This window comes from Cibotium barometz, chromosome 56, assembly GCF_041138505.1.
Source record: "Cibotium barometz isolate CiBa-2024 chromosome 56, ASM4113850v1, whole genome shotgun sequence".
Lineage (NCBI taxonomy): Eukaryota > Viridiplantae > Streptophyta > Polypodiopsida > Cyatheales > Cibotiaceae > Cibotium > Cibotium barometz.
Window position 1 is genome coordinate 3,634,674 of NC_141101.1, and position 144,179 is coordinate 3,778,852.

Consider the following 144,179-nt stretch of genomic DNA (forward strand, 5'->3'; position numbering starts at 1 on the left):
GTACGAGTTTTTTTTAACTTGATTTTCTTTTCTGCTAGGCTCACGTGTGCTCATATCTTGGTTCACATGTCCATGCGCAAGTTTTCTTTCGAAGCTGATTTTGTTTATGTTGTTAGGCTCACATGTCTAGGTTCATGTCTACAAAAAGTTCACGTCTCTAGGCTCATGTTTGTAGGCTCACGTATCTAGGTTCACATATGTAGGCTCATATCCAGATTCATATCTCTTGGCTCATGTGTCCAAGTTCATACCTCTATACTCACACCTCCAAGCTCATGTCTTACAAACCCACATATTTTTTGTATGAACTTGGCTCACGTACTTCTCTTGTTGAAATGAGCCTACCTAGGGCATAGGAATTTAGAAATTGGTCCTATAGCAAGGTTGGTGTAATAAGTGTACTTAATTCCCTGATAATTATACAAAATAAGAATTTTCCTTAGAATTCATAGCTGGTATAGATTGCATGACAAGAAAATCTTCCAAAGACATGAGTAGGTGTATCCATACGAGTTTTTATGATAGTAATAATTGGTATGTACTATACTAGGTATACCTACCTCTAAACTCATGCCTACCCGTTTATGTGTCCAAACTCATGGCTCATATGTCCATGCTCACATCTGCACATGTCTAAAATCATGTCTTTTTGCGTGGGACTATGGGCTCACATCCCATACTTGAGAGCTAGTTTGGCCTAGTTTTAGTGTTTTTTGAGATTTTTTAGACTTGATGAGGTGTGATTAATGGTCCTAATCCCATTTAATGGTTATGATGCAATGTTAAGAGAATGGCCATTTTCTCTTCTCTCTTTTTATTGTTTGTATATTTTTAATTTTGTGCTTCAAATTAATTCTAAGCATCACAATTGCATTAATGCTATTGCATAAATGCTATTCTGGCATGATGGTAACTCTTAACACACACTTTCATCTCCTTCTAGCCCCACTACTTTGTGGCCAAAGTAATGCATAATCATGTTGATTTTCTCCACCTTCTATGTGGAAGGCCTAATAATTTCAAGGGTAAGTAGCTGCTAACTTTGGGAGTAGAGGAAGAAACTACCAAAGGTGTTCTCCTTACAACAGTAATCATGACTTGCATAGTCTTGAAGCTGACATTGTAAAACATAGGTAATCATGTTTGGATTCTTTAAATTTAAGATTAAATGTTCCTTAATAATAATTATTTGCCCACACTTTCGGCTGCATTCATGAGAATATGCCTCAGTAAAGTAAGTAAAAGGGATCCCACCTATTGAAATAAGAGATGATCTTGTGATTTTGTGCTTTCTTTTTGGATATTTGTTGAGCGCATTTCATTTTTAGGGGCTGATTAAAGTAGGCCTTGATTTATAATCTCAAGCTTTAGTTGTTTTCCATTTTGATGATGGTCTTCTTATATATATTCACACATGATTGAAATTCCTTTAACAATTAACTATTGAAAAATTATGAAATTTTGGTTCTTTTAAAACATCTCAAATAGTATTGCATTTAATGCTCCATTGAATTAATTATATAGGGTCAATTATGAAATCACAAAGGCATACTCCCTTGGATTTTAAAGTTTGCACTAAATGAAATCCATGCCTCAAGTGATTTTTTTACTTGTTTGTTATCATGCTCTCTCTCTCTCTCTCAGGAATGAACTCATGAGAGGAAACTTGAGATTTGCATCTAGAGTTGATTAGAGTGTGTAGAAATGGATTAGAATCGACATCTACTAGAAAGCAAGAAAGAGATTAGCACTAATAATAATAATGAAGGATAATGATAAGGCAAGAGGTTTAGCTCAAAATCTCATATGTTTGATCCATTAGATAGAGTACCTAGCCATTAAATATCGCCCATATGTTTGATCCATTAGTTAGAGTGCCTAGCCATTAAAAATTATCTATAAGCTTGATTAAGCCTCTCCTAATCTTTTCTAGATTTGAGCACCATCTACCTTGAAGTGAGCTCCCATTTGGCATCTTTTTCCACTTCTTCTAGGTGCCTAATTTTGGCCTCCAATGTAGTTGGCCATTTCACATATTCCTCAACCTTTGGGCTTCCTTTGACCCTTTAAACCACAGTCTATGACTTATGTAACTAATACAAATGTTTTAGAGTCACATACCACTCCCCCTTGCTCCAAACATTTACCCCACATCACTTTTTATTTTAATAGTCCCCCTCAAATGATGAACTAATGAGAATGCGGGGAAGAGGGAGAGCTTGAGTTCCTTGCAAGCAAAAACACAAATATGAGAGAGATGGATTGCTATTTTTTTTTCTATCTTCTTCTTCTCTTAATCTAGTATATCATAAACATAAGAGTACATACTATAATAGAAATTACTCTCCTCCTAAAACATACAAGGTCAGTCCATAGTGTGAACTTAACTATATGACCTAGAGCTATAACTATGTCATACTCTAGTAATCCAAATGTGGCTATGACCACCACTGGCAACATATCAACCATAATCTCTCCAACCATGCCATGGCATAAGTGCAGAACCTATCACCCAGGTGGATCATCAATATGATATCTCAACACTCCCCCTCGAGCTATCACCCAAGCAAGTCATCAATGTCCGTAGCACTATTGAGCTTGATATCTTAACACCCACACATTGTACTCCAAGTAAGCTCCTAAACCTATAGAGCTTCTATGTACCTAATGTCATCATGAAGATGTTAGTCACCTGATCCTCTGTGTTTACATATACCAAATCCACATTACTTGCTATACTGGAACCTTCTCCCTCATAAAGTGATAATACACCTCAATGTGCTTTGTCCTAGCATGACAAATTGGGTTACTGGCCAGCTATATGCTACTCATGTTGTCACAATAAATGATAACGGCCCTATCCCCATGAACTCACTTATATTATCAAGCAGATTTTGAAACAAAGCTATGTTTGTAGTTCCCCATACATGTCCCTAGACTTATGAACACATGTTCTCAAGTCTAACTGGGACCTAGACATGCACGTTCTTAACTTACCTAGCCACACACGTTTAGAAGTGGGAACACACATTCTCAACTTGTGAACGCACGTTCACAAGAAGTTAAATAGAGACTTAAAATCTTTTCAAAAATAACTAAATCCACAATTACCAAGGCCACTACCATGTGATTTGTATCACTAAAGGTTGTGCTCTAAGCTGATCACTCTTTCAAGTACACAAGATAGGAAGGATTCTTGGACTTAATCCCCCACTAGAAGATAATGCCTCACATGTTGTAGAATCAAGAGTACCTTCTTATTAACAGGAATCGTTGCATGCTTCACAGTCCATGGGTCCTCATGGGAGAACCTTCCCAAGATGAATCATTGCACGCTTCACAGTTCATGGGTCCTCATAGGAGCCAAGCAACCCTAGTGGACTGAGTATTTGAGGTGATAGAGCAAAGATTCTAGCTTGAGTGAGGCCTATTATTAAAAGCCTAACACTCAAAAGAGTTTTATGGATATGATTAGAGACATTATCATAGGAGGTGTGACCCTGATGCTAGTGGGAGTCAAGGAATCATCAAACCTCCCAATAGGTAAGAGACTACCGGCGGCTAGAGAAAGGATGAACATGAAGGCATCCATTCTCAAAATAAAAACCTAACCAGTCTAGTTCGGAAACGAGAAGTGCCAACATTATAGAGGAAGGAGTATTATCCTTCCTAGAACCACAACAGGCATGGCCGTAAAGATAGTGGTTACATTAGCAGCTTTTGGCTCAGTGAGATCTCAAAACATGAACCTTGGAGTGTTTAGAACAACTTTGAGGCCCACTATATCTTCAGGCTTTGCAACATTAGACCCCGATATAATTAGTGTAGGGGGATTCAGATAATATTGCTATTTGCAATAACCTAGGCCACTATGGCTGAAGAATAAACCCAAGCTACTTGGTACACTACAATGGGAACCTTAGAGTAAGGAGCAAGAAGCTCTAGAATTCACCCAACATTGGGAGGAACATACACACCATAGTATAACCCAACCTTACACACACCAACTTACCTCAAGAGCAAGTATAATATCCAGCATATGCCATGTTGCCACCCACCTACTAGTACCCTTCCTATCCCTCACAGCAACAACCATTACCTCAACCTCCACCCTTACTATCCCTCTTCGCAACCTCTATCTATAGCTCTACTTACTATTGTTGCACTAACCATTAAAGATATCTTGAGGATAGTAGCCCAAATAGGGAGGGGGCTCATAGAGCAACTCCACCACTGAGGCCAACAAACCGTGGACATCTCCCATGTAGACTTCTACCATTAATGGTAAAAGGGGCTAAATATTTTTGAAGTTCCAGACAAGCTAATGGCCATAGAGAGAGACGAGCCCTCAAGTATGGAAGAATCTATAAAACTCTCATGCTCCACAAGGAGAAGAGCAAGGAATAAAGCCTTAGTAGAGGCCAAAAAAGAAGCTACGTGCAATTTACAAGAGAGCGTAGCATGGAAGATATTAGGCAGGTGCCTAAGCACTTCAAAATGTATAACGTAGGCAACCGCTTTGTACATTTTGAGAAGGCAAAGATGGCCCCCTAATGGAAATCTTGGAATGTCTTACCATGGACTAACCGAAGTTAGGCAGGCAAAGAGGACCCTTGATGGAAAGCATGGAAATGCACTAGCTAAAGTTAAGGAGATCAACCTAGTAGGACCTGATGAAGACCCAAAATTAGTATACATTGGGAAAGACCTATCTCAAGAAGAAGAGAAAGACCTCATTGACCTACTCACAGAGTTCTAAGATTGCTTCACTTGGAAATACACTGACATGAATAGTGTACTTCCAAAGGTGGTCAAACACACTATTCCAATTATTGAAGGAGTAAAGCCTCGAGGCACAGGGCCTTTAGGATGAATCCAAAGTACTCCAGAATGGTCAAGGACAAAATTAACAAATTCATTGAAGCTGGATTCATTTATGAGATAGAACACGTGGAATGGCTATCCCCAATAGTTATGGTGCCTAAGAAAAATGAAAAGATCTAGGTTTATGTTAACCTCAAAAAGTTTATTGTGTAGCCATGGTAAAAGACCATTACCCATTGCTTTTCAACTAAGCATGTTGGAACAAGTAGCAGGAAAGGAGGCCTACATCTTCCTTTTGATGGGTTCTCAAGTTATAACCAAGTGGAGATAGACCCAAATGATCAACATCAGACTGAATTTGCTGTAGGATGGAGTATGGCTAGAGGATATTTCTCGGCAAATAGCATCGTAGCAAAGAATGTCTTATTAGTAGGCTCGTGGTGGCCTACCTTGTTTGGAGATGTAGTAAAAGGTTGCACGATGAATGTCAACGATTTACTAGAGTAACCCCATCAGAATATATTACACCTTTAGTTTCCCTACAACCATTTGAGAAATGGGGAGATGTAGCGAAATTCGTAAAATGCTACGAGATAAATGTTAGCGATTTGCTAGACTAACCTCGATAGAAAACCCTTTACACCTTGTGGTTTCCCTATAGCCATTATCGGGGCCTTCATCTTAATCTTCTTTAACACAACATCGACATCAATGAAGACATCTCCACCCCCAGCTCTAACACATCTACATCCATGAAGATATCTCCCTCTACATCGATGAAGACATCTCCACCTCCACTTTTTTACCATCCTCTCCGAGGTGCCATGGGCTTCCCAACCCACCATAGTCATGCTATTCTTCTAAAACACCATCTCCTTCACAGAGCCCTCTGCCTCTTGTGTTTCCCTCACCATGTCCTCTAGCTCAACCTTTAGTTTGAGTATAGAGTCCTCACATTCTTTGTTTTCTTGGAAGAGGAAGATTACATTAAGCTTTTTTTTTCCGAAGAGCTTTACCCATACCTAGCCTCCACAGACCTATCAACATCATAGCCATCCAATGGATACACACTTATGGCTCTACGGAGGAGTGGATGAAACATACAACTATCTCACTATGGATGGTAGCATTGGTTATAAGCCCATTGGCATCCTAGTTCCATATTATAGGATTTGGAAGCAACTATAGCTCATGAAGGAATAGCCAATGCTATCTTTTTGACACCATCCATGTGGCCTACCCCAAGGCATTTCAGATGATGAACATAAGGAGGTTCAGAATGTATTATATGGACTCACCAAGGCCTCAACTTCACAAGATGACCACAACCCACTGGCGATAGCCTTGTTGTCTGTGGGAGCCTTAGAAGAAGATGAAATCCTAGCACCCCCCATTGGAGAGCAGCAATAATAGATGAACCGCCTTGACTACCCATTCAACTGGTGAGATCCACTTGACGACATTGACATTGATAGAGCTATCAAGATCTTGGAATAGAGGCAACACCTAGACCCTACCCTACATATCAATAGGATCACCTTGACATTTGCCTAATCAAAGTTTATCTAGAAGAGAATTCCAACCAGTGGTGGCCAATGCAAGAGGGGCCAAGGGGGCTACAAGAGACCACAAGCCAGAGCTGCCCTAATCACGTATGAAATCATGGGGAAACAACTTATATGGTAGTGACCATACCTTTTCTAGGCTAAATATTAGAAAGAGTATTGCTATGCTCCCATGAATTGCTAAATCTTAGAAACTACTATGCTCCCAAGTACCTCAGAGTTAGCCCAATTTATTTCTAATCGAAGGAAGATGGGCCTCGAACCTCTTTGGAAAAGAGGTAGAGCAGAACCCCAAGCTACAGTTCATTAACTTTCCTTGGATATATCCCCACCTTGACCACCCCACCCCTCCTTCTCCAATGATGAAGATTGGATGCTTTACACAATGTGCAAGTTCATCCAAGATTATTGATTACGTGCCTGACCCCAACATTATTATCAATATTTGCTTTTTTTTAGCTCATCATTGTCCTCCTCGTGGAGTTTCCATATTGGCATGCTTTTGATGAAAGTCTCTAGGGCATGGCATTTAACGTCAACAAAGGCCCTACTCTTCACTACTACAAGTACAGTGGATGCAAGGTTGGAGGATGCTCACATTCGAAGATATATTTGAAACCACCTTCTGGACATCCTACAAGGCATTCCACCACACCACCCAATACACGAAGTTTCGACTTCTAAGAGAACTTCAGCAACTTCTAATATTAGCCTCCAATTAAGCTTCACTACTGATTCCGAGGACATAACCATGATTAGGGAGGGGATATGTTAACTATATTGGCTAAAATTACTCTAAAAGTATGACAACATTATCAAGCCATATTTTTTGTACCACGTGGTATGCTTCATGTAAATGACTATGGGAAATCTCTGAGCTTATGACTTGTGTAATGCCAAAAGATAGTTAAAACTGAGCTTACAACTTGTGTAATGCCAGTAGTGTGTACATAGACTAGTCCGGACATTACTTGGGTGGTCGGGCATTATACTTGTATCTAAGACATTTTGACTAATGAGAAAAGACATAAACCTATTCTCACAATTGAGTTTGAGTTTTTGCTCTTGTGATTGAAGTTTTCTTACACGCTTTCTCTTCTTTATTGCATACATGCTTAAGGATTGTGTGGGTGAGTGATAGTGTGCTAATGTTAGTACGAGCCTGGTTGTTGTTAGTATCGGATCCGACATATGAAGTGTACATAAACTCGGGCTGAGTTAGGATAGAAGGCTAAGCCGGAGAGCTTAGTGGTAAATCCTACTGTATCTGGTGAGTTTTGACTTAACCGGAGTGTTAAGAAGTAAACTCAAAGTCTGGGGCTGAACTGGAGTGTTCGGAGGCAGACATATCTTTTGTTAAATCGGAGAATTTAGCAAAAGATGAGCTTGGGGTGAACCATGGTACCCAGGAAAAAAGCTCTTCACACTAAAATAGTGCACAATAATTTTAGGGTGATAAAAATCCATCTCGCAGGAATGTTTTACAACTTTCCATAGATGATAGATGAAGACCATGTACTTTACGGAGTTAAAGTACATAGGTGGTGACTTCGGCGCCACATTTTTTGTAGGAAGTCACCAGTGGTGTGGTTAGGTCAGTCGAGACTCCACAAGACCTATGCACTAGTTTTTAAGTTGACCTCTATGATAAGGACGTCCAAAAATTCGTGTTGTAATACCAGAGATTGTACTGCAATGTGCAATGGAGGGGTCAATTTGTGTAGTATCTTCTTAGCAGCAAGTGACTTAAGCATCTTGTTATAGATGGTTGTATATGGTACTCCCACTCGGGGGAGGTACGCCATTGGGTACGGAGTTACTCACAGACTAGTATGGAGCTACTAGTGTGATGATAGTGGGTACGTAGTTACTCACTACTAATACATAGCTGCTAATAAAATTAAGATCCTCGAGTGAAAGATACTCTAGATCAACATTTTAAATTACCAAACCACAATCCATGAGTATTGAGGTACTCATAAATATGTTGACGTTGCTCAAATCGAGGGACCGATTTGTTCGATGGTATGGAATAAGCAAGGAGAGTGGAGTAACTTAAAAGTTACACATCACTAGTCCTAGTGAGTTGTCAAGGTCATCCGTAGTTTGATGATCCCCTCTACCTATCAGACAACATTCAATTTTGCAAGCCCTGGCATTAAATCCGTAGTGATTATGAGTTTGGTGTGAGATATGGTTATGAAGTTCTTACAAGAGTACTCGTTTATTTGCTTGTCATCGGTTATAGCTTGGTAGAGATTGCCACCTGTGATGACTAGGTAGCTTTGCCGCTATAATAAGGAGGCAGCAAATAATGTTCTCATAGTTATACTTCATACCAACACCAAACAGGGATAGGATGAAATTCCTAAGTTCATCATCACGAAGTACTGTGATGTTTGCATTTATATTGAATGTATGATGTTATCCATGAAAACTAGCACAGGCTATGAAGAAAGAGGAGGAAGGCACATGTGACATTGCCAAGGACAAGGACGATGATGATACGTTAGTCAACACAAAGACCACTCATCGAGGGAGGATCGAATAGGATCAGAGTCCACCCAGGGGACCTTCCCCATCCCCTCTTTAATTATTGCATCACCGGCTCTAGATGCTTCCACCAAAGGCAAGGCCAAAGAATAACCCTCACCATCATCTCTCCCTCTTGTCGCCTCCAACATGCCACCACCACTACCTAGATTTACACCCCTTTCCTCTCCAATGCCACCATCCCCCCTTTTATCTCCTAAACCAACTCCTAAACCAACCCCACCACTTACATCTTTAGGGAATGTATTATATGGACTCACCAAGGCCTCAATTTTAGGGAATGTATTACATCTTTAGGGATGAGGAGGTAGCTACCTGCTGGGAATGCCGTAGTGCAATTTCCAAAAGGTTTCCCCAGTTTGTTTTCGAGGACGAAAACTCTTCTTAAGGGGGGGGTAATGTCACGTAGGCTGTAACGCCTGTGGCCTCAATTTTAGGGAATGTATTACATCTTTAGGGATGAGGAGGTAGCTACCTGCTGGGAATGCCGTAGTGCAATTTCCAAAAGGTTTCCCCAGTTTGTTTTCGAGGACGAAAACTCTTCTTAAGGGGGGGGTAATGTCACGTAGGCTGTAACGCCTGTGACCGACGGCGGACCGGATGGCCATGTCCGGGGTTCAGTGGGAGAGGACGCCCATGCGGAGTCATGGGCGGCCAGGCTAGTGTGGACGACAGGCCACACACTATATAGCCTGGGGGATGAGGGGCAATCCTCATTCTTCCTCTATGGCTGGGTGGTGAGCCAGAGGCCGTCCCCTCCTGTGGTAACGCCCGTAGCGGCGTTACGGATATCTAACATAGTGATAACAAGGGAGGCAAGGTTGAGGACTGTAGAGGTGCAAGTCAGAAAAACCCTTGCATTCTTTACTCTACTAAAAGTGGCTAAAGGTGCAAGTCGAAGAGCCTTGCATTCTTCTTCTTCTTCTCTCTATGTTGCAAGGCTCAAGTGTTCTCAAATCGGTGAGAACACTTCTTTTGCAAGTCATGGAATTGTGAGAGCTCAAGAGACTACTGTTGTTCTTGAAACTATACCCAGCTTCTCCTCCTCTTTTACTTCTTGGCTAGCTTGTTGGCAAACCTCACTATTTCAACTTAAATGTATCATACATTGGAACTAATTGAAGCTCAATCTCTCTCTTTCTCTCTAGTATCCTCAGGAGACGGAGAATCAATTCAGAAGGTTCCAAATGCTCACAAAGGATTTAGATTAAGCAAACTAATCCCACCTAAATAAACCCAAAATTAAGATTAACCCGCTATTATGATATGTTAATCCTCCCTAGGAGGCTCTGATACCAATTGATAGAAAGTTAGAGTTCATGCTAGGGAGGATCAAATCTTGGTTTAGAGCTCATGGTGTAGGCATAATGAGAGAGAAATGGGATTAGCAGCACCACTTAATCACTTCCTCAACACATAAAGAGGAGTGAAAAATCGGGATGGAGCAAGGATATTTTACTTCATAGATGCAAGCCTCTTAAATATGCAAAGGTACATAGTAATTACAAGATCATAAGAATGATTAACATACCTAATGATGCTCCTAGATTCACTCCCTAGAATGTCTCCCTGATTCCAGCTCTAAAAGTCAACATGTGGGCTACATTAAATGCTTAGAGAATCCCTACTTTTTTTAATTATAAGCACCTGATGCTAGGTAGATTCCTAGCTTTTTTAGTGGCCTAGTCAATATACATTACATTCATAAATGCATGTGTCCCATACACCTTATGTCCATAACCATTACCATCACCTAATGTCCATACCATAAACAAATTAGAGATGGCCATTGGGAGCCAACTTCCAACATCAAGCAGATAGCACACACCTTAGAGATGAGTGAAGATGGACTTGGCCTACAACAAAGTCTTGACATATGGAAGGCAATAGCCATTGAGGTTGAAGATAAGGTTGACAAGGTATGCATTTTGGTGTTGACTTGATGCCCCTCTCTTACCTCATTTTAAACTCAAAATAATGAAATGTGCATGCCAACCACATGCTTCTTAAAATGATTTCAACTACTCCATTTATGATACATAGCTACCATGGAGTCTAGACCCATTGCACTTAATATCTAAAGTTTTAAAATACACATTATTAATTTTCCTCCACAAATCCAAAATTACACACGTTCTCAAGGAGTAAGGGCAGCTATCACGTGATTAAAAGACGACATTTGGGAATAATTATGGAACACCAACATCCTTGAATCGAATTGAGAATTCTCAAGGAGAAAGGGAGGTTAACATTGATTAAATGGAGAATAATTTTGGAATACCAACATGTAGATTTATAGAGAAGACAAATTACATTTAAACTCTATCTAAAAGCACATCCCCATAGACCTCTATATCGCCTAGCTGTAGAGGTCTCGGTGGTGTGCTTCTTTTGAGTGCATCTAGTCCCCATAGTCCGTATAGCCAGCAATTGGGTCACCTAGAAAAAAATCAAAATTTTAAAAATGATTTGTTCTCTAGCATTTGGAACTTTGAAATTTGCTTGTCATTTCGCATGCAAGATCGGCATAGCATAGGATTTACTCCAAACTCCTTCGCTTCCTCTTGCAAGGGTATGCTTACCTTGGGACTAGTGTTGTGGGGTATGGAGACTCGGATTGCCACATACACTACAACCTCTCTCTAAGAAACACGTACAAAGTTAACAAAATTAAATGTGATACAAAAAAGAAAAATAAAATATAAACCAAGTACATAGAATTTCCTCCACCATTAAATCCTTTGCTGATTGACCACAATATACAACCAATAAATGGTAAATAGAATTCAAGTCCTAAAAAAAACATTAATAAATGGCACGACACAATTTGCAAACTTTATGAGACACCTTTAAAAAATTGAATTGAATAGGGCCAGACGTTCGTGAACTAACCTTTGATTCTAAGGTTTTTGGAAAACCTTATTTGGTATTATGGCATTCATTCATATAGGAAGAGGGGAACTGAAAGTCCGGGCATGGTGAAGGTCCCCTCTTTGTATTTGTTTTTGCATTAGCCTCATGCGCATTGCAACAACTACCCAAAACACTCACCTCCCTCCATCTCTCTTTCTCTCTCTCTCTCTCTCTCTCTCTTCTCTCTTCCGTGTTTTAGCGAGCGTCTCAAGAGAGAAGTTGTCAGGCCATCTCCACCAGCCTTCTCTCCGGGTACCACTGCTGCACCCACCTCTCTCTCTTTTGTTTCTTTTGTCTTTCTTAGATCAAATTTCGCTTCCTTTTCGACCTCTGCATTGCTTTGGAAAGGAGAAAAAGAACAGACTAAGATGACCCACATGTTTTTCCTGCCCAATTAGATAACCCAAATCATTAAGAACGCCTGCAGTTTTGATACATACATACTGCCTATGATGACCCATACATTGCTTCCCACATCATCATCATCATCATCATCATCGTTGTGGTTGTCGTCGTGGTCAGCGGCATCACGGTTGTTGTCATCATTTTCAACAACATTATCGATAGATGAACAGGATCGTGTTGGCAAAAATTGACATCTTCTACAACAAGAGGCAGTTTCCTGTTTTGGGCTGAAAGACCCATCTCACTTTTTGCGTGAATTCTGTTGTTCTGGGGCTGGAAAGACCCCCTTCAATCCATTTCCCTTGTTGGGTAAGCAGGAAAATCTCTGTTTTGGGCTATTATTCACCCACATTATCACATAATTTTCCTTAGAATAGCCGCCTTCATTCGTTGATCTGAGGCATACCATGCCTGGGTAACAGAAACATATGGCTCGAAAGGATGTCTTTGAATCTAAGAAAGGGCTCTTCTCATGTGGCCACCACCAACAGCAGAACACAATGATGAGCAGCAGCAACAACAGGCAAGGGGCTAGAAAGCCCCCATTGCCTTGCAAGGCGCCTTCCTCAGCACCCTCCAAAATTCCAAGCTTGAAGAAAATCAGTGAACTGAAAAGGGGCTCCACAAGATCGCTTAACCTCCCAATACTCAACCTTGAGAAGGTAAGGAGAAATTTCCTCGAGCAAGCAGAGCTTGCCTCACTTGGTGGAGGGACTGGCCTTGGTACAGAACCTCCTAAGGTCCACTCAGCTAGGTTTGCAACAGAGAAGCACAGAAGTGAGAGGAGAAGCTTGTTGTCGGGCTCACTCACTGATCGAGGAGTGCGTGATTTGCTTGCAGAACGGAGGATTGCCACTTCAGGATCACTCACCGACAGAAGCTGCAGACAGAGTTTTGATAGAAAGAGTGTGACGTCTGGCCCACTCACCGACAGAAGCTGCAGAGAGAGCTTGGGGAGTTCTTATGGGCTCTCCTTGAGTAACTACCTCAGAAACAGCAGAGACAGTCCTTTGAGGAACAGCAAGGAAAGCCCCTTCTCTACACCCACAATGCCCAAAGTAAAGTCTGATGACAGAACAACTGCAAGCCGCCTTCATGCTGAGAACAGAAAGCCCAGAGGAGAGAAGACAGCCAAATACCACTCTTCTATATCATTATCAACCTACTTACCACCATCAGCCAACCCATCCTTGAGTACCAGCCTTTGCAGCCGAAACTGCCGAAATGAACCACTTGGCGCAACAAAACATTCAAGTCTGGTGGGCAGAAGCTTCCTCAACTCAACGGACAGTTCTGACTTGAAAGGTGTAAGCGATTCGCGGTCATTACACACTGCAAATGGCTTGGATAACACAAGAACCAGCACCTCAAAAATGGACTTGGGTTCTTGGGATGCCAAGCGACTTCCACTACAGCTAGTGAACACATTGGAAGAAGCCTTGGCAGGGGTAAACCGGACGGGGTTTTCATCCTCGGAGGCGAAGAAAGCCCCGGTGTACATAGGGTCCACAAAGGACTTGAGTGCGGGAAGGAGCAGTGTGAAGTTTTGTGCGGCCAAGCCACAGATGGATAGATTGAAAGTCCGAGATGTGCGGCTGAGTCAGGAAGACCTCAGCACTGATGAGCTCGCTACAAGCCGAAGGCAATGCCCTTTTCCTGCCTCTTTGCTTTTCCACATGGCCAATGGCTCAATGCGTTATGTGTTGTGAAAAGGAAACCCATATCTCAAAGTGCAAAGATAAAAATGGTGAAACTGCCTCAAAATAAAAATTGAACCATAGTGGCATGAAATACCATTGCCCACAATCCCACCCCCCTCCCCCTTTCCTGCCCCCCCCCCAAAAAAAAGGGAAAAGAAAAGAAAAACCACCACCCCTCAATACTTCAGAGAGCTAACTTTCTGTGTTTTATGTATGGCGACGTGCACAGCCTTGATATTTGACCCTGTCAGTTGACTACATTTAAAACTCCAAAGTTTTTATAAAGTTTTATTTTCAAGTATTTGAAAACACTTTTCTGCTTGATCTAATACATTTTCATGAGTAGAGTTTTCAGTTAATCTCAGCACATTACCTAAGCCCGCCCCCCCTTCTTGTGCAGGGTGTGCCTTAAAACTATGGAGAACAGCCAAGGGGAAACTGCCAGCTGCAACAAAGAGACAGTCAGCAAACTCCAAACCAAGAGCCTCAAAGTTAGGCCATTAAAGCTCTCACTAGGAAACACTCAAATTACTGTCCCCTTAGGCAAGTGGTTAATCACAACTACTTCTTTTGTGTAAAAGCTTCAAATTGAGCTAGTGGGCTCTAGCCAGAGTTGTAAGCCTTGGCCTGCCAAAGTGCAGGTTTAAGGTTTGAACGCACTTAAAATATATCTCAAAAATAGCTTGAAAATTGATTTTATTAAACTTCATTTGGATGTCTTTGCTGCCATGGAAATTGAAAGCAGGATTTGGAGGCAACCCAACTGAAAATGTGCAAACATCTCGACCATTTCAGGCTGTAAGCTGTTTTTGGATCTTTTACACAGACAATTTTTTAGTTAGTGTTCATGCAATGCGAGATCTAAACTTGCATGGACCATATGAAAAACCTGAGACATGTCATACTGCAGTTGGAAGATGAAGTGATTTCCCGTCTTGCTTATACTGATCGAGGGGTTTTTAGAAAAGGCTCCTTGGCAAGTTCTGCTCCAAGGCATGAAGTAAGAAATCCTCTTTGTACAGATGCTTGTAACACCATGCCAATGCTAGCTTTGTTTTGGTTTGACAGTCATTCAAAGGCCATTTAGTTAATGTTTGTACTCTGTTGATCAACCACACGACATCCCAAGGTACCATTTGAGAACATGGCCTTTACTGCAGCCCCATGACCACTCACGTAAGCCCACACAGTTTTCAAGATTTTCCTGGTCGGATAGCACCTGATATAGAGATACGGATGTGCTACACTGAACTTCCACCTCAAGGACCCATTCAAGAGGCACACAGCCTGAGATAACATGGCTACATTTTAGAGGCTTCTATGCTCCACAAACACTCCGCTAGGTTCTCTTGTTGCACTATACAAGGTTTATATTTGTCACGCACAGCCACTGTAATAGGCTGTCATGCCGACTTATTGGAACATTTAGTACACCAAGGTTAGCTTGATGGGCGTTGTGCACGTTGTGAGTCTTTGTCCAAGGACAAGTAGCTAGACACCATCTAGGTTTTAGGTCAAGTCAGTGTTAAGTCAAGTTGTGTTCGTCCTACACACAACATGCAACCGACTTGCAAGATGTAATGATGTATAAGAAAGTACGGATTAGACTGAGGTTGGGTGCTTGAGCCTTGGACAACCAGTCAGGAGTCAGTAGGTTGGTTGTGTGTGAACCCTACGTAAAGGTACTAGCAACAACCAAGAGGTAGTGAGAAACGGACAGGCCACAAAAGGGGTCTGTGGACAGCCCTATTGATAGCCCAATGGGGGCCCATAAGTGCCTGAGACATGCACCAATGGGTGGGACATGGATTGGGCACAAAACGAACATGTTTATGGCATTTTTGATAATATTTTTCGGTTTAAAAAGGATTGTCTGACTAGCACTCATGGCACCTATACAAGGATGGGGTTTCCATTATCCCCATGTGATCAGTGTGCAAAGCAACATGTTCAGCCCCAGTCTTGTGGGAGTCTCCAAGCAGCCCAGGGGCATTCAAGGAGAGGCTAATGCAAGCAAGAAGGGTGTCTGCAGTCAGGTCAAGTTAACGCATCATCTTCAGTCCATCTGGAGGTCAGCGCAAGGTTCAGTCAATCCAAATCAGAGCCAATAAGTGGGCGACCAGTTCAGCCACATTCTCTCTTGAGAAATACGCACATTCGGGTGAGTGATCAGAATTTACCTATGTTTTATACTGGAGCCAAATTGCAGCAATAAAGCAAATACACAATATGAGCGGGTGCCTTAAGTGGCTACTTGGGAGCCAGTACCATGTACTGTGCAAAGCTCTCTATATCTTCTCTCTCTCCTCTAATCTCTTTCAAATCAATAATTTATGCACGCCTTAATCACTATCATGTCATGTGCACACCCTTCGGGTTGCACGGTGACAAGCTGGCATCATCATCATCATCAGCAGCACATCATCACAACCATCAGCATTGGAGGATGAAGGAGACCAGTTGGCAGCCATACAGCAGCAGTCGGCAGCCAACCCTGGGACCCTAGCAGCAGGCAGCAGCAGTATGTCGAAGACCAGCATCAGTTGGGCACATTATGCATGAAGCGCAGCAGTTAACAGGAGGAAAATAAATATATGCATGTCCAAAGCTGGTCGACAGCAGTTCTGCTGGCCGACCAGCACTCCAGCAGTATATATAAGCACAAGTCATAAAGTCATTCCATCATCAAGTTCATTCATCAGATCTTGAAGTCGTCATTTAGCATGAAGTCAACATCAGCATTAGCATCATAGATTTGTTCATAGATCTCATCTCAGTTGTAATCATTTGCATCATTAATATAGTTACATTTGCATTCATCTAAAGTCATCTCTACAGTAATTAAGTTAATTAAGGCTGTGATTACGACGATCAACCTCAATGCATGTAACATTGGTATCAGAGCATCCAGGGTAATGAGCCTCAGTGCAGTGCAGAGTATATGGTATCTTCAGAACATGAGGATATTGTTCTTCCCTACCCCGGACTAGCTAGAATGCTTGGTCATTCTCCCACCCAATCTTCATCATGCATCGGGTCAGCTCCCATCTTCACCCGTGCTAGTTCTCTTCAACATCGCCATCAGTTATTAGCGCATGTCCCGGTAGATAAGTGGGTCTTGTGTATGGCAGCAGGAAGGGGCTTCAACATTCACCTCAGGAGGTATGGAGTTTCATGCTTTCCAGAGATGGTGTGTGAAAGGTTTCAACAGGATAGTCAGTGGTGTGTTGAGTTTTCCAAGCAGTTTTAGGCCACATTGCTAGACAAGTTCCCAGAGTTCAGGACTCTTGGTTTAGGTATTCCTTAGTTGCTCCTGCAGAAGCGTCAGTCCCTGCAGAAGAAGAAGTATGGGGTTAGTGGCGTCAGTGGAGTTGGAATGAGTTGCCGGAATCAAAGTATTGCAAGGTCTCCATCCTAGCAACAAGTTTAGCATAAGGGAATGTCACTCATCATCATCATCATCATCATCAGCAATAGCACATCATCATAACCATCAGCAGTGGAGGATGAAGGAGACCAGTTGGCATCCAACCCTAGGACCCTAGTAGTAGGCGGCGGCAGTATGTCAAAGACCAGCATCAGTTGGGCACATTATGCATGAAGCACATCAGTTAACAAGAGGAAAATAAATATATGCATGTACAAAGCTGGCCGACAACAGTTTTGCTTCCCGACCAGCACTCCAGCTGTATATATAAGCACAAGTCATAAAGTCATTCCATCATCAAGTTCATTCATCAGATCTTGAAGTCATCATTTAGCATGAAGTCAACATCAGCATCAGCATCATATATCTGTTCACAGATCTGTAAATTCATCTCTATAGTAATTTAGTTAATTATGGCTGTGATTACGACTATCCACAAGAGCTATCTAGTATAGAATGTGCAAAATGCAGCCTTGATGAAAAAAAACGCGAACCTGAGTGAAAATGTAGGTGTGATGGGGTTCTTTGTGACCATAGTTACATAGAAACGCGTTTCTGGGCTGAGAAACTTTGAAACCCCGAAACGGCCGAAACGCCAGAAACGTGTTTCAGAAACGGGAAATTTTTTTCATTTCTAAAAAAAACAAATTGTCTTTTTTTAAAATTTTTGTCTAAATGTATTTAAAAAAATGTTGGTCTCTCTCTCTCTCTCTCTCTCTCTCTGTCTCTATTGAGGCGAAGAAGGAGTTCTTGAAGAGGCGACCCACTTTAAAGAATACAAGCATTTTTCTTGGTGACGATCTTACTCTTTCATAGCTTGCACATATGAAGGAAGTCATGCCAGAGATTAGGGCGGCAAGAGAAAAGGGAAAGATAGCATTTTATAGAGAAGGGAGGGTGGTCATCGTGGAGCGACGCTCTACATGACGGTGCGAGACCTATGGGACCAAATTAAAGCTGGCAGCCTGGAACTGCAATGGATCCCTCAGACTTGATGTAGGTGCCTTTGAGGACAGCTTTAGAGATAGAGATATAGTCTTCAACTCGGAGACTCACCAGGCCCCTGGTCAGATGATGCCACAGGTGACAGGATACAGATGGGAGACAGCTTGCAGAGTAGGGACGAGATCGGTTTACAGTAGTAGAGGATGAGGGGGGGTGGCAGTTCTTTTCAGGGAGGAGCTGCAACCGCTTCTACACATCGTTCGGAGAGATGATCAGGCCAGATATATGTGGGTGAGACTGAGGGCCGACACAGGCAGATTCCTGTATATTGCCATATGCTATTTTGCTCCTAGTACATCGACATATGCAGCACCTAGAGGGCAGTCTCCTTTCTCTGTGCTAGATGATGATGTATGGGAATTCTCTAGGGATGGAGACATCATCCTGTTAGGGGACTTTAATGCCCGGACGGGCAACCGCCAGACAACCTTTTATGATACCTCAGAGGAGATGCTGAGAGAGTTGGACACTCTGGATATGGGATTAGACAGACGCTCACAGGATGTGGAGTGCACAGAGTATGGGAGATATTTGGTAGATATGGGGACTGCACATGGGTTGGCCATACTTAATGGCTTGCAGAGGTTTCCGTCAGCAGCTGGATTTACTTGCTTTCCACATAGACATGGTGCTAGCACAGTGGATTATGTTATGGCTATGCCGAGCTTTGTTTCATGCATTGAGGACTTCACAGTTGGTTCTCGGCCCATTGGGGTAGTAGTGAATCATGCATTGTTGACATTGACCATCTCTTTTCACTTTACCACAGCTCCAAGGACACGAGGGGCAGATCACACTCGATATACTTTTACTTCAGAGACTGATGCTGTCTACTACAGAGATGGGATTTATAGACGTCTGTACACAGAGGAGCCAGGGAGACCTTTGGAGGAGCTGACCCATATACTGACAGAGACTTTACAGGATGCAGCGAGAGAGGCATATCCACATACTCAGCCTGGCCAGAGACAGCGTTCTCGGTGTATGCCCCAAAATAGCTGGTATGATGAGGAGTGCAGAGAGACAAGAGCCCGAGTGCAGCGGGAGGTTGCTTTGGGAGTCACTACTCACTGACAGTCACGTATTGCCTTCCGTCGCCTTGTGCGAAGGAAGAAGCGGGCCTTCCTTGCTCAGCTAGAGCAGGAATTATACCAGCTGTTCTTGAGCCAGGATTCGGGGGAGGCTTGGCGTTTGTTTCATGAGTCCTCCCCTGCTTTGGCCATCACTTCTACAGAGGTCTGGGGTAGCTATGCAGCATCTCTATATACAGTTCCTGGACAGACACCTTTTCCTGACCCGCCAGCACCATGCCCACAGACATGTACTTTCTTTACCGCAGAGATGGTAAGGAAGGCCATTGATAGGATGAAGACTGGGAGAGCATATGATCATGATGGATTGGTTGCTGAGCACTTTATTCATGCGAGAGACATGCTGGCAGCGCTTCTAGCAGTGATGTTCAATCATGCTGTGTGTGAAGGCTTACCCGAGACTTGGAGTAGGTCCACCATCGTGCCTATCTTCAAGTCAGGGGACCCTATGGAGCCAGGGAATTATCGCACTATTATGATTGGTCACACACTAGCATGATTGTATGCATCCATTCTTGAGCAGCAGTTGAGTAGATGGGCAGAGAGAGAGGGCATTCGAGTAGAGGGACAGGCAGGGTTCAGGAGAGGTTTCTCTACTCTTGACCACATCTTGACTGTGCGGGCCATTATTGAGGAGGGCAGGTCGCATGGGCGACGGATTTATTGTAGCTTTGTGGACTTCCGCAAAGCATTTGATACAGTGCCCACAGCCAGATTGATGAGGCGATTACAGGAGATGGGGGTACCCACAGAGCTCATATGGGGGATTATGGCTTTATATAGATCAATTGCAGGACAGGTACGCACCCTAGAGGGGGTCTCTACTTTGGTTCACTCCACTATAGGAGTGAAGCAAGGTTGCCCGTTATCTCCTTCATTGTTTGGTATGTATGTGGATGAGGCTTCTGACTACATTGTGAGATTGGGGGACAGAGGAGCCCAGCTAGCAGGTACATGGATCCCACTATTGTTATATGCTAATGATATTGTGTTGATCTCTGACTCCCCTGAGGGTATGCAGCGTCATTTGGATGCTTTACATGAGTTTGCACATGATAGTGGACATGATATTATCCATGCAGAGATGGCTGCCCCCCCATTGGTAGTAGAGGCACTCACTTGATCAGTCTCCTTTATACATAGCACTTGGGCTCTCCCTAGAGACAGATATGCTCGCTTAGCCCTGGAGTCTTCACGACAGTTGGCATCACAGGGAGACGGATCATGTTGGTATGCACAGATGACAGCTTGGTTCCAGCTGCATGGCTTTAGTATGGACATGCTACCTCCATTTCAGTACTCCCTGGATGCACCCTCCCTCTCTCTCACACGGGCAGAGATTACCAGACTTATCAGGCAGGACTTGATTCAGCTGGAGACTAGGAGGACATGGATATAGCCGACACACGAGCTTGGTACGAAGATGGCTTTCTATAGAGATCATCTTCTCCAGCTCATGCAGGATGGGTTTGTGATTAGACCCAGCTACATGGATACTCATCTTTCTCATGGGGTACGGTGTGCTATTGGTCAGATGCGCACATCCTCACACCAGCTAGAGATTGAGACTGGCAGATTCAGAGGAGTACCAGCTGAGGCCAGGATTTGTCAGCTGTGCAAGATGGAGCCAGAGACAGAGTTACATTACATATGTCACTGTCCAGTATATTATGAGATACGAGGCCGTTTTCATTGCCTGTTTAGAGAGGGTTTCGGACCACTTTCTAGAGTCATGAGATACCAGGATCAGAGATGCCTCAGATTATACTTGCTGGAGCTTCGTAGACATAGAGAGGGTCTCTTGAGAGGGAGGGGATCAGAGAGGGAGAGACACCTACAGAGGCAGATTACAGACTTCTTTCGACCAGAGATTGAGCAGTCAGGCCAGCAGGCATTGCAGATAGCCCCAGAGTATAGCCGCACCAGAGGTACACTGATTGATCGGGCTATAGAGCTGGGGCGGTCCAGACGCCCCAAGATGAGAGGCCCATCTCGACATCGGCGGAGACTACAACAGAGGATCAGGACCATACTAGCACGGCATGGGAGACGTCCAGTCAGAGTACTCACCATGGAGGACATTGAGGATATCCGCCATCGACCGATGAGAGACATCTTTGGATAGTGATGTGTATGATGCTTACCTTTCTTGCTGGATTCCTCCCAGATGTTATCCATTAGGAGCTCCTAGTACCGTACTTTTCCTCATAGTTGTTTCAGGTTCAGTTAGTTGTTTAGTTGTTTTTAGCTTTTCTTACACAGACATTGTATCAGATCCACCAATTGTTGTAACCTTTTTGGTCTCATAGGTCATTTTGGCCTTCTGAAGACGTTAATATATCATTTCATTTCATTTCATTTCTCTATACTATGGCCTTGTTAAATGCATAATTCACTAGTTGTGAACAGGCCAATAGCATGAAGGGCAAACTGACTAGCATATGGATGGCTTATAAAAAGGCTAGGCTAGAATTAGTCCTTGTATTTCACCCCATTCTTAGAGCAGGTCAAGAGTCAGTTCTTAGGGGTCTTTAGGTTATTTTTTGGAAGGCCAAAGGCCATAGGTTTTGTACAGTCCTATGTACAACTTTTTGTACTATATAATATATTGGAAGGACAGCAAGAGGGCATGGAAGATGTTTCAGGAGAGAGTGTGGTACTCCGATTACTACACCTGAGGCATGGCATACTTATGCTAGAGAGCTATATGATGCACCAGGACAGCCCCACACCCCCCTCCACTGGGAGCTAGACCGGCTAGCAGCACCTTTTTTACTATGCGGATGGTGCTAGATGCGATAGACAGGTTACAGAATGGAAAGGCACAGGATCATGATGGGCTAGTTGGAGAGCACTTCTCATATGCATGAGACACTTTGGCTCCGCTCATCGTACATGTGTTTAATCGTGCCATTTGTGAGGGTTTCCCGACCAGCTGGACAAAGCATATCATTGTACCACTCTTTAAGAGTTGGGACCCCATGATACCAGGCAACTATAGGACGATCATGATTGGTCATTACTTGGCCAAACTATATGGCTCTATATTGGAGTCGGAGCTTAGTTGATGGGCAGAGAGGCATGGTCATCGATCACATGGAGAGGCTGGCTTCAGGAGAGGATTTACTACCTTGGATCACATACTGACACTTCGGGCACTTATTGAAGAGGGCAGGGCACAGAAGAGAAGGATATACTGCTGCTTTGTGGACTTCTGCAAAGCCTTCGATACCGTACCACGTGCCAGGCTTATGCACAGATTGCATGACATTGAGGTACCCGAGGATATGCAGTGGGGGATATATGCTTTGTATGAGTCTGTGATAGGCAGAGTCCGAGCTCCAGGCGGACTATGTGATAGGGTGACCAGCACGATAGAGGTGAAGCAGGGATGCCTGCTATCGCCCACCCTCTTTGGACTGTACATTGATGCGGTCTCTGATTATGTAGACAGATTGGGAGGCCCAGGGCATGCCTGGCAGGGGTGTTGATACCCATCTTGTTATATGCTGATGATATTGTTCTAATCTCAGATTCTCCGGAGGGATTACAGAGACACTTGGATGCATTACAGGCTTTCTGTGCGGATAGAGATCTGACAGTGAACCTTGGGAAAACCAAGGTTATGGTGTTTAACATAACACAGGCATGGGTGACGAGATCAGAGCCTCAGTTCACTTTCCGAGGGGAGCCGGTAGAGTACGTCAGGTCATATGTCTACTTGGGAGTTACTTTCACAGGACCGCGTTTCTCCCCGAAGGAGGCAGCAGTTAGCTAGATTAACTCAAGGGCATGTAGCTTTGGGGGCACTTGAGAGGCAGTGTGCACACATACAGTTTCAGGAGCCACACACCAAATTGTGGCTATTTGATACGCTTGTCACACCTCGACCCTCCTGTATGGAGCTCCAATTTGGGGGCCCAGTGTACATCACAGATCTCAGAGAGGGACAAATGAGGGATGGAGGCAAATGGAGAGACCACTGATTATGATGATTGCCCGCATGATTCGGAGCAAATCATCAGTACCACATGACATTGTTCGGGCTGAGCTGGGTGCCCCACTAGTAGTAACCGAGGCCCTATTCCAGGGAGTTACCTTTTTACAGTGGCTATGGGAGCTCCCTCAGCAGAGGTACTTCCGATTGGCATTGACCTTATCCATACAGTTGGCAGAGGATGGAGATACTCATTGCTGGTACGCTCAGATGAGATCATGGTTTGACCTACATGGTTTGCGGATAGAGGCACTACCACCCTTTCAGTATAGTCTGGGGATCTCACCCGCTCAGAGCAAGACCGCGTGATCAGGATGGATATCATCAGAGTGGACACAGAGAGGACATGGACTAGCCCCCTTGAGCCCTTAGGCACAAAAATGGCTCATTACAAGAGCCATTTTCTACACCTCTCACCAGATGATTTTATCACCCGCCCGGCGTACATGGATGTACACCTATCACATGGGATACGTGAAAGAATGACTGTAAATCAGAAAAAACAGCAAATAGATCTTGCAAAGAAACACATGTGCAAAAGAACTGAAGTAGAAAACTTGTTATCTGCTGAAGTAGAGCACAAGGGCCGCCCGTAGGTGCATACAAGCAACAGCAATAGCTGAATAATGATGTGCTAATGATGCTTTGAGAAGAAGTCCGTTACTGACCGCGAGAAACTAAAGGCAGAGAGGACCTGTAATGATTGTGGCGAGAAAGGCCACTATTGGAGGCAGTGTCCCAAGCGGAAGACCGAGAAGGGTGAAGATTCCTCAGCAGCAATCATGAAGACTCCGGCTTTTGTGCACTTGGAGGTGGTGGACACCGATGTTTTATTTTCTTCAGGCAGGGAGGAGATTGGAGGACTCTCCGCAACGGATACTCGGGAGTGGATTCTAGATAGTGGTGCTTCCAGGCACATGACTCCTTCCCGTTCCGGTTTACAGCATCTCTGTAGGCTTTCTGGTCACATTCTTACTGGGGATACATCCACTATCCCAGTTCACAATGAGGGCAGGATGGAGATAGTTCCCGATGGCAGAGGGGGGAAGCATTCTTCCCAGGTGTTGTATGTTCCGTCACTTGGTTTTCATCTGTTGTCAGTGCATCAGGTTTGCAACTGGCGTACGGGTGGAGTTTGATGAGCATTTTGTTGCTCTCCGGGACAAAGCAATAGGCCAGGTGGTTTGGGAAGGGGGAGTGGAGAATGGAGTTTACAAGCTTTCAGCACTCTCTCTCCCAGGTCCTCAGGTTTGTGATGAGTGGCAGTCTGGTAATGGCCACTTAAGTGTGGATACGCTGCAGGTGCAGGCTTTCCGGGACGAGATGGTGGATAGCTTGCCAGTAGATGGCAGCAGTTGGCAGGAACCATCCAGTACTGATGTTGGTAGTTCTTGTGTTCGTCAGTCAGAGGAAACTGAACAGGTAACTTATGCTCTGATGTCTCGTAGTATTCGGGACAAAGAACCTCCTGTAGATGAGGATGTTCTTTCCATGGGGACCTTTCGGAAAGCTAGGCAGGTGGCAGTTGATTACTTGCAGGAGGAGGTGCATACTCCAGGCTTTGTGGTTCTGGATTCAGAGGGAGTGGTTGACAGGTTTCAGAAGGCCTTGCGTGGTCTTCAACAGGTTTCCAGGACTTGTTTTTGCACCGTAACAGGTGTTGATCCTTGTGAGCAGTGTGATGCCTCTTTGACTCAGAAGCAGAATGGTTCATTGATCTGGTTGATGGACACCAGATTGGACGGGAGCCTCCCGATGGGGCAGTTGAGCTCATGGTTGCAGATGACTCTTTGGGAGGCAGGATTGCGTTTCCTGTGGTTTCTACGGCATGCGAAGGATCATGGACTCTTGTACACAGGAGGGGGATTGATTGATGGAGTCCGACTCCACGGTTGGAGTGACTCAGTTTGGGGAGGAGATCGGGACACGAGGAGATCTACTTCAGGCCCAGGAGCAGTTTTTCGGAGCAGTAAGAGGCAGTCATCTTTTGCCTTGTCGCGGACAGAGGCAGAGTACCGGGCTGTTTGTGATGCTGCTTGTGAGGTGGTGAGGATGCAGAGGTTGCATTGCAGGTTTGGGCTTCCACTGGAGGAACCCATGGTCATCCAGAGGCACTTTGTTCGTGAACAGATCGTTGCTGATGACATCTTGCTAGAGTTCTGTTCGACGGAGGACAGTACGGTGGACCTCTTCACGAAGTCGCTATCTCAGGATTTGCTCAGGCGGCACCCCAGCTCCCCGTGGTTGGTTTCACAGCCAGGAGCTGAGAGGGGGTGTTAGAAGTCATCTCCTGTCTATTTTTATACACCAGGGCCTTTGTTGTGGGTGTGCCCGCCCTTATGAGGTGTTTTCTCATTTTTCCCCACTCTCCGTATTTTTCCCCCATTTTTTCCTATTTTTCTGTGGCATGGGAGGCAGTCTAGTAGTAGCAGGAGGACCCTAAACCTGGCGGACTGCATCTGTGGAGATTCTGGAAGTGGCCAACTGCACTGCATGAGTCGTGGGACTTTTCTGATGCTGGCCGACCCACTTTGCTGCTGGCCGACTGTGATTATTCAGTCGTGGAGGTTTCTTGTGTCCAGTCGGCTGCCCTACAGCAGGCCGACTGCTGATGGGGGGGCATATAAATAGGCCCCCAGCCCCCATACCATTTTGTATCATACTCCGGGATCTTCTTGTGTATATAGAGCAGAGTTACACGCCTATATCTCTCTCTCTCTTGTGCTGTATTTTTCTGCATGCGTTTTGCTCTTGTGTTCCCAAATCTGGTTATCATCTCCGTTGCGCATTCTGACACATGGATGGTACATGAAAGTCTTAGCCCCATCCTCTTGCTCTTGTGCGTAGGTGAGAGAGAGTGTAATTCAACTGGTGTGCAAGCCCTTCTCCTCCCCCGCCTCAGCTCCCCCCTCCCCCCCCCCCCCCCCCCCCCCCGCTCCGCCCCCGCTATCCTCTCTCCTTCCGCCTCGCCGTTTCCTCGTAGGGCTGTGTCCCTCCCGTTGGTGACCCCGGTCTCTGGCCTTTCCCCTCTGGAGGACTCCATGGAAGCCGCTCTGACTACCCCTGCCGATTCCGGTCTCCGTCTGGAGTTCACAGATGCAGATCATCAGTTGTTTGTTTCCACAGTATCCGCTCTTGAGGCCTCCTCCTTGGTCTGCAAGATAGTGGGTAGCCGTCCGATGCGGAGAGAGCTTCGCGACCTTCTGCAAGGCAGCCTCGTTGGCGTGCCTGCCAAGATCGTCAGCGTCGATTTTTTGGGACGTGGCTACTACCAGGTGGATTTCGAGTCCCCCCAGGCAGCTCAGACGGTGCTGGCTCGGAGCCCCATTGCCCTCCGCTCATCCCGGGCGTTCCTGGCGCGATGGACTCACGGTTTCGACCCCGCTTCTGACCCTCTAGCAGGCGCGACAGGTTTCCCCATCACTATCTGCTTTCCTGGACTCCGTAGGGAATACTTGCCCCTCTTGTCATCCATTGGCAAGGCGTTCGGGTAGGTGGTGGAGACGCCTCAGACAGCGGCTTCAGTGATAGCTCGGGCAGCAGGGCTCCCGGCCATTCGTGTTGTGGTTCCGTCACCGGAGTCCCTCCCGAAGACGATCCTCCTCCCTTGTCTTTCTGGAGGACATCTGATACAGCGCGTGGAGTATTCGGGCCTCCCCGGCCAGTGCTACATTTGTCGGGAGATGGGCCACCTCGCACGCGCCTGTCCCCGCAAGGGGGTTCATCCTTCACGCTCTGCCGCCTCTGGACCCCCTTCAGGAGGCCCGAGGGGTGGCCATCCACCTCAGAGACCGGACATCCCTGGCTCGTCTCAGCAGGCGCCATCATCTGATGAGCAGACCTCGGCGGAGGATGCCGCGCAGACCCAGGAGGCTGGCGGATGGCAGGAGGTTCGCCGGCGGAAACGCCCGGCCCGCAGGGACCGTCACAGACGCCAGCAGGCAGCATAGGCTGGCGGACAGGCGACTCCGGCTGGTGTCCAGGCACCTACCCGCACTTATGCTCCAGTCAGGGATAGGCGGCCAGCAGGTCCCACCCCGATGGACGAGGATTCAGTCTCAGTGCCCGTTGAGGCCGCCGGTGGAGCCCCCCATGTGGAGACCCCGCTCCCGCCTCCCCCCGCGGGGGGCCCCGCCCCCTCCATGGAGAAGATTCCTGAGGATCCCGGGCCGCACTCCGCGACCCCCGGCCCCTCTTCCCCTCACTCGGAGAGCACTCCTTCCACCCCCCCTCTCCCCCCCCCAGCCCCCCCCCTCCCGCCTCCCCCGGCGGCCCCCCCTGACACCTCTCCTCTGGCATATGCCTCTCCATCCTCTCCTCGCTCTCCCCCCTCCTCTCCGCGAGCCACCATCCCTCCCTCGGCCTCTCCAGGATACTCCTCCAGACCACCCACTGCCCCGGGGCAGCGCAGCTGGGTAGGCCAGAGTTCAGTTCAGCGGCTGTTCCACCGCCACTCCGGGCCGGTGGAGATGGCGATCCTAGCTTCGCCCGCCACAGAGTTCTTTCCAGCCTCCCCTGGGGGGCTCCCGCGAGTGATGGGGCTCCCAGTGGATTACGGTTTCTTCAGGTGTCTCCAGCTGGATGCTGGCCCGTTCGAGACACCGGTCGCGCCCTTGCGAGTTTGCGTGGTGTGCCATCCCTCTCGTTCTCCTTCAGTGGTGAGCAGCACGGTGGCCTTCTCCTTTCCTCTCAGTGTTGCCCCAGACACAGCATGGGATTGCAACTCTGTAGAGGAGGTTTTGCGTGATCAGATATTGGAGTTTTCTCACCACTTCAGTGACTTGGGGCTCACGGACCTATTTTGCAGACCCGATTACACTCAGCCCGCATGAGCTTGTTTGGTATAGGAGATTGGCGGGCGGATCCGGTCCACACCTCAGTTGAGGCGGTGCTGCTGATTCTCCTCCACGCCGCCCCGAGGATGCAGCCTACCTTTAGATACATATATGCAGAGGATTGGTCTCACGCCTATGCCCTGGATAGGGCGAAGGTGGAGTGGGGCTGGACACAGAGACAGGTCACCCTCTTTTTGGAGAGACTCCGCACCCGGGGAGACAGTGACTATTCTCCCTCCAAGCCGGCGCCCAAGACTCTCAGAGTGGAGGGCAGCTCATCCGGGCCGGCTGAGAGGGGTGAGCCAGTGGCGGCTGCTTCACTTGCCATAGCTCATCCATGAGGATCCTCTCATGGAACATCCAGGGTCTTCGTGGACCTCGCTGCTACATTGGTCGGGGCAGACTTCGCCAGGAGATCCGAGGGCTCTCGTTGGAGGGCCCATAGATATCCTTTTCATCCAGGAGCACCACCTTTCTGCCGGGCGCACCCGCACCTGCGGGAAGATCTTGCCAGGCAGGAGTCACACTTTTTGGTCACCGGCATATGGCTCCCAGGGGAACCAGGGTGGAGTATGCATCTCAGTCAGCGAGCAGCTTCTATCCGAGGTTGTGGATTCTGGCACTCTGGTTCAGGGTCGAGCGCAGTGGATCATCCTTCGGGTTGGGGAAGACCGCATTGGCTTCCTCAACTTCTACGCCCCTAATGGGGCGACCGGGAGAGCTGAGTTCTGGAGCACCATTAGGCAGTCCCTCCCCATGGCAGACCATTGGTGCCTAGGGGGGGATTGCAACATGCTGGAGGATGCAGAGGACAGGATGGGGGGCAGCCAGGAGACCATTCATGGGCCGGAGCTCGCTGCCTGGGAGGAGCTAGTGCTGCAGGTGAGAGGCCAGGATCCGTGGACTCTCTCGGAGTTTGGCAGGTTGCAGGGGAGTTTATCTTTCTCGCGCTCGGATAGACGGGCCACAGGAGTTAACCTTTCCCGCATCGACAGGTTTTACATTGATGAGTGGGCTTGCGATAGAGGTGGCACTGTGGGTATACTTGCAGGCTCCTCTTTTTCAGACCACTTTCCAGTGCTTCTCCAGATCGAGGACCCTACGAGAGGAGAGCGAGGCCAGAGCGTCCGGATTCCAGATTGTCTCATAAAGGAGCCCGAGATTGCGACCAGAGTTGAGCAGGTCTGGCAGGAGCTTCAGTTCAGGAGAGGATCGGCAGCCAGCGATCTTGACAGGGGTTTGCAGGAGATCAGTAGGATGCTCAGACAGGTTGCCCTGGACCGTCTGGAGGCTTTCAGAGAGCAGGAGAGGAGCATGCGGAGGAGTCTAGCTTCCCTTCAGAGACTTCAGGAGAGGGATCCTACGAGCCCTTGGATTTCAGAGCAGATGGAGTCAGCTCGCACAGAGATCAGATCCATCGAGGAGAGGAGGGTGGAGTTCCGATTCCATGCTCGGGCATCTTTTTGGACACAGGCTGGAGACAGAGTGACTCGGGATTTCTTTGAGGCGACAGGGCCTCGCTTCAGACGAGAGGGTCTCAGGCGTCTTCGGCAGGCTGATGGCCAGGTAGTGGTGGATCCCCCCAGGGTTCGGGCGATCGCCACAGATTTTTACAGGGATCTGCTCTCTGCTGAGCCAGCAGATGACAGGGTGAGAGAGGCTCGGGAGGCAGTCTGGAGCTTCACGAGACCGGTTGTGCCGGCCCATTTGCAGCACTCCCTTCTCTCCCCCTTCTCGGATGCGGAACTGGAGGCGGCTCTTCAGGCACTTCCTTGGGGCAAATGCCCAGGAGAGGACGGTCTCTCAGTGGCTTTCTTCCAGAGGTACTGGGGTCTCTTGCATAGGGGTTTCAGATTGGCATTCCAGGAGATCATGGAGTCGGGAGACATGCCGGACAGCATGGCAGAGGGGTTGATTCACTTGATCCCCAAAGAGGGAGGAGACAGACTGGAGATTAGACAGTGGAGACTGATCACCTTGTTAGGCACGGCCTACCAGGTCCTAGCTAAGGCGATCAGCAGGCGGCTTCAGCCTCACCTTCCGGACATCATCCACTCCACGCAGACAGGCTTCATCCAGGATAGGAGCATCCTGGATAACATCTTCTCTTTCTGGGAGGCTACGGCTTTGGCTAGATTTCGGCAGGAGGATCTGGCAGTGCTCCTTCTCGACTTTGAGAAGGCATATGATCGGGTGGACTGGGCCTTCTTGGAAGGCACTATGGAGAGGATGGGCTTCCCCCCTCAGTGGATCCGTGGGGTCTCTGCACTCTACACATCGGCTCATAGCCAAGTGCTGATACAGGGCGTGCGCGGAGAGAGGTTCCAGCTCTCGCGCTCGGTGCGGCAGGGGTGCCCCTTGGCGCCCTTTCTTTTTCTTTTTGTGGCGGAGGCCATGAGCACTTTCTTGACGGCACAGGATACAGGTTTGCGGGGCCTCCAGCTCCCCATCCGCACCTCGGAGGAGCTCCTAGACTCGGAGTTTGCGGATGACACTGCTGTCTGTCTTTAGGGAGGGGAGGAGAACCTCCGCCGCTTCGCCTCAGCCATGGACAGGTTTTGCAGAGCTTCGGGCGCTTTGATCAACTGGCACAAGTCGTGTGGGTTGTGGGTCATTTCTGTGCCCCCCCCCCCCCCCGACTTGGAGGCCAGTTGATGGGTTTCAGTGGCTGGCCCCTGGCAATACAGTGTGCTATTTGGGATGCTATGTGGGCATTGACATATCTCCGGAGCAGCAGATAGCCCCCCTTCTTCTGAGCATTCGGAAGAAGCTTCTGTATTGGAGTACCGCTCGTTTATCTCTGGCTGGCCGAGTGGTTGTGGCCAACCAGGTTCTGCTTGCTACCATGTGGTACATCACTTCTTGTTGGGCCTTCTCTCGGGCGTGCATTGGCCAGGTGCAGAGGCTCATCAGGAACTTTCTTTGGTCTGGTGGCGACGGGCGGCCCGCCAGGGCCAAGGTGGCATGGGCTGTGATCACTCAGCCGAGGGAGAGAGGCGGCCTGGGCATAGTTGATCCTATTTGTCAGAACCGAGCTTTGCTTGGCAAGTTGGTGGTTCGTGGCCTCCTACCAGGCGTTGAGTCGTGGAAGGAGTTTCTTGTTTCCAGGATTCTCAGCCGCACTCCTCCTCTTAGCGGCCCCTGGACCCCCAGCATCAGGTGGATCTTTACAGAGCAGCGATCCAGAGGAGTGGGCCTTGGTTTCGAGGAGCGTTTTGTAGCTAGCCTTCTGAGGGCCTGGGAGCATCTGAGGCCGTCACTCTTCCAGACTCCCCCGGGCACCGATGAGGAGCGCTTGAGGCAGCCATTGATCTGGAACCCCTTGATCCGACTTCCCAGTGGTCATATGGTTGGATCGCGATCTCATGTGTCGTGGGGCCCGTTGAGCTCCGGTCCAGCCCAGTCCTTAGACGACTGGATATGTTTTCAGCAGCTGCCTCTAGAGGTTCATGAGAGGAGACTCAGCGGGATGAGGGGCAGAGAGTTGATGAGGCAGGACATTGAGGCGGCCATCCCCCGGGAGTGGCGGACTCCAGTACAGGACCCTCCACCTCCACAGTGGATGGGCGTCTTTACTCGGCATGAGATCTTTCTAGCGGTCTGCGGCTCAGCAGAGAGAGTTGCCCCACTCACCTTCGAGGTGGGAGAGGGAGGCCAGCTTCAGAGGACCCGACTAGATTTGGATGAGTTCCAGGGTTGTATCTTTCAGAGGGTGCGGGTGGTCGGCTTTCATCAGAGACAGTGGCATGTAGACCCCTCACCGGCCTCGATAGGGGAGGACTATTCTTGGAGATTATGGGCTTGGGACAGCAGGCCTCTTATTCGCCTTCAGTGGGATCCAGGTGAGTGGCTTTGGCGAGATCCCTATTCGGCCCCTACCAGCCCAGGCACCCCCTTTTTTCAGTACACACCGAGGCTGGGGCGCGGATCCAGAGGCACAGGATAGCGGGCACCCCGGCGGCGGCCGAGCATTGGCGGCGTCAGGGGCTCTCCCCTGCCTTCCTTAGGGACTTCTGGCAGCGCCTTTGGGACAGCTTCCGGCCCCGGAAGGTGACGCTTTTTCTCTGGCTTACAGCGCATAGAGGACTGGCTGTGGGGGCTTGGCTAGCTTTTGGCAGACACCCAGCGTCCTGCCCTCGGTGCGGCCATGCACAGGAGTCGCAGCGGCACTGCTTATGGGATTGCCCACAGGCACAGCAGGTCTGGCAGCGCGCTCTCAGGATGGTTTTTGCATGCTTGCCAGGTGAGATGATGGTGACGTGGGGTGCGGTGGCTTGGGCCACGGACAGCGGCCCGGCCCTTGGATACGAGGACGTCCCTGGTAGTGTGACCATCCAGGTCTCTGACAGGGCGATGGCGGTGGTTCCGACGCTAGACTTCTCTTCGGCAGTCTCCCAGGAGGGGGACGGGCACAGATGGGAGATGATCAGCAGCATGACGGCTTGGCACACATGGAGAGCCCGATGCAGGGAGGCCATAGACCGCCAGGCGACTCCACCGGCGGAGGTCATACAGGCTCTCTGGGTGGACATCATTCACACCTTGAGAGGACACTGGGGGAAACTTCAGGGCGACTCGGATCGCATGAGAGATCGCCGCAAGGCGTTCCTCCGCACTTGGCAGCCTGGCCCTTTCCTCACCGCGAGGGGCGAGGATGTCGCTTGGCACTACAGGCCTCCAGTTTGGCTCTTCTCACCTCCCGCATGTACTACTAGGTAGCCCCCCCCAGAGAGCGGCCAGCCACGGGGGTGGAGCTCCGGTGTTCACTGTATTTATTATCCCTCCTTGTGAGGTGAGCTTTGTAGCCTTATGGCGTCTTCTCATCATCTAATAGAAGGATCGTTTTTCCAACAAAAAAAAAAAGAAAGTCTTAGCCCAAGGGCTCGAGGGTGGTCTATAGATTTAGACCTACGGTTGGGAGGTGAGCTAGCCTACACCCTTCTATTTGGTACTAATCCTGTTGCTTCGTTTAGGGAGATCTTGGGGGATCTTACAGAGGAAGAATCCCACAACCCTCAATTTTCTGCCCTAGGTATCTCACCACAAATTTCACATGTTACTCCTACCATAGATTCTCTCATGACAGTGATGCAAGCTTTCATGCAACACACCGTTTAGTCCCGTGAAGATCTAGAGGAGGCACAACACAAAAGGAGCATCTAGATGGAGACTTTGCAGGCTCACCTTGTCGCCGATCACCAACAAGAAGCTGAGGCCGCTGGGTAGAAGAAGACCGTCTCCTAGTTGGGGAGACCCACCTACAAGCCATGGAGACAGGCTACAACGACAACAAGACATGGAGACAATGGAGGACTGAAGACGCCAATAGTTTGTAGTCATTCTTCAACACTCCCGACAGCCATCGACTCTACTTGAGAAGATCCAATTTAGTAAGTACGATAGCAAGATGGATGCAAATATTATATATTCTTGGTTGCATTAGTCTGAGTTGATTGCATACTGAAAAAATCATGGTTTGCATCTTACGGGATATACTAGCATTGGGTGGGATGGCTAGGCAAATAGCATCATGAATGAGTTCTCATATGTTGCTACTTACCGCTGGCCCGATTTGGGGGAGGGGCTCAAGACTCACTTCTTGCCTCCTCAGTACCTAGACTGTTTAGGAGTCGCAAACAAGATGGCATTCACGTGTGTCCGCGTGCGCTTGCACTGACACTTGGCAGGTCTCTTGGCAGGTAGCATTGAACTTGCACCTTGTTTTTCTATACCTAATAGAAGGAATTGATGGAGCAAATATGAGCTATGTTTGTAGGTAGCCAGGCTATGGGGGCTGGAATTGGAACATCATCATGGCATTTGATTAACAAAGATAAACAAGAGAGAAAGAGAGTTAGACAATGCTAGAGAGAGAGAGTAAAGTACACAACTCAATGTGACATTAGCTTATTTCTTTCAATGAAGTACATGCACCCTTTCTCTTTTGTAATCATTGCTTATTTCATCATACACACAAATATCTAGATATTATTTATACCCCTCTAAGAGGTAGTTCACACACACAATCACATAAGTGGGTGTTTACTCCTTTGCTAGAGGATGTTCACACATGCATACACATATTTAGGCTTAATAGCCTGTCACACACAAAACCAGGCTTAATAGCCTTACAAACAAACATACTACGACACTTATATGAGTGGGTTCACACTGGTAAGACCTTGGTTCCCAACAATCCTCCCCTCAAGGGATTACCACATACTGTGTCAAGGATAAATCTAGGCTCATGGCTCTAATTTCTTATGCCAGTTATGGGATCCCAAGGGTAGAGTACAGTGTACACACAATATCTGGTCATAGAGTCTAGACTCACAATAGAAAACAAAACACATAACAACACATAACTTGGACTTAAAAAAAATCCCTTGAACAAACACATAGACATTTGACATACACATGACAACACACATTTTTGCTCTGTGGCACCACTTTAATCATCACACCACCCCTTAATACCAACTTGGCCTATCACAACGCTTCCTTTCAGATTTCTGGAAGAGGCTTTGGGATAGCTTCCGGCCGAGGAAGATCACTCTCTTTCTTTGGCTGATGGCACATAGGAGTTTGGCGGTTGGTACTTGGCTGGTAGTTGGAAGTCGGTCAGCAGCTTGCCTGAGGTGCGGCCACCCCAAGGAGTCTCAGCGATGTTGCCTTTGGGATTGCCCGAAGGCTCAGCAGATTTGGCAGCGGATTCTCCACATCTTCACTATGGACAGGGCATCGACCCGGATCATCACTTGGGGTACTGTCACTTGGGCTATTGAGGCTAGAGTGGTCAAGACTTATGAGGAGGATGGGGGAGGACTAGCCCTTCAGGTCTCCCACCATCGTATTGCAGCAGTACCAGTCACAGCCCCACCGACAGATGACTGGCGACCAGTCTCATGCCAGAGATGGGAGATTTGCAGTAGCATAGTAGGTTGGCACATCTGGTGTGCTAGATGCAGCGAGGCTATCGAGGGTACCCACACTCCGCCGGTTTGAGACCATCAGGAGCATATGGCTTGATATCATTCACACCCTCCGCGGTTAGTGGGGGAAGCTGCAGGGAGGTTCTGATCGCATATGCAGAAGCGGCGGGAAGACCACCTATGTGGTTGTTCCCCCCCCGCCCCCCTCCCCTTGTATGAGATAGCCTTCTCCTCACAGAGCGGCCAGCCGGAGGAGAAGCATCTCTTCCCCTTTGATCACTTGTTTCCCGCCCTTATATGAGGCGAGTTTGTATCTAGCCTATTGTGGTTGTGCTTAGCCCCTTGTGGCTGATTTTTCTTTGACTAATTGAAGGATCTTTTTCCTGGAAAAAAAAAGAAATACCAACTTGGCATACTGCTCAGCGGTTGAATTATTACATATAACAGATTTTTCATCTTATGCTATGGGAAAAATTAGGGTTTCTTGAATCTGATGCTATAGGAGGCTGTAGCAACTCTCAAATGCTTGATACATGTCCTCAATTTTGAAAAATGTTGGGGGAAATCAAGGATTCAGGACGCTGGATATTTCACAGGGGCATCCTGAAAGGTTTTGGTCTCTATGCTACTTGTGGGATAATTTATACCATGACTCTGGTGCAGGTTGCTCATTCTCCCTTTAGACTCTATCACTTAGCAATGTACTCAATTCGGAAGATGTATGGTGGTTTGACAGGTTGGGAGATTTAGAGGTGAGATGCACAGTGGCTATTACAGGTATTCAGTCATTCCATATGCAGTAACTATCAATTACGGGCTCTGATGCCACTCACACTCTTGACTCCTCAAGGTCAGCAAAAGCAGCAAGGATTGCTGTTATGAGTATTTGGGGGAACAACCCTTTCCTCCCTTTTTGCTACATGGATTGTTTTGCATTTAACTTCTTGGAGTGATGTGGCCAGGAAAAAATGTATTTTGAGTTGTCCTTACTTTTTGGATGACATCTGATTTCTTGTATGCTTATACTTGATGTCTCTTTATTAAAAATAATCCTGGACACGTGAATTATAGAAAAATGTCTGTACAGTTATACACTAAGGTCTGAAATACAAAAACAAAAAAAATTCCCTGTAGTTTGCAAGCCTCTCAGGAAATTCTTTTATATTAAAAGAGTGGTTTTCGTCGTAAAAGAATTGTATGCATAAACATATGCATAAAAGATATTTTTTTTATATTAAAAGTGTGATTTTTATCATAAATGATTTTTATGCATAAATGGATGCATAAAAGAAATTCTTTTATATTAAAAGAGTGATTTTCATCATAAATAATTTGTATGCATAAACATATGCATACTTTTTAACTTTCAGCTGTTTTTTTTCTGTGCAGAAAACTAACGTGTCCAATCTGTCAAGCCATTTGTTGGGCATTTCCATGACTCCTGAAAGTGAGCTCTCTACAAAATTATACACACACAATAGCTTCTCTATTTTTGCACGTGTCCTATTACTCGCTAAACTTGCATCGAACATCTAATCTCAGTCTCATTGGAATTTGAATATAGCGGCCTTGAAGCAGTATGGGAATCGTCTCACAGAGTATGAGCATAATGAAATCAAGGCATACACCGATATCTACTGTGTTGGAACAGATTGTCAGAAGCTTCAGCCTTCCAGCACTCCTGGTGCATGCAATTATGGTATGTAGCAAGTTGAAAATACTGTTATGTTTCTCTCAAAGCTACATGCTCCTTTCTTGTGTTTTGTAGGCCTTTTTACCGTATATTTCCTTACTCTTAGATCTGGGTTACCTGCTTGGGTTGCTTCAGTTGACCCATTTCTGTCTCTTTTAGTGCAAGTATTGTTTCTGAATAGCACTACTTGAATGTTTTTGTTGCTATGGCTTGTAACCTGGGTGCTTGTGGAAGCGTGTTTATGAATTGATTAATTCGATTAGTGCCTAATCAGAGACTTAAACCCATGTACAACATGCTTCTTCTTCATGCTCAATACACAATAGAGAGATGACGTAATCTACCATGTATTACTAACATGAAATCTATACAATGCTGAATAGAGATTTTCACTAGTAGCACTACTCCTGAGTTCTCAATGACTCAATGATGATCAATGAATGAATATGGCTATGGCCTAGACTCCTATTTATAGTGTCTAATGTTGGTGAGTTGGCTACCGACTCTACCAACCCTAATAATAATCTCCAACTAAGTGTGTTCATACAATAACCCAATAGGGGGCTACAATGAGTAAAAATTGAAAATCATGATCCTTGGTAACTTGTCCCAGACAAGGGCTCATAAAGGGCCAATTACCACTCTTAAGACTTGCACGTGTTGTACAAATATGGCCACGTGGCATCCAAGTGCGGGATGCACGTGACAAGGTGCTATGCCAAAGCTATGCCGTACTGGCCATAAAGAAGGCAGATATATTACACACGTAGAATGGTGTTGTAGGATCCATGCAATAAGGTTGAGTGCTGCACATAATAGGCCTGGCTGGCTTACACAAAACTGAAGGTTGGTTGCCTCTCATTGCAGCCAATTTTGTGCATGTGTGTTAGGGTTCCCTGCTTAGGTCTTGGATATCGCAATAGTTTGCATACATATTAGGTCAAGTCTAGGTAGGCAGCCATGGTACTTCTAGAACAGCCTTACCCAATCTTAGTTCACCTTGCATCAAAGATCAAGGACATCTATCAACCAAGGTTGAAAGTCACAGCAGGAGGGAGTTTTTGAAGGTGGCAATGAACTTCCACGACTCAAGTAAGGAGTCTAGACCAGTGGAGGATCCCGAGGAGCCGATATTGGTGACAATTTCCATAGTGGAGTCATCACGAGTTGAAGATGTCACCATTTTGGACAGGTGTTGACTTCTCAAAATTGTGGCAAGTCTATATATAATCAATAAATCTTCTCCTGTTGTTTTGAAAAGTAAACACATGCATCAGCTCCATACTGCATTGCTGTTTCCGGTACAGCCCACACACCTGCTGTACCTGGCCGTCCAGCCCTGTTCTGCCCTGTACAGCAAGTGTGCCCAATGTACCTGTTCTGTACATGCTGGTTGGGCTGAATATGAATCTGTCTATTCCCATGGGGCTGTACCTGCTGACAGCCTTTTGTGTACAGGCTGTACCATCATATGTACCTGCTGCTTGGGCTGTCCACAGCTTCATGCTGTTCCTCTCTGTACCAGCTGTACCGTCCTATTATGTACCTGCCACTGAAGTCATATCGCCACCGAACGTACTTGGAAGTTGGAGTACCTGTTTTGTACTTGAGGAAAATACATGTGAACATTTGGGTACTTGGTACATAGCATATGCTGAAATATCTCAGTTTTCAGTTGAACTCTCTTTGTACATATTCATATTTTAAAGGCTTGTGAGCACAGGGAAGATCAACACATATGGGCTATGGGATCTGCACATATGTAAGAGCCTTGGGCAAGTACTAGAAGCCGGTTATACTTGTGTTTTCAAGAATTGTATCTTGATAAGTCTGGCATAGTCTCTAGTTTGGGAGGAGAAGACGAAGGTCTTCAAAGCGTGTATTGTTTAAATACTCCTTGGTAATATACAAATTTCAAGGGTTGGGGGGGGGGGTTGGCTCATTCCGGCCCTAGTGTGGTACATAGCATATGCTGAAGTATCTATTTTTTCAGTTGAACTCTCTTTGTACATATTCATATTTTAAAGGCTTGTGAGCATAGGGAAGATCAATACACATGGGCGATGGGATATGCACATAAGTAGAGCCTCGGGAAAATACTAGAACCCGTGCTATACTCGTGTTTTCAAGAATTGTATTTGGATAAGTCTGGCCTAGTCTCCAGTTTGGGTGAAGAGGAAGGTCTCTGAAGCTTGTATTGTTTAAATACTCCTTGGTGATATACAAATTTCAAGGTGGGGGGTTTTGGCTCATTCTGGCCCTAGTGTGGTGTCCCTGTGCGAATGTCTCTTGCAAGTTTTGTGGAATCTGGCTGTGACCATTTCAATAGGTGTTTAATTGTATTAATAGTGAAGTGTGCAAGCCTCCTGTTTCGGTCACAGAAGAACAGCCGAAGACAGAGTACTGTTTCTTTTATGGAAGAGATTCCGACACCGGAGGAGTTTCTGGAGGATGCTCTTAGAGACAATGAAGACCCAATAGATGTGCAGTTGCAGAGCTGGAATCAGTTTCCGAGATGCAACTATTGGAGTAAAAGCCCGATGATCAGCCGAACTCCCAGATGTCGAGTCTCTCAGAGTCCAATGTGGAGGAGAATGAGGCTTCGAGTGATGCAGCGGTTCCCATGGTAGTTACTGTAGTTGCTGATGTATTGGAGACTGAGTCAGAGCATTTCGATCAGAGACAAAGCCTACCATAGGACGTGACCCAAAGGGAAGCAAAAGAGCATGGAGCATCATATTTAGCAGGAGGGAATGTCATGTGCATGCCCAAGCACAATTGTAAGTGAACACCTTTTTTTCTTGCAGCCACCTTTTAGGAAAGATTAGGGGCAAGATATGGTCCAATTTGGGCAGTTTTGATAATCCAATAGACGCCCCAAGGTGCCTAGGACATGCACCAATGGATGGGACACAAGCTGGGCACAATATGAACATGTTTAATGACCTTTTTTGGATGATATATTTGGGTTGAAAAGGGGCTGACCTACTATCAGATTCCTATATGTAGGTAGGTCAAGGGTCTTCTGAAGGCATCCATTAGCCAAGGTCTGCAAGAACAGAAGAAGGGCATGTGCAAAAGCTACTCTGGATTAATGCTAGGCACATGGAGATTAATGCTAATCCAATGAAGCTTCTGCATGCATGTAACAATGGTATTAGAGCATCTAGGTTCTTCCTAGGCGATAGTTTTTACATTAGGATTTGTTGGAAGTGCATGGAACAAATTAGGCTTTGCATTTTTTTTCATTTGCAATAATTTTGCACCCTTGTGCATTAGGGTTCCCTGCATAGGTCTTGCATTTAGTAATAGTTTGCATATAGGTTTAGGTCATGTCTAGGTCTGCAACCATGGAACTCCGAGAGCCTGATTTGATCTTAGGCCAACTTGCATCAAAGATCAAGGACATCTATCAACATGTGGAATGGATGCATCTAGAGGAGGAGAAAGGGGGCACTCAAAAGTATTGGGAGAGTAGGTTGGATTTCTATGTGGGACGATTTGAAGGTTAAGAAGCAGAATTGGCAGACACTGACAAAGGCACAAAGAGGAGAAAAAGAGGGAGTTTCCAAAGGTGCCAGTGAACTTCCACGAGTACAAGTGGCTTAGGAGAACGTGTCCCCAAGGAAGGATTGTAGACCGGCAGAGGATCCCAAGGAGGAGCCCATGTTGGTGACAAGTACACTAGAGGAGTCATCACGGATCAAAGAACAGCTCAAGATTGAGAATAATGTCTCCTGTACGGAAGACCTTCCAATGATGACCCAACAGAGGTGTAGCTGCACTAGATGCAGTTGCTCTAGAGCCAAGTTTTCGAGATGTGTAGGAGCCTGGTGACCAACCGAACTTTGAGATATCCAGTCACTCTGAGTCCAGTGCGGAGGAGGAGGATGAGACTATGTGTGATGCAGCAGTTCCCATGATAGTCATTGCAGTAGCGGATCTATTGGTGACTAAGTGAGAGCATTTGGAGCAAAGCTAGAGCCTAACTAAAATCAAGACAGCAACGAACTGCCCGTAGCTCGCTGAAGCTTCCGCCTCCACCCTGCATTGCGCGCCTGTACGCCCCCCCTTTTCTCTGTCGCCTGTTCGCCCCCCACCTCTCCGCCGTTTCGCCTCTTCACCCCCCGCCTGCCTTCGCTCCCCTCTTCTCGCTGTTGCGCCCCCTCCTGCCTCGCTGCTGCGCCTCCCCCCTCCTCGCCATTTCGTCCCCCCCCCCCCCCCCCCCCCCCCCCGCCTAGCCGCCTCTTTGTATTTTCGCCCCCAACCCCCTCTTCGCCTGTTCGCCCCCCCCTCCCCTTTGTCGCCTGTTCGCCCCCCACCTTTCCGCCTGTTCGCGCCAGCGCCCCGCCTCCCCTCCCTTTCGCTTTGTTGCCGCCCCCCCCCCCAGGGCTTCTCCTTCGTTTTCCCCCTCTCCCTCCTCTTTCGTGCTGTTGTCCACCCCCAGGGGGTTTTGTTTTTCTTCATTTTCATCCGGTCTTCCGCCCGCTTCTTGCAGGTTTTCCGCATTCGCCTCGCCTTCGCCTGAGCTTCAGACTCTGATGGAGACTCCTCCCGCCTCGCCTCAGAGGGACTCACCCGCAACCCCCTCGCCCGCCCCCGAGGACATCCCCATCAGGCTTTTTCTTTCGCCGGAAGAGGAAGCGAGCCTCACTGCAGAGGTGGAACGCCTCCAGGCTCATTCCACCATCTGCCGTATAGTCGGCACTCGCCCCAGCAGAGGGGAGATCAGGGATCTTCTTCAGGCTCGCCTTCTTGCAGATGTGGGCAAGATCCTAGATGTACAGCTCCTGGGCCGGGGCCATTATCAGATCGAGTTCGAGGCCGCCCAGAGCGTTGCCAAGGTCCTTGCCATGAGTCCTCTGGACATCAGGGGTGCTCGGGCTTTCTTCAGACCTTGGCAGCATGGATTTGACCCAGCAGCGGCGGAGCAGGGAGAGCGTCTCTTCCATATTACAGTTTGTTTCCCTGGTCTCCGCCGGGAGTATCTTCCGCTCCTCTCCAGGCTCGGAGCATTGGTGGGCTCGGTACTAGAGACGGGCCCCTCAGCAGCTTCAGTGGTGGCCAGAGCAGCTGGGCTACCTTCGGTCAGAGTGTTGGTGTCTGACATCGCCTCCCTTCCTAAGGTCATTCAGCTACCTAGGATAGGGGGGGGGTGGATAGATCAGAGAGTGGAGTTCTCGGGGCTCCCGAACCAGTGCTTCATTTGCAGGCAGGTCGGTCATCTGGCCAAGGCCTGCCCTCGCAGGAGACCTCGACCCTCACCACAACAGCAGGCTACTGATGGCCCGCCCACAGATTCGGCTCGGCAGGCTGCCTCAGGGACACCTGCTCAGGCCACAGAGACCTCGGAGTGGCAGCCTGGACAGGGGCGCCGCCGAGGGAGACAGCCACAGCAGCACGCACAGAGACCGCTGCAGCAGCAGCCACAGTCTCAGCCTCACTGGGTTCCCGTGAGGAACAGCTTTGCTCCCCTTCAGGAGGCGACCCCTGCAGCGACCGAGGACCAGGAGATGCCAGCTCCCCCTTCTTCACCCCCCCCACCCCCGTCCCCTCCCACCGCCTCGCTTCCACCTTCGCCTCCTCCCGCCCCCGCTCCGGTTTCGGCAGCGGCTCCCTCTCCACCTCCCTCGCCTCCCCCTCCTCCCCCTCCGCCCGCCTCACCTTCCCGGGAGACCCTGGCAGTTCCCTGGCGCTCACCTGCAGTCCGGAGAGCGCTGAGCACTGACCTCGCTCGAGCATCACAGAGGAGACCTATGCCGATTAGGGCCTCACGGATTTCATCTATCCGCAGTCGGCTGAGTCGCCTTGGCATTAGACAGCGCTCGGAGGCCTTTGATTATACCTTTACACGGCTATTTGGAGCAGAGGGCCCCCATGCGCCAGCACCCATTCGAGTTCATGTAGTGATACCTCCGGCCCGCGGGGAGGAGGCACTAGACTCAGCGGTGGCCTTCTCGTTCCCTCTATGTGGACCTTGTGATCGGGAGTGGACTCTAGAGCTCGCTCTCAGCACTTTGAAGACTCAAGCAGTTGAGTTTTCTCACCACATGAGCGATCTGGAGGTGACTGATGTGATAGGCCGACTTTGGGAGTTGGCTCATTTTTTCTTGGATCCCGGGAGTGTGGATACCTCAGGGATTCGGCATTTGGTCGTGCGCATAGTGGCAGACTTGGCACGCGACCCTGGATATGTGAGTATACACGAGGTTTCTCTGTCAGAGCAGGAGGCAGTCGCCATGGGCCACAGCCACTGGCGCCTGATCCGGGATTCTTGCAGTACACCGGGTGGGCAGATTCGCAGCCGTTCGGATGGGGACTACTCTCCATCCAAGCCGCTTGCGAAGGCCCGCCGTACGGCTGAGACAGCATCCACCTCAGCGGGGCATCCATGAGGATCATCTCATGGAATGTACAGGGCCTTGGCGGAGCACACTTTATACGCTATCGAGGTTGCTTGAGGCAGGAGCTTCAGAGATGCCTGGTTGGTGGCAGCATTGACATTTTGATGATGCAGGAGCACCACTTGGGTGAGAGCAGGATCCGGAGATATGGTTCGGTGATGCCTGGTAGATGGGACACTTTTTGGTCTGCAGGGTTTGGTCCTTTGGGTGGACAGGGAGGAGTATGCATGGTTATTGCAGATGTATGGCGGCAGGCCATTGTGGATCGAGGGATCATTGTGCCTGGTAGAGCACAGTATGTCATTCTGAGGATGCATGATGAGCTATTGGGTGTGCTCAACATCTATGCGCCCAATCATGCTAGTGCCAGAGCAGAGTTCTGGACTCAGGTTACAGATGCATTGCCAGAGGCCGCACATTGGTGTGTTGGGGGAGACTTCAACATGCTTGAGGACCCGGCAGATAGGGTGGGAGGCAGTCATGTTACAGTGCACGGCACGGAGCTTGCAGCTTGGGACCGGTTTTGCATGTCACTGAGGATCACTGATGCATGGCAGCATGGGGCTTTCTCCCGGTCTCAGGACAGTCTTAGTTTCTCTCGGTCGGATCGCCGGCAGGGAGGGACTAATCTATCACGGATTGATCGCTTTTATGTGGGCGATTGGTTAGGGGAGTGAGGGGGCTCCGTCGGCATTCTCGCTGGCACCTCATTTTCAGATCATGCGCCAGTTATATTGACATTGGAGGAGGGGACACGGGAGCCCAGCTTGCAGTTGAGGATCCCAGAGAGAGTACTTGCAGATCCCAGTCTCGCTGAGGACATTGAGAGGATCTGGCATGATAGTCAGTGCTCTGACCAGGATGCAGCGGGCCAGTGTGCCCAGGGACTCATTGATCTTAGCTCTTTTCTACACGCTGCAGCTTTGACACGACTGGGAGAGATTCGCGAGCGGGAGCAACGGCTGAGACGCAGCCTTGCTTCGCTACAGCGCCTTCAGGAGCAGCAGCCTGCATGTGAGTGGGTGGCGTCCCAGCTGAGCCAGGCATGCCAGGAGGTTAGAGAGGTAGAGGAGCAGAGACATGAGTTTTACTATCGTCGTCAGGCCTCTCAGTGGACGCAGCTTGGTGATAGAGTGACTGGGGAGTTTTTTGAGATCACTGGACCCCGTCATGCGCGAGCAGGAGTCCGCCAGCTTGGTAGACCGGATGGATCGATAGCTACTGAGCTCGAGGAGATCAGAGCCATTGCCACTGCTTTTTATAGTGACCTGCTTTCAGCGGAGCCAGCCACTGAGGATCGAGATGTTTGCAGACAGACTGTGTGGGCCCATGTGCAGAGGAGGGTCACAGACCATATGCGTACAGTTCTAGGTGCGCCTCTGTCAGAGATTGAGCTTGCCGAGGCCTTGAGGGTCCTGCCGCGACATAGTTGCCCAGGGGAGGACGGACTGACGCCGGCCTTTTTTATGCGCTATTGGGACCTTTTGGGGCCAGGCCTCCGTAGAGGCTTTCAGCATGTTTTGGACACTGGCGTGATGCCGCAGAGCTTTTCAGAGGGCTTGATCTATCTTATCCCCAAGGGGGAGGGAGTATCAGATGACATTCGGCATTGGAGGCCTATTACGATCCTCAATACTGTCTACAAGGTCTTAGCAAAGGCCTTGAGTTTGAGGATCCAGCCCTTCCTGGGGGAGTTGATTCATGCTACTCAGACAGGATTTGTCAAGGAGCGCAGTATCCTTGACAACATCTTTACTTTCTGGGAGGCGACGGCCCGAGCTAGGTTTCTTGGCAAGGACTTGGTCGTGATGCTTCTCGATTTTGAGAAGGCATACGATAGAGTTGATTGGGGATTCTTAGAGGGCACTATGCTTCGCCTGGGCTTTGAGCCAGGATGGATCAGAGGGGTGTCAGCTCTGTATTCCACAGCTCGCAGCCAGGTGCTGATTGCAGGAGGTCGGGGGCCGAGTTTTGAGCTGACCAGATCAGTACGTCAGGGGTGTCCTCTCGCCCCTTTCCTTTTTCTCTTCTTTGCGGAGGCTATGAGTATGTATTTGACGGCAGAGGAGGTTGGTTTGAGAGGACTTCAGCTCCCAGTCCGGGGGGAGGATTTGCTTGATGCTGAGTTTGCAGACGACACGGGCTTATTTTTGCATGGCCAAGAGGCCAATCTTATTCGGGCAGAGCAGTCGCTCCAGGTTTTTAGTGCAGCTTCAGGAGCATTGATCAATTGGCGCAAGACAGTGGCCTTTTGGATCAGTAGTGCTCCCACTCCGGCATGGAGCCCGGACCCCGGTTTTAGACGGATTCCTCCAGGCACAGCAGTGCGGTATTTGGGATGCCAGATTGGCCTCGATTTGTCACCTGAGCAGCAGATTGCCCCGCTTCTTCTGAGCATTCGGAAGAAGCTACTGTATTGGAGTACAGCTCGACTATCCTTGGCTGGGAGGGTGGTGGTGGCAAATCAGGTGCTGTTAGCGACCATGTGGTACATTACGTCTTGCTGGATTTTCTCGAGCTCTTGCATCAGCCAGGTACAGAGGCTGATCAGGAACTTTCTGTGGTCTGGGCGAGACGGTCAGCCAGCTTGGGCAAAGGTTGCATGGGCAGTTATTACACTTCCGCTGGCGCAGGGCGGTTTGGGCATTATAGATCCTGTCGATCAGAGTAGAGCCTTATTGGGGAAGCTTATTGTTCGGGGGTTGCTTCCAGGCGCTGAGCCTTGGAAAGAGCTCCTCTTGCAGCGACTGCAGGCTCAGGCGCCCCCTGCAGGGGGTTCTTGGGCACCAGAGATTCGCTGGATCTTCATAGAGATGAGGAGGACAGGCCTCAGTAGAGGATGGGAGGACAGATTTGCTTTGAGTATCCTGAGAGCTTGGGAGCTGCTGAGACCGGGGCTCTCTCAGCGGCCTCCTTCTTGTGTTGAGGAGCGGGCCAGGCAGCCGCTCATCTGGAGCCCAGCGGTTCGTACGGAGCAGGGTCATATGCTGGGTTCTCGGCCTCGTCTAGCCTGGGGACCTTTAGCGGCAGGCCCAGCTCATAGTTTTGGAGACTGGCAGGCTTTCTGCAGTCTACCAGAGGAGACCCAGGTGGAGAGGCTGAGTCACTTCAGAGGGGGGTTGATTATGAGGGATGATATTCAGGAGGCACTTACAGAGGAGTGGTTCACACCCCTCGAGCCAGTGGCCCCACGGTGGATGGGAGCCTTTACACAGTTGGAGATCTTGATTGCTGTCAGAGCCAGCACTGAGGATGGCAGATGCCTCTATTATGAGATTCCGGATGAGGGCAGACTCCAGAGAGTGGAGGTGGAGTCGCCTTTGGTTGCAGAGTGCACCTTTCAGAGGATTCGGGTAGTGGCTGCCGCTTCTCGGAAGTGGCATATTGACCCCGACCCTGCTGATGTGCTCTCGGATTGGCGCATATGGGTATATGCAGCGCGCCCCTTGGCCCGGCTACAGTGGGACCCCGGGGAGTACGAGTGGCATGATCCTTATGCATCCCTTGAGGCCACAGAGATCACTTTTTTCCAGTATACTGTTCGGCTGGGACGGCATATTTTGACGGCGAGGAGGACGGTTTCTCCAGCGGCAGCGGGGCATTGGCGATTGCAGGGACTTTCACAGGAGTTCCTGGAGGATTTCTGGGCTCGGCTCTGGGCTAGTCGACAGGCCCGCAGGATCTCGGCTTTTCAGTGGCTGGTCGCCCACAGGGGCTCAGCAGTTGGCACTTGGCTTGTTTACAGCGGTCTTCCGGCGGCCTGCGTCCGATGCGGCCACCCTATGGAGACACAGAGACATTGCCTTTGGGACTGCCCTCAGGCACAGCAGATTTGGCTGCGGATGCTGCGTATTCTGGCCCCCCTCTCTCCAGAGGGTATGTTTACGTGGGGTGCCGCTGCTTGGTCGACTTTGTCAGGGCCTGCTATGGGCTATGAGATGGAGCAGGGCAGTCAGGCCATCAGATTTATTAGGGGCCAGCCTCGCCTGGTTCCGGCACCGGATTTCTCGTCCGCCAGCTGGACACAGGAGAGGGATTTACGATGGGAGCTCCTCAACAGCCTCACCATCTGGTTCACCTGGAGGGCCCGGTGCTTTACGGCCTTTGAGGGGAGATTAGAGCCACCAGCAGAGACTGTTCGGGGGATTTGGCAGGAGTTGATCCACACCCTGCAAGGACAGTACGACCGCATCCGGGGAGACTCGGATGAGGCGATCTTACGGCGCCAGGCCTTTCACACCACTTGGCGCTGCGGCCCGTTCTACACCCTACACACGGGATCCCCCCGTTGGCACTACAGGCCACCTGTTTGGCTCTTCCCCCCCCCTATTGTATGATTTAGCCGCTCAGTTCTTTATACTGATGCAGCACCTAGGGAGAGTCTCCCGGGCTGCCATGATGTATTCACTGCTCTTCTCTCTCTTAGGAGCAGGAGAGATCTTTTGTAGCCCTACGGCCGTTTTTACATAACTAATGAAAGGATCTTTTCTCGGAAAAAAAAAAACAAAAAAAAAGCTAGAGCCTAACTACCATTGGGCACAAGTTAAAGAGAAGCAAAGGAGCATGGAGCAAAGGTGCATCATGTGCCCTAGTGCTCCAAGTTTAGCTGGAGGGGATGACACGTGCTGCCCAAGTAGAGTTGCACATGGACATGCTTTTCCCTTGTGGCTGCCTTTTAGGCAAGATATGGTCTGTTTTGGGTGATTTTGACAGACCAATAGCCTATAGGTAATCCGGAGGTGCCTAACATGTGCACCATTGGATGGAACACAAGTTGGGCACAAGATGTTTATGGTTAATGCTCTCTTATATGAAGTTTTTGGGTCGGAAAAGGGCTGGCCGGCTAGCATACTACCTTCTACTGGATTTTTGTATAAAGGGAGCTTTTGGGTCATTTGAAGGCATCCATTAGTGAGAGTCTGTAGGACCCGAAGCAAGGCATCAACGGTACATTGCGGATAATCAAGAAGGCAAGATATAGAGTAGCAAGACAAGCCACCCTCATGTGGGTTAAAGCAAGCACAAGTGGAGGACAACCAGGAACCTTCTGTAGATAGGCATGCATGAATTGCATCTTAGTCAAGAACCAAGATCATCATAGTAAATATTCATATTTTGGAATATGAAGTAGATAAGGGTTTACATCTTGTCTATTGTGTTTCTGCAAGTAGCTTGTTTAGCGTTAATCTCTCACCATGCGTAGCATTAATCACAAATCAGGCATGCTTCCACATAGTTAGCACGTTACATATTGCCAATATGTTGTGCGATGAGTTTTATGAGTCTGAGAAGTGCTTCGCACTCCCAAGAAGACATGGTCTAGGCAGGTCCTTTGATTGGTTATTGGGTGGCCCGTGGGTTGCATTTCCAGATTGTCATGAAGGTTTGAGATGGAGTGGTTGAGGGTCTTTGAGCTGATGCTTCCCTGATGGGAGGCATAGTTCTTTGCACAGGGTTGTCTGGGCACCATCGGAGCACTTGTGTACTCCTACCTGTTGGCTGCCCTACCTCACAATCGACTGTAGGTTTTTTTGGATGTTTGGATCTTGGTGGCTAGGAGTGGTCTTGTGCTACTCCTGCCGGTGTGAATCATGACGTGTCTGCTGGTAGGTGCACTTTTATGGCTGCAAGTTGGGATCGAGTACTTGAACATTTCTTTCATGAAATTTACGATACTATTAACATATTCAGTAGAGAAGAGGGTGAACTATTGGGTTGGAGGTACAGGCGGGGATTGGAAGACTACTAGTCCCAGTGTGCAGCTCAATACTCTTCAGGTTCATGGTGAATGATTTGTCACTCGATGAGGTGTCTTAAGATTCCTGTCTTCTAAGGTAGAATGTATTGTATTGAGTTTTGTTTGAATGATGGAACCTAAGGCTTGGATGGTATGAGGCTTTAGGGTCATTCGATGCGCTACAGTTAGATTGAATGTTGTTGCCAATTTTTTATTTTCAACCAGAGGTGCATGAAAGTTTTTATCCCTAAGAAACCCTTCATTTTAGGTCAGATAGGTGAGTACATATCACTTGGAAATTTTGGATTTTTTTGCTCAGGTCCGAGGCTGTGAATGACGTAAAGTTAGGGCTCGTTTGTGGTGGCACGTGATTGAAAACAATTCAAGCCTGCGAAAGAAATTTTCAATAATCACTGTCATGAATGATATAGCCATAATCGCAAATCATTGTTTCTAGTCAAATGTGATCATGTGTGAGCGAAAAGAAGTGAATCATGAATGATTTGATAATATTCATGATCATATACTCATGTTCATGAGTGAGCAACATAATTCGTCAATGAGGATCCACTACACTTTTGGCTGGGACAAAAGTTGGGCACAATATGAACATGTTTAATGAAGTTTTTGATGATATTTTTTGGTGTGAAAATTGATGCCCGACCAGCATACGACCTACTATCAAAGTCCTATATAAAGGCAGGTCATGGGTCATTTCGAATTAGTCAGAGAGAGACAAAGGTTGCAGAGCCAAGACCAAGACATCTGGATCAGCAGGAAGGCAGTCATCATCTGAGCGTTCCTCAGCTGAAGGACAATGTAACATGCATTGCATAGTCAAGCACAATATCCATAGGCAGATCTTAGTTTAGATCTGAGAGCTCATTGTTGTATTCATGTTTTGGGAATATACCAATAGTTTAGGGTCTCTCTGGTCTCTTCTCTATTGTGTGTTTGCGGAGTAAGACTAACATTAATCTCTCTTTGCTTAGCGCTAATCAGATCAGCTTTCGCCTTGCATGTCACAGTTAATGAGTTGCTTTGAACACCATAAAGTAGCAAGGGATCTAATTTGATCTTTAAATCTACTTTTCATTTGAGTATAACATTGAATGTTGTAATGGTGTAATGGTGTGTTTAGGGTTTTGGAAATCAAATTTTTCTCTTGTACATACTACACAATCGAATAATCTACCTACATATGTGTGTGCATGCATGCATATACACATGCAAATACACATGCACAAATGCATGCACCCATGGCAGCATATGCAATGGTACATTTCAATTCAGATTCAACGCAGTCAATCTGGTATTTAGCTAACATACATTTTGTATATTGTTCTAGGCTTTGATGATGAACGAGGAGATTATTCCATCATTGAACGTGATCATATTGCTTATCGATTTGAGATACTGGGGTTATTGGGGAAGGGAAGCTTTGGGCAGGTGGTTAAATGCCAAGATCACAAGCATAAGGTTTTAAGAGCAATAAAACTTGTTCGGAACAAGAAAAGGTTTCATCAACAAGCTCTTATTGAAGTCAAAATCTTACAACATCTAAGAGACAAGGTAAGGGTTTACTATGGTAGTTTATTTTATGTCCATGGTCAATATTTTTATTACAAATTGTAAACGAAGTAGTTGGACCAAGCATGAGCTGAGTCTGCTTTTCCTATGCTTTAAATAAGGTATTCTTTGACTAAGTTCCATTATGTAACTTTGAGAGTTAAGTGGGTTATTTTTGTTGTGCATTAGCTAGGAAGTTGTAGTCAAATACATGGCACCAGGGACCCTTTCTTTCTGATTGGGATGACGAGATCATTGGGCACTACAGGCTGCCTGTTTGGCTCCCCCCGCCCCCTTCCCCCTCTGAGAGCATCCAGCCATGGAGGGACTACCCTCCCCTAAATTTTCTAAAGCTCATTTGAGGGTTCTGAGCATGTATTGGTGTCTGATCGTAACTAATATAAGGATCTTTTTCCTCGGGGAAAAAAAGCTTGTAGTCAAACAGTCTTTCAAACTTTTGCAGATAAGTAGACTTAATGAGAAAAGACTGCATCAACTCTCCTGATTTTCTCTAGTTGTTGGAGATTTAGAACACTCCTAAGCTTCAACCTCCTATTTTTTGATGCAATAGTATTTAGGGATGCTCTAGCCACGTTTTAATACAAATTGAATATCTAGGGTTTTTACAGACTGGTAGTTTTGCCAAGAATTGTGAGTTACCTCCAGCGCCCATGGTGATGGACAGGGTGTAACATGCGGAAGCTTTGGGGGAGATCGGTACTTCAAAGCTCAGAAAACAGCACACTTGTCGCGACGAAAATAACGCACAAAACTGAATGTAGATGTGCAGAAAAATAGAGAGAGAGAGAGAGGGAGAAGAGGACACAGTATTGGGTCCCGAATACCCTCTGTAGGGCCCCCACCACGAATGGTGTATTTGCTTTATTAGAATGATGCAAATCTGAAAAGAAATACAGAAAACTTGACCTTTCTTGGCTGAGATAACTCTGCCCTTGACATGCAGTCCTTCACCCCTTCTGCATTAACAAATCCTTGGCTGTCCTGGCCCTTTGATTAGCCTTAGCTCTTGGTGAATTATGAGAGATCAATGGAAAGAACTGTGGGCTGGGTATTTATACCCCTCTTGGACAGCAGTCGGCTGGCTAAAAGGCAGTCGGCTGTCTCACATGCTCCACGACTGAATAAAATACAGCAATAATACCTTTTAATGCTGCGCATGCTTTCACACTGGGGCTGGACACTAGGCGCATGGGCAAAAGAGGGCTGGGCACCTTGCGCCTGCTGTATAGGAGGCTGGGCAGCCTGTATGGGCTGCCCCCACACTTGCCCTACAGTCCCCTAGGACTGGATAACCAGTTGGTTACCCTTGCCCACACAAATACTTGGGGTAGCCCTATGGGCTGGCCCCTTTCCTATAAACAAACCCTAACTTGTCTACACAATGATCTAGCATCCAGTACCATACGAGATACATAGAATCACTGACATCATTCCAGAGGGAGACTCACAGCGCGGACTGGCATGGTTTCATGTGCAGGACAATGCACACCTGACCTTGGACGACTGGGATGGAACCCTGGCTGACTCGTCCCGGACTGGGCTCACATGGGACGAGTTTACCATTCCAGGTCTTGCACCTTTTGTACAGATATGTCTACGTGGCATCCAAGTGCGGGATGCACGTGACATCCCCTTCTGCTTAACTTGACGGAAGCTGTATAGCCTCCAAATAATCCGTCAATAACGCTGGATAGTCCTCGAAAAACTCTTTGTCAAGCCATACCGCTTCGTGGGTCCCTCGGTCTTGAAACTTCGTGAGGAACTGTCTTTGCCTTCGGCCGGAGGCATGCTTGAAACGGTGCAGAAGGATCTGTTCTGGAACCATAAATTCTGCTTTATCAACAATATCTGGTTCCGCCTTGTCTTTAACTTCTGAAGGGATCGGACCTGCATATGGCTTTAACCAACTGACGTGGAACACATCGTGCATAGTCCAACTCGGAGGTAGCTTCAACTGCATGGAAATCTCATTAATCTTTTTCTGGATGGGAAAGGGTCTGAAGCTCTTGAAAGACAACTTTGGGCATCGCTTGCCCACCTGCTTCAACCTTTACTTCATAATCCGAAGATAAACCCAATCCCCTTCCGAAAACTTCATATCCCTTCGGTCTTTATTGGTCTGTCGAGTGTAGGCCTCTTGCGCTTTAGTCAACCTGTCTTTTACTGACTCTAAAATCTCCTGGTAAGACTCCGTCACTCTGTTCGCTTCAGGTACTGAAGATGAGGTCCTGGTCAAAAACAACTGGAAAGGTCTTCCAAACGCTGCCTCATATGGAGTCGTGCCAATAGCTGAAGCAAAAGAATCATTCAAAATAGCTTGAACCAAAGGCAAATAAGATTCCCACTTACCTTGCTGATCGTGGACATAACACTTCAGCACATCAAAGGCCAACTGGTTGTATATCTTTGTCTGGCCGTCCGTCTGTGGAGGGAATGCACTGGAAAAATTCAATTTAGTACCAAAGTTATCAAACAATGCCCTCCAAAAATGACTGGTAAACTTGGTATCTCGGTCTGACACTATGGTCCTAGGAGTCCCGCCAATCGGATACCAATGCCAAATGAACAACTGGGCAACATCCTCGGCAGTCACATTGGCCTTGCAAGGAATAAGCATAACAAATTTGCTAAATCTATCAACAATAGTTAAGCACTGCGTATTACGCTTACTCGGACGAGGCAGATTCGTGACAAAGTCCATCGAAATATCTTGGAAAGGACCCTCAGGAATTAGCAAGGGTTGTAATAACCCTATCTTCTTTCCATGAGGAGCTTTCACCTTTTGACAAATATCGCAGCGTTGTACATATGTAAACACATCTCGCTTCATCTTTGGCCAATAATATTGCCGTTCCAAATTCTCTAGAGTCAAATTCATGTCCCTATGACCACTAGTAATGGCGTCATGGGCATCATGGACAAGAGCTGTCCTGAACGACTTCATGACACACAGTCGGCCTTTGTAGAAAAGCCAACCATCGCGTATCAGAAAGTGGCATGGTCCTGTGGCATCCAAAGCCTGTTCCCACTGTGTACCAAATTCCTCAGAATCCGCGTACGTGTGCTTTATGTCATCCAGTCGTGTACCAACAAGGTCGAGTCTAGTGGTGTGAATCGAAGTCACTTATCCCTTTCTGCTCAAAGCATCGGCCACTGGATTGGCCTTTCCTGGAAAGTACTCAATCATACCACCGAATTGCTGGAATATCTGGCTCTAGTGGTGTTGTCGGTCACTCCATTGTGCACTTGGCATTGTTTGAATCCAGCGTAATGCCTGATGGTCAGTGCGAACCTCAAAGTCACGGCCATAAAGAAAATGTTTCCAATGTTTCAAGGCCTGAATAACTGCAAGGAGTTCAGGAACGTAGACTGAGTAATTTTTCTTGGCGGGCAGTAACTTACGAGACATGTAAGCTACTGGATGACCATTCTGTTGTAACAAACCGTCAATTGCGATGTTACTCGCATCGGTGATCACTTGAAATGGCTCGTCCCACGAGGCAAGTGCTAAACAAGGCGCTTCTGATAAAGCCACCTTGAGGTTCTTGAATGCCTCCAACGCTTGTGGAGTCATTCGAGTCCGTTGCCTTCTTGTCTTCACACCCTTTAGTAGATCGGTGAGATCCGCCGAGAGGTCAGAAAACTTGTCTATGTGGGTGGAGTATGCTTGGCATATACCCACAAAGGATCTGATGTCATATGTTGTCTGAGGTACTTCCCAATTGACAATCTTGGCCACTTTAGCTGGACCTTCTGCACTAATTATGTATCCCAAGTAATGCACCTGGAACAAATAAAATTCCGACTTCTTTTCATTGACGTAGAGCTCGTTGCTTTCCAGCAACTTAAGGACTTTCTCCACATCAATGTCATGCTGCTCAATCGTAGCTAAAAATACCAGTATGTCGTCCATAAATATGAACACACACTTTCCAATTAAATCCCGGAAAACACGCATCAGCATGCGGTTGAATGTAGCCGGGGCGTTCGTCAAGCCAAATGGCATGACCACAAATTCATAGTGGGCTCGTTCCGTACGGAAGGCTATCTCGGGGATGTCCCCCTCCACAATCCTCACCTGGTGGTACCCACTCTTCAAATCAAGTTTCGAGAACACCTCTGCTCCATTCAGCCTCTCGAGAATATAATCTATTCGAAGCATCGGGAATCTACTCTTGATAGTTAGCTTATTGAGGGCACGATAATGGACACACAAACGAGAAGACCCATCTTTCTTCTTGACAAACAAGATCGGTGCTGCAAATGGCGACACGCTGGGACGGATGAAGCGAGATTGCAACAATTCTTGGAGTTGGCGGTCCAACTCTGATTCCATTGCCTTGGAAAGGTGATACCGAAACTTGCTCGGGGGCTCCGAGAGCCTAGGAGGAGGTCAATCTTGTGGTCCTCCGGTCTGGACGGGGGGAGCTGGGGAGGGAGATTGTCCCGAAGAAAAATCTTTTGAAACTTTTCATGGAGAGCCAAATACTTCTCGGAAGCACTGGCCACCGTCTGGGCTGTTTGGATATATATCATCGCACAATGTGCGCCTTTCCTGACTGCTCGCTTAGCTTGCAAGTGGCTTATGAGCGGAAAGTTCGAAATTCTTGGTTCACACTTAATGGTCACTGGGGCGTTTGACACATTCTGATTAATCTGGAACGTGTGCTTGTCCCTCTTGACATCAGGAAGAAACTTGTGAAACCACTGAATGCCCAAAATTATGTCTGCTCCTACAAGAGGGGCAACCATAAAATCACGCACAAATTCTATGCCCTGAATAACTAAATTAGCACCTAGAGCTTCATACTTGACGCTTGTTGTCATGCTTGTGCTAAAACCTTCAACCTGTTTGTCCACCGAAGTCAGGACGAAACGGGCACCCGTGAACACATCCTCCGTGCTGCCCCGCTGTCAAACAAGACAACGACTCTCTGGCCACCTATGTAGCCAAAGGACTTGAGCAATTCGTTGTGCTCATACTCCTGGTCATGGGCGCCCTTCTGCTTATCTTCGAGCTCCCGACTAATAATTGCTCCAACTGAAGCATTGGGATTTGAAGAACTAGGGACAGCCATTGGGGTCTGTGTGGGAGCTGGGCTCACCACGAAAGCTGTGGAGGTTGTGGTGGCGGTCTTTGGAGTCTTCTTAGGACACTCCCGAGAAGTATGTTCTTTTGTGTGACAAAAGAAACATCTACCCTCGTACTGAGAAATCTCGTCAGCACTCAACTTGCCACCTGTCTCGCCTGCCTCTGTTTTCTGGTCTGGAGTAAGCTTAGACACATTGTTCGAGTTCTCGGAGCGAGAGGCTCCCGTGCTCTGTCTTGGGGAAGACCCCGTTTGGTTTAGGCCTTTTCCCCGCGAGGTGGTAGCCTTGGGAGTAGCCGGCCGGGAAGTCTTGGGCTTGCCATCATTATGCTTCATTTCTGCACTCTGCGCAAGCGAGAGTGCGTCTTCAAAGGTGGCTGGCCTAAACATACGCACCTCTCACTTTATTTGCGTGTCAAGGCCATACAAAAACTACCCTTTCTTGTCTGAATTAGATAAGCCTAATTGCAAACATAAAGTCGAAATTCTATTGGCAAACTGAAGGACTGGTTGCGCGCTCTGACGTTGTGTGAAGTTTTTGGGGAACCTCAAACTCAACTTGTACATGTGTACATGATTGTTGTTCGTGTTGTGGTAAAGTCATAGGAGCACCCATTGACTCAGTGTGGGCGTCGTGGATGCGGTAGTCAGGCTTTTGGTTTTGATGGAAGTGAATATGCAGGAAAAAATGATCAGATCTTGGAAGCACAGGCTCGTCCGGAACGTAGCTGCTGGAGGTAGTATCAGCTGTTCGATGGCTCGTATGTGTGCGCGGTCGTCTTGAATATGTGTGGGCGCGTCAAAATACAACGGGCACTCGAGGTTGCAATTGAAGTTTGTGGAGGGCATGGGCAGAAAAAGCTGATAAGGGGCCAAAGTTGCCTTAGACTTGGTGTGAAAAGGAATAAAGTGGCCATCTTTTAGGTAAAATGAAAATTATGATATTAATGTGGCCAAAAAAGCATGCTGCGTGGAGCTTTGAATGGCCGCCAGTGCATACCATCCAGAAGCTGGCGAAGCATGGAGAGGTGGCGGGTGATACGCGAGCTGGAGAAAAAGGTGAAGGGGGGCTTTGTTGTTTGAGGGGGGGCTCTCGGGCGTAGTCGGGGGCACACACAGAGGTGGTCGGCCTGGCTGGTGACACCAAGGAGCAGTCGCAGGTGGCCGCTTGGGGACACGGAGGCGTCCCTTGTGAAGAGCAGGTGGCTGCTACTGGCGGAGACGTGGGGGGTCTCGTTGAACGCATAGGTGTCAAGGCGCAGAGTGTGGCTGCAGGAAGAGGGCGCCAGCTGTGAGAGTCGACGGGCTGGTGTGAGCGACGCCTTCTGTGGGCCGCCTTGTGAAGTGCTGGGTTAGTGGAAGAGGTGACTCGGGCGCAGCGGTGGCTGGCGTCAAAGGTCTACGGGCTGGTGACTGCAGCCGCAAGTGTATGCAGAGAAGCAAAGGTGGTGATTGGGACTAGGTTGACGGGCTGATAGTGTTCGAGTGTGGGCCTGGCGCTAAAGGCAGTGGACTGGCGTCAAGGTGCAAGTCAAGAGTGGAGCGCACGCGTGTGTGGGAGGGTTAGCGAGTGAAGGCAAAACAGGTGGGTCAGAAGCTGGTAGATTCTGCAGGCGACGGCGGCTGGAAAGGATAGGGGCTGCCGGGTAGTTGTGGAACGCTTTGTTGGCGCTGCAGCAAGTGATGTGAGGAGGCCGCCGTGTTGAAAAGGGGGTTTTTTTAGGCACAGCTGACGATACTGCTGGGACAGGATGGATAGCAGATACTGGCGCAGCTACAGGTGTTAAAGCATGGGCTGGCGTGTGGAGGCCGCCTAGGTGCTGGTGTTGAGGAAAAAAGGTAGAGAAGCGGGCTGCCACAGAGCAGAGTTTGTGGAGCGGTGGCTGAAGCAAGTGAAAGAGTTTAGTGGAACCAGGCAAGCAGGTGTTTGTAAAGCTGCTGGCGACAAAGTAAGGGAGTTGCTCTCGGTTTTCTGGTGGCTGGCAGTGGCAGATAGAGAAGACGAGAAGAGGGAGCCATCTTGGTGCTGTGGTTTAAGAGATAGGGAGGTTCAAAGGTGTAGCTGGGTTTTGCTTTGAGAACTGGCAGTGTGCTGGTGGTGTAGGAGAGAGTGATCTTCAGTTGAGGTGCAGTGCAGTGAACGAAGAGGTCGGCTGCAGAGAAGCAAGAGTGAACGGATTTGGAGTGACCAGGAGCTGGAGTGGACTGATTGCGAGTGGATGCCAGATAAAGCTGGCTCTGAGGATATTCGGGTTATCTATCTCTGTAAAGATCAAGGTCTGTTCTGAAATATAAGTCTTGTTTATGCTCTTTGGTCTGGTGTTCTGGTGTGTTTGCATGCGTGTGTGGAAGTGTGGCACTCTATAAAGGCGTAGACAGCTTTACCGCTTCCGTGCCATCAACGTGCTCCCTTGAACTTGTCTTCGCGAGTCGCTCAAGGTGGTGGGGCGGTAGAAACTGCTGCTTAAGGTCGCGGACAAACTCGTCCCACACATAAGCGGCCATACCTAATCTGGTGTGGGCATGAGCCCACTGAGTCCACCAAGGAATGTCCTCACCTTCCAGTACCATTTGGCTAAGATCACTTTGTGAGTATCTGTCTTTCTAACTACGGCAAAGTAAGCTTCAAACTGATGCAACAATGAATAGAGAGTTGTGGGATCGAGTTTACCATTATACTTACTGAAGTTCATTTTCTCGGGAAAATGATTCGAGGGCGCCGCTGGTGTCAATATGGCGTCCAAAGCTGCAATGTAACCCTCATGTTCCATGCGTTGCATGGCTTCGTCATCACGTTGTCAGATCTCCAATGCATGCATCTGCAACTCAAGCAAAGAGCTCGGCTGCGGTCGTGACCCCGCGAAGAGGGTCCCTGTGTCGAGTATCTGGAATCTGGGATACGGAAGGAGAGGGAGGAGGAGATGGAAAACGCGACGCTGGAGAACGGGTACGCTCTTCTAGAGCGAGGATATGCGCCTTCTGCTCTTGCAACTTGGTCGTTTGGTCTCGCATCATCTGCTGGAACATCTCTGTAACACTCAAGCCTGGTGCCCTAGCTGGGCTCCCCGGTGCACTTTGGTCCCAAGGTTCTTGGTCTCTCTCGTGATTGAAGCTCGCCATAGCAGGAAAATGCACTTCCTTTTCGGAGCGCAATTTGACCATCCACTGTGTGTGGGGGAGATGTCCGGAGGCTGAAAACCAACCGTCCTTCGAGGGAGAGGAGTCACTCCGAAAGGGGTAGTCCACCGGCATCTGAAAACCAACCACAGGAGCGAGAAAAAATTCTGGTTTCTTTGCTGAATCTTTGCACTTGAAGTAGGCTCTGATACCTCTGTAACATGCGGAAGCTTCGGGGGAGATTGGTAACTTCAAAGCTCAGAAAACAGCACACTTGTCGCGACGAAAATAACACACAAAACTGAATGTAGATGTGCAGAAATAGAGAGAGAGAGAGAGGGAGAAGAGGACACAGTATTGGGCCCTGAATACCCTCTGTAGGGCCCCCACCACGAATGGTGTATTTGCTTTATTAGAATGATGCAAATCTGAAAAAGAAAATACAGAAAACTTGACCTTTCTTGGCTGAGATAACTCTACCCTTGACCTGCAGTCCTTCACCCCTTATGCATTATCAAATCCTTGGCTGTCCTGGCAATTTGATTAGCCTTAGCTCTTGGTGAATTATGAGAGATCAATGGAAACAAGTGTGGGCTGGGTATTTATACCCCTCTTGGACAGCAGTCGGCTGCTAAAAAGGCAGTCGGCTGTCTCACATGCTCCACGACTGAATAAAATACAGCAATAATACCTTTTAATGCTGCGCATGCTTTCATACTGGGGCTGGATACTAGGCGCATGGGCAAAAGAGGGCTGGGCACCTTGTGCCTGCTGTATAGGAGGCTGGGCAGCCTGTATGGGCTGCCCCCACACTTGCCCCTTTTCCCAGGGTTGATTATCTACGGGATCTGATCTTGGTTGGTTATGAGGTTTTTCATACCTTCTCCAGGTTGGAAACACCACATTCAACTTTGGGGAGTGTTCTTACACTTGGGTTTGGAACCATTATTTGGAGCAACACGTCACAGCCTACATGGTTGTTTTCTTCTAGAGGAGCGGTACACCTGGTAGCTTGTTTGTGTAGCTGAGTTGCTGAGGAGATTACTTGTGGAGCTTTCCTGGTACCTGTTTCTGCAATCTTTTATCTTTGATCGAGGACGGCGTCTCTGGCCTCTTGGAGTTCACTCAGCATCCGGTGCTAAGAGGCGGTGTTAGACATCATCTCCTTGTTGCTGGCTTCCTGTTTGGTGTCCTATTTTAGCCTCTAGGACTGACCATGTTAGCTACAGGTTGAGTGGTGGGACTTTCGTGCAGTTTGTACATATGTATATACCGCTCAAATGCATTACGTACAATGTTCAGGGCCTTTTCCATGTAAATAAATGGAGGCTAGTGTGGGACTACATTAATAGTAGTAAGCCGCATATGGTGTGTTTGCAGGAGCACAATCAACACTCCTTCGCGGGTCGTGAAGGATATTTTGCTGGGTTTCGGATTTTCTATGCTGGTTCTTATGCTTTCTCTGGTGTTGCAACTTGCTCTGCTTGTACATCATGAGTCGCAGCCACATGTTGCATACAATGATATGCAGGGCCATTTCCTTGTCGTTCAATGTATGCTTAGTGGGGAGATTTATGAGTTTGCCTCGGTTTATGCCTCGCAAACTTCTGCTACGCGAGCTGAAATGTGGCACTGTTTGACAGCCTACCCTTGGATGGGACATGCTTTTCTTTGCGGGGATTTTAATAATGCACGTGATCCCGGGGACAATAGTACACATCGGTCTCATATACTCTTAAGGGAACGTCACGCTTGGGGTCATGCTTGATTCCTTGCACGCTTGTGATTTATGGCTGCATCTTATGCCAGGTCGCACTGGCTATACTTTCCATCACAATGCTCTCACTAGCTATTGGGCTAGATTGGACTGATGGTACATGTTGAATGCAGTGCAGTTTGATGCTTTTATCTTCACAATGAGCTTGGATTTCTCGATGCGCTTGTCGGATCATTTCCCAATCTTTGTTACGTTGCATTTTGGTTTCCCACTGCAGGATGTACCACTGCCTTGCAAGAGGCTCTTGTTGGTTAATAATAGTTATCTCAAGCATCATTGCTTCCAGTTCATGGTACATTCTCATTGATCGCCTTGTTTTGCATGTTTTTGCCGATGCCGACTGGGCATAGAATCGTTTTTCCATGGGCATGCAAGATGTTATCCGAGACTATGGCAAATGCCACATGGGAGGCTTACAAACTCGGGTGGCCACTAAGTCTCAATGTGGTAGGCGGGAAGAAGAAGAACTTGCACGCTTAAAGGGGACCCCAGGAGGTCGTGGGGAGGGCTGCTGCAGGCCTGAGGCGAGGGCGACCTAGAGCTAGAAGCCCTAGAGGGCAGTCGCGGTGGCAGCATGGAGGTTTCTCTCTCTCACCACACACACACGTGTGTATAATTTTTCGAAACCTATGTTTTTTTTTTAGCAATGGATGAAACCATTTGAAAAAAAGCTTCGAAACCTCAAAATGTTTCTTGTGACTATGCTCGTTGGATTGCTTCTCTGGTTCTGAATAAGCCTCCTCCTTAGATTGCTCCTCCAAGGTCTTTGGACAATCCTTCCCGATGTGCTCGGTGGAGTCACAATAAAAGCATTGTCAAGGAGCCATCTTGGCGTGATGCTCTTCAAGGACACCGAGGCCTCCCCACTTGCCCTGTCCTTACCATCCTCGGCCTTGGATTGGCCACCCTTGTTTTTGCCTTTCTGCTTCCCCTATTTTTGAGTCCCAAACTTGAAATTCTCTCACGTCTAGAGGGTTATAGCAAGACAAATCGCATTAGAAAGATCACGGGGCCGATGTGCATGACATTTGTGTGCAAAGACGGTTTCAAACCATCCACAAATCGTCAACTTGCTCCGACCGTAGTATGGTCCTTGGGAGCATCAACAAAAGCTTCTAAAAATGAGCAAGATAGTGGGTTATCAATTTGCCATGTTTTTACATTAAACTCCCCCATTGTTTTTTCAATTCATGCTCATAGTCTACAGGAATAAACAGCCCCAACACCGCCTTGCGGCAGTCATCCCATCAAGTCACGGAGTGGTGCCTAAGAGAGCGGCATGCATCAAAGCTGTATGCACCAAATGAAGTTGAAAAATATTTGAACTGCTTGCTATTGCTGATGTGGCAGCCATCTCGTGGGTCCAATTGATGATGACTTCTCCGTCCATCTTCTCGTTGAACTTGGGAAGCTTCAAAAGCTTCATTAATTGAGCTCGTTTCTCACAAGGCATGGAGGAAGAACTTGGCAAACCAGTAGGCCATAGATATAGAGCCGGTGAAGGTGAGTGAGAACTGTCCGACGAATCCATGAAGGAGACCGTCGATTATGCGAATGACGTCTCTCATGCTGACTACGCGTAGGTGTAGAATGATGACTGTCGGACTGGGAGTGAAGCTCATCCATTACATCCTGGCCTGCATCCAAAGGAGTGAAAAATCCTCCAGAGGAAAGTTTTTCCACTTCATCCTTGGAATCGTCCAACACTTGCTCTGAAGCATGGCCCTTGTAGATTCCAGATCCGGAATACTAGGTGCTAACTCCATCCTGTCGAGATGGGCAGATATAGCCTCCATTTTAGCTGCCTATGCGTCCGTGGATGCCTTCATATTGAGGATCACATCAGGTAGTTGTGAATCCATGACAAACATCTAGTGATTAAGGGCCGATTGGTGAGGGATTTCAGCTGTGTGTGGTGAGGTAAGGGTTTGGTGGGGCGCATATACCCCAAACAACCCAAGTGCAATGAAGAGAACCCAAATATACACTTTTCCCAAACCTGAATTTATGCATTCTTGGAATCTAGGGTTTTGGATGCTCTACCCTATCCAAGTAGTCACGCACATGGGTGCCAGAAAAGAAAAATTTGCAGGTTTCCTAGGCTTTGATACTGACTCTAGAACACTTGCGCCTTTGTGCTAGGGTTTTCCAGAGATAGAAAAAAGAGTCCGGCAGAATCATACATACAACACACACGAGTCCTAAACGACTGCGTTGTATTATGTACAAGAAATAAGTAATACAAGTACAAGATGTGGTTGAGAATGAAGACGTCAAATCACAGCCCTGTGACCTACTGTTCATTCTTGGCTAGCAGTTCGCCTACAGAGAAACACTCTATATGAAGTACAACGCTGAGGAAAGCATATGAATATGACAATTTGGCTACCCACCTATATATTGCACCAATGCTCCTAGTTGGCACATAGACCCTCCACGGGCGAAGGTGGCCAAAGAGAGATTTTGGCGGTTATGGATAGGGGAGAGTCGCCCTTTCACGCAACTTCAGTGGGATCCAGGGGAGTGGAAATGGCACGATCCCTTTGATAGAGAGGAGGCTCTTGGTACCCCTTTCTTTGCTTACTCTGCATGGCTAGGCCTCAGGATTCACATGCCCGCAATCGAGGGCACTCCAGCAACAGCAAGGCACTGGTACTCTTAGGGCCTCCCTTCTCAGTTTCTCTCAGATTTCTAGAAGAGGCTGTGGGACAGTTTTTGGCCACAAAAGATCATTCTCTTTCTGTGGAAGTTGGCACATCAGAGCCTGGCGGTTGGCACTTGGCTGTCCATCAGAGGCAGGCCAGCAGCTTGTTCGAGGTGTGGCCATCTCCAAGAGTCCCAAATTTGCTCATTTCTTCCCAAAACTCCTCGCTTGAGGTAGATTCAAAGGAGTCTTGTCTTCTTCTTAATAGGGCTGCACTCTGTTAAGTGTTGGTCATTTAATGGGATTGAAGGCTTGTGGGTTTGAGGAAGTATGGTTTGATGCAATATAATCGACTAGATTGTCACTTCCAACAACCTCCTAAATCATGGATTAGATCTGAGGTTAGCCATGTCCATGGCTATGCACATGGCACAATTGCTACAAGATAGTGAGTACAATGAATGTCCAAACAGTGCACTGACCTGAATTAGGGTTTCCCCACCGGGAACACCCTCCTTCCTTGATGTAGTGGCTGCCTGGTCTTGAAGGCTACAACTCTTGGCTGTAGGCGACCACACAGAGATTGAGATCTGTGTTTTCAATGCCAATACGGCTGGCTGAAAACACAACACCCCCTTTGGCTTGCGTTTATGCTTTTCTATTGGCCTGAATGACTGAGAACTCAATGGTCATAATCTAGGAATGAAGAATGGAGCAAAGGGGCAAAGGCAGAAGCCTTATGTAGGCTCATGGGTGCTGGTCAGCCATCCCTTCACAGGATGACTGGGCAATTTGGTCAAATATTGGAAAATGCCTTTTATGGGGAACCTCTTTTAGCCATTCCATTGCCCCTTTTTCTTGGGCTATTGGTCACCCAAATGGGTGCCCATGAGCTGCTTTGACCATTGCCCATGGCCGCACCTTATCCTCTATTACCTTGTTAGTAGCCTTGGACAAGAGGCTTTCACACAGGTAGACATTAAACCTTCTATCTGACGGGACCACTATTCCAGGCACCAAACCGGAGGTCTAATAAATGCCTGGGACAGATGCACATCATTTCAGCTTGCAGCAAGTGGGTTATATTTGACTTGTGCATAACTTGCACATAGACTTTGACACTGACTTGACCCTAGAACTAGATGGTGGCTGGTGATGACATGTCCCTGGACAAGGGCTCACAAAATGCATAGTGCCCATCCCAAAAGGAGTCTTGAGTGTACTAAGTAGCGAGAATGTCTACTGGCACCCTAGTACAGTAAGTGTGGGCGTGACAGGTTCTTTGGGTCACGGAGGTGGGGGCAGCTCTACTTTATTAGGAGGATGTCGCAGGTCTCGCCCTTCAGCTCACACATTTTGAAATATTGGCCATACCTGCCTCCTCGGCATCTATGCCCCAGTGGACCTCAGAGTCTTGTGTAAGCCAGAGGTAGGAGATCATCAGTAACATTGCCGCGCACGGCACATTTGGTTCCTGATGCAGCGAGGCCATTGATGGGTCTATGACCTTGTCAGCGGAGACTGTCCATTTCATTTGGATGGACATTATCCACACCATTTGCGGGTGATGGTAGTGCCTCATAGGTGACTTGGATCGGAACCTTTTGTACCGTATTGCCTCTATTGAGGGTTGTAGTTTTGCTTTATGCAGAAGCTTTCTTTTGACTAATGGAGGGATCTTTTCTTTGGGGAGGGGGGGGGGGTGGGGGAGAGACCAATGTGATGATCTTTCACATCTCTAGGGTGCGAATGAGCATGCATAATTTAGCATACAAAGGGGAACAAATAGAGGTGAACTGCTCCACATACGTGGGTGATAAATACTTAGTGCAAAAGCTAGAAAGTCTATAAATAAACTTAGACCTATATCTTTTAGTGCTAATTCAGTAATAACCGTGGGTGAACATGAATAATAACTTGCACTTTGTATATATACCATATATAAGGGGCTTGTTCTGACCTCAGTTGTGCCCACTTCCAATGATGTTTTTATCACCATCCTAATTAGGTTGTGTCATGCCAACATGGATGTCTCCTTGTTGGATTCTCAATGACACGTAAGTTTTTTTGTAAATGCATGGTCAAAGATGAAGGGTGGATTTTGGTATTGAGTAAATGTTCTGACTTGATGGTACAACTTCTTTTAGGGTGGATTTTGGTATTGAGTAAATGTTCTGACTTGATGGTACAACTTCTTTTATGGTTTTATGAGCCGATAAAGTGTTTTCCACAGAATACCTCATCAATTACCAGCCAGTCTCAGCTTTTCCCTTTCATTGTTGAGTGATGTGTGCTCAGTCTGCAAAATAATTCTCCTTGTCATGACTATAGAAAGGGCTCTTCTTGCCTGCTGGCTTGAAAGGAACACTTTGGTGTAAAGTTGTTTCATGTTTCACAGCCTCTTTGATTTACGTTATGAGGTATTTTTTCATTGACAACAGTTAGCTCTCATGTACCTTCGTAAGTAATTACACTGTTCGAGTTTGAAGGCCCTTTAGAAGATTTGTAACAACATTCTTGGACAAAGTGGGAGAGATTATCAGGTGATGATGAATTTTTCCTCCTGTGGAGCAGCTGTCCACCCGGTCTTCACAAAAATCTGACTGAGTAGTGGGCCTCTTGGTTAGTTCGCCGAATTTGGGTGGAGGTTGGTCACAGGTCAAATCCTGTTGGCCCCATGCTTTCACCTTTTTCTAGATCTTCCATGGTATATCCAGGGTGAACACATTCTTGTAGTTGGTTGGTCACAGGTTGGCCACAGGGTGGACATATTCTTGTAGTTCCTGGCACAAGTGGTGGGCCAATATCATACTTGGGTGCTGGGTGGTGTGAAGATGCTGGACAACGGCGGACTTCCCTTTTTGATGAATTGGGGTTTGCCGTGCCACCTGCAAGCTTATTGCCTGATGCTGAAGCAGCCTTACCTTCTTAAACTCTAGAGTTCTCTCTGTGGAAATTTAGCGAAAGAAGTATTTATGTACATTAACCCTTGACCTTTACAAAAAGTTATGCTATTGTTAAGATCATCATTGCCACATTGCAATAACCTTATATCTCTTATCCTCCAACATCTGATTGTATGATTCATATACAAATTGACATCTAGCAGTTTGTGGAAGGTTTTTGCAGGCTGAAGAAGAAGCTTCTAGCTATAATGTTGTGACCATACATGAAAGCTTCTATTTCCGTGGTCATCTATGCATTTCATTCTCACTCCATGACATCAGTCTGTATGAGCTAATCAAAAGGAACAATTTTCAAGGGATAAGCCTGATAGTGATTAAAAGCTTTGCCACACAACTCTTGACGACCCTGAGATTTTTGCGGAAACTTCATGTCATTCACTGTGATTTGAAACCTGAGAACATCCTGTTACAACACCCTTCCACATCGAAAATCAAAGTCATAGATTTTGGATCAAGTTGTTTTGATCATGAAAGAAGTATGTCATGACCAAAAGCCATCTAGACATTAAGTATGCTGATTAAAAGAAAAAATGTTTTTTAATTCCTTATTCAATAAACCATATTATTCAATAAACCAAGCAACCATATCTTTATCATGCGCTGACGTTGTCAATGGGTTATATATGTAATGTATACATAGATACATATACATACATACATAGATACATATATATATATGTGTGCGCGCGCGTGTGCGTGCATGTGCAGGTATGTATGTATGTATGTATGCAAGTGCCTAATAGAATAGAAGGGAGAGAGTGTTCTTTTTGACTAACAAACACATACTTGGTGGGTTTTATAATTGCAGTTTATACATACATACAGAGCCGCTTTTACCGCTCTCCAGAAGTGATACTAGGTATTAAGAACTTTGTCTTGTTTCCTATGTTTTTGCAACTGCATCTACCTTTTCTTGTGTAGGGGAAAATAAAACACATAATCTTTTCCAAGTTCTGTTTACGGTGAAGGGTCGATGCGACCAAAAAGCTGTTACATGTGATCCATGAGTAAACTGGATGTCAGGACAATATGAAGAAAGTGAAAAGACTAACTGCTAAAAGGATAGACAGAGCCACGTACTACTTAGACCATGTGTGCTCAATAAAGTAGGCAGCAGAGGAACCTCATGCGTCCGAATTCAGAATGAGTCAACCTCCTCATGAACAGCCTACTTGGCCTCAATATCTATGTGGTGGAGCCACTTTGTGTTGCTGAAGCAAATCCTAAATGTGGAGCTGTCGGGCAGAGGGTCTCGGTCTCCTGGACCTGGTGCGTTCAGCTCTTTGGAGGGCATGTTCTCTTTCACAGAGTACTTTGTAAGTGCGTGGTGTTACCCTGTCACAGCGTCGGGGTCCACGAACGATAGTAGACCAACACTTCAAAGACGAGACAGAGTGTGAAAATACAGTGGAAGAATCATAGATAATACAATAACACCTCACTGAGCCGGAACGGCCGGCCCCCCATAGGAATCCTCTTTATTCAATGAGAAGCTTTTTACAATAACCAAGGTGCGGGTGTGCACAACCCTAGATCTTTCCACAAATATTTGAGAGAAGAACAACTCAGCTCCAGTTAGCTGAGGAACAGTCACCAAGAGAAGCCCCTTAAATAGGCCTCAAATCAGCTCTTGGTCTTCACACGTGTGGACCACTGCTGCTGAACCCTTTATGACCAGCGTATGCAGGAGGTGCTGGGCGGTACGGCTGGTACCCCTCAGTACAAATGGCATAAGCAAGGAAGAGGTGACTGCTGAACTCGGTGTATGGCCTGCACAAGAAAAAGGGGCAAGGTTGTGTGCTGTACGGCCAGCGCTGAATAGAGAGAGTGTTCCCGACTGCTGCCCCTTCTCTCTTCCACGAATTCAGCCCATCCTCTCTTTTGTTGGAGTCGGCCAGCTCTTTTTTAGCACTTGCGTTTTTCCCCTTTTGCCAAAAGTGGTCTTACCTGCCAAAAATAACTACTTTTAAGATTTTTCCCAAACTTACTGGACAAGTTACAAGTAGGCGCCTCCTTTTGTCCACCTATAGATGCCCAAAATAATAATATGTGCAGCCCTTCATTAATGATGTGTGAAAACACCAACTTATAAACATTATAAGTCACTTTATTGATAAAATCCCATGTTGCTCATGCTGTGTGGCCATCTCTCAGGCCAATCCATGCCAGTGAATGCTTCAGCTTTCTTCTGTGGAAAATCCCCGTTCACACCTTAGATCTGCTGAGTGTGTGAAACATTGGTCAAGACTGAGAAGGGACCAAATGGTGACATCCCCTCCGTCTTATAAAGTAGTTGTCCGCACCTATATAAACTTGATACCACTGAGATATCCTTCAAGAATAGCAGATGCAGTGTGAATCCATGATATTTCATAATTCTGGTATTATTGCCATACGTCTAGATCCGCGATCTGACACTAGATACGGGCACAAGAGCCAACCGTATCAACAAAGAATCATCTTTATCCATATCCATATCCCGAGTCAACAACTCTGATAATAAGCAGACACAGGCACAAGAGTCAACTGTGTCTCATATATCCATAATTCCATAAACCGGATAATAACTAGACACAGGGACAAGAGTCAACTGTGTCTCAAATATCCATAAATCCATAAGTAGCTTTAAGTACCTGCAAAAATAAAGAATAAGTAGAATACATAGCCAAAAAACATCTTGCCATGCCATTGGACTTCATAAGGGCACCACGCCTATGATCCATATGCATGCCCAAGCCAAACATGCTTCACATATCCATATGGCTCACTAGGGCAACAGCCCTTCCATGAAGCCATACATGATCGCATGGGTTTTCCCTTCCACGAGACTTCACTCACTAGGGTCACTAACCCTTCCATGAGTCTAGATATTGACTCACTAGAGTCACCAACTCTTGCATGAGTTCACAGTCACTCACTAGGGTCGCTAACCCTTCCATGAGTTCATGAAATACTCGCTAGACAGAGTCACCAACTCTTCCATGATCCCATGATTTCACATAGTGAGAGATCAGGGTCACCAACTCCTTTTACTAGATGGAGTCTATGGAGTCACCAACTCCTCTCACTGGACAAAGTCACCAACTCTTCCATGAGTTCATATACTCACTCACTAGAGTCACCAACTTTTCCATGAGTGCAGTATATCATAAGATAACAATAAATCATAGGCATGGAGATCCTGGTTCTCCATAAACATGTCTGTGACATATAGTTTTACAGACATTTCAGCCAGCCAAAGAAATCCATAGAAAACTCCTTGATCCATGAGATATCCATGAGTCTCGTAAGTCCATTGCATCCCAAATAAAGGGAGCCAAAAAAACATACTCCATCCAAGCAAAAAGGAGCCAGTGATAATCATATAGATGTGCCAAACCATCGTATATGTATAAATCCTTAAACAAAGATATGCCAAAAACTTTGTCCATAGTCCTTGGACATATCCGTAAGAAAAACCATATAAACCAGACTTTTCAACCATTATGTTTACCTGAAACCGTTCAAGGCAAACAAACAACACACAATTTTCCTTCTACAGGCATACAAGGGTTAAGTGTCCAAAACGCTTACAATAAATTGCAAAAAGCAACAACTTTGCAAAAACTCAAAGTATACTTAGCTTTTCTTTGCTAGGTTCATCATGAAGCCAAAATAAATATTTCCTCAACATACGCATAAGATATCTTGAGAAATAGCTCCATATAGCTTGCTCGTAAGCTTGATGTATAATCCACAATAATCCATATGGAAAGAGTGGTGAACATGGGCATATAAAACCAACTCCATATTTCGAGGATCAAATATGCGAATCCATAAATGGTTAGACCAAGTTGGCTATTGCTCATGCTCATGACTACTTCTATAAGCTTAATAGCAAAGCTATTGGTCAATGTAGTCCCCACTTCTGATCTTTTACCTTTCTCATTGTTGGAAGGAAGCCTCTTGCTTCCGAGAAAGCCTTTGTTTTGATACCAATGTCACAATGTCAGGGTCCACGAACCATAATAACGATAGTAGACCAACACTTCAAAGATGAGATAGAGCATGAAAATATAGTGGAAGAACTATAAATAGTACAATAACACCACACTGAGCCGGAACAGCTGCCCCCCCCCTAGGAATCTTCTTTATTCAATGAGAAGCTTTTTACAATAACCAAGCTGCGGGTGTGCACAACCCCAAATCTTTCCACAAATATTTGAGAGAACAACAACTCAGCTCCAGCTAGCTGAGGAACAATCACGAAGAGAAGCCCCTTAAATAGGCCTCAAATCAGCACTTGGGCTTCACACGTGTGGACCATTGCTGCTGAACCCTGTATGACCAGCGTATGCAGGAGGTGCTAGGCTGTACGGCTGGTACCCCTCAGTACAAACGGCACAAGCAAGGAAGAGGTGCTGTACCGTGTGTATGACCTGTGCAAGAAAAAGGGGCAAGGCTGTATGCTGTACGGCCGGCGTTGAATAGAGAGAGAGAGTGTTCTTGACTGTTGCCCCTTCTTTCTTCCATGAATTCAGCCCATCCTCCCTTTTGTTGGAGTCGGCCAGCTCTTTTTTAGCCCTTGCTTTTTTCTCCTTTTGCCAAAAGTGGCCTTAGCTGCCAAAAATAACTACTTTTAAGCCTTTTCCCAAAGTTGCCGGCCAAGTTACAAGTAGGCGCCTCCTTTTGTCCACCTGTAGATGCCCAAAACAATAATATGTCCAGCCCTTCATTAGTGATGTGTGAAAACATTGACTTATAAACATTATAAGTCACTTTATTGATAAAATCCCATGCTGCTCATGCTATGTGGCCATCTTTCAGGCCAATCCATGCTATTGAATGCTTCAGCTTTCTTCTGTGGGAAATCCCCGTTTACACCTTGGCTCTACTCAGTGTGTGAAACACTGGTCAAGACTGGTGAAGGCACCAATTGGTGATCGTCTTGGGCTTGTGGGTGGGAACTGAAGAAGTTGACGGTAGATGTTTGTGCGGTATCCCACCTCTTAGACTACTGCCTCAGAAATCATCTATGTGATGTCTCAATAGGTATAGCCCAAGACATCTCTTATCTCGATACTCCATCATTGGTAACAAAGACTTGAAATCCATTCTGAAGAGGTAGTGGTAGGGTCCCGGTATTGAGAATAATGTGGAGGAGAGAGTGAGCTTGAGCTCCTTGCAACACACACGCACACAAGAGTAGATAAGCATACAAGAGAGATGGATGGCTGAATTATCTTCTTCACTTTTCTACAACCGTAACATAATACATACTATAAAGGGAAAGTACTCTACTACTAAAACATACAAGGTCCATAGTGTGAACCTGACTATATGAGCTGGCGCTATAATAACCATGCGGTAACTCTAGTAAACCAAAGTGGATGTCATAGAGCCTACAAACCACTGAGGTATATGAACCATAATCTCACTAACAATGCCAGTGGCGTAACTCCAGAGGTGTCATCCTGGCATCCATATCCACACTAGTTGAGCCCGATATGTCAACACTTTCCCTCGAGCTCAACTCCATACTCTTCATTTCAAGTAAGCTTCTAAACCTGTGAGGCTTTTCTGTACTGAATACCTTCATAAAGATGTCAGCCATCGATCCTTTGTGCTGACATAAACCAAATTCACGTCACTTCTAAAACCTTTTCTCTCACAAAATGATAATGCACCTAAATGTGCTTCATTCTAGCATGATACATTGGGTTACTGGCCAATTGTATGCTGCTCATGTTGTCACAATAAATAACAACTGGCCTATTCATGGGCTCACCTATATTTGCAAGTAGCTTCTGTAGCCAAGCTACCTCATATGTCGCCATAGCAGTGCTCGTGTACTTAGCTTCTGTACTCGACAAAGCAACCGTGTCTGTACTCGACAAAGCAACCGTGGACGGCTGTTGCTGTCAGACACTACCAGCCCATTCTGCATCTGTGTACCCATGTATCCGTACCTGTATCCTAGCCTCATAGAGAAGTCCATAATGTACTATGGACTTTATGTACTTGAGTATCCTCGTAGCCACATATAAATGTGGCTTTCTTGGGCCTGCATGAATTGACTCACCAATTCCCATTGCAAATGATGTTGCTCAGTGGGTTAAGAACTTGAGTATCCTCGAAGCTACATATAAATGTGGCTTTCTTGGGCCTGCATGAATTGACTCACCAATTCCCATTGCAAATGATGTTGCTCAGTGGGTTAAGAACTTGCTTGATGGATGCTATGTCGATAGGGTTTATTATGCAATCGTAATAGTTATGTAAATCAAACTACCTACTATGCATCCCTACATAGTAGGGGATCATCTATATCTACAGACAACCTTCTATTGTGCTCCAATCGTACTGAGATTGGATTACACCCTATCATTTCTTTCTTGGACAATATGTCTAAAGTGTACTGTCTCTGCAGAAGCCAAATCCCATCACGTGATCTAATAATGTCTATATCGAGAAAGTATTAGCCCACCCAAATCTTACATTTCAAACATCTTCTTAAGAAGCATCTTCACCTCATGAATATCATCATCATTGTCACCTTTGAAAATCAAGTCATCAACACCACTAGCACAATCTCCGTGTCAGTCTTTCTCATAAAGTGAGAAATCATCATTGGATATCTGAAATCCAATAGTGATAAGATACTCTCCTATCTTGTCTGACCATGCTCTAGGGGCCTGCTTCAAGCCATACAAGGCTTTGCATAACCTGCAAACAAAATCTGGGTGTTCATGATCATCATATCTTGGTGGGTGCACAATTCCCTCATGTAAATCACCATGTAAAAATGCATTCTTTACATCCATATGATGTAAAGACCATCCCTTCGGTGTTGCAACCATAGCAATGGCTGCTCTCAAGGTTGCCATCCTAGGAACCAGGTAAATGTCTCCTTATATTGAATGCCATATGTCTATGCATATCCCTTGGCAACCAATCTTATCTTGTACCAGCTCTAACCGAGCCATTTGAATTATGCTTCACTTTGTAGACCTACTTACATCCAATTGCCATCTTTTCCTTAGGCAAAGGCACCAAATCCCATGTCTCATCGGCATCTAACGCACCTAGCTCTTCATCCATGGCATCTTCCCAAATGCTTATGTTGTCCAAGTGCCTCCTCAAAATGTGTGGGCTCTACTTCTTGTATAGCTTTGACCATATACTCATGGTATCTCAACCTGTCCACTGGATATTTCACTCTAGTAGACCTTTGTATACCTCGATCACGACCATGTGTTCTCAACATTGCTTAGGCTCTTTGTATACTAGGTGTAACAACAATGGGGATCCCAAACTCCTTATCAAGGCTCTGTTTTGAGCCACCATCAACAAAGGAGTGGCCTACTGAAACATCAAGCATTATAAAAGGCTGATCCATCTTTTCTTTTCCCTTGCATGATGAAGACTAAACAGGGTTAGGGTTAGGGTTTACAGAAAGAAAACAGGCATGGAAAACAAGCAGGGAGTGAACACGACTGCTGTAGATATCTCAATGATAGAAAAATGTGAAGTACAAGCCACATGATAGTGACCCCTAAAGGATAAGTGTTCACATGACCGGCCATAAATGTGCCGGGTGGACCAAAACACTTATAAACTGCATATAAGTGAAAATGAACTAAACTGGGGGAAAAAACCTCCACTAACTGAAGTAAAAAGTGCCCCAGTAACCTACTGATGATCACTAGCACTCCTCTGGGTGCATACACAGCATAAAACCCAACAAACCCCCCTGGAGTGATATGTGATCACTGTACATCATCCACCAAAAGGAAACAAATTCAAAGCATTGCGGAATGCTTCAAATTTCGGACGTGGTAATGCCTTGGTGAAGATGTCTGCCACATTCTGATCTGTAGGACAGTAGATCAGACTGATATCTCCTGCCTGGAGTCTCTCCCGAACAAAATGATAGTGAATCTCAATGTGTTTCGTGCGAGCATGAAACACAGGATTCCTGGCCACAGCAATGGCACTCTGACTATCAGTATAGATAGGTGTAGGCTCCTCCACTGAAATATCCATATCAGTCATAAGACGACGCAGCCAAACACACTCAACAGTAGTAGTGTAGGCTGCTCTGTACTCTGCCTCACAAGATGAAGTGGCCACCGTGGTCTGTTTCTTGCTTAGCCAAGAAATGCATGAAGCGCCAAGGAAGAAACAATTCCCACTAGTGGAATGTCTGGTATCAAAATCACCAGCCCAATCTGAATCACTGTAAGCATGTAACTGCATGTCACCCCCCTCAGGATAAAGCAACCCAAGAGACAAGGTACCCTGCAAATAACGGAATACACGCTTCACAGCTTGCCAATGTGACAACCGTGGGCTGTGCATGAATCTGCTCAACTGAGAGACTGCATACTGAATATCTGGCCTTGTATTACACAAGTAAATGAGGCACCCAACAGCCTGAGCATATGTAGTGGCATCAAAGGAAACACTGTCATCTTGTAGTGACAGTTTCATCCCAGGCTCCATAGGAGTACTAATAGGCTTGCAATCCTGAAATTTAAACTTCTCCAGAAGTTTAGCAACATAACGTGATTGCAACAACCCAATGCCTCTGTTATCCTGCACAAACTGTATGCCCAAATAGTAATGTACAAGGCCCAAGTCAGACATGTCAAATGTCTGTTGCAGTATCTCTTTAAATGCTGCAATTTTGTCATCATTTGATCCCATGAGCAAGAGATCATCCACATAAAGACTGATGACCAGCAGATCTGTCTCTTCTTTCTTCACATACAAAGTGGTCTCTGATGGACTGTTCACAAATCCCTGAGTGAGTAGAAAAGCATCTATTTTTGCATACCAAGCTCGTGGAGCTTGTTTCAAACCATACAAGGCCTTTTTCAGCCTGCATACTTTCCCCTCATGACCATGTTCTGCAAATCCCATGGGCTGAAATACATAAACTTCCTCCTCGAGGTCCCCATGTAGGAATGCAGTCTTTATGTCCAACTGGTGAACAACCCAACCATGATGTGCAGCCAATGCAATGACACACCTAAGTGTCGACATACGGGATGTAGGAGCAAATGTCTCCTCATAATCAATGCCCTTCTTCTGTGCATAGCCCTTTGCAACTAGACGGGCTTTGTACCTGTCAATGGATCCATCTGCATGTCTTTTCAACTTGTAGACCCATTTAGTACCAATGGCTTTCTTGCCTTTGGGCAGATCAACCAAATCCCATGTTTGATTCTTTTTAATAGAATCAATCTCATCCTGCATGGCTTTGTTCCAATGCACATTATCTCGTGCATCCACAAATGAATCAGGCTCATCATCATCCTGTAAACTGGCTGCCATAACCAGATTCAAATCTATGATGTGTGCATGCTCATTGGTCCTTGTCTCCCTACGAGTACGACCAGCAAGAGGAACCTCTAAATGGCTGTCCTGTAGTGTCCTCAAATACCATCTAGGTATATGTCTGACCTGTGGTGCCTGCTGTCCCATATTTGGTTCAGCTTCTGGCTCATTTGGCTGCTGAATTTCTGCACCACCTACATCATTTGCTGGCTGTCCATTACCCTCATGAGTTGGATCACCAACTGTGGAATGAAACTCCATGGGTAGAAGACCTTCAAATACATCATTTTCAGCCTGATTTGCCTCATAACCAGCCATGGATAATTCTGATTTTTCATCAAAAATCACATCCCGGCTGATAAATATCTTCCTGGATAGTGGGTCATATAACCTGTAGCCCTTGCTCTCACGGCTATACCCAACAAAAATGCATTTTGTGGCTTTATCATCAAGCTTCCTCCTCAACTCTTTGGGTATGTGTGCATATGCAAGGCACCCAAAGATACGAAAATGCGATACAGAAGGCTTGCGGCCATGCCAAGCCTCAAAAGGAGTAATAGAAACCAATGCCTTTGTGGGACATCGATTCAAAATATGACAAGCACACATTACTGCTTCCACCCAAAAGATATGTGGTAGTCTTTTTGCCTTTAGCATACATCTGGCCATCTCCATGAGTGACCGATTTTTCCTTTCTGCAACCCCATTCTGCTGTGGAGTGTAAGGAGTAGTATACTGATGTTTTATACCTCTACTCCCAAGAAAAGAATTCAGCACATGTGACATATATTCCCCCCCTCGGTCAGAACGGAGAGTCTTCACCTTGCATCCAGACTCTGTCTCAGCAAGTGCTACAAAGGCCAAAAATGCATCATATACCTGTGATTTCTATGTCAAAGGATAGACCCAGCATATACGAGAGAAGTCATCAATAAATGTTGCAAAATAAAAGCAACCACCTAATGACTTCGTCTGCATGGGACCACAAAGATCACTGTGTATAAGTTGCAACTTTGCAGTTGCTCTTAGAGCCTGATCACGTGGGAAGGAAAACCTGTGCATTTTTCCCAAAATACATCCTTCACAAATGTGATCTGGAGGCTTCTCCATGAGAGGTAGATCTGTAAACATATTATGTCGCTGCATAAGCATAAGACTACCAAAATTTACATGCCCCATGTGAGCATGCCATAACTCCGCATCAACCATAGCTGGAGTAAGAGTGAATGCATGATAAGCAGACTGATCCACTGGCTGAAATGCATCCAACTCATAAAGTCCATGACATAATGTACCAGTAAGCATCAAGATCAAGGCATTTGCTTTGTCTCTGACCATGCATTTATCATCATCAAAGTGGACTTGCATTCCACAATGTGCTAAAGAAGAAATGGACAACAAATTCTTCTTTATCCCTGGTACATATAAGGCATCTGTAAGGCGGAGAATGGAGCCATCAATGGCTGTAAGCTGAATCTCCCCAATGCCACACACTGGATATGAAGCATTGTTGGCACACTGAACAGTTTTGCCAACAGGGGCAGGGCCAACATGACTAAACAAATCCCTGCGAGATGTGATATGCTTTGAGGCACCACTATCAAAATACCAAGTACATGCATGCTCTGTCATACTGAGTGCTTGTGAAGACCAAGAGGCATCATAGCTGCATGTATAGAAACAGTAATCCCTGTCCTCAACAAAAGAAGCAGTCTCTGGAGGAGCTTTAGGAGCATCATTTACAGACATCCCAGCTTCCTTTGCCTTCTCTTTGGCAATCCTCTTCCTACATTCCGTGATGTAGTGACCTGGCTTCTTACAGTAATGACATTTGCCCTTCTTCTTGGGCTGTCCATCACTTTTCTTGGTATCCTGTGAAGAACCACCATCACCTGAATTTTGATTTGCACTCTTTGGCTGAGATTTCCCTTTCCCCTTTTGACCTGTAGTAAATGCTTGTTCAGCATTTGTGTTCATATTCATATTCTTCCTCATTTGCTCCTCTTGTAGTAAGAGAGCAACAAGTTCCTGATACTTGAGGGGTTCAACAGCATTCCTCATGCTGAGGTTCAAAGAGGTATGGAAAGCCAAGTAAGATCTTGGCAAAGAGTGCAAAATGGTGGACACAAGCTGTGTCTCAGGAATAATCTCATCCACATTGATGAGTTGCTCTCTCAAATCCTGCAGCTTGTTTAAGTGGCTAGACATATCATCTCCTTCATTCATTTTCTGATTTTCCAGCTCTCTTTTCAAAAATGAGATCCTAGCCTCATTACGAGCAGCATACATCTGCTCCAAAGTCACCCATGCATTCTGTGAAGTGCCAGCTGAACGAATATGAGGTATAATGGACCTCTGAACTGACAATGCAATGAGTGACAATGCTTGTGCATCCCTGGCATCCCATGTCTTTTGAGCATTTGTTCTCTGAACAGGCAATGGCTGTCCTGGAGCCTGTACCTGTTGTCCTCGTCCACGAGCACCCCCTTGGGGAGGGGTCTCTGGAGCCAATGGACCTGGACGTGGTTCATCACCACTAACAAAATCCCAAAGACCTTTTGCCACAAGCACATTTTTCAGCATAAAACTCCACAAGGAGTAGTTCGTGCCATCCAATTTGTCTTCCTTAGACAAATATGTGAATACATCACTTTGCTGTTGATTTGCCATTATGCTTTACGCACAATGTTGTACCTGTTTACCAAAAAACCCAAAAGCAAAAACCCTGATAACAACTGTACTCCACTGAATACAGTTTACCCAAATCTGCCTGCACTCTCAATCCTCTGAATGTGCAGCTTAATGCACCAATGACTGAGTAGAGCAGCAAATGGCGTACACAATGCCAAAATGCCCCAAAAATGCCCAAATTTGCTGCACCCAAACTGTGCAAAAAACTGTATATTTTCTTGCTAGAAAATCTGCCTGTTGTGCCTGTATATTTTTCACAGAGAAAAATAAGAATGCCCAAAACTCAAAGCCTGTAATGCTTACCAGCTGAGATATGAGTTGATTGTTGTACTCATGCAGGTACAGTCCACCAAAGAGCAAGTACTGTTGACTGTACTGTGCAGGTACAGTCGACTGGTACTGTACGGAAGCAGTGCTAAAACTGGGCGAGCAGGTACAGTACGAAACAGGAGGAGAAAATGGAGTCGAATGCACTGCAGGTACTGTTGACTGGTACAGAACAAGTACGGAACACCAGATGCTGCTGGTCGCTTGTACTGACAGTTGTACGGCTGTCTGTGCAGGTGTGTACAGAAGACTGTACGGAGCAGGAACACCAGATACACAGCAGGTACACGTCAGCTGCAGTCGAGCTGTATGCAGGTACAAGCGTACGTAGCAGGTACAACAGCGCTGATGACAGGCGCAGTCTTTCGAAGCTGATGCACGTGCGCTGACTGGAACTGAAGCGGAGGGCGGCGCTGACTGTTCGAGGCTGGTACACGTACGCATACAGTACGGGGCTGGTACACGTACGTAACTGCAGGCGACACCTGTTGTAGTACCTGATTGAAGGCGACGTGCGACTGGATGTACGGGCAGCTGGCGTAAAGATTAACTGACGGCGCACAGGTGAAGGTGACTTCGATTGAATGTACGGGTAGTGCTGAGCGCAGGCAGTGTACAGCAATGGGCAAAGGCAAAACTTCAATGGCTCTGATACCAATTGAAGACTAAACAGGGTTAGGGTTAGGGTTTACAGAAAGAAAACAGGCATGGAAAACAAGCAGGGAGTGAACACGACTGCTGTAGATATCTCAATGATAGAAAAATGTGAAGTACAAGCCACATGATAGTGACCCCTAAAGGATAAGTGTTCACATGACCGGCCATAAATGTGCCGGGTGGACCAAAACACTTATAAACTGCATATAAGTGAAAATGAACTAAACTGGGGGAAAAAACCTCCACTAACTGAAGTAAAAATTGCCCCAGTAACCTACTGATGATCACTAGCACTCCTCTGGGTGCATACACAGCATAAAACCCAACACATGATTCATATGAACTTGCTGAATTTTTAGCACTTGTAGTACCACCACATGACACATTGGAATGCCTGCCTGACCAAGGTCTCACAATAGACCCATTGCTAGAGGACTCTCTTGGTCCACTAAGTGCTTGTGATTGCCGCTCAATGTCACGACCCTGTGTTTTTCTCTGGACAGTACATGGTGGACAGTGTTAATGGCATCAGTTTGGAGTTGAAAAGGAAACCCATGTGTGGACAACCCCAAGTATGAAGGGGACAAAGAGATTTTAATTTAAAAGGTTTTATAACCTTTGGTGGCCGAAAAGCTAATTTGGGAGGCTATCCTACTATGCCCACACTTTTTGCAAGAGTTCGCCACAGTTCACGCTAGGCGTCAGTTCGCCTCTCTGCCCCCGCCAGTTCGCCATTTTCGCCTTTCTGCCCCCTTTCCCACACTGTTCGCCATTTTCGCGTTTTTGCCCCCTTTCCCCACCCAGTTCGCCACAGTTCGCGCTAGGCGTCAGTTCGCCTCTCTGCCCCCGCCAGTTCGCCATTTTCGGGTTTCTGGCCCCTTTCCCCACCCACCCTTGCTCAGGCCCCCAAGGCAGAAACATAACTCTCTCTCTCTCTCTCCTCCCTGCTTGTGGGAAGGACTGCAGAGTGATTTGGAGGAATGGCCCCGAGTCTCCAAGAGAAACTCGAGGCCCTCGAGATGGCAATGAAGGCATTAATCAAGGAGAACAAGAAGACATCCGATTCCAACCTCAATGAGGTGGAAAACAAACTACACAAGCACATCATAGCTCTCGAAGCACGGGTCACGAACCTCGAACAAGAGAACACGGCACTCAAGGAGGAGGTGAGTGCATTGAAAGTGGAAATGGTAGCCATCAAGAATGCTGAGAAGGAAGAAGGGGAGATCAATGACAACACTCTCACGGCCATCAAAGAAGAGATCTCCAAGGAGATCACAAAGGACATGGAAGGAAAGCTCGAAGCCAAGCAGTCAGGATGGGTCGAGGTGGTGAAGAAGAACATCCGTAAAGAAGTGAGAGAGGAAACTCAAAGGGAAGAAAACCAAATCATTCACACCACCATTGAGGAGGAGAAGATGAGGCATGCCCGCCGCCTCAACATTCGAGTCACAGGTATAGCCGAGACACCCGACTCCACTCCCGAGAAAGATGGACAGCTTCTATGCATGAAGCTCGGCTACAAGGAAGAGCACCCTCTCCCCTTCACCAAAGCATGGAGAGCCGGGAAAGACTCAACACGCAAGCGAGCCCTCATCCTACAGTTTGCAGGAGAGACGGAGAGGGTCACCTTCATGAGGAAGAGGGTTATACTACGGGGTTTAGAGGGAGCTCCTATTTTCTTGGATGATGATCTCACGAGGATGCAGCTTGAGCATAGGAGAACTTGCATGCCACGAGTCTTACATGCGAGGAGAGAAGGCAAGAAGGCCTTCTATCGAGATGGTCGGGTCATCATTGATGGCCGGCCCATGGATTAGCGGTTTGGGGCCTATGGGACACAGACCAGGCCACTGACAGAGATACACATAGCAGTATGGAACTGTAATGGTTCACTATGGGTGCAGCCTGGACGACTGGAGCATGTTATGGTGGGGAGAGACATCATACTTCTGACAGAGACACATCAGAGCCCAGAGAGAGGGCTACCTCGAGTAGAGGGATTCCAGTGGGAGTCAGCATACAGGAGGACCACACGCCAGGGTACCTCGAGAGGGTCGGGGGGAGTAGCAGTCCTATTCAGACGAGAGCTACAGGGGAGACTGAGAGTGGTAGCACAGGATCCAGAGGCCAGATACATGTGGATCAGCTTACAGCTCTCACAGGACAGGGTTATATACATAGCTCTATGTTACTTTTCTCCATCAGGATCCTCCTATGTCATTACAGAGGACATGCCACAGGAGGAGGAGATAGGAGCCTCGCCATACACTTGTCTGTCAGAGGAGATTATGCATTATTCTACACTAGGGGAAGTATTTCTTACGGGCGACTTCAATGCCCACACACAGAGCAGACAGTGTGAGGTGTATGACTATGATGACATGGAGATCCTCCACCCTGTGGATCCAGAGGAGATAGGGGCTAGTCGGGCATCAGAGGACACTGGACCAGACAGAGGACATTATGGGGACCACTTACTAGAGTTGGGAGCCAGGCATCGTCTCGTTATTTATAACGGGATGCTACAGTGGCCGGGATCAGGAGGGCTGACATGCTTCCCACATGGGGGTCATACACGGACCGGAGGCACGGTGGTAGACTACATTATGGGGTCTTTGGAGGCATCACAGCTTGTCACCTCATTCTCCATTCCACCTCGTCCTATTGGGGCAGATCATACATACTTGGCATTTTCACTAGCCGGATCACCAGTATCACCAGCCCCCCACATACCGACGCCACACACTACCATCTACTTCACACATGACATGGCAGACATATACACTGGCAGAGTAGAGGATGGGCTCCTACTCATGGATCCCCTGGCATCTATGGATACCATTACAGCCCAGCTCGCATCACTCCTACACACGGCTGCATTACAGAGCTTCCCACATCGTGTACACTCAGGAGAGCCTGCGAGACCTGGGACTATGCCCCAGAACAGATGGTATGATGACGAGTGCAGAGCCCTATACTCACGACTCCGCATACTGAGAGCCTTGGGAGCCATCACAGAGCAGGAGTCGAGGAGAGAGATGAGGAGACTTACTCGCCGCAAAAGGCGGGCCTTCGCAGAGATACAGGAGCTAGAGATCTTTCATTTCTTCATGAGTAGAGATAGCCCTGTCTCATGGCGGCACTTCACAGAGCCCCGGACCCCGACACCTATTGCAGACCCACAAACATGGCACACATATGCAGAGGGTCTATACCATGTCCCACAGCAGCCACCTATACCTCAGCCACAGGAGCCTCGACCTACCACAGCTAGCTTCTTTACCCACTCGATGGTACAGGAAGCTATCCGCCGCCTACAGCATGGACGGGCCGCCGACCATATGGGCCTGCAGGGTGAGCATCTCATATATGCAGTAGATTCTTTAGCTCCTTTTCTTGCACACCTGTTTAACAGGGCACTAGCAGAGGGTTTGCCTGCGGAGTGGACGATGCACACCATTGTGCCGATTCACAAAACAGGGGATATGCTCGATCCGAGCAACTACAGGACGGTTATGGTTGGCCACGTGCTGGCCAAACTCTATGGTGCAGTGCTGGAGCAGGAGCTTAGCTTATATGCTGAGCGAGCAGGTTTACGCTCATCAGGGCAGGCAGGCTTCAGGAGAGCTTTCTCTACCACTGACCATGTATTCACTTTGAGATGTATGATTGATCAGGCCAGAGTGAGGAAGAGAAAGCTCTATTGCTGCTTTGTGGATTTTCGCAAGGCATTTGACACAGTACCACGAGAGAGGCTCTTTCAGCGCCTGGAGTCTCTTGGCATACCAGCAGATATGACATGGGGCATCTATGCATTATATGAGCAGGTTTTTGGGCGAGTCAGATGTCCAGGAGGTATGTCCGAGACTATTGCTAGCACCATTGGTGTGAAGCAAGGATGCCCACTTTCCCCCACGCTTGCTTATATGCTGAGCGAGCAGGTTTACGCTCATCAGGGCAGGCAGGCTTCAGGAGAGCTTTCTCTACCACTGACCATGTATTCACTTTGAGATGTATGATTGATCAGGCCAGAGTGAGGAAGAGAAAGCTCTATTGCTGCTTTGTGGATTTCCGCAAGGCATTTGACACAGTACCACGAGAGAGGCTCTTTCAACGCCTGCAGTCTCTTGGCATACCAGCAGATATGACATGGGGCATCTATGCATTATATGAGCAGGTTTTTGGGCGAGTCAGATGTCCAGGAGGTATGTTCGAGACTATTGCTAGCACCATTGGTGTGAAGCAAGGATGCCCACTTTCCCCCACGCTATTTGGGTTATACATTGATGAGGTGGCTGACTTCATTACACGGGGAGGCGGAGATGGAGTTGATTTAGCAGGTATCTCAGTACATATTATGCTTTATGCTGATGATATTGTATTAGTGTCTGAGTCTCCAGGTGGTCTACAGCAACATCTACATGCACTTGATGATTTTTGCACACAGAGGGGTCTTACTGTGAACCTTGGGAAAACCAAGGTTATGGTCTTTCATACATCGAGACAGGGCAGGAGTCAGCTGACATTCACTCTCGCAGGATGCCAGGTGGAGGTGGTGACATCATACGTGTACCTAGGGGTTACCTTCTCTGCAGCAGCCACACGCTTCACCATGGGTTCAGCAGCCAGAGGTAGATTGACACGGGGATATGCAGCATTGGCTATGCTAGAGAGACAGTGCCACTAGGCGCATTTTCAGGAGCCCCGGACGAAGGGGTGGCTATTTGACACATTAGTCACACCGGCATTGATGTATGGAGCAGCGGTATGGGCGCCAGGCCTTGCTACCCATTGGTGGTGGACACAGATAGCATGAGAATGACCATTCTTTGAGTGAGAGAGAGAAATTACATAAAAACCATTAGAATTAAGCATAAATAAAAATTTATATAATTCTTTACTATCTTTCATCAATTAACTTCAATAACATTCATCAATTTATGTAATCCAAGTACTACCATTCATCAATTAACTTCAATAGCATTCAAAGACCATTCCAATTAAGCTTCTCAAGCTTGAGAGGGGTTGAGAAGAGAGAAACATTGAGAAATTATAGAAAATGATCAAAATTCACTAATTACCTTACAATTTGCTTGATTCTTTGTTCACGATAGAGGCCCCCAACCAATCAATTGGTTTAGCATGTTGATGGAGTCACCAATGGGGATTGAAGAAAGAGGGAAGCTCCAATTTCTTGAATTTGGAGAGAATTTTAGAGAATAGTAGAAATTAGCATTATTTCAGCATAACTTTAGTATAGTAAAATTCTCCTCTTTGTTTCAAAGGACTCATGTTCTATTTATAGGAGAGGGAAGCTCTAACCAAAGCTAACTGAATTCTAGAATTTTTCAAATTCAGTTTGGTTGAATTTGGACTAGATTTGGATCTGGTTTGGTTCCTGAGACAGGACCTATGGCAGCTCTATACACGAGAGACATGGATATCGCCTATACAGCCTCTTCCACCGAAGATGCTATACTACAAAGATCACTTCATGAGTATCACTGATGATGGATTTATAGAGAGGCCTAGATACATGGAGGGCTTTTTACCACACGGCTCCCGAGTGGCTATTGGTCAGCTTAGAGTTTCATCACACCGATTGGAGATTGAGATTGGCAGAGCAGCACGGATCCCCCGAGAGGAGAGGGTATGCAGATTGTGCAGAGAGGAGGTGGAGAGTGAGGAGCATTATGTATGCAGATGCAGAGCATATACAGCCATCAGAGAGAGATATCCCATTTTATTCAGAGAGCCACATTCCCTACGCCAGATCTTTGAGGCAGCAGATCAGCGCATACTGGGGAGATTCATTCTAGACATACAGCGCCACAGAGAGACATCATTACAGGCTCAGACAGCTCCAGAGGGGGGACGACAGACACAGATTACTACATTTTTTCAGAGATCCATCCCACTCCCAGCCCCTACACGGCAGGGAATTGCTCTCCAGAGAGCAGAGACACTCAGATCCCGCAGGAGACAGAGGACACCTGGCTTTCGGACACCACGCCTATACCAGAGAGAGATGACAGAGATCAGAGCTCAGTTTCACAGAGAGGGTGCGGAGCGACTGGCTCATTCAGAGCACACCCAGGCATGTTCTTCAGGGAGCTGTGGACACCCCCTTCATTGATGTATACCATTTTATACCCCCAGTATGGTACAGGATGGAGCTAGCTAGGTTGCATATCATGATTGTATACTCCATGCATATAGCTTTGCATTCTCCTAGTAGTAGAGCTCCATCCCCTCCCCCACTCATTGTACTTATTGCACGCCCAAATTCAGCTTTTTAGCTCAGTACTTTTTCATTTTGTTGGGATGACAGAGGATACCCCATATAGGTACACCGATTTGTCTCATAGGCCGAGTTCGGTCTTTTGGAAGACGTTAATAAAATCTTTCTTTCTTTCTTTCTTTCTCTCTCATGCTTTTTGGAAGGTACTGCTGGCGGGCTGCGCTACAGGGACTACAGGCGCAGCTGAATATCTTCGTATGCTTGGTTTTTGGGGAGAAAAGGTCAGTTGGCTGCCGTACTACAGAACTGAGACACAGGTGCTGAACCTTTCTCTCTCCCTTTGGCTTTTGGAGGGCTGGCTTTCTGCAGTGTATACAGGCGCCTACTGAATTTCTCTCTCTCCTTGGCTTTTGGCAAGAGGTTGTCTGTCGGGTTGAGCTGTTGTTTATACATACAGTGCTGGACATAGAAGCGTGGACTGAAAAAGGGAGTGCAGGGCTGGACTTCAGTTTCACCCACAGGTGTTCTCTCTCTCTCTCGGCTGCAAAACAAGAGGGCAGGACTGCTTATGGGCTGTTTTTGTTTGGCAGCAAATTAAGCTATGTGCTTGGGTTTCCGGCTGCAAGTACAGGTCAATTGAATGTGTTTCTTGGCATGGGAGTGATGCAAGCTCGCATGGCTGCATGCTCATGGACCAGATTGTTTTCTTCCTGCTGGAAAGGAACAGAGGGACCTACAGTTATGGGCATCTCTATGTTTCCAGATGTTTTATGAGGGAATAGGTAACTAGATGTATGCCGTTGTTGGCACCGTTGTTGAATGGTGTTGTGAATGGTTCTGTATGGAAAGAGGACAAAGGTTTCAAAGGGAAATAGGCCTAAGGGTTTCACGGAAAACAGGTCGTAGGTTTCTCGAGGAAACATGTTTATGGTTCTCCTGGAGATAGGTCACATACAGGCAGAAGGTACAGGAATGGACACATGTTTGGTACAACCTTGCTACTGATTGGACAGGGGACAAGGAATCCATGATAGAGATGGATAGTACCCTTGGAAGGTAGAGAGGGTTGGTACAGGTGTGTCAACTGTATGGTATGCTGTGTTGTGATGCGAGTTCTCTTTTGGGAGACAGTTTGGGAGTCTGTGTTGTGATGCAGAAGCACTAGATGTGTCAGGGCGTGATGCTGTTCATAGGGTGAGAGGCTATGGATTGTTGTGGTAGCCCTGATCATGGGAGAAAGCTTCTGTATGCAGGACTCAATGTGAGAGAGTCTTTCGATGTGAACAATGGCTGGACTTGTTTGTGGATGCCGAGTGGACAAGAAGCCATGATGCAGGGTCTTTGCAGGCTTCAGGGGTTCTACTGTGACGGCTGAGTTTCCAGCCTTATTGTAATCAAAGCTCTCTTATAATCAATTAAAGAAATACCGCAAGGGGCGCCACTGCGTTTTGGGGCCAATTGGTGTCCGTGTATTGTTTGCAGGAGCACTCTAGCTCCCCCTGTTTGTTTTCCTTTTCTTGGTCCTCAAAGGTGTTGAAGTGTGCAAGTTTATTTTTGCACCGCCCTTTGGTTTTGTCTGAAGACTGAGGCCGGTTTACACTCAACATTTAAGGCATCCATTTGATTCTTTGTTTCATCCTCTATAGAATCCTTCACTCACCTATACCAGCTACTCATCTCATCAAACACAACATCTCTGCTCACTCGCATCTCACGTGTAGTGGGGTACACCTATAATCTTTTTGCTCAAGGGGAATAACCAATGAATATACATTTTTTTTGCTATGGGATCCAATTTATTTCTCACCTCATCTGGTACATGTATATAAGCAATGCACCCAAACACTTTCAAGTGTGCCAAATTTGGTTTTGTGCTAGTAAACTTTTGTTGAGGCGTCATGCCATGAGTTGTTGCAGTGGTGGGCGTCTTGTTCATAATATAAACTGTAGTTGTGCTACTGCTTGAGTCGAAAAATAATGAGGCATTTCTTTCTCATTTTCAATGCACGGGAAACTTCTGTAATATGCATGTTTTTCCTTTCTTTAATCCCATTTTGTTGCAGGGTATACCTACATGTAAACTGCCTCTTTATCCCATGCTCTCTTAAATAGTCATTGAATCCATTGGAGAAATATTGTCTCCCACCATCTAACCTTAGGCATTTTATGTGCATGCCGTTGTCTTTCTCTACCATAGCTTTGAAGCTCTGATGAAAGTGAGTAAATTCTTCACTTTTCTCTGTCATGAAATACATCCACACTTTCCTAGTGTGATCATTAATGTAAAATATATAATAATGGCATTCTTTGATTGATACCATCTTTGTTGGTCCCCAAACATCAAAATGCACCACATCCAAAGGTCTTTGACTTACATGCTCATCATGCTTGAATGCATGCTTAGCCTACTTGCCCAATTAGTATGCTTCACATATTTTGTGCATTTCATCCACTTTGAGCTGTGGCAAACCTATAACAATACGTTGGACTTGCATATTCTTCAACCGCTATTGAATATTGACATGTACAATGTTTATGGCAAATATCAATGTTTACAATCACACTTGAAGCCTTCACTTTAGGGATGCTTATATCCAATGTATACATTTGCCAACTTTGTTTCCCTTTGCAACCATGCGGCACTGGTTATTGAAAACTTCCACATAACATCTAGGAGAGTTTAACCTCACTTGTAGACTCTGCTCAATCATTTGGCACATGAAGCACATCAGCAAGATACTTCATTTTGCCATCGTACATAGACAAAGGGACTTTCTCCAACATACGTAATAGGGTGCGTTGTATCATCACGTGCGTCTATATAACTAGGTTTTTTCAAATTCCTTACTTATTAGAACTACTCACCATGGCTGGTCATGTGGTTAGAGGCACCCGAATCAACATACTATACACCTCCTGAATTCGGTGCATCTGTAATCGTGGAACTAAGTATATGCTGTATCACAAAAAGTTGCTCACTTCTATCTTAAGTCTTCTTACTTGATGATAGATAGTTCCCTTGTCTGCAACTTCCATGTTTTATGTCATTTTGTCTTTTATAGCAGTCCTTTGCTATATATATGCCATGTTTTGCCACAATAATAGTACTCTATGCTATTTATACTCTGATTTCTTTGCCATACATCTCGGTCTCTTTGACTCTCTTTGCCTCTAGGGTAGTCTCTTCCACTTGTTTGTGATTTGGAATCCTATTGTTATTGTTGTCCTTGATTCCTATTTCCATATCGGCGTGCACCTCAGCCGGCTAGATGAAGATTTGTCTCTACCTCTACTTGTGTTTGTGTAGGTTTGCTCTTGCATATTACTAGAGGATGATTTATCCCCAACATTCATCTCCTCACTATTCAAAAGAGCTATAAGGTCCTATGAGTTTGGAAAATTCTCTCAATTCGGATAGATGTTCGAAACTGATCATAGTACTTTTCAAGCCCATTCAAAGTGACTGACACCAAGTCGTCATTGTCAATTGGTGCTCCAAGAAAGGTGAGGGCATCTGCAAGCCCTTTTAATCTTCAATGAGTAATCATTGATACATAGCTTATTCCTTCAGACATTATGTAGCTCTTGCTTTAAATGCACCTTCCTAGCCTTGGTACTTATCCTATATAGCTTAACCAAGGTATCCGCTGTCATTGCATTCTGTATATGACTAATCATAGAATCTGACATACTAATAGAGAGCCAATACATAGCCTTACTGGCCCTCTCATGCCATGCCTTAAAGTCATGTACCTGTTGTGGAGTGTGATTTTCAGGCTTCTCCTCACCTGTAATAAACTCTCAATATCCTTTTTCCATGAGGAGGTTTGTCATCCTGAACTTACATGCTTGGAATTTATTCTTATCTAGCTTCTTGCTTACAATTTGGGATAGACTATCAGACATTGTTACTTGTAGTAACTTTCATCTCCACCAAATATGGTATTCTTTAGGCAAAACAGAACTTGCAGTAACTTTTGCACTCACAGCAACCCTGTAATCTCCAATGTTCTATGTGACAAATACATACACAATTTCCAGCAGTTCTGTAAATGTGTTATGCAGTCACTTTATGTGAACTAATCACATTAACATACATTTGCCATACATATGCAGATCCCAAAATCTCTGTAGGCACTTCAAATCAACTATTATGTACAACACTCTGTGTGAAACATGCACAGAAACACCACACAATTAAAAATTATCACTGTCGGGCCTTAGTGTGAACCTGACTATATGAGCTGGTGCTATAACTATGCCATGACTCTAGTAAACCAATGGGTGTAATACAACGTGTAAACCACTGGCCGCATATCAACCATAATACTAGTGGCATAAGTGCGGAGATGTCATCCTGGCATGTCATCCATATCTGCACTAGTTGAGCTTGATATCTCACACGTATCTCGTAGTAAACTCAGCATTTGAATATGTAATGCTCCTTTGACATAACCTACATATCCAAGTGTCCCATGGGATGCTCTCTGCTGTCCCTAGTTTTCATTGAAGGGAATGTAACGATACTTTGAGCTTACCAATGGCAATCCTCACGGCATGGGACATGCGCGTGTGGAGGCAAGTGTGCCTCTCAATGAATCCATCCTTAGTGCCCCTCGAGAAGTACTTTCTGTATGATTGGAGCTTTAGGGAAAGCTCGGTCAAGGATATCCGTGTATGATCTGTATGAAGCTGGTCAGGTCGAGATGGATGATGGGGTTTATCTCCTGCCGCAAGAGATCAAGAAAGGGGGAGTCAAAGGGGCTAGGCGGTCCATCTAAAGGCCATGTGACTCAAACCAACGAGTGGTCCATGCATACCAGGAACTACTATGACCCTCCTGTGCCCAACTGTCTAGAGGACTCCATGAAGAATCTGTGCTTGCTGTTTGTGCGTGCACGCGCGCGCACATGTGTGTGTGTGTGTGTGAGAGAGAGAGAGAGAGAGAGAGAGACAGAGACAGAGAGAGAGAGACATATCTCAGTGACATCAAATGGGCAGGCATTCCATATGATACTATGATTGATATTTGGAGCTTTGGATGCATCTTGGCAGAACTATTTACAGGTATGAGTGTGTTCAACATAATTTGGCATGTGAAACATCCTGTCGTTTTCAGATGGCTTCATGTGTGTTTGCTTCTTTTGAAAACACATCCAAATGGTCAGGTGTATTTACTGGAACTAAAAAGTTTTTAACCATTTCCTCGATGAAGTGCAGGGTACCCATTGTTCCCGGGAGAAAATGAAGTGGAACAACTAGCCTGCATGATGGAGGTTCTTGGGGTTCCACCTCGTACAGTCCTTGAGCAAGCCACCCGCAAAAAAATGTTCTTCGGTGAGATTTACTTTCAAATATTGGTTCTTAGCAGTTTTTCGCCCGCTATATATACTCTAGCAAACCTCTTACTCTTCTATTCAATGCAGACAGCAACAGCAACCCCAGGATAGTTCCTAATTCATGGGGGAAGAAACATTGGCCTGGGACAAAGGATTTGGTAACTGCTACTGCATGCAATGACACTCTCTTTGTCAATTTTTTGGCGTGCTGTTTACGGTGGGACAAGAATCAAAGAGCAGCCCCAGATGAGTTGCTCCAACATCCATGGATACTAGGAGTGAGTTCACATGCTAGCTTATCCTCTAGTACTTCTAGTATTGACCGTTGTTACAAATGTGGCTTTAATTGCCAAGGGGCTTTTCACCCCACCTATTAAAAGGGGAGATGTCACTGTCTGTCCGTTATGGACGGGGGATCTTGCCCTATTTACAGCATTGAGCCTCGTTGTAAATGATGGTTCAGTTAATAAGTTGCAGTTTTAATAATTTTAAAACACCCAAAGATATGAATTTTATCTACAGGAGTCACCTGCAATCACACTGAGGACACCCCTCCGCCCTGCCAACCAGGACACAAGTAAAAGAAGGCATGCTCCCTCATCCTATGGGCTGTGATGCAAAATGAAGGCTTTTTTTTGACCTTTTACCATCAAAAACCCAAACATCATCTCTGATTGTTATCAAGAATTGAAGACCTTAATGATGGGAATGCTTTGATTACATCACTTCTGAGCTTAAATAAAATAATGATGGCAGGTCGATCAAGTCTTTGGAGACACCACCTAGATCTTTGAAGCAATCAAAACAGACGACCTCTGGAACAACCAAAACCCTCCCCTCTCAATCAAGCTTGCTCAATGCTGCCAAGCCAACCCAGATTGTTGACTATCTATCTATATTCCCACCGATTGGAGAGGCAACAACATTGAAAGATTTGCAACGGAAGAAAAAGAATGGATGACGTTTTGTGCTATCAAAACAGCAACTCTCACACAGTAATACTTATGCAAGATGCATCCACGATCCTTTCTCTAAATGCTGTTGCAGGATGTATGAATTAAGAATTATTCTGATGTGACAAAAGACCCAACCGCAAGGTCTAAACAGGTGTAGGCACCTGCTATTTCAGCTGGAGGTCATTGTTTTTGGCAACCTGCAAGAACAAGCGAAGGGTCATCAACCAAACACACTGTAAGAAAAGTCGTGGAGAAGCTCCTGAGAGGCTCATTAAGAGTGGCCAAATTGCAGCTTGCTTAGGTTGCCTCTGGACCAGGCTGTACACCAACCCCTTCAAATTTTCTCTTCCTTTTGCCCAAGTGGCTTGGTAGGGGACATTCTTTAATGCCTCCTAAAGAAGAATTTCAATAACAGGCCTTGCACCAGTCTTTAAAAGCCATTGAATGAGAGTTTTCACTGTATATGGAGACGGGTATGTGATTTGTAAGACATTTTTATTGGTCGTTGCCTTCCTTTCAGTGCTGTGTATCAACTTGTAGTGAGAAACTTTGCTTGTCTCTTCCCATGGTTGAGTCTGCCCTTGAAGTGATGGAAACTCAATTTGATGGTTTTATTTATCAAGATTTCTCTACTAAGGTGACATATCTTTATGCATGGGCGCATACCTACTCTTAGTGCTGATGATGTGGGCAGGAATGTCTTAGCACAGTGTATGCTCCTCGTGATGGATTTTATGATTTGAAGCTTTGAGTCAAGATCCCTGCACTATAGTTTTTGTTAAGTTTGGGAGATAATCTGAACTTTCCATTGATTGATCGTCTTTGAAGCCAACATTATGTTCATAGTGCATGCAACTATTGTAGGGTGGTATACCTTAAACATCTGGCTATGCATCCAAGGCCTAGACTGAGTAAATTAAGCAGTTGTAGTACTTTGCATCTTCCAGTTGGTGAGTTTGTAGTATGTTTTTGGGGTGACATGGCTCCTCCTTCAAGTAGATGCTTGGATAGTCTCTGACCCGCTCTCTTATATAGGCTGCTTCAACCAAAGCCTCATGTTCCCTCTAGACCACAGATGTTTCACAGTTAGCCAGAGCTATTATAAAGCAAGTGTTTTCAAGACATGGAACATGTTAGAGAGATTAACTTTCGTATTTGGCGGTCTTTTGATAAACAACTCTCCCAATACTCTCGTGGCAACTCTCCTAACTCTTGACATGTCACAGCAGACAATGTTCTGGATTCTTGGCATGAAGACATCCAGGTTTGAGGTGTGGTGGAGAGCATAAGATGTGCATGGCTCCAATAATGGTTGATTTTTTTTTCATGGGAAAAAGATCCTTCTATTAGTTAATGAAAGACAGCCACAAAGGGCTAGATACAACCACGAAGGGCTAGATACAAACTCGCCTCATATAAGGGCGGGAATCAAATGATCATAAGGGGAAGAGACACCTCTCCTCCGGCTGGCCGCTCTGTGAGGAAAAGGCTATCTCATATAGGGGGAGGGGGAGGGGGAGGGAAACAACCACACAGGTGCTGTCGGGGTGCCATAAATCTCTGGCATTTGGATCGTGCAGCCTCGCAATGCTGTATATGCAAAGAAGGGGGCATCCAGAGTCTCCTCCCGATCCATGGGGTCATGCCAAGTCCACTCTCCCGGGTCCCACTGTAGGTGTGTGAGAGGTCGGCACTCCCATATCCATAGCCACTAGAATCTCTCCCTGGCCACCTTGGCCGGTGGTGGGTCTATGTGCCACTCCTGTGCTCGAAAACCAATCACCCTCACCCTCTGCAAGGTGCAGGCCACTGAAATCCTCTAAGTGAGTAGACCATTGTCCTTATCTGCTTCGTGGACCACTACGAGAATATCATGTGTGGTGAACACACTTGGTCACACTGGGGGAGTCGGGTCTTGGATAGGAGTCAGCCACTCTTGAGGGATAGTTGAGTCGATGTCGATGTTGAGCCTGTCTCTACCCCGGACCCTCTCCTGCACCTCCAGGAGGAGTAACTGCCTGTGTGCGATCCAATCTCCAAGGGGCCTAGTTGGTCCTATGCTCAAGGCGCCCCATGATACATGAGATCGGGCCCTTGACATGTGGCCATTGGGAAAACAGATCAGGGTTCCAGACCAAGAGTTCCCAAAGCTGCTCTTGTGAGGCTGCTGGAGCTATCTGCCTAAGGGTTGGCCTGAGGTGATCCCAAACTCGAAGTAAGCTGGCTGCAAATCTGTCCTCAAAGGCTAGGCTAAAACCGTGTGCCCGCATCTCTGTGAAAATCCATCTGGTACGATGCGGCCAAGGGCCCCCTAGACTCCGGGCGGAAAAAAACCTCAATCGCCTCCGTAAATCTCTGGAGATTCCCCACATCTCTGGAAAGGAAAGCAGCTGTGTCATTTGCAAGCTGTGAGTCAAGCAACTCCTCTTGCATTGGGAGGGGGAGACGCAATCCCTGAAGTCTGGTCTCCTAGGCTGATAGAAAACTACTCATGGCCTCGATGATGAATAAGAAGAGGTAAGGTGCCAAAGGATAGCCTTGCCATACCAAGGGGGCAAGGGGGAATCTATCGCCACGGGCTCCCTGAATGAGAACCTGGCTATGCGAGGCTAAGTAAAGTCCTAAGACTCCACGAATCCACTCCACGGGGAATCCCATCTGGCTCATCGTGTCCTCCAGAAAGCTCCAATCCACCCTATCACAAGCTTTTTCAAAGTTTAGGAGTAGCACTATGAGGTCCTGTTGCCGCATCCTGGCCGAAGCTGTCGCCTCCTAGAAGGTGAAAATGTTGTCCAGAATGCTCCGATCCTGAACAAAGCCGGTCTGAGTGTCATGAATCAAGTCCAAGAGAAAGGGCTGAAGCCTCTTCCTGATAGCCTTGGCCAAGATCTTATAGGCAGTATGTAGAAGAGTGATGGGTCTCCAATGCGGATGTCCAATTTGTCACCACCTCCTTAGGAATCAAGTGTATAAAACCCTCTAAGAGCCTCTTTGGCATGGCACCTGTGAGCATAATCTCGTTGAAGGTAGCTGGAAGGCCACCTTCCATGAGGTCCCAGTGACGAAGAAAGAATGACGAAGAAAGAAAGAGAATGGAAGCTCGTCGTGCCCCCAGGCATTTGCCCCTGGGTAGTGGCGTCACCGCCTCCGCCAACTCCTCTGCAGTGAATGGAGTCAATAAGGAGGACCGAAGAGAGGGGGGAACCACCTCTCTTGTGTGCCGCGAGACCCTCGCATGCGCGTCCATCACTAGTGCGGATAATGGGGCACCTGTGAAAAGGAATCGGAAGAAATGAGTGGCGATGTCTGTCACATGGGGTGGATCAGAAACAATAGCTCCATCTTGGCCATGCTGCCTGCGAATACCATCTCCCCTCCTGTGGGGGCCAGCTATCTCAAAGAAATCCCTTGTGATTCTGTCACCGGCCCGAGTCTAGAATGAAGCTCTGTCATGACATCTATACTCCACCCTCCTCTCCTTAATGGATCTAAACTTCGTGCGGGTGGCAACAAGATGACTCTCAATCCATGGGTTATCTGGGGGATGGTCCTGAAGCTGCTGTAAAGAGGCCATCAGACTCCGCTCCTTTTCCCGAAATCCCTCCAATCTGCTTTGGGCTGCCTCCTGCAAGAAACCGCTGATCTCCCCTAGGCCAACATCCAATGTGTACGTAGCAGAGCCTAAGGTAAAGTCCAGTCCCACCCAAATTTCCTCTATCCTTCTACAGCTCTGAGGGTCTTGAATGAGGTTGTCTAGAATCCTCCCAGCCATGCCTCCAGGGATCTAGGGACAGAATAACTGGGGCGTGATCTGAAAAAGTAGTGCTTGCCAAGATACCAATCATGCCCCCATGGCTGCAAGCCCACTCATCAACGTAAAACCTTTGAAGTCTAGAGAGGTTGGGGTCGGTGCTCAAGGGTCTCCTCCCAGGAAGAGTACTTTGCTCCTGAGACTGTGGGTGTGCCTCCTAGTCTGTCATCTGCTGCCTCTATCATGTTGAAGTCACAACCCATGCACCAAAAGTCCGCCTGAGGAAGGGCGTGCCGGACTATGCTCCAAAAGAGGGCTCTACCTGCAGTGGCATTCGGGGTATAAACATTGAGGAAGCCAACACTATCCTCTCCAATCAAAATGGTAACCCACTGTGCTTGCCCCGGGACTATGACTCTCGAGCCTGTTCACTGTCGGTGGAAGAAGCTGCTCACTGATAGAAATACAAACTCCACCTTGCACCCCCTGAAGGGCCGAAGGATGGAGACCAGAAAGTATGACTCCTGCCTAGTAAAATCTTCCCGCATCAACGGGTGCGCCTCTCAGAGAGGTGATGTTCATGGAGGAAAAGAATGTCAATAGGTGCCCCCACTATGGCTCTCTGAACCTCTCCTCTGAGGATGCCTCATCACTGAGGCCTCCCTAAACCCTGTATGTTCCATGAGACTATCCTCATATCAATCTCTATGTGAGGCGGAACTAGCAGAATTGCCCTCCACTCGAAGAGTCTTGGGCGAGGGTTTAGACAGGGAATAATCACAATCCGTCTTGGGGCGAAGGCGCGCCAAAGTGGGTGCAGATCTTGTCCTCCATGTGATGCCACTCTGTCCGAGCATGAGAGTATAATTACTCCGGACTCCATCGATCACAATGGACATATATGTAAGAAGGGGGAAGAGGTACTGTGACAGAAGTATGCATGAAGACAAAAAGAAGCACCTCCAGGCTAGAGGCCACCTTCTCTTCGTCTTGGTCTTTGTGGCCTGAGCCTCCAAGCTCCATCCTAGCCAATGGCCATAAATGGGTGAGTACGTCGGTGATGTGAAGGCCGTGAAGATGATGGAAGGGCTCAACTGCCTGACCTTGGATGGCGGCAGTCATCGACTCTGAGTCCCACTCTGTCCCCAGGGCCGCACTCAAAGGGAAAGAGAAGATCATCGCGCCATTCTTTAGCGTAGAGGGTTTGGAGTGGTGAAAAACCATACATATCCGAATAGGTGTTACTGTCTCCTCAAACATATATGTCCCTTCCGTTGGAAGACATAGGAAGAAACTATAATCCACAGGTTGCCCCAAGATCTTGGGGGGCCCACCTGGGACTCTAGTGGGAGAGCCCTCATCGGGGAGGTGGCAATGGTCATCTCCACCGGTTCAGAGAAGCAGTGAATCAAGCGGGACGGAACTTGCCGATTGCCTCCGTTCGGGTTGGGGGTGGATGGGAGTGCTATGGAGAGGTGGAGGGGGGGAGGACGGGCTCTGATGTGGAGGATGGGGTTGAGGAAACTGTTGCGGGTAAAGACGGGGGTGAGGATGGAGGAGGAGGGAGAGGGGGCGGGGGAGGAGGTGGAGGGGGTCGAAGAGGGGTGCTTTTGGGAGAGATCCATTGGGGAGGAAGGCTACTGGGAGAGGCTCACCGGGGGTCAGTGGGTTCTACCTACCTCACTGGGCACTGCAAAATAGGGGAGGGATGTCGACGGGGAATCGGCCGCCGAAACGAAGGGACCAGAGGGACTCGCACAACGATTGGAGGGGGCTCGTCACCAACGGGTGGGTGTTGCGATAAATGCTCATAACGGTTCTTTGACAGAACCGAATCCTCATGTGCTCTACCACCCTGGTGCGCATGATGACGATGCTCAACCGTGGTGATCGGCTTATGGCCCAGGTGCGGGCCAACCATCCAGCACTCTCCGACAGTTGTGTCGTTCATAGTCAAGGCCTGGTGTTCCGTTGCATAAGAACCTGCCTCTCTTTGTACCCCCTGGCGAGTATCTGAACGGGATATGGGAGGGGACCATTGGGGGCGGTCTCCTAGACTGATGCCGAGGGCAAGCTTTGGCTAGATGGCCCATCTGCCTGCAAATGAAACATTGTCCTGGAAGGCCTGAAGGATGGGGTCTCCTTGGAGGCATGGGATAGATATAACATGTGGCACTAAATCCGACGAGGCAACACAGATGCAGAGGGATAGAATCCCGACTGCCCCTGCAAGGGCCGAGGTAGCAGTGGGGGGGGGATTCCATCACTCTCCCGATGGCACCACTAATCATCGGGAGAAGAGGAAGGTATTCCTTCCTAAGGGCTGAGAAGCAAACTGTCACTGGGAAACCCGACGTGCTAGCAAGTGGGTCAGACGCAGGGTTGAAGCCTTGATCTTTGCAGGCTCACCAATGAGGCTCGCATGTAAAAGATCTCTGAGTTGTCCGTGTGCGGGGTGGAGGCCTCTAATGTTGCAACAGTTGTGGGGCGAGGATCTGAAGGTCTGCTTCAGAAAAGGATAAGCAAGCAACGGTGGCCTCGATTGGGAATGACGGAGCGGTTGCCATGGAGTCCTCTTGGGGGTGAAGACCAAAAAATGCCGAAAACTTGCCAAGATGAGAACACCCCCAAGATCTTGAAACCCAACTTGCGAGAAGAGGGAGAGGAAAGAGAAGGAAATAGACACGAGGGTGGGAAGGCGGGGAAATGGGAAGAAAAAAAGGGGGGGTGTGGGGGGGGGGGGGGGGCTGGGGGAGGCAGCAAAAAAGAAACGGGGTGCGGGGCGGGGAAAACATAGGGAAATGGGGAGCAGGGTAGCAAAAGGAGTAGAAAAAGGAAGGGGGAAGCTGAGGCTGGCAAGGGGGGGTGGAGAAGAGGTAGGACAGGGACGTAGAAACGAAAGGGGGGAGGCGGGTTGGACAGGCGGGCACAGGGGACGCGAAACAACACGAGGGGAGGGGGGCACAGAGCATGCCAAAATGGGGGGGGGCACAGAATAACGCGAGGGAGGGGGGAGGTGCAGAGCAGCGCGAGAGAGGGGGGGCATAGGAAGTGAGCAAGGAAGGGGGGGAGCTCAGAGAGCGCGCATGACTTCGTTTGGGAATTTTCGCTTATCTGGTTACTTGACCTCCAACAAGCTTTCCTTGGTTGGCTAAGTCGCAAGTTTCACGTGCTTGAACTTTGTCTTGGCTTGTATCCTTCTGCTTTGCGCCCTCTTTGCCCTTTAATGGTTGATTGTTTGATTGGATGGCAACAAGTCAAAGGGAAAAGTGAACCAACTAGCTAAGCTCGTGTCACAACATCAGCAACAAAATGGATCAAAACAAGAAACTTGTGTCATATGACTTGGAAAGCAGCAATTGTGGATTTGTAGGAAATCAAAATGACAGGGGCAAAACAATTGTGGATCAAGGGATATCAGATGATAAAAAGAGGATTGATGAGCTTATCCACAATATACCCTATAGCTCAATGCCTAATTTAGGTATAGACAATAGTACTCAATCTCTTGTTGGTTTATTTTTGGGTTTGCAAAGAAACCATTGCATGGCCGAAGGTTCTCGCGGCAAGCAAGTTTGAGTTAAAGGTTCATCGGGTAACTATATGCCTTGATGCTTAATTGCATTTAACCTAAACAGCTATAATTTTGAGGGAATGCCCAGTTTTGCAAAGTTCTTTAAAATTTGGAATCCTTGTTTTTAGTAGATAACTTTTGACTATTTGATCGCCCCAATCAGAGTCATAAATCAAATGTTATGGCATGCGCAAGACAAGGGTGTCTACAAGATGAAGTGGCCTAGATAAGCTGAAGGGGGTCCACGTTTGACAAAATAGGGTATCAGATGATGTCAGATGCCTGCAAGGCTTTATATACGTTCTCCATCACGGTGTCTACAAGCATACCAATTCTTGAGCCTATTGGAGCATGTATGCTATGTTTTTAGTGCACTCCAAATAGCCACATGGTAACAGATTTACATGTATGGCCAAAGCAACAAAATGAAGTGTTAGACTGGAAAAAAGGGGACAAATCATGCTCTGATTGCTGAGATATTACATAGGGTTAATGTTCTCATGTGGATACTCAGGCATGCAAAGCATGGAAGTGAATAGGTGCACCTAGCCAGGGTCTCCCCTTGGAGGGTTGGGCTATGATGGCATCTTTTTGGACTAGTAAAGCTAAAGCCATATTTACTATTTTCACTTCCCTCTATCGGAACGGTATCAAATTTCATAAGAATGCTCCTTTATATTTTTTGATTGTGTCTATGAGATGGACTTGGGGTTAGAGATCAGAAAGTCAATTTTCATCACTTTGGCTATTTTTAGAAAGTATGTTGCTTTTTGCATGTTTTGATGACTGGATTGGTACTAAATTGGATCCACGTTATTAAATTCAATGTGAATATGTCATGGGTGAAATAGCATGCCCATCTGGGGACTCTAAGTCAGTGTATTCATATGTCTCATGAGGAAAGTGTAAAATTGGCAAAAGAACCCAGTTGAAAAGTCAAAGTTTGACCATCATGGAGTCTTTTGAAAGTTGGAAGGCACCAAGATTTTGCATGTTACCTACTCTAACACCAATTAACAAATCAACAAAGCTTGAACCAATTCAGGTTGGGAAACCATTGTCAAATGACTTCTATAGGCCCAAATAGTAGCTAGAAGGTTTTGTTCCCAATCATTTCTACCTTCATTTACTGTCAACATGGTGTATAGAGTTTTGTTTGTACTTTTTGCTTGCCCATTGGATTGAGGATAGTATGGTGAAGATTTCCTATGAATAACCATGAACTCATCCAGGAGAAAGGTGATCACCTCATTGATGAAATGAATTCCTCTATCACTACAAGTTCTAGTGGACAACCATATCTTGTTATGATATTCTCGTACAAGACCTTGGAAGTACTTTTTGAGAGAGTAGACTACAGTCAAGGGCATACGATCCTTGCCATGAATAATGGCAAATCTTTGGCATTCTTCACACCTCTTGATAAATTCTAAGGCATCACCAAATAGGGTTGGCCACCATAGGCTTGATTGAAGCACTTTTCATGCAATAGTTTCTGTGAAAAAATGTCAACCGCCTAGTCCATTATGAGCTTCCTCAAGGACAGCTACATAGTCAGACTCTAGCACACATTTACAAAGAACTCTGTCCTTGTTGCCTGACCGATATAATTGTCTCGCAATTAGTTGATATGGTGCTGCCAACTATACCAATCGTCTTGCTTGTTCTTTAAACAGTTTAGGGTTCATTGGTAGGCTATTTGTTAAAAAGTTCACAATGTCAAAGCTCCATTCAGGAACTATGTCTATTTGAAATAGACATGCATCAGGCAAGTCATTGTCATCAACACCAACAGGAGGTTCACCATTGGTTACTTTGGATAGATTATTGAAAGCACATGTGATGATCCTTTCCTTAGAGTGATAGAGAAGTCAAACTCCATAAGGATCAATAGCCACCTAGTGATCCTTCCACAGTGGTACAAGGTTTGTTAACCAAATAGAGAAGGACTTGATAGTCTACAAAGAACACAAATTTGTTTGCCAACAAATAGTGTCTAAACTTCTTAACTGCATAAACCATAGCTAAGCCTTCTCTTTCTGTGGTCGTATAGTTTTGCTCAGCCTCATTCAACTGGCTACTTGCAAACCTTATAGGAAATTCCATTTTGTGTGCAAGTATACATCCGATAGCGTAGGCTGAGGCATCAATGTGGACATGAAAAATCACATCCCAATGAGGAGTTCGAAGAATAGGGGCTGACGCAAGCGCCTTCTTCAATTTTTCATAGGATTCTTGGCATTCATTGGCCCAAACAAAAACTATCAAGAGTTTTTACAATGGTCGGGCTATATCAACATACATGAAGATAAATCGTTCGTAACAGCCAACATGACCCATAAACCTTTGTACTCCTTTGGCATTTGTAGGAGGTAATTCTAGAATTACTTTGATCTTGCTGAGGTCAGTGAAGATCCCTCTCTTGGACACAATATATCCAAGGATTATGCCATGATAAACTGACACTTTTCATGATTGAGAGAGATTCGATAAAGTCTACACCTTAGAAAAACTTTGCATAAACAGTTCAAATGCTCCTTTCAAGATGAGTGCACCCCAAGGTCATCCATAAAGATTTTAAGAAGTTTCTCTAAGGTATTCCTGAAAAGTTGTACACATAAGTCTTTGGAATGTAGCCAAAACATTGGTTAAACCAAAAGGCATGACCCTATATGCATAAGTTTCCCATTGGATGATAAATGTTGTCTTACGCTGATCGGTAGGATCTATATGTACCTGGTTATAGCCCAAGAAACCATCCAAGAAGCTATATGATTATTTTCTTACCACTCATTCTAATACTTGTTCAATAAATGGTAAATGATAATGATCCCTAACCATCACATAGCATTGACCTTTTTCATGTCAACACACAATCGGAGTTTTCCATTCTTTTTAGGTACAACCACAATAGGAGAAACCCACTCAGTGTGTTTTATCTCATAAATGAATCCCGCATTGAGCAATTTATCAATCTCCTCTCTAACTAATTTGGCACAATTTGGATTCATAGGACGAGATTTTTGTTGCACTAGTCGTGCATCATCCATGATTGGAATAGTATGCTTGCAAACTTCAAGAGGAATCCCTTTCGTGTCTTAGTATTTCCAACATCTTTGAATTCCTTGAGAAGATCAATGAGATCCTTCTCTTCTTGTTCAGTCAAGTCTGTGGTGATGCATACCAGTTTGAGATCTTCACCAAGGTCCGTGATGTCCCCTTTCTTAATCTCAGCAGGGCCTTCAAATGATGATTCAGAGCCCTCGCCCTCACATTGCATGAAGCGTTCATCCAAATTATAATTTCTGAAATAACCAGGAATCTTGGAAGCATCTACTTCCAACTGTTCTTCTTCTTGGGCCTTTCGTTTTGTTTCTCTTTCAGTTTCCTTGAGAATTTTATTCCTTCCTTTCTAGCAGACCTCGACAATATTTCTGAAGTTTGGTCTTCAGACTCAGAACTAGCTTCTGTGATTAAGAGGTGCCACTTCTATTTTATGAAATGGAATGACTTGGTTATGTCATCACCTAAGGTTTCAGTCAATTCATCAAAGGATACCATGGCCCCAACATACTGAAGGAAATGCTTTTTATTTTCTAGCTTTGGATGGGGTGTATGGTTGATAGTGACTAGGCTTTTTGGTATTTTCTAAGTTTTTTCTTGGATAATACACTTAGAAATTTTCTCATTTGAACTTGTCCCATCAGGGTAAAAAGTAGTAGGATCACCATCATGCAAAGAAGCAGTCATCATGTAAATAGATATCTCCTCATTATTGGCATTCATGAATTTTGTTTCCATCTTGTTAGGAACTACGTCTATCGTAGCCAACAATTGTATCTAGTTATCACCACAGACAGTAAGTGGGGTCTAGAATAGAAGCAATCTCTTTTTGTTGTCCATAAACTCTTTCTTCAGACCAATGTATATTCCCTTATTGATGAGCTTTTTCTTTTTTGCAAAGATTTTGCTTTCTAGTTTCGCAGCCTTCAAATGTGCCACACATCTTCAAAATTTCATAAAGCATAAATTTATTTACAGATGGCAAGCTGAACAATTCAAGGAGTGTGTGCTGAGGTTTCCTTGTGATTTAGTAGTGTCCATGGACTTTTCCAAGAATTATTCATTCAAAGAGTAGAATGAAATTCATACAATGCATTGGTATTCAACCAAGTCATTATTTTTGTGCATATATCACATTGATAAGTCGTGTTAAGAAGACTATTCATTTTTTTTTATTTTTGATGACAAGGTGCATGACACGCTCTTTATTCAACACTGCTTTCTGTTACATGATGGATGGCTGAAAGTTTATGGATTTGCACCAAATCATCATTGGTGGGTGTGGTTAGATGGATCAGCTTCTCAGTTCAAGGCCAAGCGACCATTTTACTTTGTTTCATAAGATTTGCATCATTGATTGTAATTGAGATGACATGGAACTTCTTTAGTTCAGGCCATGGTAAAAGGAAGCATGATGGGGTATCAAGAGAGCGCTTGCACATAAATAGCTCAAGACAGATAATGCACCTCTCAAACGTGCAACGGATGTGGTGAACTTTGTGAAGGCCACATTGTCAACTAGGGCCCATCATAGTTATTCTTTAGAGGAAAGGGAAGTAAGTAGAGTCATCTAGGAGATAAAAGAAGGGGAAGTTGATCACACTACTAGGTGGGAATGTGAACCTGTGCTCGAGTCATGCTCCATTCCTTGTGTGAATGGATATGATTAAGAAAATATCCAAGCACTTCAGAGTCAGTGGTTGTCATGCTTCTACACTTGGTATATTCAAGGGAGATGGAGAATATGTAGTAACTGCTCACATGTCGAGAGTTGGGCCATCACATTCTAGTCCCGACTGATGAGATTAGCAACGATGAAGAGGACATTGACAAACCCACATATGCAAGTCATGAAGCATTGAGTGATTGGGAGATAACTTTGCAATCAATGATGAAGTGGACAACAAAGAAGGCATACGCTTTTATGCTGTCAAGTGCACTATGTGGCTAAGGAGATTACCACAAAACCAATGCATGATAAGTAGGGAACACTATTGTTGTAGATTCTACTATGGGAAAATAGAGGGAGAGAAGTATAGCCTCTTGGACATGAAGCCAACTATTTTTGTTTACTTACATTTGATGAGAGCTATTACAATCCCTATGGAACCGGTGTCCACAATATGTATAGGCTTTCACCAGAAGTATACGAATCAATCTATATTATAGCATATCATGTGAACTTTAACTCCAAGTGTATGTCTTGCAAAGAGAGAGACATGTCAGATAGTTCTATAAATGATTGCTTACAACTAGAAGGCACTGACACAATCCCAAAAGGCTATGTTATAACAGTGCTTGAAAGCATTGTTATAGTGCTAGAAAGCATTGGAAAAGAGCTAAAACCACTTTAAGAAAGCTATGTGTAGGAGTGCTAGTTAGCACCATAGCAGAGGTACAAAATTATGAAGGTGTGCTTCTTTGTGTACGAGAGAGATATATTAGTACTTGAAAGTAGTGTTACAGTGGTGGCTGAAAGCATTGTTATAGAACTTTCTAGCTATGCAAGAGTGCTTGAAAGCTCTGCAAAAATTCTTGAAAGAAACTATAAAGCAATGAGATTTTTCTAGAAAATAGTGTATAAGAGCTTATCATCACTATTACACAACTTTCAACCTATGTTATAGTGCTTTTAAGCACTTAAAAATTGTCTAATAGCACTCTATCAATGCTTTCTACTTTGTACCACAATGCTATAAAGCATTGGCAAATGGCTACAAAGCACTCAAACGATTCTATAAAGTATTGAAATAGTGTTAGAAAAATCTTAAAAGCAGTGACAGACTTCTTGGAAGCACTAATATAGCGCTAGAAAGCACTGTGACAAAGAGCTTGAAAACAACTCCATGGGGCCGTCTTGACGCCCTATTCTTCTAAGGCATGACTAGAAGAAGTAACTGAGAGGTGGGCATGTAATCCCGTGGCCCTAGTCCCATGGTTAGACTCCGTTGGAGGTTCCATTCCCGTGGAGTGATCTGTGATATATGTTGATTTCTTTGTTGTAAATCTGAAATTGGACATGGCTAATCCTCGAGAAGCCTGGAGCACTAAGCCGTGAAAAGAGAGGTCTACAGTACATGACTTCATGATATGTAGATGATGAATCATCTATTAAACTTATACTATGGACGTTGAGCTCAACCGATGGATTTTTGAACATTAGGAAAAAAAAAATGGCCTTCATCGGTATTAAGCCGTGTTTTAGAATTTGGAGAAACCTTGGAGGAATCCCTTGCATTTCCCAATGGAAGGATTGTTCCAGTTGAGCCTTAGGGAGCTAGTCGACATAGGGATAATTATAGGAGAGGCCCCCAATAGTTCACTCTACCCTTAGAATAAGCCTTCTATTACATGTTTAGATTAAAACAACTTGTAGGGGTCTTACAAGAGAAAACCGAACTCTATCTCCAACAAGCCCTAAGGCATGTGGAGTGGCTTCTTCATTGATTACATCTTTGACCAACCACAACTCAACATCTTCACCACTTGAGCTTGGTGACGTGAAGACGTGGTCACCATTGGGGGTATGATGAGACCACTTTGCCACTTAACATAGTTTTGCTTGCTTATCCTTCCATAAGGTGCTTTGCCATCTTACCTACATATGACAGAATCATAAAGACGATATTGGAATCTATGAAGTGGCCTTACCCTTAATCTTAATGCCAAATAGGAAAGTTTTTAATTTTGTGTACATAATTGCTTAAGACTAGAAGTAGTGGCCATGAACTTTTTTAAGTTTTGTCTAGCCTAGTCTAAAAGTTGGCCATTTATATATATACACCATTTTTGACATCAAGCAATACACATTCATTCCCTTCCATTAAAATACTCTTCTTTACTCTCTTGCTTGCTTGTTTTCTCATGGATCTATGCATAGCTTGATGGTCTTCTTGCTTAGATAGGATTGAGTCCTTGCTTAAACATGATCTACAAATTTGTTTGGTTCTAATTGTTCCTTATCATCAACTAATCATGGAGGTTCTTCATAACATGATGAGTAGGAATTGGTCCTCTAAATGGCCATAACAAATTGATATGAAAGTGTTAGATATCTGTAACGCCGCTACGGGCGTTACCACAAGAGGGGACGGCCTCTGGCTCACCACCCAGCCATAGAGGAAGAATGAGGATTGCCCTTCATCCCCCACGCTATATAGTGTGTGGCCTACCGTTCACACTAGCCTGGCCGCCCATGACTCCGCATGGGCATCCTCTCCCACTGAACCCCGGACATGGCCATCCGGTCTGCCGCGTCGGTCATAGGCATTACAGCCTACGTGACATTACCCCCCCCTTAAGAAGAGTTTTCGTCCTCGAAAACAAACTGGGGAAACCTTTTGGAAATTGCACTACGGCGTTCCCAGGTAGCTACCTCCTCATCCCTATCTGTCCATTTAACAACTACCTCCTGGTACACTTTATGTCGGGTTTGTCTGTCACGATACTGTGGAATCTTTTCAGGTTCATGTGGTATCTTTGGTGGCTCTATCAAGTCCACCAAAATCTCTGGAGAAACTGCGTTCTCTAACCCGTGAACTGATTTCTTCAGTTTACTGACATGGAAGACAGGATGGACTTGAGGACTCTCCGGTAACTCAAGTTTATATGCTACGTCCCCAATCTTCTTAAGTATTTTAAAAGGACCACAATATCTCGGAGAAAGTTTATCACACTTTCCCGTTTTCATGGTTTCTGACTGCGCAGGAACCTTGAGGAATACAAAGTCACCTTCTGCAAAGGTCACCTTTCTTCGTCCTTTAGTTTTAGCGTGATCCTGAGCGCTACGAATGCTCTCACGTGCGGCTCTGAGCATATCATTCATATCTTCAAGGAAATCCTTGACAGATTGAATCTTCTCCTTTTCTAGGCCTACAGCCATCGGAGATCTCGGCTGGAATCCATACATTAACATGAATGGTGTAAATCCAGTCGCTGAGTGTTTGGAGCTGTTATATGCAAACTCCAGTAAGGGCAAGTACTCTTCCCAATTAGATTGCTTCTTACTAACATAAGAACGCAACATATCCTCTAGAATTTGGTTAACTCTTTCAGTTTGACCATCAGACTCCGGATGATCTGCCGTACTCATACTCAGAGTAGTATCCAGCTTTTTGAAGACTTCCCTCCAAAAATGACTGTTGAACTTTCTATCTCTATCCGACACTATATCTGCAGGCAGGCCATATAGCTTGTAGAGATGTTCAATAAAGAGTTTTGCCAACTCTGGCGTTTTTACAGTTTTCTTCGTGGCGATAAACTTTGCCATTTTAGTTAACCTGTCCACTACCACCCACACCGAGTCATTCCCTCGACTCGTCTTGGGTAAACCGGTAATGAAATCCATGGAAATGCTTTCCCATTTCCCTTGAGGAATCTCCAACGGATGGAGTAGTCCTCCAACCTTAAGACGTTCATGTTTATTGTGATACCAGTGTTAGATATCCGTAACGCCGCCTACGGGCGTTACCACAAGAGGGGACGACCTCTGGCAGCCATAGAGGAAGAATGAGGATTGCCCCTCATCCCCCAGGCTATATAGTGTGTGGCCTGCCGTCCACACTAGCCTGGCCGCCCATGACTCCGCATGGGCATCCTCTCCCACTGAACCCCGGACATGGCCATCCGGTCTGCCCCGTCGGTCATAGGCATTACAGCCTACGTGACAGAAAGTAATTATGAATTCTCCAATGGGAAGGCAATTCTAATCTATAGGCCAAGTCATTGGACTTATCACTAAAAAAGGACCATAAAATCTAGTTGCCAATTTGACAACATGATTCTTTTCTACGCTTTTGAGCCCTCTTTTCTCTATTGTCAAAAAGATATAGTCTTCCTGTGTAAAGGTCATTGGTTTCCTCTCTTTTTTATTTTTTTGCTTGCTTCACATATTTTTCTTGAGATTTTTTAATGGCTTCTTTTACTTGTTCATGAATAGTCTTAAAGTCTTTTGTGAATATATCAACAGCTTTAATAGTATGTGAAAGATGCATCATAGGTGTAGGTAAAGATGCAACATAGGTGTAGGTAAGGTTTTACCATACACTATCTCAAATGGCGACTTTTAAGTAGCTACTTTAACCAAAAATAACAAGAACTCAGAGCTTGTTCATACACAAAGTGTGTTGGAATAATAAGCCTAAACTAGTGTCCCCTAAGCTTAGTTCATGTCTACAGAGTTAGAAGGTAGGTATGTAGCATGTTCATATATGCATGTATGGGGTCCAAAAGTAGCCTAAAAGTGTAAAAAGGTGGAGAGATGGTAGGAGGTAGATTTGTGGTATCTTTCATCATCGATGATGTCATTGTACACCTCCTCTAGCTTCTATATAAGCCCATGCACTCTCTCACTTTCATAATGCAAGCTATCTAGTTGTTGTCACTCTCTCTTTATCATTATGAATGGCCCTCTAGCCTATCCACCATAATTTTCTACATGGTATCAGAGCCTTCATTGGATTAATAATTTCTTAATTTATTAAGCCTTCATTATCATTTCATCATTAGCTTAATTAAAAATTATAGTCCATTTTAGCTAGTGTAAATTGTTGGTTCAAGGAGTGAAAAAGAAGCAGCTTGTTGGCATCCACAAGAGGAGTGGGCACCATACACAAAAGAAGAGGAAGTGCTATTGTCATTACGGTGCTGCAAACAATGTTTCCATAACTGCTGCCACAATTAGAGACAACTCTCGGCTCTATATTTACTACCTAAAAGCAACACCACAAACAATAGTTGCAGCATGCAAGAGGCCACAAGTAATTGAGAGGGTAGTAAAGTTAGAGAAGAATTTGGAGCTCAAGCAAGTTGAGAAAGAAGAAGTGAGAATTAGTAATTTTGTGTAGCAGATCTACGCCCAGTGTTAAGCTTATTTCACCACACTCTCAAGAAAACTCAAGCAATGGCATTATGCACACACCAATGAAAGGCTCAACATGAGAGAAAGAGTTGAAACAACTTATTTATCGTGGAGATGCAAGGGAAATCTATTTAGAGCTTCTGAAGGGAGGATCTCCAACCACTTTTAGAGAAGTAGCTAGTGCAACCTTACCTCCCGTTGCTTGTCATCAAGCAATTTTTGTGTTGATTCTCTTGGACATACTTGCTCACAGCTCCATAGCTATGGTGATGCAACCCAATAACCTACGCAACTCTCACTCACACACTATCAAGAGGACAAGAGAAAGAGAAAACAAGAGCTCTAAGATTGCACAAGGGAAGTGTGTGTTATCATTCTTTACATTGTTATTTATAAGTGGTCGGGCACCCAAACTTGGGCGGCCATTGTGTAAAAATGAGAACTATGTGTATATACACCTACTAGTATACATGTGTATGTGATGCTGGCAATACACTTAGCTCGGACATCCCTTGTTTACATCATGATGTGCTCATTTAAGCGGTAAAAAGCTGTAAGATAATACATGAAGTGCAAAAAAACCCACTCGGGCGGACAAAACATTACAAGTGGCCCAATTAAAGTGATCTGATGATGCCAATCACTCAATACTCTTAGACGGCCTTTGAAAAATTAATTGGCGGGCCCACCTAAGCTAACCGCCCAGTTAACCGCCATCGGAGATGCGGTTAACGTCTCCTCCCCACCTCAAGTAGGTCCGTCCCCGCACCTATGCAAAGATAAGAAAAGTTCGAGGGAAGTTGAAGATTAGCCGCAGTGAAGACATCATTGGATTATCGTTGTAGAATCATCAGGGTTGTCGAATTGCCGATTAACTTAAAAACCTCTCTTAAGTATGTTGATGAATAGAGCCTTTAAAGTGGAAGAACCTTGCGAGATGAGTGATACTGAGACAACTAAGATTAAGTGCATATGCATGTGCATGGGTATAAACAAATAAGAGTGCACTTGAAAAATGTAAGTGTCTATGCTCCATAATAAAATGAACAGCATGTTGGGCAAGAAGAGAAATTCAAGGGGGTAATATAGGCAATGGGTTGTATCTTGGGCTAGGAATATCCCACCAAGATCTCCCCATGTACCTAGATGGCTTCTGTGTCGACGCTTCTAGTCTTAAGATAAAAGTGCAGAGTGTGTGAGTGTAGGGAGTTTCGAGATTTTGAGTTTTTATAAATTTTATGTTATTTGGGTATGTAATATGTAGATATGTACAAGGTGTTGAAATATACAAGTGAATGGGTGTGTGTGCGGGAACAAGCCCTTAGCAAGAGGTTGTAAAAGAGAGTCTATAAATGAGTGAGAAGTAGTGAAAAGGTGAGAGGTATCTACTGGGAGAGAATAAAGGGTAGCATGAGAAGCCAAAGTAGCTATTACATAGCCTGTCATCCACTATAACTATATGAGCTGGCACTATAACTATGCCATAACTCTAGTACTCCAAAATGACTGTCACACAGTCTGTTATCCACTAGCGGCATATCAACCATAATCTTACCGACCATGCCAATGGCATAAGGGTGGAAGGTATCACCTAGCCGCGTTATCAATGTGCACGATAGCACTAGTTGAACTTGATATCTCAACACACTCGGCTATTGGTTTTTAATGAAAGCGGGGGGCTATGGACTTTTTTGCTTTCGATGTGTTTTAAAACACCTTGAGGCAACAATACATCCACAACATAAGAGGGTTCTTGTCATCCCAACAGTCTACCATAGATGACACATATTTTGGCAAAGTTTAAAAAAAAACAAATCACATGGAATGCATTTTGCATTATAAACAGAAGTTCAAAAGTAACCATTCAACAAAATAGCAAGGTGAAATTCCTTGCATAAAATTCTAACCCCTATACATTTGTGTATAGCTTCTTTCATGCACGTGGCTTATTATTATTGTAACCCTAGGCATGCAAGAAGTATCGACAATCTTGTCTTTCTTGTGTGCTAGTGACGAAGCATTCTCCTCAACAGATGTCTTCTTAGTCCCTTCTAAAACACTTTCTTAGTCCCTTCTAAAACCCTTTCTTCAGCATCCAACACATGCAAGAAGTATCGACAATCTTGTCTTTCTTGTGTGCTAGTGACGAAGCATTCTCCTCAACAGATGTCTTCTTAGTCCCTTCTAAAACACTTTCTTCAACATCCAGACACTTTTCTTTCTTTGTCTCTATAGACTTGCACACATCAACGAAAGAACATGGCTAAGTTCATACATAATTAAATCAACTAGATCAAGAGCAAAGTAAGATTAAATCTTACTAATCTCAAGGTCTTCACTTACATTGTAAGATTCCTCCCTCCAGCTTTTGAGGTGTAAAGGTGTAAGAACCTCCCCTTTTGCTCTTGTAATTATTCCCCTCTCTGAAATAGAAGAAAGATCTTGTTTTACCCTGTTTTGGCCTAGAGACAAAAAATGTCTAGAGAGAGATAATCCAAAATTGAGATATCTTTGGATATAAAAATCCTCCTAGTTTCTAAAATGGATTCCCCTAAAACAGAAGTTCAAAATGAACTTTCCAATGTGCATTAGGAATTAATTGAAAATGGTATAAGGGACCTTAGCCTAAAGGTCTACATTTTCAGAAATTTTTGGATTATGGTCTAATTAAGGTTCCAATGGGCCAACTGGATTAATCCAAGTGTTGGGATGAGATAAATCCAAAAGAATAAAAGAAAATACCCAAAAATGAGTAAATGCTCACATAAGTTGAAGAGTTGACTAAGTACAAGGTTTATTAGTTAAAAATTATGAGATATTACTAAAAAATAAGATATTTTAGAATAATGATGCATTCTTGACACCTTGGTAAGGAAAGGGGGACTCTTGAGGTAGGCGCCTATTTCACATGTGTGGAAGGGTTTTTAATTCAAAAAAATTATGATATTTTTATCTCTCCTCTCTCCTGAACAAACCAAATCAAAAAGGGAGCCAAACTTGTCCAAATCTTGTCCAAATTGAGTCAAACTGAACCTGGAAAATTCTAGAACCCAATTGGTTAAAAACCAATAGCCGAGTGTGTTGAAATCTACTCTAATTCATTCTAAATGAGAAATGCATTATCCTAACAATTTGGGAAAAGAGGAATGTTGAAATTAGCTTAATCTAGTGGAATAATCATAGTTATATTTAATTTTATGGTTAAATTATGATTTAAATTCATAGTTTAATTTTAAGCATAAAAGAGGAACTGCTATCATATTTTCATTACAAGCTTTTATTCTTTAGAAAAAAATTGAGAATTATCAGTATAATAGCACAACAAAGCTATGGTAAAATTTTCACAAAATGATATATATCTTATTTTTATGCGTAATGCTAAAAGAGGACTTCCTACCATATTCTAGGATTGGACATCCTATGCAAAAAAAATGATTTTTATCATATTCATGAGAAATAATTTTTTTATAACTATGCGTAATTAATTGATTAAGAGAAAAGAGTAATTTTTGGTAAATTTATTTTTATGCAAAAAGAGGAATTGCCATGATATTTGACATCCAAGTATTTAAATGGTAAAAGAGGAATTTTTGGTAAATTTATTTTTATGCAACAAGAAGAATTCCCATGATATTTGACATCCAAGTATTTAAATGGTGAAAGAGGAATTTTTGATAAATTTATTTTTACGCAAAAAGAGAAATTTCCATGATATTTGAGATCTAAGTAATTAAATGGTAAAAGAGAAATTTTGGCATGATTCAAATTATGAGTATTTATCAAAATGTCAAACAAAATGAGGGCGAAACCATCAGAGATTACATAAATAGATTCAGATATCTCCACTCACGTTGTAGTATTGCAAACAAGTTCTCTCTAATCGGGAGATTTTTGGAGGCAATTGAAGATATTCCCATGCACAACTCCTTGTTTTCCTTGGGACGCGCCTCTTTTGAACAGTGTTGTAGGAGTGCTCTAAAATTTGAGGATAACTTCAAGGGAACACATTGTGGACAACTCCACAAAGGTGCATCAAAAGCCTCTTTTAAGACCACCAGCACAAAGCCTAATGAAAAGAGTAAGGAGTCCACGTCTGGACAAAGTGTGGAGCAACTGGCCGCCGCCCTAATGCAACAAATGACCGAGCAATAATGGAGAATCAACCAAGGCCGGGATCGAGGGGGCCACCCACATCTTCATCCTGGAAGGGAACTCGTATGGTGCCCGACTTGTCGAGAAAACCATACTGGCACTAATGTCCTCATCTAAGACCCTGCCCAAGTCTCTATTGTACCTACTGTGTGAAGTGGGGCAACCATGAGATCTCTAATTGCTGCCATCACAAGGCTGCCTTAGCTTGAGCTATGCCGCCTCAAGTACTGCCCGCCAACCCCAGGAAACTGCTGGCTTTGCCAGCTCTCTTGCACATCACAACGCTCCTCAACCTAGCCAAGAAGTGTCCCAAAGAGGAATCCTTAGGGTACCAGAAATACCCTTATTTTACCACCCCTAGTTCTCCCACCACAGCCCCTGTTACCCAGAGTCGCACCCACTAATTCATTAGATAACCCTAACAAAACTCTTCAAGGATGGGAATGAGGGAGAAATCCTAGAGACTCCCACTTATGAAACCGAAGAGCCCATGAGCCTACCCTCACAAATTCTCAGTCACTATGTCATAGTAGCAGCTCCGATATTTGCAGGAAAGAGATATGAATCAAACAACGAGAAGATTGCACATACAATGTTATGATTGTGGTGGACCATGCCCGTCTCTCTCAAACCAAATACCTTCACATGATGCTTAGGTTTATCCTTTGCAAACTTCTAGACCAACCACTCCCACAAGAGTTAACAAAAGAAGAAGCTACCCCCCAATAGAAAGATAGGTTGGGGGAATATCTTAGAGACCTGGGAGTGAACATCATAGGGGAACCAATGCAGAAATCCCTGTTCCCATCCCATACACCTCAAAAATCTTGAGACAAAGCAGACCCACCTTCCTCAAGGGACAGCCTCCATTCCAAGAGACATTGCATGTCTCTCTTCTTTCCTCTCTTCTCATGTCCAAATTCCTATCGGCACCTGTTCCAAGGTAGCCCAAGCCTATGGAACGACCTGAAAGATTAGATGGGGGGACGTCTCAGGGGCAGGCATGCACGAAACCATGGAGCCTGACACCTCTCTGATGATTCTAAGGAAGAAGAATTCCACATACTTGCTGAGGTAAAAGGGACTCCTACTATTCGAGTGAACAAGATTGGACAATACTTTGAAGGCGATGAACTTAATGCAACCTTGCCAATAACTTTCGACAGCAGCCACCAAGTTATTGCAATCTTGGATGGAGGAGTCAAAGTGAGCATTGTGACCAAACAATGCTGGGAAAAATGGGGAGCACCTGCCCCTTGGATAACACTCGATTGTTAGTGAAACTCGCTGATGGAGCCACCGCTAGACCCATTGGTCTACTAAGGGATCTTAAAATTAAGATTCTAGGAACCACCTACTGCCACACTTTTGTGGTAATGAATTTTGGACGTTGATGACATGGAAGTGGTATAGCTATATATGCCTTTATAGAGTGTCACACTTCTACACACTGATACAAACACACCCAGAACACCAGACCCAAGAACATGAACAAAACTTTATTTCAGCACAAGTCTTCGTCTTTACAAAGTTGGACATCCATTACATCCTCAGAACCATCTTCATCTAGCACCCATTCACAATCAGCCCACTCCCCTTCATCTATATGAACTATGACTGACCAGTACCCTGCATCACTATCAGAGTATACAATCTCAAACATAGAAGCATCTTCAAAGTACGATTCCTCGATATCTGGACCAAGCTCTAGGACAAGATACATATCTGTGGTGGGTTACTCTCAAAGCTTCAGGTTTACAAGACTGAATTTTCAGGACAGTGTCTATTATAAACAAGCATACAAGTATTCAGTTCCTGTTTTGACTCTTTACAACTTCCCAGAGAACACAAACTTAGAGATTCCATGCGCACCTTCAACATCTTTGAACTGAAGACCAAAAAAATCACCATCACTTGCTATCAGTTGTGATTGCATTGGAGAAGACAATGACCACCACTAGAAGGCACTAAAAAAAGTTCATAGGCCGGCCGTACTGAGGAGGTAGGCTTTGTTGCATGCCCTTATGATTGGGACGAGATCCAACAAGAAAGTCTCTACTTTCTCTCTCTCTCTCTCTCTCTCTCTGTGGCTCTCTCACACTAGTGGTAGCAGCACACAATGGCTCCAGCAGCAGCAATACAACTAGCAAAAGCAACACACCCTCTAGCTTCTACGAGCTGCACCCCAACCAAGCAAACATATGCTGTGCTGCCAGCTTCACCAAACAAACACGACAGACTCTGGCTTCGGACACAATACACTCTCTCTCTGTGCTACCAGCTGCCAGCCGCGCGACAAAGTAAACAAAGCAAGACCTAAAAACTCCCCGCTACCCGAAATTACACCACTACTAAGAGAGAAGGATTAGCTCAGGTTAACATGGCCCAAGTTGACTTAGAAGAAGAAGACTAGGAGGTGAAGCCAGCTCAGTTATGGTTAGGAATGACCACACCAACCAGCTTTGTCCAAAACTTAGCTCTTGTTCATATAGGGGCTAGTTACAATTTATTGTCTTATGAAACATGGTGTTCCCTTGGGGAACGCACATTGAAAGAAACACCTGCCGTTGTCACCACGGTTTCCTCACAACATATTCATTGCATTAGCACAGCCAAACTTTTGTTCCACATTGGAAATGATCCCTTGGAAGGGAATTTTTATGTGATGCTTGCAGGAACTATGCATGAAGAGATCCTCCTCGTCGGCAGAGGGGATGGATGGGCCATAACAGATGCAACATCGACTGGGATGCACGGACGGCCACCCTACAATTAGCTTCTGGCCATGTTATTGTTCTAATGACAGATGAAGAGCCAATTCCTGTCACTTCCCCATGACACTTCCACCACCCACAAGTACCCCAACACCTCACCCTTATCACTCCGTTCACCCAAAAAAGAGGACACTCAACATACCATCCACATCAATGCCTCTCACACCCACACCACCACCATGCACATGGGCAGTGCGCTCTCACATGGTCAAATCACAAGCAGCTGCCCTACCGCACCACACTAACCTAGCTAACACTACTAACCATACTAACAAATCTTCACTGGGTTTGATATCTCACCACTGGGTGCCCAAGAAACATCTTCCCAGACAAGGCTACTATGAGGGAGCGTCTCCATTGTGGATCCCCAAAAAGTCCCACCATCCTTCTCACCACCAACAAGCATCCAGAGTTTCTCATTCCCAATATAGGCCCCCCATTTTCCAATCTTAAGCCTACAGGGTACAAAATCGATGCAAACCTACACGCTTTCCTAGGCGTTATGAACCTCGACCGAACCCTAAACTCATGCACTTAACCCTTCGATGGATCCCAAAATCTCTCCTCTGCGCCCAACATTACTATGAAGGCAATCATACCATATGGGTCCCCAAAATCTCTCCAACCTAAGCTCCTACCTCGTGTCACACCACAACCCCCTACCCTTCAATGGGTACCAAAGGCAACATTTGCAATCAAGATTACTCATGACAAAGGGAAGTAGAAAGTCCTCTATGACACAGTCACCCTCAAGATACCGTTGACAAACTTCCTTACAGATATACCTTCAACGTCAAAAATTCCTCCACCTATCATTCAGAGGCTTGACAGGACCGCAAAACTCCCTTCAACTCCCTCTTCCCTAGATGCTCCCTTGCCACCTAGATCAGAATCTCTTCAGGAAGTGCCACCCCCTACTTTGCCATTACCTAATTGGCATAAACTCCTCTCTTTGGCAAACTAGGCACGCAGTCAGTACTACAAAACCCGCAATGGGGTGCTAGCGGCATAGCTTCTGTGTACAAAACCTTACAGGGTGCACAAAAAAAAAACAAAAAAAACCTTACCCACCACGGTCATTCCTTCCTCAGAATTCTAAAGTGCCACGGCCGTTCCTCCCTCAACCACAAAGCCCGCAACCATTCCAAGTTTCACAGGGCTGTTCCCTTCTCCAAATCTGACTTGCTTCTACGGCCAAAAAAAAACCTTACCCACCACGGTCATTCCTTCCTCAGAATTCTAAAGTGCCACGGCCGTTCCTCCCTCAACCACAAAGCCCGCAACCATTCCAAGTTTCACAGGGCTGTTCCCTTCTCCAAATCTGGCTTGCTACGACCATTCCCTCTCCCGCACACTACCATGGTCATGCTGACTCCCTATTGAAAATCCCCCAGTCATTCCAATGAGTCCCGCGAGCTGCACAGCAATTCGCTCAGCTTGGCCATGCTCGTTTGCTCGTAGTCTGAGTTGCCATGCCCGTACACTTACAATTGCATGCCCATTCCCTGAACTTGCCACGGTTGTGTCTTCTTCACAGGGTTATAAATATGGGCCCCCTCTTCCCATTTCCTCACTTTTCACTCTCTAGCCAAACCCTTGCAAGTTTTTTCCCCGCCCTTAGTCTCACAGCCAGCATTCAGGATGTTAGAAGCTTTTGACTCCTCCCTAGAGGTGCTCCCTAGAGGTGCTCCACCATACTTCCCTGAAGAGGCCTACCAACGGCTGCTTCAAGGAGTACCTGAAGCACCCCACCTAGATCTCCCACCTGGGCGAAGCTCTGATGAAGCACGTCAATGGACACACTATCCATTCCCTAATGAAGAACCATCGTAAAGTTGAGCACAAGCTCCTTTACTACACCGGTCCCTGCTATGGAGCTCGCAGCTGATGACCTAGCAGTGGTGCAGAAATTGGAATAGCTTGGATTGGGCCACCTACCCACCCTGGAACCCTGGGGGAAAGACTTGTATAATGCCTTATACTTCACTAAATCTTATGATGAAAATCAGCACACATGTGTTATCTTGGATATCGAGGGCCGTAGTCATCCAGTCCAGCTCAGCGTAGGGCTTGTGCGAGAGGAGACACTTGCACTCCCACAACTCACCCGTGGCCTATATAGATGGAATGCTAACAAGGATGGAGTTGAGTGGGGCAACATTGCCTAGGATGACCTTGTGATGCCAGTTCGTGCTCTACAGTTTCTCCTCACCACACACAAGATGGACTGACAGGTTCAACAGGTGCAATTTGACACTTTAGCTCGTGTGCACCATGGGCAATAGGTCAATTGAGCCGACTACCTCTTCCGGGAGCTCCATGTAGTCTACTCCAACCCCCAAGGCAAGTTGGCGGGTGGTAGCAACATTACTCACTAGGGTACTCTACTACGCGGCAGGATGGGAAGAGCTACCACATGCAATCTAGTTGAGCGGACTGGATGCTGTTATTTCTTCTTTGTACCCTCCATTCACCTCTCCTATTTTCCCCCACTAGCCAAGAGGCCCCACCATGAACTCGCCCCCTACAAAGAGTAGCCTCAATTACCCCCAAGCCCCAGGCCCACACAGAAAGAGTTTACTGTTGCCAGCCTGCAAAAGTTGCTAAAGAAGACTGTTTTGAAGAGGAAGAGGAGTTCCAGAGGCAAGATTTTCTTAACAGGAGTTTATATAGACCCCACCCCCTGATAGGTTCACGGAGATGCCTCCTCATGGGCCCTCATCCCCCAATGACACCCAGAACACAGTTAACACTCTTCATTGGGCTCGCGCTGGCAGTTTCAACTCCAGCCAGAATTATGCAGAGAGTATCCATGCGGCCTGCGGAGATGTGCCTAACTTCGCCCAATGGATTTGCTAACATGGCTCAGGAGCTCATCCAACAGATGACAGACTGCATCTCCCACCAACAAGAAGTCATACAACTTTCACAGAGGGAAATGTTATTAGCCAAAGCCCAGGAGAGAGCGTTGTCTGAGTTATACCAGACCAATGTACAGTTCATGGAGCTGCAAAAAAAGTTTGACCAACAGATAGAGCAGCTGGGCACAACTATTAATAGAATTACTGAGCTCCAGCAACACGTCAACCAAGCCCATGCAATAGACAGCCCACAAAGAGCTCACAATCATTGAAGGACTACATCAAGAGTCCATGAGCTGCAGGCTCAGACATTATAGGATACTCTAGCCCACACCACTATAGATTTTGCAAAGCACCGTGATTTGATAGAGGCCACCATCCATCGCCTACATGAGTAGCTTGGAGATGCTGAGGCCCAGGCTGCCCAACCGTCTTTGTCCAGCTCAATTAGCTCCTTTGTCCAGCTCGATCGACCACCACAAGGTGGATGCACTCATGGAAATCACCACCATCAAGCTCCCCATTTTGGCATTCCCCCTCAAACCCCTTATCAGCTCCTTGATCTATAGTTCCAAGCCATCCACCTTAACATTCTCCAACACGATATCTTTATAGAAGAATCCCTCTCCTGCCCCCAATAGTATACATATGCTCTATCCAAGCTCCCCATAGATAGCATAACTCTCATCCCCCATTTTTCTTCCAGGGGTTGCTCACCTTCCAACACCCTCATGATCTCTATGAACTCCCTTCCATCCTCACAGCCTTCATGATCTCTATGAACTCCCTTCCAACACCCTCATGATCTCTATGAACTCCCTTCCATCCTCTTCAAGCCACCCTCACAGCCTGGAGCCTACTACTTCAATATGGCTTCCTTGCCGCAACCCACTCGGATCTCATTGATTTATCCATACTAGATGGCGTCTGCCCCTACCCTGTTAAAATTTACATGGATACCATCACTAATGCAATGAAATGATCTATGGTGGGTAAAATATTAACCACTTCATAATGGCATAAGTGAGGATTAATAATACAAGATTAAGGAGCAATTAAAGATGGTGATTAGAAGCATAATGTGGACATGAGATTAACACAATAACCAGCTAGGTCTTCATTTTAGCACAAGCTCAATTTATACAATTTTGTCCATGATCTGCTCCTTGATTTGTGCCACCTCCCCTACATCTCTGGGGGAGGACACCTCATCCTTGATTCTCTCCACCTCTTTTTCTTGATTCTCTCCACCTCTCCCAGAATATCTCCACACCTCCTAAATCTCCTCATGCTACCCTTTATTCTCTCCCAATAGATTCTTCTCACCTTTTCACAGGTTCTCTCACATTTACAAATTCTCTTTTATAGCCTCTAGCCAAGGGCTTGTTCTCGCACACACCCTATTCACTTGTATATTTCAACACCTCCCCTCAAGTGAATACTCCTAGCACACCTGGACCCTATACTAAGTTTCCCTCTTACTTGATAGTCCGCGACTAGTGCCTCAAGTCTCTAAACTCATAGTCCTTGACACTTTCTCTCTCTGTGTGGTGTCGAAGGCTACTACAAGTGCCCATGACCTTGACTAAAGTTCTCACACATACATCTACCACATGGCCTACATTATCGGTGGCTCAAAGGTGGTTTTACCCTGTTGGGGGACAGGTTACATTGGGTTGTGGGGTTTCTCTCTCTCTCTCTCTCTCTCTCTCTCTCTCTCTCTCTCTCTCTCTCTCTCTCTCTCTCTCTCTGAGATTTTCACATGGCTCCTCACTTCTTGGAGCCTCACATCTTCTCTTGTCTCTTCAGTCTTCTTGTCGTGGGGCAGCTTCTCTTCACGCGTCCATGTCTTCCTCTTCTTTCAGTCTTCATGTTGTGGCAACTTCTCTTCACGCGTCCATATCTTCCTTCAATGCTTCCTCTAGCTCTTCTTCTCAGTGTTGATCCTCCTCTTGAAAAGAGATGTTCTTCTTCTTTCATGGCTGGGGCCATGAGCTTGACCTTCAGCTCTTGCTCCATGTGAGCAACATATTTTAATGTATTGTTGTTGACAAATCTTTTGTGCTTTTGATGTTTATCTTATGTAAATTGCGTCATTTTTTTAATTATGCAATGCAAACCCAAATCTATGTGGGAGGTCTTACCTCTTGCCTTATTCTGGACAAGGGTAATGTCTGATCCCATATTTACAATGATGTAATCACCCATGTGTGCCCAATACATAATGCATATAGCATTCATTTCTTATGCACATTTCCAAATGCAACACTGGCTGTGAATAACTTGAATTTGAGTGTGATTTGCAGGCATTAACCAAGGGGCAAATGCAAGATGATGATTTTTAGAGTTATATCAACACCCAAATATAATTTTTAAACCCTGTATGATCCAAAATGATGAGATTTTTAACCAATTAATGACCAAATTACTTGGATCAACTTTTTGCTCACAGTGCAGACAATAGAGCAACTTGATGAAGCTCAATCGGGCTCCGAATGAGGGATCTTTTGTGATTTGATGGTACACAAGGCTGTAGCAAGTCCCCAATGGCACTAATGAACCACCAATGCTTCCAATTGATGGAGATTAGGCCCAATTAATTTGTGTTTAACAGAGGTTTATCTCTGCTCTCACTGTGTAAAAATTGGTGTGCTTGCACTCAATTGATCAATATCCAACTTCAAGGGGCTCTTGGGGAAAGATTTAATAGTGAGCTAGCATTACCTTAAGCACCATAAACTCAAGATTAGGAATAATAATTAGTGCTTAATCTCAAAATTATCATAACTACTTTCTGAGTATACTAAGCACTGAAATCGGTTTGCTGGCGATGATTGTTCGTGATTCTGACCACACAAGCGTGTTCGTAGCATTGGAAAACCCCTGAGAACTCTCTCTTGAGGTTTGATTTGGTCAGAGCAGCATGTATTTGATGTTTGAAGTGATTCTGGGGGACACCTCATCCTTGATTCTCTCCACCTCTTTTGCTTGATCCTCTCTACCTCTCCTCCCAGAATATCTCCACACCTCCTAAATCTCCTCATGCTACCCTTTATTCTCTCCTAGTATATTCTTCTCACCTTTTCACAGGTTCTCTCACATTTATAGATTCTCTTTTATAGCCTCTAGCCAAGGGCTTGTTCCCGCACACACCCTATTCACTTGTATATTTCAACATACCCCTATCTCCCCCTTCTCTCGAGCCAGGCACTATAGTACCTCTGCACAGCTGGCTAGCATGTCGTCCACAACGCCTACCTCTCCATCCTCAATGATCCTCTACCACCCTACTCGGCAGAGTCGGCTTACTCATTCTCTTCCACCGCTGCTTCATTCAGATCGAAGTCATGGAGGCCATTGGCATATGCCAGTTTGACGACTCCCACATCGGCTTTCCATGGGATTATAGGGAAGTCGAGGCTACCATTGTAGTCCAATTCTTCTATGCTCTTGATCCTCAGGCCGTCGTTGCAAATGGCCCTCGCCTAGAAAATAATAATGATGGCACTGATGGGCAGGGCAAGGCAGCTCGCCTCCTCCACCCCCAAGCTCATATTTACCCCCACCCCCCTCCACCATCAAGCTCCTCATCTGCATCTCCTCACACACAACCCCCACCCCCACCATCCCCCTCAAGCACCTCCACTCTTCCCCTTTTTGGTGCCCCACCTTCTTCTCCCCCCCTTCACTTTCCCACTCCACCCCCATCATCCACACCCCCTTCGCCAATTTCACTATCCCTCAACTTAGGAATGCACACAACATTTCAAGATATCCCCTTCACCTCCACCAGACCGCCACCTTTCCTCGATGGCGAGCCTCACCACCCAACCTTCATCATCACACCCCCTCCACCCCCTCATCGGCTCTGCCACCCACCACCAACCCACCACTCAAAGAATGGGAAAATCCCACCCAGAACCACCGTGAGTGCGAGGAAGTCGACCCTCCGCCAAACCCTTTGAATTGGCATGATCCTCTGGACCACACGAAGTTTGAACACGCCATCACCATCTTGCTTGGTTGATATCTCCAACATCACCCCATCACCTGCATCGCCACTACCTTGACCTCAATGTCCTTTGCCCGTACCTCGAAGCCAAGCACATCACCTGGCGATGTGATCACCCACTTGGAACCTGCACGGATACCACTGGCCACTAGCTGTGATCGTCCCATAACGTTTGATCTCATGGGTGAGCAACCATCCTGTGGGGTGATGGCCCTTCCTCAGCAAACCCTTCATCTAGGACATCTACTCTAACATGCCCCGCACGCTGAGGATCAGCCCGAAGACGGTGGTGGGGCCTAGAAGACATTCCATGACGAGTAACATAAGAACCCGAAGTTGCAATTCAACTTCCCCTGGTTTACATCCCCATCACCACAACATCCCTGTATTGAAGAATCCATGGTCAGGTTCTTCCATGATTTCATTCGCCGCTATGACCAGGTCCCTGACCCAGCAGGGTTGCCACAATTCGATTCTTCAACCTCATCATCACCTTACTGGATTCCTTCCGGACATGGGGCCATTACTTCGAGGGAGCCCTAGGCCTCGCCTTTGACATCAACAAAGGGCCCACACTCAAGTAGCTATTCGGCTACTATGAATGAGTCATGTGGATGCCATCTTGGAGGCTCCAAACTTTTAAAGACATGATGGAGATGACCTTCTAGACGAGCTACTGCATCCTACCTCGTGATGGGACTTTGTCCGCACTTACTCTATCTACTACAGATAACTTCTTTGACCAATTTCGAGGATAGACTTGCAACCAGGAGGGGGGTATGTTAACCACTCTGGTTAACATGACCTTTCGTAGAACTACTATACTTCCTTTGTAATTAATTTTTTTGTAACCGCGCTAAGCACTAATTATAAATGAAACATGGGATGACCAAGATTACAGCTTGTATAATGCCGGTCATATGGAACTGATGTACATAGAGCTAGGTAAACTAGGCAGACTAGTTTTGGGCCCCCATTTGTAATTGGGCAACCGGACATTGTAAATATGAGCTCATGTATATAAGACATTTTATGAAATATGAAAAGGGACAATCCCATTTGTCTCAATTGAGTTTTGCCTTCTCTCCCTCTCTCCCTCTCTCTTGCTTGCTTGCTTGTGATTGTTGGTGTATGTGAATAGGAATGGTGTTTCTCTCCCTTCTCTCCTTGACTCCCTTCTCATTGCTCTCCACCATGTCTTGTTTGCATATGATTGGCATGAGGTAGAGGTTGCGCTCTCCATATCTCCTTCCCTCTTTCTTCTACCTAGCTTGCTTGGAGCTCTCTTTGGGTGACACAAAGAGAGTGTAGAGTGAGCCCCTAGTGGCCTCACATCGAGTCTCTCTTATGCTTGTGAGGTAGCATGTTAAACCATTAACATCCGCCCTCTTCAAAGATGCTCCTTGCTGTCTTAACAGATGTCGTCCCTTCCTTCAGATTGGGAATCTGTATCAGATTCAGAGATACTCCTTGAAGTTTCTTTGGATGTTGTGGGCTATGTTTTTCTTGTGGGGTGACTGAAGAGTTGGTGTTGCTTTCAATCTCTTTTTCAACCCCTCATCACTATTGGTACTTGACCTTGAGGCTTCTCATGTGGAACCTATCCCCTCGGTATCATAAGGTAGAGCACGAATCATTCGTAGAGGGACATGACCTTAGGGAGATCCTCACCATCAAGTGTAACCCATGTAGATCCTCTAGCTCCCCAGTTATTGATTGTAGCTATCATATGTATCCAGTTTAGATCATCGTCAAGCTCAATAGCTTGTTTGTTAGCATCCTTGTGGCCTAGATCCTTCCCTGCCGCCCCAATCTCTTCTCTACAAGTATAGCAATATTGCAATGGGGCTGAATGAGTGGTGGTGTCTAAACGGTTTTCAAAAAATCCTCCACTATCCATAGGATGTAGATGGCTAGTCACAAGATCAACCACCTTGATGATGGAATCATCGAATTGGAGGTAGACATGGTTCTTAAACTAGTCATGTAGTACTATCTTTTCTTCTCTCATGAACGGGAATCCTAAGATCATTTCATATGATTCTTGTTGTTTGAAAAAGTCCATAACAAATGAATGTATTTTTAACCTAATGTTTGAGAACCTTGATCTTTAAATCTCATAGCATCCCAATAGGTTGGCGATAGTCCCATCCATCTTGATAATGACTCTTCGAGACCCCTACATGTGTCTTGGCCATCTTCTCCCAACATTTCTTGGTGATTATACTGACTCCCGCACCACCATCTAGGACTCTCATTACTGCGATGCCCTTGGCTGTAATTGGTAGTAGTGCGTTAAATTCATCACCTTCAAAATATTGTCCCAGTTTGTTAAGTGGAATTTTAACCATAGATTTGGTATTTTCTTCTTCTATTAGGACTATTGATTTGGGTATAACTCAAGGTGTCTCCATTGTATAATGGACGTGCCTTATGCATATCAGCAAATTGTAGTAATCTGACATTGAGTACTTTGGAGTATCTGGAACACTTATTAGAGTGTGGTTGAGCTAAGGAAGGCTCATTTACAAAATTGAACTTGTGCGGAAGGTGCATTTGCATCATTGAGCAAATATTTCAAACAACCCAATACAGATTGTGGGTGAGAAGTTGGATAGAAAAAACTTCTAGGCATGGAAGTATAGGATTAAAAGCTTTCTGAAAGGAAAAGGATTTTGGAACCTTGTTACAGGTGTAGAGCCAGAGCCGGAACTACCCCGACAACCTACACAACAATAAGTTGTAGCTCATAAAAACAGTGGTCAGAGAGAGCATACAAAGTTTTGCATTACTTGTCTATATGTATCTCGGATGCTATACTCATACATATACATAATGCTAAGAATCCCAAGGATGCATGGGATACGTTGGTAAAGCTATTTGATACAGATACTAGTGCTCGTAAGTCTTAGTTGAGACAACAGATTCATAATGTGAAGCGGAAAGGAAGGAGTATTTCATGATTATGTACAAGAGATAAAGAAGTATGCAGATGCATTGGCAACTATCAATGCCACCATGCCTGATGATGATTTGGTAGACATTGCCTTGCGTGGTCTTGGCAAGGAGTACAAGTCTTTTGATACATCTATCTCTGTTCGGAGTATATGTTTACCAGATTTTGATGAGTTGGTTTCACTCTTGCTTGTTGAGGAAATCAAACTCAGTGACTCTTTTCATGATGCATCTACTAGCCATGATGATAATGGCAGAAATAAAGCTTTCTATTCACAAAGGAGATTTAGAGACAGGGGGAGATTTGCATCACGAGGTCGTGGTAATGGTCGTGGATGGCAAGATAGGTCACCGCCACAATAGAATTTTCAGCCTACATATGGTGCTAGAGGTGGTCGTGGATATACACCTTAGAGAGGCAGAGGTAATCCTCATGGAAGAGGACGTTGGCAAGGCCAACAAACATCTATGAAAAATTTAGAATGCCATTACTATGGAAAGTTTAGTCATATGGCATGTGATTGTTACCACAAACAAAATGATTTGAGAGGGGGTAGAGCACAACATGGTGGACATTTCGCACATGGTGGAAATTATGCAAATGGTGGAAATTTTACAAATGGTGGAAATTTTGCATCAAGCAGTCATGATGGCAGTGTAAATCACGTGTTTGCCTCCATGAAACATGTCATGGGATCTATGATGACAAATGGTGGAAATTTTGCATCAAGGAGTCATGATGGTAGTGCAAATCACTTGTTTGCCATGAAACATGTCATGGGATCTATGATGACAAATGGTGACAATGATGACACTTGGTATATGGACTCCGGAGCATCAAGCCATACGACTTGTCATGGTGAATGGTTTGAGTATATGAAGCCAATGGATGTGAAAGGCTATGTGGAGATAGGTGATGATTCCTAGCGCTATCACTCATGTTGGGAGTGTACCATTGGTGATGCGCACAATGGTGAAACAAAGTCTATGGCAGATGTCTTGTATATGCCTTCTATTATAAAAAGTTTGGCCTCAGTTGGACAAATGGTTGAACAAGGTTTATAGGTTCGTTTCAACGAGCATGGTTGCTTTGTTGAGGATTTCAAAAATGGATGTAGAGTCATTGTTGCCAAAGGCAAGAAAGAAGGCAAGTTATTTAAGTTGGATGTTGGGATTCCTGAGTTGAAATCGGCCATGTTCTCTAAAAGCCGAAATGTGGTACAGGACATTGACATGTGGTATAAAAGGATCGGACATTGACATGTGGTATAAAAGGATCGGACATGTGAACATATAAAGGTTAAAGAACATGCAGGCAAGAGGCATTGTTGGTGGGCTGCCTAGATTCAAGTATGCTGGGAATATGCATGTTTGTGATGCTTGCCAGTTTGGAAAGCAAGCAAGGTTGCCATTTCCTAAAGAAGGCATCATGAGTAGCAGGCCACTTGAGATAGTTTATAGTGATGTATGGGGTCCTACACAAAACCCATCTATTAAAACTAGCTTGTATTATGTGACATTCATTGATGATTTCAGCAGAATGACTTGGATTTACTTTCTCAGAGAGAAGAGTGAAGTGTTGGGAAAGTTTATGGACTTCAAAGCTTTTGCAGAGAAGCAATATGGCTCTTGGATAAAATGTTTGAGGACAGATGGAGGTGGTGAATACACCTCACATGCTTTTGAGAATTTCTTGAGAAAGCGTGGCATAAGAAGGCAGCTAACTTGCAGGTACACACCTCAGCAAAATGGTGTTGCTTTGCTGAGAGGAAAAATAGAGTCATTGGTGATGTGGCTAGGACAGTGCTCAATGAAAAAGCATGCCAGACTATTATTGGGTAGCAGAAATGTGTGCCACAGCGGTGTATGTACTTAATAAGACACCCACAGCGGTGTATGTACTTAATAAGACACCCACAGTAGGCATACATGGAAGTACGCCAGAGATACGTCTTACAGGTTTTAGGCTAGACATTGGACACCTCAAAGTGTTTGGTAGCATAGCTTATGTGCATGTGCCAGATGAGAGAAGAAATAAGTTGGATCCTAAGGGCAGAAAAGTGTATTTTTGTTGGGTATGCTCAGGATCTCAAGGCATATAAATGTTACAATCCACATACTGGCAAGTAGTTATCTCACGAGATGTCGTGTTTGATGAACTTGCTAGTTGGTACAAGGCAAAGGATGATGGTGTCATTGATTTCGTTGATGCTGATATGCATGTGAACTTGCCACGAACAAGTTCTATTTCTATGTCTGTGCCAGCACAGCAGAGTCTAAGAGTAGCACTATACGTCCATGGTCAAGATGCTTGAGACATGAGAGTGTGAGCACTGGGAGTAGTGTTGTGGATAAAGGGAAAAAGAAGGTTAAAGGAATTGGCATTACAGGTTATGAGTCGTCAAGTTCAGAAAGTTTGGATGAGGAACTTGGCATACCAGTTTTACGCACACCAGGTGCAAGGTAAATAGTTATAGTGATAGCTCATATAGTCAAGTTCACACTATGGACAAACCATTCATATGTTATTGTAGAAGAGTAATTTCCCTTTATGTATGTACTCTTATCTTTGAGTTATATGGTTGTAGAGAAGAGAAGAAGATAGAAGAAAATTCAGCCATCCATCTCTCTCTCTTGTGTCTTGCACTCTTTTGTGTGTGTGTTTGCTTACAAGGAATTGAAGATCTCCCTCTCCCTGGCATTCTCTTTATGGTATCAGAGCTCTAATTTTGGTGAGAGCTAAGGAGGTAAGAAAGAGGAAAGAACAAGTAAGCAAGGAAGGTGTACATAGGTAAGAGCATCATTATTTCTTCTCCTTCTTGGTTAAGGTACAACACCCCTCGATAGCTCCGGGAGCTACACATCTTCAATTGAGCAGCTATCTTTGCAGGCTTGAAGTTGCCTGTGTGGTATATAGTTCTTTGTACTACATCTTTGTAGCCAGAATCACATTTCGGTCTCCGTTATGTCACTGCAAGATATTTTTAATAGTTTCCAGAAGTTCTGGTCGAGAACTGTCTTTGATTGAAATTTGGTTATTACAGTGTAACATGTATTGTTAACATTGGGTATATGTACATGTGCTTTGGTAAGATCTGGTGACATACATGTCGTGCTGAAGTACCGTTTTTGGTAGTTGTTACAAAAAGAGATTGTTGTGTTATAGGTTTCATATAGAAATTGTATGTTTGTAGGTTTATGATTGTTTAGTGGGAAGCTAGATAAGAACAACTTTATGCTTGGGAGTTCAAAATGACCAATTTCCTAATGGGTAAAGGATTTTGGGACTATGTTGAAGGAGACAATGATGAGCCTCCAGAGTTGTCTGAAGAGAATGCCACTCTATGAGCTACATATTGTGGAAAAGAAAAGCATGTCTATCAAATGAGTATGCTTTAAAGATGAAGGGCATTGTTAAATTCCTTGGGTCTATCAATGTATCGATGGAAGATGATGATTTGGTGAGTGTCTATTTGAATGGGCTTGGCAAAGAGTATAAGCCATTCAAGATTTCCATTTTACAGTCTGAGAGAATATTCCCAACTTTTGGGACTTGGTGTCTATGCTGATCATAGAAGAAAAGTCTCTAGGTGAGGACTCTTCTTCACAAAGCAAGAACATATCAAAACATTCCTTCTACTCTTATTCAAGTAAAAGTAGAGGTAGAGGTCAATCGAGGCCAAGGTGGTGGCCGACAAGGAAACCAGAACTCTAGACAACAACAGTCCAATGATTGCCAATAGCACCAATCATGCATAGGTGGAAGAGGCCAGTCTAGAGGTAGGGGGAGCCAAAGAGGCCCAAGTGGTTGGTAAAGAAATCAGTGTAAATAGCATGGAGTGCTATTATTATGGAAAACCAGGGTACATGGCAAAGGACTACTATAAAAAGCAAAATGATATCAAAAATGGAAAGTTGCAACAACAAGGGAACTATGCATCATCTAATAAACATACTAGTGATGATAGAAGCGAGCAACTGTTTGTGATGCAGCACATGCTTAATTCCACGATATGTCTGGATCTCAAGATATATGGTATGTGGATTCTAGTGCCTCTAACCACATGACCATTCATGGTGAGTGGTTTAGAGGCATGCAGAAAATGAAAAAACTAGGTTATGTAGAAACAAGAAATGATACTACGCATCCCATTGCGCATGTTGGTAAAGTGCCATTGTCTATGTAGGATGGAAAAATGAAGTACTTAGTATATGTACTTCATGTTCCAAATATTACAAAGAACCTGGTTTTTTTTGGGCATATGGTTGAGCAGGGTCTGCAAGTGAGGTCTAATCCTCATGATGTTTTGTGGAAGACTTCAAAATCAGTGTCACTTGGTTGCAAAGGGTAACAGAAATGGCAAGATTTTTACTTTGAATGTGAACATGCCTGAGGTAAAGGCAATCATGTTTATGCATGGAACATGTGTCATTACAGATATTGACATATGGCACAAGCACATTGGTCATGTGAATATACACTGAAGTCCATGCAAGCCCAAAATATTATTACAGGTTTGCCAAAGTTTAAGATTGATGGTATATATAAAGTATCTAAAGCAAGCCAGTTTGGTAAGGAGGCCAAACATGCTTTCCCACATAAAAAGTATGTCAGTGCAAGGCCATTAGATGTTATACATTCAAATGTTGGGGATTGGCCAAGACGGCAACAATTGCAGGTTGCAGGTATTATGTTACATTCATTGATGACCACACTAGGAAAGTGTGGGTTTACTTAATGAAGGAGAAAAGTGAGGTGTTTGCTCACTTTCAGAGATTTAAAGCCTTGGTCGAGAAGGAAAAAGGCATGCAAATAAAATTTTTGAGATCAAATGGTAGGGGAAGATATTTCTCCAATGAGTTTAGCAATTTCTTGAGAAATCAAGGAATCAAGAGACAGTATACATGTAGGTACACTCCACAATAAAATGGTGTTGTAGAAAGAAAAAGCAGGCACATTGTAGAAGTGGCACGTGCCTTGATGTGGCTGAAAAGAGTATGCCACATTATTTTTGGGCAGAAGCAATAGCACCTACTATGTACATTATTTTTGGGCAGAAGCAATAGCACCTACTACTATGTACATTATGAATAGGACACCCACTGTAGCTATTCCTGGTATAACACCTGAGTAAAAGTTTACAGGCATAAGACCAGATGTGTCTCACTCTTGAAAGTCTTTGGGTGTATTACATATGTGCATGTTCCTCATGAAGTAAGGACAAAGTTGGATCTAAAGGCAGAGAAATGCATCTTTATCGCTTATGCTATAGAGCAGCAAGATTATAGATGTTATAACCCTACCACTCATGAGATGCGAGTAAGTAGAGATGTTGTGAGTAGTTAGTATACACTAGCGCGGCAGAGAAGATGCAAATGTAAGAAGTGATGATGTTGCACTACATGTAGAGTAGTAATCATATGTGCTTAGTGGACCTAGAGAGTCCTCTAGCAATGGATCTAATGTTAGTCCATGGTCAGGTAGGTTGAGGACAAATGTAGGTACACAGTATCATGGTCAGGCAGGTTGAGGACAGATGTAGGTACACAATATCATGCAAAGGGAAGGAAAAGGTAGATCAACCTTCTGTTGTGCTTGATCTATCAATAGGTCACTTATATGTGGATGGTGACTCTAGCAGCTCAGAGTCGCAGAGCCTTGATGAGGAGCTTAGCATTCCATCCGTAGTTACTCCTGGTGTAAGGAGAACTAGGGCTATTTTGAGGACACCTGGCAGTAATCTAAGCATACACACCTCTACGAGGGTTAGGTACCCTATTGACAGGTTGAGATATGATGGATATATAGCCCATCATTATGCTTACATGGTTAAAGAAATACAGGAGTTGGAGCCCACTTGTTTTGAGTAGGCACTTGGAAATAAGAAATGGGAAGATGCCATGAATGAGGAGATGGAAGCATTGGATGCAAATGCAACATAGGAGTTAGGGCATTTCGCTAAGGAAAAGAAGGATATTGGATGTAGGTGGGTCTATAAAGTCAAGTATAATGCTGATGATTCAATGAGAAACTATAAGGCAAGATTGGTTGCCAAAGGCTATGTACAGACTTATGGCATTGACTATGAAGAGACATTCAGCTCGGTTGCAAGAATGGAAACCATGAGAGTCGTCATTGCTATGGCTACCAGAAAAGGGTTGGTCTTTACATCAGATAGATGTAAATAATCCCTTCTTACATGGTGATTATTTACATCAGATAGATGTAAATTATCCCTTCTTACATGGTGATTTGCAAAAGAAGAAGCATACATGATGCAGAGTGATGCACACCTAGATTTTGTGTGCAGGTTACACAAAGCCTTGTATGGCTTGAAGCAAGCACCCAAGTCATGGTCAAACAAGATGGGGGAGTATCTTGTTACCATTGGATTTTAGATATCCAATGTAGATTTTTCACTTTATGTGAAAAAGACAAATAAAGAGATCATGCTATTGGTCATCTATGTGGATGACTTGATTATCACTGGTGATAGTGATGCTAACATACATTATGCCTGGAGACTTTTGAAGCAAAAGTTTGAGATGAAGGATTTGGGTGAGCTGCGGTATTTCTTGGGCATAGAAGTGGTGAGATCACCTCATGGCATTTTGTTATTGCAGAGGCAATATGGTTTATACATGTTGTCCAAGTATGGTATGACAAGTTGTAATCCCATTTCAACACCATTGGAGTAGAACACAAAGCTTTCTGCAAATATAGGTGAGCTTTTGGAGGACACCACTATGTACAAGTGCATGGTGGATAGCTTGATCTACATGACCATTACTATGCCAGACTTGAGCTATGTTGTTGGAATTGTGAATCGATTTATTTAGGCACCTAGGAAGCCACACTTGGCTGCGTTGGCTGCGGCTAGATGGATTCTCAAGTACATAAATTTCGCAATTGATTATGGAATTTTCTATGAGGCTGGTATAGAGATACAGCTACATGGGTACACAGATGCTGATAGGGCTAGTATTGTTGTAGACAAGAGATTTACCAATGGTTTTATGTTCTCATTTGGGAGTGTTGTTTTGTGAGTTAGAGCAATAAGAAGCAGCGAACAATTGCCTTATTGAGTACATAAGGCATCTTGTGAGGTAAGTTAGTTTCAAAAGCTACTTAGTCATATGAGTGAGCTCGTGTGGATAGGGAAATTTTCATTTATTGTGACAACATGAGTAGCATGTAGTTGGCTAGTAACCCAGGACACCATGAGTAGCGTTAGTAACCTAGGACACCATGCTAGAACAAAGCACATTGAGGTGCACTATCACTTTGTGAGGGAGAAGGTTCTAGCAAGTGATGTAGATCTGGTATATGTCAACACATAGAGGATCAGGTGGGGCTGACATCTTCACGAAGGCATTGGGCACAAAGAAGCTCCAAAGGTTTAGAAGCTTACTTGGAGTGCAGTGTGTGGAGTTGAGCTCGAGGGGGAATGTTGAGATATCAAGCTCAATTATTGCTACCGTGGACATTGATGACCCACCTGGGTGATAGCTTCTGCACTTATGCTTGCTGGCATGGTTGGTGAGATTATGGTTGATATGTTGCCAGTGGATGACATGTTGTGTGACAGCCACTTTGAAGCACTAGAGCTATGGCATAGTTATAGCGCCAGGTCATATAGTCAAGTTCACACTATGGACCACCAACCATTTGTATGTTATTTTAGAGGAGAGTACTTTCCCTTTATGTATGTACTCTTATCTTTTAGTTATATGGTTATAGAGAAGAGAGGAAGATAGAAGAAAATTCAACGATTCATCTCTCTCTCTTGTGTCATGCACTCTTATCTTTTAGTTATATGGTTGTAGAGAAGAGAGGAAGATAGAAGAAAATTCAATGATTCATCTCTCTCTCTTGTGTCATGCACTCTCTTGTGTGTGTTTGCTTGAAAGGAACTCAAGCTCAATGGACATGTGATTTTGCTCCCTAATGGTGAGTGGCCATGGCTAAAGGCAAGCATGAGGCATGTGCTTCCTCCACCAGAACATGAGTTCATACTCCCCAAGTGCACATAGCCTCGTATTCTAATTCTCAACATGAATGGGGTACTTGTACATATGCACCATCATGACAAGGTGTGGGCCTAGCCTTGTTGGCATATATCAACACCAAGTACGTTCATTTTGAGATTGGACAAAATCTAGAGATCAAATGATCACATTTCTTGTAAGACCAAATGATGTAGTATTCTTGTCATGGGCAACATGCTAGTTTGATGTGTATTTACAACCATGAATTTTCTCACTCGTTTCAAACCACCCTAGCTTAGAAAATTCTAAGTTGCTATCAGATCCTCTAGGTTGAGTTGAGCAAGTCACTTAGTAAGGATCCTTTTATGTTAGTGGTGTTTATGAGAGAGAGACCCATTCTCACTAAAACATCAAGTGTTTGGGCATAATCATATGTTGGCATGTCAACATAGCAATGAAGAAAGTGTAGATCTCACCCAAACCCTTGGATGCATACTCACAATGCTTTAAGAGTGGCCCAAGAAAGAAGACTTTGACCACTTATGGCTGGCACTCAAGGGCTGGCAACTGCATAATAGCTAGTAAAGGAGAGGAAAGAAGATGAGTAGGTGAGAAAACAAAGAAGATAAAGAAGTTGCTATCAAGAATATAGCTCACAAATGAGTCAGGCTAGAGTGAAGTTCTCCATAAACAAGATCAAGATGTCAAGAATATAGCTCACAAATGAGTCAAGCTAGAGTAAAGTGCTCCATAAACAAGCTCAAGATGTCATCCTATTCACTCACATAGTGCATCAAGCAATAGGTACTTTAAAGTAGCTCACCGAGGGCATAAAAAATGTTGTGGTTAATTAGTCAGTTCTCACCTCCAACATAACACACAAATGATGATAGGAGGAGCTACATCTAGCACAAGTGGCAATGCCAACTACATTAGAAAAGGAAGGTGGAGAATAGAGACAATAGAAATCAAGCTCAGGCATCCTCCTACAAACAACTTCAATTGATTTCTCTTTAAGTGAGTAGTAATGCTTCAATTGATTTGAGGTGGTAGCGATCTAGCTTTGACAGCATTCACAATTTTTCTTCCTTTCTTGGTGAAGATAAGGTTGTAAATTCTAAGTTTGTAAGACTTTATTGCATTTCAATGTGTGTAAAATGTCTTACATAGAGGTGTTGTCATTTGGGCTATTAAAAAATGGCTTGTGTTTGTATTAAGAGTTGTATATAAAAGGTAAATTCAATGGTAAAAAAGATAACACATGGAAAGTTCAAGGAGACATGTAGTGTGAGAATTTATGAACACGTGGATGGCACAAGGGTGCACATATTTTGTGGGATGGAGATCCATACGAGGCTATAAAATGATGTACTCCCAACACTCATTTAAGTGAGATTTATCAATGAGATTAAGCCTTTGTTTATATTAATTATTATATTGATTTAGTTATTTACAACCATGAATTTTCTCACTTGTTTCAAACCACCCTAGCTTAGAAAATTCTAAGTTTCCTAGGTCTCTTCCTAGTTTTTAAGGACTTTTACCTTCTTGGCATTTGTTTCTCAATTTCTTTCTAGCCTTTTCGAGAGTAGCTACATCAACCATTCTCTTTCAACCATTGGAATATAAGAAACTTAAAACATTTCTTTACAAGGAAGTACCATCCTTAGAATATTAACATGTATCATCCGTAGGCAGGTTCATCCTTAAAGCTTTAACAGGTATCATCCGTAGGCAGGTTCATCCTAGTATCATCCATAGGCAAGTTCATCCTAGTATCACAATCACATTTCCAATTCCTCTTTTATGAAAGTCAAGCTATTGTTTGCATAATCAACTGATAGTTTTCCTTGGGGGGGGGGGGGGGGGGTTCACTTAAAAATATGTAAGTCTACTATGTGCGATCACTTAGTTTTCCCTCAATAGGATCACTTAAAAATAAGTAAGTCTACTAAAAATATGCAAGTCTACTGTGTGCAATCACTTTAGTTTTCCCTCGGGGGGTTCACTTAAAAATATGTAAGTCTACTATGTGCAATCACTTGTTGGGGGGATCACTTAAAAATAAGTAAGTCTACTACGTGTGATCATTAGGAGGGGTTTTCGAAACCAAGATTTTGAGAAACAATTATAGAAATATACTTACATTAGGGGGTTTTAATGGCATTTTGTGCGATCACTTAGTTTTCCCTCGAGGGGGATCACTTATAAAAATAAGTAAGTCTACTATGTGCGATCATTAGGAGGGGTTTTTTAACCAAGATTTTAAGAAAATTTTATAGAAATCTACTTACATAAGGGGGTTTTAAATGGAATTTTGAAGAAATACCTTTAAAGAAAAAGGGGTCATTTTATTGAGTCAAAATTCACAAAAAATTACATTTTTTAATGCCCTTTGAATGCATGATGTATGTAGGTCTTCTTAAAAGTACACCCCCAACCCAGGCACGAGTTTTCCCTTGATAAGGGTTCCCTCCTTTTGTTTAATTAGTCATTTATTCTAGATTGGGTCTAGTTTTTAATATGGGGTTGGATTTCCCTTAATAGGAGTTCCTCTTTTTGTTTAATTGGTCCTTTATTCTAGAGTGGGTCTTGTTTTTTATCTGGGATCTAAGACCATAGATCATTATTTTCCCAATGTCCATCGTAACATTCTCTTGCTTGATATACCCTTGGGCCTTTGATGAATTCTTCAAGAGTCTATACCCCACACAAAGATGATCTAAGTTTATCATTTCTCTTTTACCTTTGCTTGATCTTATTCTAGTAACTTAAATCGAGTACTTCTCTTTTAGAATATCCTCGATCCATCCCTTGAGCATCAAATTCAATGGGAAAAACAAATGGCTTATTACTCTTTAAAATTGATCTAATATAGAAAATAACAAATGGTCAAAGACTTATAGAATCTAGCCTTGTTATTTCAAATGGTTAATACCAAGTTCATCCTTGGTTAATACTATCATCCTTGGTCTAAAAAACCAAGGATGACCCTGGTTAATACCACAATCATCCTTGGTCTCTAGACATCCAATAACTTTAATCTCTATGTGAAGATTTGATGCTTTAGCTTTAGAACCTCTTGTGGTAACCTTGACCTAACCAAACCTTGTAGCTTGCAACTTAGTTAGAAACAAGAAAGATAAAATGCATTTGATTATTTGACTTTATGGCTTGATTAACACATAACTATATCCTTTAATCATTTCCTTATGGACTCATAACATCCTTCTTTTCTTGACTAGAAATGTAAAACTAGACCTTGATCTTAGGAGATGATGAACCTTTAAGGAAGATAATTCATCTCTTGTTAAGTTAAAACCATCTTAATGTTGGAAACCAATTTTCTCAATGCTCCAGCCTTGTGTTGTTTCTGTGGATGTGCTCTATTTTGTAAGGCCCCCTCTTGATGAGGGGTAGCCATTATGGTGAGGACTCGGGCACCCTATAGTTTCTAGTTTAGATATTGGATGATGGTCAAGTGTGGCCAGGAAGATAAAGACATGGCTTATGTAGACTTGGCACTTTGCCAAGTAGGATACATGCTTGTGTAGGCTATGTGACTACATTAGTGAAGTGCTATGGACACATCAAACTGAGAGGACACTATTTTCTAGTTGTGAGGCTCATTTGAGGGTCCAATAGGTCTTAGATGGCCTTGAGAGCTATGAAAAGTCCCTACACAATTGTGTTGTAGTCTACTATGGACCTAGTTAGTCGATGTGGCTGACCTATGTCCAATCCTAGGTACTACATGTAGACTATTTTGGCAACCTTAGCTCATGGTTTGCACTATTTTTCTAATACAATAATCTAACTTGTGCATATATGCACATTACAAAATAAATCAACTAGTGTTCGTATGCACACTTGTACAATAAATTGATGCGTGCACACACACACATCACACTGATGTTAAAATAATATCAAACGCCATAATACAGCTACAAAATATTGTGAGATCGGTCCACACGCCATGACTCCATTCACCATCCGTGCGACACCTAAATCGGTACCCTAATCGGTACCCTCGCACTGTGCAACACCTAAATCGGTACCCTTGCACACCTCATCACACCTAAACTCATAAACATAAACCACGTCAGTAGTAACAATCAATTGACATCACATCAATCAATCCTAACGTGTTCATGTGAGAAATAGGCATCATAAAAAATATATAAATTTAAATGACCATGATTATCATTCGTCAAATAACATGGGTCATAACAGTCCCCCCTGTTGGGAATCAACTGTCCTCAATTGCGCAATCAATGAGTGGATGGCTTCATGGCACAAGTGGAGGACAAGATCATCACATCAAACAATTTCTTTATAAAAAAAAACTTAACAAAGATTTATAATAAAAGCTTTATCAAGCATTTTTCAGCCTGAAACTATGAGCTCAACTAACCCAAATTTAGAGAAGAGGTCATATATTTATAGATATGGTCTCCTTTTAAAAACAAATTCAAAACTTTATACTAAGCTTTATCTCATAAAGCTTTTAATATTAAACTTATTAAGCTTATTAAAAAGCTTATGATGGCTTTACTATTAAAGCTTGCCAATGCCCAACTCCAATCGATAGAACGCAACCCACTAAAAAAAAGAAAATTCAGCATCTAATATAAAAATAAAAAATAAACATTGTAACTTATAAAGCTTTTAGATAATATAAGCTTTGTAATAACAAAGCTTTTAAGTAGTAAATCAGCTGAAAATTCCTCTCTGTCCCTAAATTCGCAACGCTGGCCCCCGCCGCCGCTGACGGGATGGAGAGAAGAAGCAGCTGCCGCTGCCACCCGGGTACGAAGGAGGGAGAGAGAGATATTGGAAATTATATATATATATATATATATATATATATATATATATATATATAACTTTAAGCTTGCACCCAACGCAGCGCAAAGGAGGGAAAAAGAAAAATAAAAACCAAAGTAATTCTTTTTTGAAAGCAACTCTTGAAGCATTCTCAATCCTCTATTTTAGAAATTGAGCAAAGGAAAGGTTTAGCAATTCTGCTTATGGCTCTCCATGCTCCTCTGCTTGCTCTTTCAATCCATACGGACAGATTAAGAAGAGGATTAGTGAAGAGGAAGGTGGTTTTATGGTTTTGAGAAACCCACTAATGGTTTTCCACCTAGTTTTACCCTTTGGACAATAGATTGATGGAGATTGATTACCCAATGGTCAAAAACAAGCTTTATTTCATCCATACATAAACAAAAATCACTAAACGTGTTCTTCTTCAATTTAAATTCAAGAAAATTACCAAAATCACCTCTGTTTTTGTCTCTTTCACCTCTTTTGACCGCCTTCAAGAAAATTAAATTATACCAAAGCTCTGATACCACTACAACCGGACCTTTAATTTTCTTGAAGGGAATAATTAAAAACTCATAAATTAAATCAAATATCAAAACAACTACTTGAATTAAATTGAAAATTAAAAGCATATAACAAAACATAGAGCAAGAGAAAGAAATACATCACCATCAACACAAGGCAACACAAGACTGGGTGCAATCTTCCCCCCCCCCCCCCCCAACGTGAGTGGCTTCTTCTCGCGTGGGTATTTATGATATATTCCAAAAAGTAGGCTTTCAGCCAAAAATAAAGTACACATCCATATTTGGACTTTGCCATTTAATTAGCCTTTGTCCTCAATTAACCTTTGTCCTCAAAACTTCTAAGGTTTGCACTATTTTTCTAATACAATAATCTAACTTGTGCATATATGCACATTACAAAATAAATCAACTAGTGCTCGTATACTTGTACAATAAATTGACGCGTGCACACACACACATCACACTGATGTTAAAATAATATCAAACGCCATAATACAGGTATAAAATATTGTGAGATCGGTCCACACGCTGTCGTGCCATGGCACGTCTATGGTGTGAAACCATGCATGTGAGGTCATCAAATGCAAATCCAGATGCATGGGGTTAAGTGCCATGACGAGTCATTATATGATGCCTGAGTATATATGTTCATATTGTAAATAAGGTTCAATAAGACGAGCGGAGGCTGAGCCAGGTCTCGAAGCCTCTATACATGAGTGTGGTATGAATTATGGAGTTTTATGCATATGGTAGACCTTGTAGTAGGGAACACCCTTCTTAACATATATGGAAATGCAAAAAAGACTTTAAGCTTGGAGAGAGTGAAAATGTTTTTCATATGCTCAGCAGAATGATAGGGGAAGGTATCAAGCCAAATCTGGTTACATTCGGTAGTGTTCTAAATGCATGCAGTCATGCAGGTCTAATGGAAAAAGGTCAGTTGTACCTTGAGGCCATTAGCAATGACTATGGTCTCATCCCAACTCTTGAGCATTACACTTGCATTGTTGATCTCCTTGGCCGGGCAGGCCATGTAGACAAGGCGGTAGCTTTGATCAAGAAGATGCCATTTCATCCTGGTATTGTGAATTGGCATACTGTGTTGGGAGCTTGTCGAACATGGCGCAATGCCGAGCTTGGACGCCATGTCTTCAAACATGCAGCTAGAAGATCTTTCACTCAAAGTGGCAAAAGAAGGGTATGTCTCAGGTTTGCATTGGGTGTCACACAGCATTTCAGATGATGTAAAGAGAGAGTTGTTGTGTAGGCACAGTGAGTTGTTGGCTCTTGCGTGTGCCTTGATTAAGACACCCAAGGGGACATCCATATATGTGGTAACAGAAGCACAAGTGTTTGAGAAGCTTTCCAAAGCACCAGCTGGAAACGTATATGTAAGGTGGCGGGTGGCGGCTTGCGTGAATATAAGTGGGCGCAGTATTTCAAATTGGAAATTAGCGATTTTTGGGCTGCAAAAGGTGGTTAGGCGCCCGATTTCCTTGCGGGAAAATGAGGAAAAACCAGAGAACGGGGAAAGCGCATATATCAGAGTTTGGGGGTGTGCAGAAAAGGGGTAACAGGGTCGCCATCTACCAGAGATTTTCAAATCTAAACAGTATCTATTGTTCATAGCTTGTAGGTGCTAGAATTGAAGAGGGATTTGAGTACTATTGAAAGAGATGCTTTCAGTTTTTCCACGTTCTCTTCGCGCAGTCTGCAGCGAAGCGACTTTAGAGATTAGCAAAATAAAATCAAAGAAAAATTTCACTTGAATACCTTCAGGTTTTCAGGTGATAAAGAACATCTTGAAATGATGGAATTGATGACACTGGATGTATGGAATGTAAATGGTCACATGTATGTTGGAAATATTTGAAGGTTATGTCATGCCAACATGTGATTGGTTCGAGGGATTTGGAAAGAGGAGCCAGGGAATCTATGCTTGGAAAGGGACAAGCACTTGGTACACAATTTTTGTGCAATCATCAGGTTGAATTCAAGGATGTATTGAGGTGAATTGACACATGTATATGTCATTAAAAAATGGATATGTCCTATGCTCCTTGGAGAATTTTGTGTGTGAGTTTCCTTGTGAAGTTTGGTACCTACTCTCACAGCTAGAAGTCTCGTACTTTCCCAGCGACACCGTCCACGTCACGACAGCTCTTTGGTGAACCCAACGTGAAACTGCTGGGGTGAGAGTGTGGTGAAATATACAGGGAAGCTATGGCTGAGAATTCTGAGGGTCAGGGGGTTCATTTTGACCCCGGAGTTATGTAGATGTTTCAGATGTTTACTATGTACATGCAACAGCAGCAAGCTGCTGAGAGGGGACAAATTTCCACGACCAAAGCACTACAATCAATTGTGAAAAAGGTGGATCAATTTGATGGAAAGGATATCAAAAAGTACCTGCGCAATTACATAAAGGAAATGGAGCTAAACAGGGTGACTGAGGAGGATATGGTTCGAAGTTTTGAGCTGGTATGTGTTCCTGAAATAAGAGAGCGCATAAGAGGATTGCAGACAGCACATGGTGGCAGAAATTGGGAGGAGTTCAAGCTTGCTTTAAAGGACGAATATTTCATGGAGGATTCTGAGCGAGTGACCAAACGAACTTTCTTGGAATGGGTCACAAAACCTAAAATGGGAATTTCTGCCCCACAGAGCTGCTAAGAGAGTTTGAGAAGCGCTATGCCCAGCTGTCAAGGATAGAGCGTACAACTTTGGACAGAGAAAAAACAGAGCTCTTCTTACAAGCAGTTGGGAAAGATCTCCAAGAAAAACTGGAAATTCTCCTCGAGGATAAGGATACAGAGCAGGGACTAAAGAGTGATTGGAATGATGTTGAGGATGCGGTCACTATGCTAGCAAAGCGGCAACGAAGGAGGGATAAAATGGTGATGAGCTCGGGAACTCCTATAACTGCTGTTACCCCTGAGAATCTACCAAAACCAGCTGCTACAATCCCTAAATCTTATGGCTAAAAATCTCTACAACAAATGTAAGTGGCCAATGGATGTGGATCATGGGTGGATGATTAAAGCAGCTAATAACTCATCTGGAGAGCTCTATGCAGCATGTCCAAATGTAAGGGTAACTATAGGGGATGTGAAAGATGATCAAAACTTCTTTGTTCAGGAGATGTCATCGTATCCCCTTATCCTTGGGCAACCCTACATTACAGCTGTAAGGATGGAAACAAAGGTTTTGGATGATGGCTCGGCATATGCGAGAATAAGGAGTAAAGATGGCAAGAAAGCTGTTCAGTTCTTGACAGTTTGCATTAACCATGAAAGGAATCGTGAGTCTCTTCGAGCACAGTCACTCCCAAAGATAAATAGAGAATTCATGAATTACAGGGAGATGAGGGATTTTGGCCAAGTGCCATTGTAAAGCGGGATTCCAATGGTACAAGGGAAAATGAGTTCTCGCAAGACTCAATCAATGTAAATAACTTTTCAGCAAATTTTCAGGGATTCTCTAGCTATGGGTCACTGGTCTTTGTAAAAAGCAAGGATTTGAAGCATGGCATGCGTAGACATGTACAAAATGAACAAAAAAGTCTTGAGCAGTGTGGTCTTTTGGAGAAGAATGAGTTTATTTCAGGGGTGCTTGATGAGGTGTCATTTGTAGATACTATGGATGTGCTTTTTGATATGGGAAGAGCATGCTTACAGGGTGGAAATGAGATGATAGAGGTGTCATCTGTGGAGATGTATGATATAATCCGGGAATTTGAGGGGGTGGAATGTAAAAACATGAATTGCGAGATGGATGCTCATGTTGATACAAAGTACAAAACAGTTGCAAAGAAGGTGAAACCAGTTGCCTTGCCTTTGCCACCAGGAGAAAATAGATGAAGCTTCTATGTAACCAAATCTTAGAGATCCGAAGAAAATTGGGCATAAGTTTACACAGGAAACTCTAAAAGAGCTGAAGATTGGTGAGAAGGATTTTCTGTTGCCAGTTGAAAAGAAATGCTTTGAGGAAATGCTTGTGAAACATGGGAAAGCCTTTGCTTTTCAGCCGCATGAGATAGGTTGTGTTGATCCAAGTATAACAGCACCAATGGTGATCTTTACTGTTCCACATGTGCCCTGGAACCTGCGGCCAATTCCAGTGCCAAAGGCTCTCTTGCCAAAGCTGATAGAATTACTAAAAGAAAAGATCAGGATGGGAATTTTGGAGCCATCATGCGCTCCATATTCCAACAGATGGTTTACTGTGCCAAAGAAAAATGGGACATTGCGCTTTATTCAAGACATGCAACCTGTAAACAAAGTCACAATCAGGAATGTGGGAGCAGGTCCGATTGTGGATGAGTTTGCAGAAGCATTTGCAGGGAAAGCTATATACTCTATGGGTGATCTGTATTCGGGATATGATCAGTTCCAGCTGGATATACAAAGCAGGGACTTGACCACAATGAGAACTCCTTTGGGATTAGTAAGGATGTGTACCTTACCACAGGGAGCCACCAACTCAGTGGCACATATGATGAATGGAATGAATAAAGTCTTACGAGACTTCATACCACAAATAACTATGACATTTCTGGATGATGTGCCAATAAAAGGCTGTGATGAGAAAGACAAAGATGGGGATTTGGATTCAAAAGGGTGCCGCAAGTTTGTGGCAAATCATATAAAGGATTGTGATATGATTCTATCCAGGCTTGAAGAAGTGAATCTTACTTTGTCTGGACTGAAATCAGTGTTTGGGGTTGGTGAAGTGCTAATAGTGGGACATCTTTGTAGTACTAATGGACGCCGACCTTGTCCAGCCAAGATAGATGCAATACAAAGAATGAAAGAGATATGCATTAATGTTACAGAGCTGAGGAGATTTCTTGGCGCATGTGTCTTTTATGTTATTTGGATCCCACATTATGCGCATGTAGCAGATCCTCTTTATCAACTCTTGAGGAAAAATCAAAAAATTTTGTGGAATGTAGCACATACTAAAGCTATGCGGAAGCTGAAATATCTGCTTCAATCATCACCTACTCTAAGGAAGGCAGATTATGAGTGTG

The 144,179-nt window shown here is 45.2% G+C and overlaps 1 protein-coding gene and 1 long non-coding RNA gene across 2 annotated transcripts; both read left to right on the forward strand.

Annotated features, from left to right (window-relative positions):
- The first annotated feature begins 11,913 nt into the window (after positions 1–11,913).
- LOC147606803 (uncharacterized) lies at positions 11,914–92,318 on the forward strand. The gene is made up of 14 exons (XM_086791207.1): positions 11,914–13,902; positions 14,361–14,503; positions 14,706–14,758; positions 14,871–14,960; positions 36,637–36,694; positions 36,812–36,946; positions 50,430–50,653; positions 66,429–66,741; positions 67,074–67,124; positions 90,507–90,572; positions 90,726–90,842; positions 90,932–91,122; positions 91,367–91,431; positions 91,601–92,318. Exons 1-14 carry the CDS (start codon positions 12,689–12,691, stop codon positions 91,803–91,805), a joined length of 2,925 nt encoding a protein of 974 aa, XP_086647333.1. The 5' UTR covers positions 11,914–12,688; the 3' UTR covers positions 91,806–92,318.
- On the forward strand, positions 78,438–79,570 carry LOC147606804 (uncharacterized). The gene is made up of 2 exons (XR_015264895.1): positions 78,438–78,756; positions 78,841–79,570. It is a non-coding gene; the product is annotated as an uncharacterized LOC147606804 (long non-coding RNA).
- Positions 92,319–144,179: the final 51,861 nt, after the last annotated feature.

Bases quoted from the DNA above. Each gene is read 5' to 3' on its own strand.
- LOC147606803 (XM_086791207.1), top strand. From the start codon at position 12,689: ATGGCTCGAAAGGATGTCTTTGAATCTAAGAAAGGGCTCTTCTCATGT. The intron at 13,903-14,360 runs GCAATGCCCTTT...CTTCTTGTGCAG, and splicing joins GAGCTCGCTACAAGCCGAAG to GGTGTGCCTTAAAACTATGG. The intron at 50,654-66,428 runs GTAAGGGTTTAC...AGGTTTTTGCAG, and splicing joins TACAACATCTAAGAGACAAG to GCTGAAGAAGAAGCTTCTAG.